This window comes from Pezoporus flaviventris, unplaced genomic scaffold (genome assembly GCF_033815535.1).
Source record: "Pezoporus flaviventris isolate CSIRO_AGI_PZ_B2104156 unplaced genomic scaffold, CSIRO_AGI_Pfla_v1 ptg000007l, whole genome shotgun sequence".
Taxonomy (NCBI): Eukaryota; Metazoa; Chordata; class Aves; order Psittaciformes; family Psittacidae; genus Pezoporus; species Pezoporus flaviventris.
The window spans coordinates 55686981-55831159 of NW_026892555.1; the positions used below are offsets into that span (position 1 = coordinate 55686981).

The following is a 144179-nucleotide window of genomic DNA, read 5'->3' on the forward strand; positions in this document are numbered from 1 at the left end:
GTTTCTGCCCTTAGCAGACCTCATATTGGAAATATTTCCGGATTTTAAAACTCTTACAAGTTTTATTTTTAGCTGACAGAAATTTAAACTCTGCACTGCTACATTTCCACTAAGCCTATGTGCCCTGGTTTTCTCCAGTGACAAGCAGCTGTAACAAACATTGCAGGGAAGGGGGAAGAGAAACATATTTAATCATTTTCTTCATCCTGATGCCAGCTTTTACCTGTGGAAAAGTATCGGTTGATTACATGATGAAATTTCTTTAAAATAAGTACATCATGGAAGAGAGGTAAATAAAAAATAGGGAGGTTGCTTTTTCCGGGCAAACAATTTTGAACATATTTGATGACCTTGGATCTAAAATTGCTGCTGGGTTGTAATATAATTAAGGGTAAAGAATTATTCTGAGACAGCTTTGTATTCATTATGGAATGGTTGGAAAAAATACAGTGGGAAATTAATTTTGAAGTCAGATTTAAGTCCTGCAGAATGGCCATTTTCAAAAGTGGATTAACATTAAGGCATTTTATTATCTTATTATCTAAAGTTATACATAAAGTTTTATAACTATCAGCTTAGCATTTTAAAGATTCTTAATATTGTTATAATAAAACTGGCTACTGCAGATAATTTTTTATTCCATAATAAAAAGTAAATCTGTGCTGGTAAATCTGTCATCCTTTAAACTCTTAGTAAAAGGAAAAAAAGCCTGTATTTTGAAAACATTTTTTACTAAGTACAGTAACATATAATGTGGTTGATTGTAGTATTTAGGTTGAGTATTGATTTTAACTTGAACTGGTTTTGTTTTTTCTATCTTATTTGCTAAATTAAGTATTGGTTTATGCATTTTGCAATAGTTCCATTAAAACTAAAATGGCAGCAAACACTTGCTGATGTTGTAATAGGTCTTTATTTTTACACTATAGGAAAACACATTTGTTTTAGTTTTATCATCTTAAGAACAATAGGCGATTCTGTGAGCAATTCTGATAATGGTGTTAGAATATCTAGGGTCTATTTTTTCACAGAATTATATTTATATAATGAAGCATTATATAAATACACATGTTTAACTTTGGTTAATATATTCAAGTGCAACAGCAAAAATCTGTCTTAACTTTGGAAACAGTTTAAAGCTTGTGCATGACAGAATATTTACAATATCTATGTATGGCTTCTACTCCTTTTGCACTTCCAGGGTCCATTATTTTTCAGTATCCAGAATGGAGTCTAGATATCCATCTAGATAGCTGCACAGTTTACATTCAGTCACCTAAATAGCCTTGAGATTTTCAAATGTGAGTCTCCATACCCTCACCTCAAGAGATGCCTGGTGTGATTTTCAAAAAGATCTCTACATCCAAGACTTTCCAGGAAGAACATTTGGGCATTTATTTTCATGCTTAAATGTGGGATGATCTTCTTTTTAAAAATCCACTATTATTTTGGTTGCTGAGATTTAGGAAAACAAAGCAACAAATGAAAGAGTAACTAATCCCCCACACTTCTATGGGAAGCATACATGACTGCAAGATTTTTAAAGTGAGGTCCCCACTCTCTAAGGTAGTCATAACTCTGATCTGCATCTGACATGTTCAAATCTAAAGAGCTGAGGGATCCTGCCAAAGAGCCAGTCCCCTCAAATGCATAGGTCTGAAGTGAGTCATATGGGGGAACACTGAGATCTGTATTCGCTTCTTCAAGCTTCTCTGAGATGAATTGCCTGAAGATAGCACTGCCAGGGCCAACCTGCAGAGACTGTCTGTAGAGGCTGTGGATTTCTGTGGTAACCTTCTTCCGAGGTTTATGCGTTCTAATGACAGTGCGGGTCCTCAGTGCTGAAATATCAAAGGCTTCTGTGTCCTCCTCGCCACCTCCTTCATCGTCATATCTGACAATGTTCTCTCTGACTTCTTCAATTTTCTCTGAAAAGGGAGACTTCTTCCTCTGCTGCCTTATGGCTAGAATGGCCAAAAAGAACACTGACAAAAAAAAAAAAAAAAATGCAAAACCAAAAAGCACAATGGAAAAAATAAACAGAAAATAGACCCAGAAATTTTGAATGTGCTTAGAAAGAATTAAAAATTTTAATGTTTCTTAATATCACTGCTATCATACACTAACCTACATATGAACATATTATACATATTACATATTATAAATATTAACAAATTTATAGAGCTGTAATTTTTATGAATTTTATTGTTTAAAGATGAGCAGAATATGTGCTAGGAAAATAGCTAAAAGGACTTATAAAATAGGTAAATGAAATGGAACAGTTCTTTTGGTACAGATGAGTTTGAAACTGATGTAAATATAGGTTATATTTTTTGAAACTCTTGGTTTTTCACAAAATATATCAACTTAATATTCAAAATTTAAATTCTTAATCTCTCACTCTGTCTCAGATCAAAGCCTAGGGAGATCAAATGAAAACTGAGGCAATAAGCAAGATATCCTCCTCAGTTGATTGATTCATTCCATTCTATAGACTATGCAGGGTGTTGTTCAATTATTTTTGGTATGCTGGTTAGGATATTTGGAAACTATATGTTACATGACATTGTAACAGTACTTACTTGCAAGGCCTATGAATCAGAGCACCTTGTTTCTCTCTTATATGAAAGTTTTTTTAAAATCTCATTTTAATGCATTATTTCCTAATCTTACCTCATTCCATTTTCAGCTGAATGATCCTTTGAAATAGTCTGTGACTTCCACAGAGATTAATTATTTCAGTTTTTAACTAAATTTGAATGCAGCTTTATTTAATAAGGAGTTTGTGGATTGTATTTTTTTACTCAGGACATAACATGATACAATTACCAACAATGACAGGACTTTACCTTACACAGGGCTATGCGATACCTGAAGTAGGACTTTATTTCTGCATATTTACTGTATACTATTTCATTTGGTTGTGATATACTCACACAAAACTTGAAAGCATTTGAAACAAAAATTTTGCAGTGCTATTCTATATTTACAAGATATAGTTTCAACTCTTCAACCCCTTTGCATGGTGAACTCTTCTAATGGTAAGCATGATGATACAGGAAAATGGAAAAATCTGAAACTTTAGGTTCCAGATATAAGTGGGAAACATTATAAAACCACTATCTATAGAAACTCCTATTATCTAATTTTAAGTAATTACAAAAATACTGTGGAAGATTTAATGCATTTAAAATATTTGTGTCTGTAAAGAGTATAGTAGGTTAGTTATTTGTTTCTTTCTGATTAATATGTTTACCTATATCCCTGCTTTGACTTTTGTGATATCCATAGGCCCAGTAGACACCAAGAGTTTATTCCAGCTGGAGAAAGGACCTCTCTGCAAGCAACCTAGAAGCCCTTGATGAATAATTCCACTGATGGTCTGTGTAATGCAGTGATATAGTCTGCCTGATCCTCAGTCCCTTTAGTGCATAACACAAAGTGACCAGGTTCAGATACCCTGCAACAATCAAAGAAAACCTGAAATGCACACTGGCCTGCCTGTAAGCTCACACTGACTACAAGGTTTAAGGCAGGATTTCAGTCAGGGGGACTGTTTTCCAGTGCTGCTTCTGAAGATTGCCTGGGACAAAGAAAGCTCAAATTTAAATAAGGTAACTCTGGCAGTACAGGCAAGTCTAGAAACTAGAAATTCACAAGTATGTTCCTGGTTTCTCTGTTTGAAACCAGGAGATGGAAGGAGAACAGTGCATTCCTGGACTTTGCTATGCAGTCAAAAAATGGCTAGCGTCTTTCCAAAAGTATTCACATCTAGACAGAATAAATATGAGTTGCTCCTCCATTGTTTTCATCTTTGCAGTATATATTCAATGTGCTCATAGGGATAAATAAAAACACATATATTTTTTTGTAAGCCATGCTGTTTCTGCAGTTTCCTGCTTGTCACATTATCCTGAGAGTTCAAAGCTGTAGGAAGATGCTGACTCATAATTAACAGGTAAGCATGCTGCTTCTGGGTAACTTATTTAACTGTGGGACTAAATTATGGACTTTCATTTTAGGAAAAATATCAGAGAGTTATCAACAAGAGATTCAGTAAAGAGGTCAAAGGTACCAACAGGAAATAATTAGAGCCAGTTTCTATTCTTATGCTAAGGAAAATAAGCTGTAACTCTCTGGACAGAATTCATAATATTGTGATTTAAAAAACTTTCTAAATGCTCAAAATAATTCCATTAATTCTATTTGACTTGACTTTCTTATCTTCTGTTGTTACTATGACAGATCAAAATACAGCATTGGAATAGAGCTGCAAACCTTCAGTTTCAACCTTCATCTTTTTCTTGTAGTTAATGATGGTATGTATGATTCTTGTTGCACGCTGTTATTTATAGGCAGTAGAGGTTATATTATATAATGTATAACTACATAATCTTGCAGTTGTTTTGGGGCATTTTTGGATATGGCATTTTATGATGCATACAGCTATATGGCATAATATGGGTCTGTCATATTAAACAGCAGAGATTTAGAAGTCTTTTTCTGTATCTTTATTGGCATCAACTTGAATTTGGTCTTGAAGCCCATGATCACTATCTAAGGTCAGTCATTTTGCCTTGGAAAAAAAACCAAACAATCTACCCATCTCTATCCCTTCTCTTTCCTTCCTGGCTTCAGAAGCTACCATACCTTAGCCTCCCTAACTCAGACACGTACAGAGTTTCAGGATGGATATTTAACGTTTAGGGAATGACTAGTTCAGTGTGCCTGCTGTTATAATGTGTCAGTCACTGAATGCTGCAGGTATATCCTTTTACTGAAGAAAAGGCACACGCATTGTACATTGTAGCAGTGATAGCAGTCTTCTCCAGGTGAAGAAGCAGTTTCTTGAGTGCTGTCACTTCAGTATGCCTTGTAACAGCCATAGCCCCATGCAGTGCAGGGGGGCCTTAGGAGCTTGCTCTGGTTTTTAAGCATCATTTATCAGATATGCATAACCCTTTGAAAAGGCACAAGCACAACTCCTGTGCATTTAAATTGCTCTCAAACCCCCTTTACACATCCACAAGGTCCCAAATGTAATGGAGGTTAATATGGTGTCTCCTAAGAAGAAAAAGATGTCCAACATTTGGAGAAAAGGTTATCTGGAGATGCGACCGTACTAATTGACAAAGAAACTCCATGCTTGTTTATTTAGTTATTTAGTTTATTTAGAGAGTATAATATCCTATTTTTCCTTTATTATTTTTTATTGATCTCAGCTCTATATTTGGCATACCTAAGGCAGAATGAGTAGGTTGCTACTTCTTTATAATATATACTTATACTAGCCAATTTTCTTATTTAATGCTGTCTTCAGCTTTACTTGGGCACAACATGGATTTTGGACTCTCAAATCTTTATTATTATCAATGCTGGAGGACTAGGTAGGACCATTACTCAATTAGAAGCAACTTTAAGGACATTGTGTTAGAATTCAAATGGAGGGGGGAGAGGGGAAGGGAGAGGGGAAGGGAGAGGGGAGAGAGAATTATAGTTAAGAAAACAGAATATAAATTAAACATTTGCCTTACTGCATTTTTTTACCTAAATATTGTCTAAATAGCACAGTACTTCCTGCCTTCCAGTAAAGGGAATGGGAACATCTTTGTCACTTAACTAAGCCCACTGTTGAAGGAAATAAATTAATTTGTCTTAATCATACATACCTAGGAGTATCAATATGCAAGCCAAAACAGCAACTAAAGCTTCAGTGCTGAGACCCATGGAGTACATGAAAGCTCCATATCGACAGTAGAAGGTATTAACTTTGGTGTCACAGTCACAGACAGTAACAGTGAGAGTATTTGTGCTTGTCAGTGGTGGGGTTCCATTATCCAGAATTAAGATCGGCAAGTAGTAAAAAAACTGTTCTTGCCTCCTGAAGCCACTTTTTGCTGTGAAAATTCCAGCTGTGTTATCTAGAAGATAAATGATTATGCATTATATGCATTCGTCACTTTCTAACAACAACTGTAAAACTCCAGTGGAATCTGACCTATTTAAAAACAATGATGCTGTCCAAAGCTACATCTTCATAAAGCTAAAAAAGTAAACCAGGCACTGACCTGTGGTAGGTTTTCTGTGTCAATCATGAATAAATTTCTTTTAATTTTGACACATGTATTCCAGGGGCAATAAAAAAATTAACCTAGGAGCTGATTTTAATGTTCAGAGCTAAAAAAAAAAATCCTACTGTGTTCAGTACCTGACACCTGCCCAGACTAATTAATTGGTTCTTAAAATGGTTCCATATAACCAGCTGCTACCAATCCAGCAGTTCACAGACAAATTATAGACAGTTTACCAATCAAAAAGCTTCAAAAATGTGTCTGGCAGCACACAGAGCAAGCAGGTGGCAAGGGAAAGAGGAGAAAGCAAGAAAAAAATCCACTAATTTAGTATTTTATTTCCTTCCCTGACTCAAGAATTGGAACTAGCTGAGCTCCTACCATCTAAATTAGTGAAAAGTTAGCAGAGGTTTTTATCTTGCTTTATATCTATTAGTTTTTAGATATCAGTTCTGTACAAGAAATGCTAAGTTCAGTTTCTCTTGCATATCAACTCAGATCTGAAACTTAGCCTGTTTAAAACAAATTAACCCTATATGTATAATAGAAAGTAGAATCTGTAAATATTTACATGTCAGAACTGTTTTATCATGAAATGGTGAATTACTGCATGTGTGCAGACACGTACATAGAAAATTGAAAAAGTATTTCTACCATTATATAAATAATGCATTTATAAAAAAAGTCTACTAAAGCTAACCCCTCACATTTAAGTTCTTCTAGGTTTCTGTCATAGCTCAGAAAGTAACTGTAAGATAAAATGCTCCAGATCTGTAGAGTCAGTTTTCCTTTTGCCTAGGACTATCTTAATTCATGTTGTTATTTGTAAGAAACGCAGTGGAACAAGGGAGATTGAAAGCTGTTGATACCATATTTTAAAAGATAATTTTCCCCCATCAATAGCCACCAAAAGGAATTGGATATATGGCCTTATATGTGGCTCTGCTCAGGCTTTGCGCAGAATGAGCAAAGATGGAAAAGGCTTGCGGCTTGTACACAATTTGACCTTAATATAATCTCTTCTTGGCACTAAGAAGTTAGTGAAGCTGGGAATTGAAATACATATTAATACATTGACTAACTTTGACAATATTGAGAGTGGCTCACCATTTAATATAGTCTGAACTTTCAAAAACTTTTTTCCATTGATTTATTCACCTAACTAGAATGTTCAAATAATTAATGAAGTCAGTAAGAACAATGTGTACTTCAGCTGAGGCTGAAGAAGCTCGTCTTTGTAGTCTCAGTAGACTGACTTTAAGTGTTCATCTTCCCTGAATTTTCATCACATATAGCACTCTTCACTGCAGACTGGTTTTGCTTGATACGTCTCTTTACCACTCTTTTAAGAACAGTCCCAATCCTATTGGTTCTGAATAATATTAAAATATATACAGAATACATTCATATGATGTCATCAGTAATCAGCATATGCAGTTTAAAATGTATGAGGAAATAATATTCCATTCTTATTTGTTTTTAGAATTTTGGTCTTGATGAAGTGGTGAATTAACAGACATACTAACAGCGATCTCTTTCTGTCAACGTTGTTTCTTGGACAAATAGATAATTTATCTAGAAAGCTGGTATTTTCCACCACATGCAACACTAAGAAAATTAATTTTAAGGAATGCCAATGTATTTTTCATCTCAAAATTTTTTCTTTCTTTGAAATAAAGCTGACTTTTTGTGTTACTCATCTGAAAAAGGAAACTAAACTGTTTGGTACTATTGATTTATTGTTTTGTAATGTTTATAATTTATAATGACAATTTCTATTAAGTAGAGATTATAAAACTAGTGATGTGAGGACCACTAGAAGCATGGTCTTCTTTAGGAAGGCCTTAAAGAGCTACATGAATGACGCTACCTTGATTATCTTTGACAGTAAAAAGTGAGTTGTTTGTGACCTCCTGAGCCAATGAGAAGTTAAAATGGTGACCTTCTGCTGAGTCATCTTGATCCACTGCACTGATGCTCTGAAGTAGCTGGAAACAGATAAAATTATTTAAGAATAAAAGTATTTACTTGTCTTTTAAAACAATAAAAGTACATGACAGGTATGTTAAACTGTTAATGCCAGAGAAGTGATCTGTGCATATGCATTGAGTGCATGGTATGCACTCACAAATATATGCCTTCTATGCCCAAACAGGCTATTGAGACTTGCATTCTGCAAATGCTCTGCTTTGAGTTTTCATCTATTTGAGAGAGGCAGGCATTAAAATCTTGAGAAAATGTAAAAGATTTTCTGGATAAAAAGACCATTTCCATTAATGAAAAAGTAATTATATATTCAGTGTTTTGTCCTTTTTTTTTTCCAAGGTGAAAAGTATATAGTTCTACATTTGAACAAATCCCTCTATACAAAACCTATTTCCTTCTAGCCCCCAAATATATTGACATCATTCAACTGATGTATTATAGTTCCAGTAAGTGAGATAGGGTGATAAATTCATCTGCTGAATTGTTCATTCTGAATATTATAACATCTTGATTATGGAACTTCTTGACTGCTTTTTTACAAGATAGCAAAATAACCTTCATTTACAAATATGTCAAATCAGTTAGTCACTGCAAGATAAAATAAAACCCAACAGTTATGATTCAAAATAATATCTTTCATGTCCATAAACAACCACATTACAGTTAACAGAAATATTTCTGCTTAAAGGGAGCTTATGTTATTTTTATCAATAAATATTAAATGACCTAACCATCAACATAGATTAATAAGTCAGTATCCTTGCTGATCAGAAAGAATGCAAACTGAGGCAAGACCACCAACTTTCAAAAAAGCTACTGCCCAATTTGAACTTGACTCTATTTTACCAATTATCTGTGTCTTGTAGATATTTACAACCAAAAGACTTGGAGCCTCAACTTTACCCAAACCCGAAAGCATATGAATGCTAGAAGCAGTGCTCTAAAAGCAAACCAGTCAGTCAGTGGAAGTGGCTATAGCTTTCTATGTGTCTTTGAAAAGTCTTTCCTGATTAAACCATTTTTTCAGAGATCTAAGACTTCAGCACATATTCTTTTTCTTTTCAAGCAAGCTAAGTTTGATGAAATCATCACAGCAGAGTGTAAAATGTGTCTTGCATCCCAGAAGCTTTGTATTCTTAGTGCTGTTCCCTTTTTATATGAAATTTACTTCAAGTTTGTGTTTTCATTCTGTGGAAAAGTGAGGACGCTTGAGATTTTTTTTATTGCCACTAATCAGAGGAGTGATCAGGCATGTGCCTGGTGCCAATGTAAAAACGATAAAGCGTCTTGAGGAAATTTTTTTCCCTTTCCTCAGAGGAAAAAAAAAAAAAAAATTACTAAAGCAATACAAATGCATGTATAGGCATGCAGATCAAGAAATCAGTGAAAAGCCATAACTGAACACTAATATTACCTTGATAGTAAACTATGGGCTTAATTTTTTCTAAGGGGTTATATTTCCCAGAACATGTTCAATACGATCAGCAGAAGGGAGCTACATAGCCAGTCTAAAACCTGAACAATGGCACATTTTCATGATAATATTCTGACATATACCTCACAAATTAAAAAAGAAAAAAAAAACAAACACAACAAGCCAAACCTACAAAACAAACAAACCCCCAACTAAACTTTATTGGCCTTTGTTAATAATTTTCTGGTAACCTCTCCAAGGCTGTAGCTGAGAAAAAGCTATGTATGTCTGTCCATACAATTCAGTGTGTCAGGCTAGACTGAAGATGAAGAGTAATACAGCAATCAACACAGACATATTAGCCACATTTAATTTTATTTGTTTTGCTTTGTTTCCAGTTGAGTTACTTGGTAGAGAAGAATTACCTACTCACTTACCAAAGGAACAAACCAAACCAAACCAGAAGCATTAATTAAACTTCTAGTTTTCATTCACATTAATAGTTATTCAATCAGATAGTAACAATGTCTTTAAAAAGTATATTTTTAGGAGCCTCTCATGTTTGAATATCATAAAATTATTACAGTTGTGACAGTTACCATTTTATTTCATTAGTAACTTTCACTAGATTACATACAGAAGGTATATGCATCCATAAATTCTATGTATATCTAATCCAATCACTAAAATTCTGAGGAGTATCTGGCTAGATGAAAGAATCACCCACTTCCCTTTTTTATGATCTGTACTATGCTGTTAGTCAACACAAACCTAAGACTTGAGATTATTCTAGACATACTCACATGCCTTTAAGGATTCACCTTACAAGCAGGAGAATATCTGGAACATAAGAACAGGGCAAACCCTTATTGTTTATTTTTCATTATATCACTTCCACTAAGATTCAGCAAAACCCAGATGAGTCTATGAAATATTCAGAGAGCAATAGACAGCTCTGATTTTGCTGACTATAAAGAAAAAGTCACCCAGAGAGAAGGGATTTTTTTTTTTTTCCTGCTTTCCTAGGCTTTTTCACGTATAAACTATGAGGCTTTGGCCTTTCACCAGGGAAGCAGGCATCACAGACTGAAGAACTGCATTTACTGTTTGTGAGTCAAGGTTTAAAAATACCCTACATTTAATGTGCAAACAAAGAAAATAGAATGAATGATGTGTTGCCTTTGCAAGGTTTTATCAGTTGTTGTATTGACTATGCTGAAATTTAATTACTGTAAAATCTCTTATTTCAAATCTCATTAATCTAGGAGCTTTAATAATCCAGCAGTCCATTTGAAAATATACGTTTCTTTAAAATTCAGATTCATTAACTTGATTTTTCTTGAAAAACTGATTTAAGTTCATAGAGGTGGGTCTCATTTACTATTTCTTTCTAAATACACTGAGATCACTGCTGGGAACAGCAAGGGTTACTTTGATCAAAGATCACAAAAAGATGTGGCCGGTTATACTCATCTTCGTCATCCATCTGATTAGTGGTCACTTTCAACTAATAAATATCATTAGTGAAGGAGCCTAAGATACCAGTAACAACTCTGATCTCCCATTGATTTTGTGTAAACACTTCTGGACTGAATGTATAGCTGCGTGTTATTTGTTTTACAAATAACAAGGTATTGAGTAGATGTCAGCTTGATAGTCGATGAAAATACACTGAAAATCAATTTCCTCAATTCCAAGTGGTCTCACTGACTTTTAATTATGGAGATGTCCATCTGCACAGCCATCACTAGCGTTAATTTTGATGGTAGAGTGTATAATTTGGGGTCCTTTGTGTTTCCATATCCAAATATAGTCTTAGCATTCCCATTAAACAGATGGAAGTAGGAACAGATTTGATACCTCTCTAGTTTCTTTTGTTTTGCTTTCTTCTGTGTCCTTCAAGAGCATCTCTGTTGTAGTTTATAGGATGTAAGAGATCTGATCATCCACCTGTTTGGGAAGTAAAGAACTGGTTTTCTTCAAACTGACAGAGCCTTTTTAAGTAGTAGGTTCTTTGTCATTGCTCAATAATGTTTAATGAATATCAGAGTTTAGTGTAGGTAAAAGACTATAGTCCACTATAGTCACTAGCTGCATTTTCTAGGTAGACCTTCCACCTCAAGACCAAGGCTGTCTTTTTGATGGTTACCAATTTTCTTTTACTTAAAGCAAATTGGCATAATATTGATCTGATTTCTCTCGGTCTACTGTGAAGAGTTTCTTCTCAACTGTAACTAAAATGATGCAGATCTCAGCAAAGGAATAATAATTACAAAGCTCATGCCATGTGTTCTGATTTATACCATGGCATCATGACGCTGAGGTGCCTTTTTATGCTTGTATATGCTGATAAACTCTTCCCACCTGTTCCAGTCTACCATGAGATAATGTTGTTGAATCATGGTCCATATAAAGCAGAAAGAGGAATTTTCCATATGCCACTCTTCCCACTGTTTCAGAATGTCAGACGTTACATTCATTTCATCTACAGGTGTAGTTTAGGGTAAGGGCCTGCTGGAATATATGGTGTTTTCACAGCTTGGCTATGGTTTTATACTCTAACTAGTGTCCTCATTGTTGTTGTTTCTTTTTCCTTTTAACTTTACATTTTCTTATCACTACTAATAAGATCAGTTTTTTAAATGATAAAAAAAAAAACAAAACAAAAGGAAATAATAAACCTCGGTTTACTAACCTATCCCTTTCTCTTTTCTGCTAACAAAAATAATTTTATATCATGATTTGCTAGGAAGGATCTGTTTCGGCTAACTGCTCATTTTTAACATTAAATATAAACCCCTAGAATTTGCTTAAAGATTTCCCCTTTTCTCATGTCAACATTTCATTATGTTAAAAAGTAATATCAAACAAGTACTCTTCACTTGCACTGTAACTCCTGATTCTTTTATTATGTGCCAAGAACTGAATAAATAAATCTGTTTTTTTTTCTTTTCTTTAATTCAAAGTGCTCTGCATATACAGTCACTTCTTTGGATCTAATAAAAATCACTAAGCAAGCTGGAACATCAAAGTCACTTTATATGTGATCTCCAAATTGCAGGAACTTAAAATTGCCAGAACAAATATGCATTAGAGAAGACAGCAGTAATTCAGAATGTAGATGTGTTCAGTACAGCTTGTCTTCAGCTGAAATCTATTTACTGCATGATATGAAGAAAGACCAATATCCATAAAAGGGCGAAATTACCATGCATATAAATGCGTACGTTCTGGAGGGTCAGCCTGCTTATGCATAAAAGATATTTGATGTAGTTTATGTTGAACTTTCAAGCTTCACTTTTAGGCTTAGTTAATTTATTAATGCCTTGGTATTTAAGCTTTCTGGGTCAAACCCATTTTTGCTGAGATGTCTCTACTGTCACCTTTGGGACAAATTTGGTCCATTTTATGTTCTGGCTATTTTTACCGAACGTTTCCTCTAGAATTCAACAGTTTGTAGTTACCGTACACACACCCAAAGGATAACTATAAAGAATTAATACCTCATTGTGGTGATCACTTACCATGCCTACATTTATAAAGTCAAAAGATCTGATCAAAAGGTTATCAGGGGTTCAGATGTCTTTTTAATATTGTTCTATCCCACATGACATCCTTGTCTCTAAATTGAAAAGACATCAATTTGATGGATGGACCACTTGGTGGATAAAGAACTGGCTGGATGGCCGCACAAAAAGAGTTGTCATCAATGGCTCAATATCCGGCTGGAGACCAGTAAAAAGTGGTGTCCCTCAGGGATCGGAGTTGGGACTGGTCTTGTTCTACATCTTCGTCACTGACATGGACAGTGGGATTGAGTGCGCCCTAAACAAGTTTGCCGATGACACCAAGCTCTGTGGTTCGGTTGATACGCTGGAGGGAAGGAATGCCATCCAGAGGGACCTTGACATACTTGTGAGGTGGGCTGATGCCAACCTCATGAAGTTTAACCATGCCAAGTGCAAGGTCCTACACCTGAGTTGGAGCAATCCCAGACACAGCTACAGGTTGGGCAGAGAAGAGATGCAGAGCAGCCCTGCGGAGAAGGACTTGGGGATGTTGGTTGATGAGAAAATGAACATGAGCCGGCAGTGTGCGCTTGCAGCCCAGAAAGCCAACTGTATCCTGAGCTGCATCAAAAGTAGCGTGACCAGGAGGTAGAATGAGGTGATGCTGCCCCTCTACTCTGCTCTCGTGAGACCTCACCTGGAGTATTGTGTGCAGTTCTGGTGTCCTCAACATAAAAAGGACATGGAACTGTTGGAACAAGTCCAGAGGAGGGCCACGAGAATGATCATGGGGCTGGAGCACCTCCCGTATGAAGACAGGCTGAGGAAGCTGGGGCTGTTGAGCTTGGAGAAGAGAAGGCGTGGAGACCTAATAGCAGCCTTCCAGTATCTGAAGGGGGCCTATAGGAATGCTGGGGAGGGACTCTTCATTAGAGACTGTAGTGATAGGATAAGAGGTAATGGGTTAAAACTGAAACAGGGGAAGTTTAGATTGGATATAAGGAGGAAATTCTTTCCTGTTAGGGTGGTAAGGCACTGGAATAGGTTGCCCAGGGAGGTTGTGAATGCTCCGTCCCTGGTGGAGGACCAGGTTGAACGAGGCCTTGGGTGATATGATTTAGCGTGAGGTGTCCCTGCCCACGGCAGGGGGTTTGGAACTTGATGATCTTAAGGTCCTTTCCAATCCTATCTATTCTATGATTCTATGATTCTACTTGTTCTGTTACTAGCTATAGCTGAACTAGGATAGAAGTCTATTTTACATAGGAACTTTCATGTTCAAGTAATTTTGAAAATAGTGTATTTAATACTGGTAGTGAAGTGAAAGTGGTTTTGAAATATTCAAAATAAAACTTTAGCTGTGGTTAGTACACAGCTGACTTTTCGATTATAGGACAGTACAGAACTTTAACATGAAATGGATAGTGAAAAATTCATTCAAAATTTCTAATAAACATGATGAGTAGATTTAAAATTATGCCAAAACCCATCTATCTATCTTCTTTACATCCATTTTTATTGTCAAATTTCAGATTATAGTCCCACAGACTGAAATATAATCCTTTTTGTTTTGGGTATAATAATAAAGAATCTTTTTTCTGTGAGTAAAAAATAAAAAGAAAAATAATAGCACTGAAGGAGATAAACTATCATCAATTCTGTTTCAAATCATAAACATTGAAAAAAATCATAAACTCTGACTGTGATGATTATGTATTTCAGTAACAATTTCCTGATGTTCTTCCTAAGATCACTTGTTAATAAGATTATTTAGCATTCTTGTTTTGTTCTCTAAAAGCTAAACTAAAGATGCTTATGACTTTCAAAAAGCTATAGCAATTAAAAAAGGAATAAATAAATTAGATTGACATTTTACCTGTCTGTAAAATGGGGAAAATTATCATGCTCAATGATAATGTTAAACAATGTTAAAGAGGCAGAATTCTGTATCTTATGCTCAAAGAGATTATTATTATTATTACTATTATTATTATTACTATTACTATTATTATTATTATTACTACTACTATTATTATTATTGCTACTTTTCACAGTGCCATTTTTTCCAGTGATTCTCAAAATACACAGAATACAAATACTTAATTATTATTGAAAAGTAACAAATAATGGGTTTGCACACAGATGCTATTTGTTAGTGAGCAATGACAAAATAATAAAAACTTTGGGAAATAAATCTCCTGGGTTTTTTATATTATAGGCAAGTCCAAAACATGGGTTACAAATATTCATTTTATAAGCTTCCATATTTAATTCATGGTGTCTTAAAGACAAGGAACATGAAGCAGCATTTGCTTTAATGCCTGTGCTTGATTTGTCAATGAGTTACCCAAAGTCCAAAAGAAATGTCTTGTTCCAAGGACCTCTGAACAAGAGGTCGCTTTTGCAGAGTGAAAATTACCAAATGCAGAATGAACAAATCAACTGCTTATACAAAAGCATGAGCAGATGCAAAAATCCATGAAGAAATTACTTTAGCAACAGGGAAAGCTTTATTTAACTGCAGACTAAAGTCAAAGTAAACCAAGCTGCAGTAAAAAGAGAGGCTTTGTGATTCAGAAATCAAAACATAGTAAAACATTTGAAATTAGCCATCACAGATACCCCCAAAGGACTTTTTGATATGTCCAAGTAATGCTAAAGCATGTCATGAAAAAACATGCATTTTTCTGTCTATAGCTTTTTCCTGTTGCTTTTTTCGTTTTTCATTTTGTAGCTTTAAAATAAAAAATACAAATAAAACAAACAAACAAAACAAAAACCCTCTACCCCCCAAAACAAAACAAAACAAACAAAAAAAACAACAACCAACCCCCCCCAAAAAAACAAACGACTGTTGGAGTCAACAGTGTATCTAGGGGGAGGTTGAGGCAACTGACTGATGTTACAGCATTCCCATGCTGATGAGTAGGAAATGGAAAAATCCTACAGGGAAGGATGCTTAATACAACAATCTCTTAAGCTGACAGCTAGTGAAGCTGTTACATGGGCTATAAATGAAACATCAATTCACAATAAACGAGTATCTGGTATGAAACTAGTCTTAGTTTGGTTCTTCCAGACTATGTTATGCTGTTGCTGAAAATACTAGGCCGAGGTTTTACACCTGTGACACTAACTGGAAGCAAATCTGTGTCTTATGCTTTTTTGTTTGTTTGTTTTTTCAGAGTTTTCTGTCTGTACTGCTCTATTACCTGTTTTTGCAGGCAGACAGGATGTGATGATTTTGTTTTAAAGTGGGAAAAGTTAACGTCAGTCTTCTGAAATTAAAATTGCAAACTATACATGTATAAACAGAACTAACTTTGGAAACAGACAAAATACGGTCTGTATGTGCAGTACTGAAATGATCAATACTGAATAGTAGCATCACAGAACAAATCTTTATTGTAATGAAGAAACTGATGGTTAACTCCTTCACACTTACCTGGCCAGAAACTGCATTTTCACAAACAAACGTTTCATAATATTTAGGGAATTCCGGTGCATGATCATTAATGTCAAGAACTTGGATATACACATTTGCTTCTGAAATTTTTTCAGGATTTCCTAAAGGTTAAAAAAAGAAATCAAAAGTCACAAATAATTTACTTCATATTTTAAAGTAATGTGGACGTTAGAAAATTTTACAATTCTTAAATGTATTCTGTCACTCTTCTTTTTTACTATTTTGTAATTTTGAAGCATTGGGAGAAGGTTTCACCAGAATTCACATGCTTTAAAAATATTTCTGCCACTGCTGCACATGGAGAAATTGCCATGCTGACTGACTTAATAAGCTCAGCTTTTGTTTTTGCTCAAAGTATTATTTACATAGCAGGTTTAATTATTAGATATTTTGTATTATGAAAGCTGTACTGCTTCTGTTATCCAAGTATAGTTTATTAATGTGGCTTTAGATATAAAATCTATGTCAATATGGCTTATTCTTTTATGTAAACAAAAATAAACTGCTAATATAAGGCACTTTTTTCCTGCAAGTACTGCATTTACACAGGGTGTAGTGCTCTAAGTACCTCAGACAATTAAAAGCTTAACTTTACTAGTTTCATGGTGCAGGAGTTGAGTATAGACTAGGGTGCCTTACTTAAACATAGGGCATCTTACTTAAACATAAACTTACTTGTTTATGTAACAAAAATGCTTAGAAATATGTCACCTAATACCCAGGGAAGGAAGACATGGAGGTCCATCACTCTCCTGGACAAACTGGTTGCACGTTTTGGACAGACATATTCTTTGCTGGGTAAAATCTTGCTGGATGACCAGGCCCAAAGAGTTGTGGTGAATGGATTTAAGCCCAGCTGGTGGCTGGTTGCAACTGGTGTTCCCCAGGGCTCAGTTTTGGGGCCAGTTCTCTTTAATATCTTTATCAATGATCTGGACAAAAGGACCTAGTGCACCCTCAATAAGTTTAAAGACAACACCAAGCTGGAGGGAGTGTTGATCTGCTGGAGGGTAGGAAGGCTCTACAGAGGGATCTGGACAGGCTGGATTGATGGGCTGTGGCCCGTGGTGTGAGGTTCAACAGGGCAAAGAGCTGCGTCCTGCATCTGGGTTACAGCAACCCTATGCAAAGTTACAGGCTTAGGGAAGAATGGCTGAAAAGCTGTTTGGCAGAAAAGGATCTGGAGGTGTTGATAGACAGCAGCCTGAACATGAGCTATCAGTGTGTCCAGATGGCCAAGAAGGTCAATATTGTCCCATCTTATATCAGAACTAGTGTGGCCAGCAGGACTGGGGAAGTGATCATCCCCTTGTACTTAGTACTAGTGAGGCTACACCTCCAACTGTGTTCAGTTCTGGATGCCTCACTAGAAGAGATACTGAGTTGCTGGAGTGGGTCCAGAGAAGGGCAACAATGGTTAATGGTTGGACTCTATGATCTTAAAGGTTTTGTCCAACCTAAATAATTCCATGATTCTATACTGAATACTTTTCAGAAATCCTTTTTCCTGTCAGCACATCAAATCCTCATTTACATGGCATAGCACTGAGAAATGTCTGCCTTCCCCAAGATGTAATTTATTACTCTAGTAGGCAAGAAGCTTCACTGCAACATTTATTCCTTTCTGTCTCACTTCAAACTGTATGGGTTTGGTTGGTTCCTACTTGGCTTTTTTAATGTATAATTCACTAGCTGCTTGGGGCAAACATTTGTTTTCTTGGATCTTATGGAATCTGTGTTGATAGCTTTGAGTCTTTTGCCAAAGGAAATGGCAGCAAAAGCAACTACCACAGAGATAAAGGGCTAGCTACTCAGCAGTTTCACATTTCTATTCCTCACGTGCAATCATAAGAGCCGTGCTAATTTACTAAAGCTTATGATCTGCCTGAGTCATCTCAAAAATACTTCTCTGTGGGATGACATTTCTCTTGTTGAATCCCAACATCCATAATAAGATGATAGGCAATGAAACAATGCTTGGCTTATTTTTTTAATAAAACACAAAAAGTGGTACACATCCCTTTTCAAAATAATACAGAGCACAGGACTTAATCAACCTCTTTTACTTAATTCAGAAACAGATATCTAGGGCAGATATTTGGCTGGACTGGGATTGAGAAGAAAATTTTGTAACACTTATTAGGAGGCAGGGAATACCTTTGGTGGTTTCAGTCATAGACAAAGTGACATGGGAAGGACTCAGCTACCTTGGTGTCTTCCTGCATTGCTTGTTCATAAGATTAATGGATACTATATTGGCTTTAAAGCCTACCATTTGTTTGCACAAACATTTATATATCACCTTTCAGCCTAAAGCTGCCATTCACATCTGTTTTACCAAATAAACCTTTTTTATTTATGTTTGGTTATAGTCTCATTTCTACTTCCTTACTATATATCAGTTATCATGTGGTTATTCTTTTGTCTTTGTTTTGTTTTGTTTTGGCTTCAGTTATTTGGGGCTTTTTTTTTTTTCCTCAGCATATAATTGAATGATGAGGAAGGGCATTTCTCACATTGCTGTTGGAAGATAACAGTATGGAAGTTTTAAATTTTCCTGAAATCACAGGAAAAAATTCCTGTTTTTTTGAGAGGAAGCAACACATTACAAAAAAAACCCCACACTCTTGGAATCAGTGTCTGATAAATATTTAATGATGATTTTAGGTGAAGCAGAGTGACTCCTTCAGTTGAAATTAGGGAAGATTTGGTTTCAGTGGAACAAAGTCATCCACAAAATGTTGCATAAACAGTATATAGTTATAGGAATAAAAGGCTATTCACAATATAAATCATTTCAGTTATGCCCCTACCAAGGTGACCTAACTTCTATGCTTTTGAATATAGTATTATAGACAGTGACCTTATCATCATTAAAGAAATAATGAATAAAAACATGAAGATAATGAGGGCTTGGTTTCTCTACAATAACTTTCATTACTGTGAAAGACTCACTTTCTTTTGCTGCAGGAGACAGTTATTAATTTGTAACATTTAGGTCTTTTCTATTTTATTGTTTAACTAAACAGAATAGTCCAGATCAAAGTCATCCTGCTGTGTTTCCATAGCACTATTCAAGAAATGACAAAAATATGCCAGAGATCAATTTTACAAACACCTGCCAGCTGCCCAACAACATGAGAAGTAAAATACATTCGTGCTTAAAAATTCACAGAGAAGCTGAAAAAGATGATAATGCTATTGATTCCTAAAAACAATAAAAGACTTCAATGAAAACAGCTATTGAACTTCCTATATTAAACTTCTATCTGTAATATTCTACATATAAACAGGGAATGCTCCTTTATAGGAACAATTAGGAACAATTTATAAGTATGTGTTCAAAGTAGTCTTAGTAATAAATAAAATTTAATTGAAATTTGGGATTAAAAACCATGATAAAACTATTTGGCAGAACCTGTCCGATTTATTGATTGGGCTCTAGTTTCATAAGTTTTCTCCCCTTCCTGAAGATGGATGTGATTAGTTTTCAAATAATATCCAAATAAACATGTTAAACTGCCTTATAAACCAGTAGTTGTTCATTTTCTAGATTGTTGTCTCAGAGTTAATGCAATCAGATCACTAAAACTACAAACAGCATCTATTTGCATTTGACTTTAAGAAAAACTTGACAGGTGAAATCTATATAAAGGATGCTTCACAGTTTTAATTGTCATTGAATAGAAGTCTAGCTGGTTTGGACCTTACATTCACAATTATTTAGACCCACAGGTTTCTGATTGGTGTTAAATTAGATCCTAGCTAATTTCACACTAGTAAAAGATCTGGTGTGAAATTAACCAGGGTCTAATTTAACATAAGATCTTGCACTGCAGAAGCAATTCATATGCCTCAGTATAACTTGAAAGCATTACAGTCTCAATCTTATTACAATTTTCCTTTTTTTTTTTTTTGTTTTTTAATAAGGTCATCTTTTATGAAAAGAGCTCAAATGCAGCCAACTTTGATTTAACAAATTATTTTAATAATGCTCCTTAATGTACTGTAATGAGAAAGAAGCATGTATTCTCCACTTAAAAGAAGGCATATTCAGGGGATAATTACAGTTCACAGTTTATAAACCACTGTATTCCTTAAATTTCTTACTCACTTGTTTCTGTGGCTGTAACAGTTATATTGTGCCAAGAAGTTACCTCTCGGTCCAGAGGTTTAGTTGTAATGATTGTTCCATTGTGTTCATTGATGCTGAACAATCTTTTTAAATGCATGCCATGGACAATAGAGTACCTGCACCAAAAAAAGTAAAGAGATTCCCTAATACTGAAATGTTCCATCAGGAGCAAGGACATAGAAAGTTATTGTCAGCTGAGAAAAGAGAGCTGTGCATATATACATATAAATGTGTGCTGTAACAACTCAGATCATGAAAAACGTACACTTATAAACATTTAAAATTCACTGCTGCCAAGATCAAAGCTCTTCTTTTTATATAACTAAATATGTCTCAGATCTATATTAATGTGAACTGAATCTGAAATGCATTATTCATTTTTACTTCTAAGTCAAGCTCGCAGCAGGTGAATGACTTCGTTGAAAAGAAACAGCGAAAGTGTCACTTGTGAAATGAATAACACTAACAGCTAAGTGGCGGTATAATGGCAAACCTATTTTATCATTGCTGACATGCTCTGATGCCAAGGGAATGATAAAGACAGACAACTATCTGTAATGAGGTGACACCTAGACAGAGTACAAAATCGTAATACAAGAGATGATTTCAAATGAGTCCAGTGTTCCTGAGTCTTCACTGAAAAGGCACTGGATGCTATGTCCATATGTGGACATGCACATGCACACATGCATACATACATACCATTCAAATTGTTAAAGTCTAACCACTGGTCACAGGCCAGAGATGGACTGAAAAAGACACCAAAGACATTGGTTCAAATGGAAAGGGTATTTACTAGTATTTTTCATGCCATACAAAAAGAAGATCATATGTCACAGTTCCTAGTAGAGTCTATTTCATGGAAATAAAACCTGTTTGAAGAGTTGAAAAGTTTTTACCATTCCACTTTGCAATTCCCTCTCATATTGTACCTTTAGCTGTGCTTGACAAAGTCTTTCTTTCTCCTCTTGGCATTTAGGACTGCAACTCCAATTATATGCCAGAGGTTGGATGACTCTCTAACTTATTATTTATAGTTACATTTTGTCTGTTTTGAAAATCAATAGAAGGGTAAATCAAGGAATCAACACAAAAACAGTCAGCGAAAGTTCTTATTTAACCCAAAGATTTGACATTTATAATCTTCTATTTTAGGGATTTACAATTTTTTTTTTTTTTTTTTTTATGTGAGTATTCTTCATCATCTCTACCCAAAGCTTGTTTATGGTTTTCTCATATTCGGTTTTGTTTTGTTTTGTTTGTTTGTTTGTGTTTTCTTTTTTTTTTTTAATTGCAAACTGATTCTTGATAGATAAGTTTCGAAAATCAGTGTTGGATATTTTTAGTTATATTTTATTATTGATGTAGTGAGTTTTTGTTGCATATATTTTTTTCACTTTGAGAACTGAAATCCACAAGGCAACACAGCTGCTTTCTATATTATAAGCAACTGCTGTCGTTTCTGATGGCAATGATTTAAAAATTAGATTCATATACATGCCATTTCACCCAATAAACATATTTTTATATTAGAAATGACATACTCTATTTTAAAGAAACTCAGTGATGCAACGTATGCATTGCTGTTTTGAGACTATGCAGGCATATTCACTTTGTAGCAAATTCCATCAAATATTTCAAGCTAAGAAGTCATAGATTGCACTATGGTTGCATGTTTCACAGGAGCTGTTTCAGTCATCTAAAGAAACCACAGAAAAAGCTCTTTTTTTTTAAAAAAAAAGAAGTATATGTATATTTTTATTTATTCTCATTTAATCTATTGCCAGTTTACTTAATAATAGTAAATGAATGTAAAATCATAACAAATGACCTTTCATTGACTAAACCTCTGAAACCATACTTATAGATACATACATATATATATGCACACACATAGAATCATAACATCATAGAATCATAAAATGATTAGGGTTGTAAAGGCCTTTAAGACTGTCTAGTTCCAGCCCCTCTGCCATCAGCAGGGATGCCTTGCAGTAGACCATGTCGGCCAAGGCTCTGTTCAACATATATATTTTTTTTATTAGGAACCTACACACCATAAATTATTTTGTGGCTCATCCATTTGTCCCTGTATCCTATCTTATCAAAATTGCACACTACATAGTGACATCATGCAACTCAAGAATTTGTTGTAATTATAAACTCCATATTAAAGGTTAATGACCTGCTTTCTCCCTCAAGAGACAGCAAAATTATTTTGCAAAATTAAAAACCCTGGGGGCCTCTTCCAGGCCACTGTCTAAAATATTGTTCTGTCTCAAACTGATTGGAATAATGTACAAAGTTCATTTATATAGATTTCTGGCTAAGGGTCAGGATTTAACCTATTGTACTGGTTTTGGATGGGATAGAGTTAATTTTCTTCATAGTAGCTTGGATAAGGCTGTGTTTTTCATTTGTGACAAAACCAGTGTTGATAACACAGGGATGTTTTGATTATTGCTGAGCATTTCTTACACAGTGCCAATGTATTTTCTGTTTCTCATGCCACCCCACCATCAAGCAGGCTAGGTGTGCACAAGAAGCTGGGAAGGGACACAACTGGGACAGCAGACCCCAACTGAACAAAAGGATATCCCTTACTAATGACATCGTGCTCAGCAAAAAAACTGGGAGGGGCTGGGTATTGGCCACCTGATGGTAAGCAGTTGTTTGGGACTTTTTTCTATCACTAGTTTTCCTTGAGGTCTTGTAGCTGTTCTTTTCCCTTTTGTTGTTATCGTTGTTTCTTGTTGTTGCTGTTATTATTATTATTATTAAGCTGTCTTTATCTCAACCTATAAGTTTTCACACTCCTACCCTTATGATTGTCTCCTGCATCCCAGTGTGGGGAGTGAACATGCAGCTGTGCTGTCCTTAGAAGCCTACTGGGGTTAAACCGTGACACCTAGAATAACCTAGACTATCACAATGAAAGCATAGAATCGTAGAATCAGAGAATGGTTAGGGTTGGAAAGGACCTTTAGATCATCTAGTTCCAACTCCCCTGCCATGGGCAGGGACACCTCACACTAAACCATGTCACCCAAGGCCTTGTCCAACCTGGTCTTGAACACTGCCAGGGACGGAGCATTCACGACCTTCCTGGGCAACCTATTCCAGTGCCTCACCACCCTAACAGGAAAGAATTTCCTCCTTATATCCAATCTAAACTTCCCCTATTAAGTTTTAACCCATTACCCCTTGTCCTGTCACTACAGTCTCTAATGAAGAGTCCCTCCCCAGCATCCCTATAGGCCCCCTTCAGATACTGGAAGGCTGCTATGAGGTCTCGATGCAGCCTTTTCTTCTCCAGGCTGAACAGCCACAACTATCTTAGCTTATCTTCATACAGGAGGTGCTCCAGTCCCCTGATCATCCTCGTGGCCCTTCTCTGGACTTGTTCCAACAGTTCCATGTCCTTTTTATGTTGAGGACACCAGAACTATACACAATACTCCAGGTGAGGTCTCACAAGAGCAGAGTAGAGGGGCAGGATCACCTCCTTCAACCTGTTGGTCATGTTCCTTTTGGTGCAGCCTATGAACCAAGGTCAGGAACAGAACTAGCCTTTGAAAATCACAACTGCATTTATGTTTGAGGCCTGTTCATATTTAAGTTGGGTACCTGATTGGGGAATCATCATCATCTGGATCTCTAGCAGTTACAACTCCCACCAGTGAACCACTCGCAGACCCTTCAGCAATCTCCATCACATAATTCTCCATGGTGAAAACTGGAGGTTCATCAGCATCTTCCACATTAATTTTGACAATAGTTTTGTCTTCAAACGGTCCTTCTTTCAGAAAACGGTCATCAATGTACCTGTTTACAACTTTTACTCCAATATTGTATCTCCTCTTACTTTCATAATCCACTCTCTGTTAAGAAAGAAAGAGAGAAATAGAACTGGGTTTTTGTTTCATATTTGAATTAAATACTGTTCAGGAAGTGGTGTGATATTAAAAACAAAAAAGTGCTACCCTTCTTTTGCAAATTTTACAAAAGGAGTTACTACTACGATATTTTTGTTCGGTTAAAACCACTTTAAAATTAAACTGTATTATGCCTTTTTTTTTTTTGCTTTCATATGTAGGCTGGCTTTAATGTTACAGTTAAGCAACACTAAAACAAGTCTTTCTGTAGAATGACACCCCTAAGAAAAACAAAGTTTAACAAAAGGTGTTCGAAGTGGGGAAATATTGTGCACAACTTATTTATAAAGATTTTACAGATGGTGCACAGAAGTACATTTTCTCACAATGGGAATATACTAATGCACAGATAGGAATAACATTAAGGTACTTTGTCACTATTGTATTCAGCAGTAATGAGTCAAAAAAAGTAAACAGAAAGAAAAACATTTTTCTTTTTATTCCGCCAATATCCTAACCAAATCACAAAGGCTGAAGAAACATACAGTAGAATGCAAAAAAATAAACCTGTTTTAAACATCCAGATTGTTTGAGGAGAGTCATTCCACTCTTCAGGGATTTTTTAGAAGGTTTCTGAGATCTTACCTTTTTCAATAAGATGATACCTTCTTGAGTCTTATTGTTAGTAATGATGTCAAAAACATCTGAAATATCTCCTTCAATGGAATAGCTCATGGCTGCATTCTCCCCTATGTCACTGTCTTCTGCGAAGACTTTGCCTACAGTAGTGCCCACAGGAGCCTCTTCAGAGACACTCATATAATAGAGTCCTAAAGAAATAAATACCAGCACAGTTTAGTGAACTGCCATGATTAATATGTGCTGTAGCTATGATGGCCTAAGGATCTCAGAAATTTGGGTAAAGCCAAGACATATTTCACAATGAGAATGGTGAAACATTGGAACAAGTCACCCACAGAGGTGGTAGATGCTCCATCGCTCGAAACACTAAAAGTTGGTCTGGACAAAGCTCTGAGCAACCTGGTGTGGTTGAAAATGTTCCTGTTCACTGAAGATGGCTTGGCATACCTTTAAGGATCATTTCCAACCCAAGGGTTGGAAAGCTGTGATTCTATTCTATGATTTTATGAACCAACAGGATGAAAGAAGAGGGGAGGGCTGCACTTCCCTACTGCGTTTCACTAGTTCTTCCTGATAGCAGAGCTAGCAGAGAAGGTCAACTAATTTGCCAAAAATTTTACAGTATCTGTTGGAAAAGAATGAAGAAAAGGAGAAAAAGAAAGAAGGTGAGGTAAAATAGTACTAAATATCCTGTAGCCCAGATTTTAGGCTTATATAAAGTAAATTGTATGGAAAGCAGTTTAGTAAGTCATTTATCTCCAAAGCCTACTGATAAAAACAGCAGGCCTGAGGTCCTTTGTAATGATAGGTTTCAATTTCTTTTTTGAGCTTTGTATGGAATTCATTCTATTTTTATTTAAATCTATATGCTGAAGTCAAAGCACAGACCTTCCAATGAACTTAACAGAGTTATAGTACGTCTAAATTTCCTCAAGACTTCAACTATTTCAAGTAGCCTATACTCACGCTGTTGAAATTTAGGTGGATTGTCATTGATGTCAGAGAGGTTGATGGTAACAGTGGCTGTTGCTGAAAATGACCCTGCTTGCCCAACCATATCTTTAGCTTGGATGATGACCAAATATTGATCTTTTGTTTCTCTATCCATTTGTGAAGCCATTCTGATGACCCCTAAAATCAAAAAGTATAATATAGCAACAAATAATAGTCCCATTTTTTTCCCAGTATCCGACCATATATTATGGGTATAAAATGCATCATTTGATGCAGTTATTAATTGACATGCACAGTACACTGTCCTAATATTGAGAATTAGTATTCATGGTAACATCTATGATGTATGACAGATACATTCTGCATACTTTGAGACATAGGGAGTAAAACATAACATATATCTCCTCCATCATACATAACCATCTTTCTTCACCAGTGTAATGGTTTAAGCCCAACTGGTAAATCAGAGCCAAGCAGCTGCTTGCTCATTCCCCCCCACCTTCCTTCCCTCACTCCTGGAGGGATGGGAGGAGAATCAGAAGAATGTAACTCCCATGGGTTGAGATAAGAGCAGTCCAGTAACTAAAGTGTAACACAAATCACTACTGCTACCGCCAATAATGATAATGATAAGAGAAATGATAAGGGGAGAAAACACAACCACACACCACCTACCAACCTATACCCACCCTGACCCGAGCAGTCATCTAGCCCTTCTGGGTAACTGCCCCCAGTTTATATAGTGGGCGTGATGTGCTGTGGTATAGAATGCCTCTTAGGCTAGTTTGGGTCAGGTGTCCTGTCTCTGCTTCCTCCCGGCTTCTCCTCCTCCCTGGCAGAGCATTAGACTCAGAAAGTCCTTGGTCAGAGTAAACATTATTTAGGAGCAACAAAAACCATGGGTGTTATCAGTGTTGTTCCCAGGCCAAAAGTCAAAACCACAGCACTGCAGCAGCTACTAAGAAGGAGAAAAATGACTGCTACTGCTTAACCCAGGACAACCAGAAATCAGGATTTTTGGAGGGATGTCACATATTTGTGGTTTCTTTAGCAGGAAAGATAGGAATTATCCTGGGTTCAGCAGGAAGGGGGAGAGTGAGCTAGCGGGTGAGTGGTTCTGGGTTGCCGGCTGGGCTTAAACCACAACAGAATGTCACATAATGACTCATAAAGCTGTTAATCCAGAATTTTTTGTAGGTCCATTTGCTGGATGAGGTACTCAGAGTCCAGCTCATTTCCTTAGCAAGATAATTTTCTAAATAAATTGTTACTTCTTCAGACAGAGAGAATTTCAGAGAAAGAATTGATTTGTTTCTAAATATGCGACCTATACAAAGATGCATAAATGTAAGGTAGTATCAGTTGATGTTTGTGTTGAAATGAAGACATTTTTGCATCCATTTTATGTTATTTTAGTAATGTTTTCAAGTTGCAAGATCATTTTTAGTACCTGTTTTTGGCTCCACAGAGAAATAAGGCTGTCCCTGAATGAGACTGTAAAGTAGACGGGCACTATTCCCATAAGAAGGATCATCACCGTCTGTAGCTGTTACCTGTATAACTGAAGTACCTTAAGGAAAAATAAAATAGATTGTGCTTGTTGTCTTCTTGTATAAATTACAAAATATAAGACTTTTCTTTTTTTAAAAAAAAAGCTTTTAACATACCAGTTATATTACCAAGCAGTCCTGAAAATTTACAGGAGCAAATGGCATGCTCTAAAATTCATCATTAAAAAGGGAAAATAGTTCCTCAGCAGCTATTCTTGTTGCATTCAAATTTTCAATTAAAATATAAATAAATAGCATATGACTTTTCAGCACTGTATGTTGCTTAAAATCCTACATATCTTCTGATATGTGAATGGAGTACAGAAAATTGTTTCTCTTGCCCTTGTATATTCTTCAAAGTATCTTATGGAAATTTCCCATGGAAATAAGAAAACACAGCCACTTTATCACCAGTAGGCCTACTGAAGAAATTAATTGTTAGCAAGCAAAGCAGCCAAGACGTATAACAGGGCTCTGGTAATATTTTTTTTTCTTGAGTCTTTAATGAGCCTGTCCCATTGCAAGAGAGACAGCAGAATCTGTAGTGCAAAACTGCAGCAGAATCAATCTGCAGAACTTGATTCCATCTCTGGCTGGAAGCTGGTTATGTCCTCAATACAAGACTGACAGCAATCTCATGGCAGCATCAATGCCATGAGATTAGAAACATTCACAGTAACATCATTTTGAAAGGTAATCGTTATTTTTGTCTTTTTTCCTCATCTAGGTTCTGCATAAGGATACAAATATCACTTCTTGTAAATAATGGCAGGTAGTCAAGCTACTTTCTAAAACTTTCTGGCATATATTCATACGGTTGCATTTGCTTACTAGTATAGCTGGAGGAGAAAAAAAGAAGAAACTATGATGTGCAAAGAGTTAGACCAGAAACACAAACTCAAGGTTGATACTTATGTCCAGTAAAACAAATATATCATTTCTGAATTTTCCAGCAGTTCCATACTTTTATTTTTAAATAGAAATTAAGAAGGCTTTCTCATATAAGGGTATGTTGAATGAAATATTTTGATTATTTAAAAAAAAATCCGTTGCATTTTCTCTCAGTTTATTCAGCAGCACTTGAAGTGATTCCATAATGCATGTTATCTTCTCTCAGTATAGAGGTAGATGGAAATGTTATCAATTGCCACTGTCTTTTGGAGTTATATGTCCTTCAAAACATACCTACGATACCGAACTTATGACATATAGGCATGCATCAAATATGTGTGCAGATGTTAAATTTAAAATGACAGATTAATATTTAACCAGGGTACATATATGATTCAGAAATAACAGTATTTTTAATAAGACCGAACGGTAAAGGAAATCTTCAACTACAAAACCATTAATTTTGTGTCAGCTACAGTCTATGGAAACTGTTCTAATACAGGAAATTCATCCTGTAAGACAATTGAATATTACTTGAATGCAGTCACTTTGAAAGAAAAAAAAAATGGAGTGCTAGTAAGGAAGGGAGTAATGAATAATAGAAGAAGTACAGTCTGTTATAAATGACTTTTTATACTAAATAAACCCAAGCACCCAGAACTGCGTTTAGAAATTGACCTGTTTACAGCACCATATTTAATAAATCAGGAACAAAATCCAACATATGTAGGACTGCAATGTTATTACAGCTTTTGTACATCTCACTCATTTAAAGGTAGATACATTTTCTGCATGATTTCTAACCATTAGTACAAAATGTTGAATCTAAACCAGCTTTTGCTCCTTCTCTAAGCCTCACGCTACATTTCTGCTTGCCTCTTGACTCTTCCAGAGTATAGCAGGAGGCAGAAGCATGGAATTTGCCTGCTTAGGCTCAGTGAGGTGCAGCTGTTGGATATAATGAAAAGGTAAGCTAGCAAGGGGCACCTGGGAAAGAGGGAGATGACCTGGAGGAAAAGCAATAGCAGATGTCCTATGCTCTCAGGAGGAAGACTATTTCTAAACTGAAGAGGCCATAGACCATATAAAGAGAAGGCATAGTTTTCCCACACATTTTTTTATGACAAAGATTTCATGATCACTCTATGAGACTCTACATTACATATAGACATATAAACTATGTATAGACTAAGCAGAAGAAAAAGGTTATCCTGCATTTGAATATGCTTTTCTTTTTTAATTTTTCACTGCCATGAAGCCTGTTTTTCTTTGTACAGTTAGCCTGCAGAGAAAAAAAAAAGTAAACCATTTACTGGATGAAATCATATTTACCTATGCATTTCTATTTTAGTGATAGAAATTACAATGTGAATGTTACGTAGTCAGAAACTCCAAAAAGCCATTTTTTGTAACTCCATGATTGGACAAGAATAATTGATCAGATACAAACAATATCTTTAAAACAACCAATTAACACAGAATCATCCCACAAACAAATAAACAAAAAAACCCAAATAGCCCCCAAAATCCAACTCTTGTCATTGCAGGCATGACATGATATAATTGACAATTGAACTATGATACAGTTTCACAACATGTATGTGAAAATGGACATCATGGCAGGGGCAAATTAACTGTGTAGGCTTTCAAACATGTGGTTTTGAATATGGGAGTCTGTGTGATGCTGATGTAAAGTTTAGCCCCAAACATGTGGTTTTCTTTATAAGCAATGTCTTGAACTGGATAGCAAACATGCTTACACATTTATTGCTTTTTAGTATCTTGATTTAAGGCAAACTACATTTTGCTGGTTGCTGTATAAGATTTTTCTTTGTATTTCTGAAGCCTTCATTTTACCCTTCTTAGCAAAACATATTAGTGCCAAATATATATTGCAACCCATTGAGTAGACTACAGGGCCCTCATATGGCAAACTGTTATTAATTTTTCTAACTGGAACTTAAAATCTATAAAAACATTAAATACCCATGCATCATTGCATGTGAGTCTTAACTGTTTTGTCAGACATACTGCATTAATACAAGTTTAACAGGTATATCGAAGATACTTAATGTATAATTGTACCAAATGGCTTAGGGAAAAGCACAGGCCTGTGTTATCAGAAGAGTCCATTTGCTGGCACGCTTTTCATTTACTGTGCCACTTGCATATAAAATCTTAATAAAATTTAGTGCTGAACCTAAAAGAGAGACAAGGAAGAAGTAAAATGTATTCTAATCTTTTGGCCTATTTGTGTATTTATATTGATATTTCTGCTTAACTTTAGGCAAATTTGTCTGCATAGATTTTCTGGTTTTTTTTGTGGTTCTCTGAGACAAGTGGCCAGCTGCAAATAATTCTATCTTAGCTTCAGACAAAGTGTTCACTAACAGTGAACTGCTTTCCCAAGTATTGGTCACACTTCCTGAGCATGTTTTCTGTGAGGAAATTGCTAGGAGATTCTAGATCTAGCATCAGTGTGTTGAACTGCTAGAGAGCTCTGAAAAAGACTAAAGTGCAAATCTATTGAACTGTATAATTTAAACTAATTCCAGTCTACATCCCCCATTATGCAAGAGGATATTCTATTTTACTAGGAGAAAAACACTGATACTGATACCATCATGGTACCAATATTGCAAATTTTCACTGGTTACTGTTTCTATATACTGTGAGCTTAAAAATTTCCATGTAAAGATTAATGCTTTAGGATACACACTGAAATGTTTCACCTCAGTCCCTATCCTCTGAAAAGCAGAGTAAGTGAGCACAGAGAAGTCCTCATGGTACCTGGTTCAGCCATTACATGCACTGGAGCTGACCATTATTAAGGTATAAACTGTTATACACCACTCTACTTACATTCTATATGCCAGATATACACAGTAGTACACCAGTAGTGTAGTAGCATTACATGGAAAAGTAGGTAAAAGACCGATCTCTGAAATAGCTATAATATTAGTGCTGGACAGGTAAAACGTAGGAGAAGCAGTGTAGAAAATATATCAAGATCCATAGCACTGACTTAGATTCACATACCATACACCGGATGATTGCAAATCTTAGTGTTTACTATTTCAGGTAGTCTGTGTCTGAGAGAGGAGGCACACAGGGATCTTATGTTATTTTTCACCTATATTGACCAATGTAATGTGGTGTTACTTCAGATTTTTTTAATTCTTTTTTTCAATATGCTCATCCTTAAGATAGGAGCTCATCATTAAGACAGAAAGGTAACATAGAAAGAACACTTAAGTCAATTTTTTGTATACTTTTATGGACGGTTACAGAAACTGTGAGTTTAAATAAAGTTAAGTTATCAGCTATTTTAAAACCACTTTTATAAGAGACCAAGTGCTTCATAAAAAACATTTTGCAACAAAGGGAAAAAAAAAAGGAAAAAGAGCATTGTCAAAGTCTTAAATTTGTGTGATACCAGATACAAATACACACATAATTCTAGACAATGAACTATGCCCATTATTATTGCAATCACATTTGAAATAAACCCCAAAGGACAAAAGTCTTTGATAAGGCACCTATTCTCTTATCTGCACGCCTGCATGAATGACCAAGATGGAAAGGCTAGAGGTACCCTCTGAAGAACCATCTGATTATGTCAAGAAAAAGTAATTTGACAAAAACCTCAGTGTAAAAGTCTGTAGAAAAAATAAGTCTGCATGGGAGAAAATGGCATAAAAAATGGCAATCATACACCCAAAAATGATTTCCCTGGTAGAAGGCTGTATAAGCAGGATGTCTAAGGAATAAATTGATTAAGTGGATATCTTTTGTAGCTGGTAGTGAATTTCCTGGCAGAAATTAGGATACTAACCCCACTTTTGATTAAACCCCAAGCATGAATATCCTCTTCCTGCAACTCCTGTCCATTCTGGCAAAAGACAAAGTTTACAGCTCCCTGTGAAAGATTGACTGAATCTGCCCTAAAAGTTGAATGGGTAATGCTGAATGAAAAATAGTTTTTATTACATTTAATGATCACTGATGTTATTACGTTAATGACCTCATTATTTCATAGCTCTTTAAGTAGCACAATATTTGAATTTTTTTCAATATTATTTGTAAAAGAAATAACCCAAAGAAAGAGAGACATAAATTTAAAACATTACTGGAATAGTTTCTCTAAGGCTTAAAGAATCCTTTGATTTTTTACAATATTTTTTCAAATTTATCTTAATAACAGATACATTTCTTTGATTAAAAAAAAATATTTGATGATAGCAGTATCTCTGGCATACCTTTTTATGTCAGCTGCATTCATACTTCTTTTTTTAAAGATTTATCTGTATGTCATAGACATTATATGACAGGCATATCTGTATGCTATAGACATTTGACAGGCTGAGAAAGTTGGGGTTGCTCAGACTGGAGAAAAGAAGGCTGCATGCAGGCCTCATAGCAGCCTTCCAGTACCTGAAGGGGGCCTATAAGGGTGCTGGGCTGGGACTCTTCATTAGGGATTGTAGTGATAGGACAAGGGGTAATGGTTTCAAACTTAATCAGGGGAAGTTTAGGTCAGATATAAGGAAGAAGTTCTTTACTGTGAGGGTGGTGAGGCACTGGAATGGGTTGCTCAAAGAAGTGGTAAATTCTCTGTCTCTGGCAGTGTTCAAGGCCAGGTTGGACAGAGCCTTGGGTGACATGGTCTAGTGTGAGGTGTCCCTGCCCATGGCAGGGGGGTTGGAACTAGATGATCTTAAGGCCCTTTCCAACCCTAACTATTCTATGATTATGTATGCATATGAGTATGTACACATATATGTGTATATATATTTTTTTTCAGATGTTTATTTGCTTCATATTTATTGTATTGAGTTTCCACATACATGACAGATCATTGTACATATCTGTTTGATCATGCGGAGGTGGGAAAGAAGTGTTGGGATTAAGTTATTCCTCTTGACAAGAAAAATTATAATTCATGTGCTTAGGAAATCAGAAGTGAAGCTGACTGATGGGAAAGAGGCTTGACAGTTTAAATAGGTAAGCATCACATATGATGTAAGGATGGTCATGACATCAGCCCCATATCAGCTCCATACCATTCATGTTCTGAACACATTACTTATAAGAAAGGAACTATCTCCCTCTTTGGGTGGGGGGAAAACAGAAAATTGTGAGTGCCTGTCATGTGATTGTGATTCTTTTGCAATTACAGTACAATATGATTTATACTACAGAGGGTAGTTTCCAGCCCTAACTATCCTATGATTCTATGAAATAGGTCAGTCCCATGTCTCCTCTAGAGGATCAACTGGCTATAGTACTCTACCTATTTCAAATTGCAATATTATAGTTTTAAATGTGTACCCATTTCAAGACTAAATTACTGATGAGAAAGACATCTATCTATTGTCAATCCAAGCATGTATCCAAGCAGATTTTTTAAAAGGACTTGAATATATGTGGATATCTAAATATTTGAAAGCCAGGATATTAAACAGAGGTGTGTACAACCTTCAGTTTAAACATATGCCTTTGAAAATTTCCAACCTTATAAAATAGTGTGTTTTCTTCTTACTGAAAGGCAGTCTATAAAATACGTTATTAAATGTTTATATCAATATAGCTATCTGGAAAAAAAGTCAGCAATTAAAGAGTTTGGTTCACACCATGCAGTACCTTCAGGTGACATCTCTGGAACAGTAGCCATGTAAGGTCCACCCAAGAACTGTGGTTCATGATCATTGACATCTCGAACCTTGATAATAAATTCTGAATCAGGTTCAACAGGAAGCTGAGTGCTCGTGTTAATTGCTTGTGCTCTTAGAGCGTAGAAGGGCTTCTTTTCTCTATCCAGCTTTTGTGTCACGTAAATTTTGCCGTTATCTTCATCAATGATAAAAATGCTTCCAGCTCCCTCCCCAGTCAAAGTGTATTTTATTTTGCCATCCTGCTCTAAATTTGATTGCACCTGCAAATACAAACCAGAAAAGTTTAGCCACATTTTGGGAGGTGCAAAGTTTTGGAATTTGCATTGTAAGGGTTTTTTTTATTTTGTTCTACAATGAGTGCTGTCACTACTGAGCTAATTTAAAAGAGGGTACTGTGACATTTTCTTCCAGTCAGGGCTCAGTTTTAAAGTTTTTCTATAATAAACATATAATTCTCTGGTAAACCTGAAAAAAAGTTGCTTCAGCCGCTTTGAATTGAAGGGAATGAATGTAAGTGCCTACTTTACTTTGTTTCTTCATTAGGTCTCATAAACTTCTGCTGAAAAAGATAAGGTCATTAAGCATTATCTAAATTTTTTATTATTACAAATGACAAGGTACTTTGTGAGTTTTGTATATATTTTTTGTACTCAGCAATACTAAGTGTAAATATGAAAGGCAGCTCTATTTCTGTTGAAATATTAAAGAGATGAAATGCTATTGTGGTATAAGCCTATATTATTTATTTTGAAATAAAATGATAGACATTTTCCATTTCCCTCCAGGAATATCTGCATCCTCTGTTGTCTTGCTAAGATGAACTTTATGATGATGATTCCTCTGATGAAGTTGAGCCCTGGAGATCACTGTGGTCCAGTTTCATTTGTTCATGACAACAAACCAGTTCTGTTCATATTAACAATATGCAACTGCTTTTTAAATACCAATAACTTAATTTCTCAGGATTTAGAACTATTTAAAATATGAACAACTTAAAGTGAAATGTTTTGTAATTAAGTAGTTGTGCAAAATATGGGGCAGGTCTGGCCCTTTGTGAGCGATCTGGCTAAATTCATTTTAACACCACGCAAATTGAGTATCTGGCTAGGGGGCACCACAGATTTTTTTTGATCCATAATCTTGGTTTCCTTTTCATGAACCCCAGGGCATGGGAAAGGTGGTGTATATCTAGATCTTTAACCAGAGATGGGGTTCAGATGTGATCACAGAGTGCACCAAACCTTTAGAGAAGTGTGCATCGCACTGCCTTTTTAGACATAACCTGTGTTGAACCACTTCATGTAGCATCATTTACCCCAAATATATTTTCATGCCCCTGATCATGTTAAATGAGAGGTCTTTTACAAATGATATTTGTTAAGAAAGCATAGTTAAGATCCTGAGCTTACCTGTTTTATTAACCTGGACAGAAAAGAATTCATGGTCTTTTTGTTGTAGATGAGAAGTGGGAATAGTGACTTAAAAATAGATTGTCTACCTTTTCATTTTCTTTGATGTTGTCTCCTTCAGGGCCTTATTTATTAAAAATTTGTGTGTTAATTATAAATTATAATTTTATTTACCAAAAGAAAATCATAATCTCAATAAAAAGGCACAAAAACATATGTCTGATTGGACAGTGCTTAGACTGAAATAAATTAACTATACTCTTCAATAAAAAATCCCTATAATTTACTTGTGAGAAATATAAAGGAGAGATTATGAATTTTTTCTAAAGCTTTGTGAAAATATAGGACAGTTATGAAATTTCTTTACAAGAAACTGTTTTCAAGCTATGGAAAAGTAATAATTATTAAAAAAATCAGTATGTCTACACTTCCTTTTAGTAAGTGAGACATCACACTTCTATAGTAGTTACTTCCAAGGAGCAGTGAAAGAGTAATTAATGAATTTTGAACACTTCACCCTTTGGGCCCAATTTAATCTTAGTGCTAGTTAATTGGCAGTTAAGCTTATTTAGGTTCATTCATCTAGAAATTGCCTTAAAGAAAAGGAAACTAGATCTCAAGATTACAATTATTTCTAGCATAGAAAAAAAGTATTTAATAATAATAATAATTATCAGCAGAGAGAGAAGAAAGTGGTAGATAAAGCCTATCTTAAGACAATTAAGGCAATTATCTTAAAGCACATTTTTAAAGGAGAGTGAAAAATAATTGCTCCTTGTGCTAAATTTACATTAATCTAATGAACCACGCCACTTCCTGTAGTTTCTCAGTGGTAAAAGGATTTAGTATTAATCTGCTTCATTAAAAATTAATGAGGGGTAAATCAACTGCTACTTTAATGTAATATAAAATCATGCTAAATACTGTTTGTAAACTACACTACGCTCAGTATGACTGCTTTGATGCCCTGCTAAAAATAGCACAAGGAAATTGCCAGATGTTGATAAGTCCTTAACCTTCATTCAGAAAACAGAAAAGAATTTTTTATCTTGATACCTTCATCTGCTGTATATGGAGACAGCTTTAGTAACAGAGTGAATGTGGAGTTTTCTTGACAGCAGACGTAGGTGAAGGAAGGTCCTTGGTACTGCCACAACCTCAAGCTCTTGGAGGTCTCTGACCCTAAGTTAGGTCACAGTAAAGGAGAGATGTGCTGACCAATTGCAGCTCCCAAAGCTTCAATTTTTGCTTTTTTTTTTTGATATTGACAGGTTGCTGGAGATGCTTGGTCTTCCAAGTCAAGGTAACAAGCTGCTAATCAGCACGTTAAATCTAACCTTGTACCATCCTTGAATCATTGTTTATCATACCTGTCCAACATACACGGGCACCACTGAAGTCTGTTCCTCAGTTGCGAAAAGTGGCTCCCGCACCCAGCCACGTTTCACTCTTCGAACTGCTGTGAAAGACTGATATGTGTTTTGAGCCAAGCAGTTCTGCATGCTTGGAGAGCAAGGCCAAAGTTGAACCAGCATCAGTGTGAGAGATAGATATTCAGAGAAATTCATTCTGAACTCTTTTTTTCAATCAATCTTCATCTGTGGAAGAGGGAAAAAAAAGAAAATAAATCTTGATAAAGCATGACTTCTCTCTTTCCACTTTTACATGTTGACTCTGTGCAAATGTAAGAGATGACTTGCAGTGTGAAAAACCTCTTCCTCTCCCTAAAAGGAAAGAGCCGAAACAAAGTCTGCTTCTGATTAAAATAGAGATTCTCTTAGAGACTCTGGCATGAAAGTCAAGTGTTTCAACTGTCTGTTATGAATATCCCACACAGGGATATGCAAAAAAGGAAAATCATTCTTCAATTAATTTATCTTCCAAATTAAGCGGGGTAATTGTATTGTGTAGCGCAAGAATAATTTGATTGAAATAATTGTATGTTTCTGCTTAGACAGGGCTCATTTTGAGCTGCAGTAACAGAACTGCCTGAAGGGTGAACATCTAGCCTTAGTGGCCGTTATGACTGACAGCTGAAACAGAGCAGTGCAGATAATTTTTTAACCTCTTCTTTCCTTCTTTCCCAACTCAGAAAATGCCTTCAAAAATGCCAAAAAGGCTGTAGGGTACCATGAGAAGCAGCAAAAATTTGCAACTTTCTCCTCCTGATCAACAGAAATTTCCATCACCTATGACATCCTTGTTTTCAATTAAACAGGCAAAGGGTAAATGCATCTTGAAAGCTGTAGGTTTCTGAAGCTAGTTTCTTTCAGAAAAATGAAGGCTTTGCACAAACTATATGCTATTATTGACTTTTAAGAGATTTTTGGTATAATAAATGAAATTCTGAATTTTAAATCAAGTGCAGTTCTCAGGTAAGAACAGCCATCTTCTGAGGTAAAAAGGAAAATTATGAAAATCATTACCACACACAGTTCTTAAACCTTACCTGGCAATGATATTAGCCATTCTCTTCAAGGCTTTAGTCTTTTCCTATGCTAGAGAAGCCTGGCTTATGAATTTATCACATGCCAATCTGTCTGTATAGCATACTGCAAAAATATTTGGCTGCATTTACTTTAGGCCTGAAAAATCCATAATCCTTTTACATGTACAGGATAAAGTATAAATATATGCATTTTAAGATCATTACTTAAATAATAGTGTTTGTTGTGGTTTGACTGCCGTAGCTGAACCTAGAATAATGTTATGAACATCAATCCTTATTCAAAGGGAAACTTCAAAATTGTTTAAAATGACAGGCCATATAGACAACAGTTTCTTTCCTTCTGTCAATTTTACATGATGTTGAACATTATTCTGTTAAAACCTAATCTGCATATGTATATTTACTAAGAAAAAGAGAAAAGAGTTCTAACTGTAAGGCACATAGAATTGTAGGTATGAAAGTGCATGTTCCAATTTCTTAACATTTTCTAGTTTTCAACTGTAAAGCTGTATCTGTGCAAGATGAGACTTGAATTGAGTGAATATGACTTGGGTACTCTCTTGTTTCAATTTTCTGTGGAAAATTGCTAATTTTCCTAAAGCTGCAAGACAAGGCCAGCTAAGCTCAACTTGGCTCTCAAATAAAGCTTGAGTGAGGTTTAAAAGGCCTAAAGGCTTTGGAGAGTCTCCCTGTACAACAGGTGCGTGTAACACTCTGCAGTAATTTACATAGAAACTAATCTTGAAAATCAAGATTCATTTTCTTGCAGTACATACCAAAGGACAGACAACTCAAACATCAAAAACTGTATAGTCAAAGACACCTTTCTGAGGAATTGTAAAGAAATTTGTTTCAATCAGTACTTAAATGAGGAGACAGGCGTTCACTCTGGGTGATAACAAATGCTTCTGGCTACCATTAGCTGGTGTTTTGCCCACTTGCTCTCACACTGCCCACTTTGATCAATAAAATTCCAGGCTTGCCAGCCAGTGTTTCATGCAGAGTGAATGCCAAACAGACACTCATTATCAAACTCATCTCACAGACACTGTGTATACCTATCAACACAGTGAGCGTACAAATACGGCTACGCTGGTCTACCACTGGACACCTTTTAGCAATGCACTCAGCAAAGACCAGCTGAGCATAATTAATATTTCAGTCTGTTTCAGTGCTTTCTCTTTACTAATTTATGTTAATAGCCTATGTTGCATGGATTCGAGACTTGCATCTCAGACAAATTGAGGGGATGGGGGAATAAACATGCTTAGATTTTTACATGTTGCACACTGTTATGTGTATAAAAAGACTGAAACTTGAAATACAGGTTATTGTAAAGAAACGTAAAGCTATGCACTGGAATTGACAGTTATGTGTTTCTGGTTTTCTCTTCTTTATCAGACATATTCAACTTGCCTTTATTTTCAGGACTTTTTAAAGCATATTTACTTCCAATATCTTCCTACTTATTTGGTGTTAAGACACTACCTCCTGCTTCTAGCCAGCACATGTTACCATTCTTTATGAAACCAATTGCTTTCTTGTGAAACAATCACCTTATTTCTATTCCACAAACTGCAACTCATTATCAGAATTAACTCTCACAAAACATCCAGAAACTAATTTCTTATTCCCTCCTCTGTATTTAGTCTTGCCTTAAAATATCTAAATTTAAGTGTTACCTAAAGGGAAACAAAGTGTTCACAGTGTTTAAAGTGACTCTGTGATGAGACTGCTGCCTATCACAGTGACTAGTATTGTCTTGTTATTCCCTTGTACACTTGTCATTTCCTGTCCATTAGCTATCTCTTGTTTTAAACATTCATCAGTTGTCTCTTGTTTTACCCGCGATTTCTAAGATCTTTGTAAATGAAATGACCTTGTACTCTGCATTATAATACACAGCAGAAGGAGGATTAATAAAAGCACAGAGCTTTTAGGTGCTACAGTAATATGTATGCACAAACAGATAAATTTTTCATAGAATAATTTCTGATTGAAAAAAAAAAGACAAATGCATTTTCAAAGATGAGCAAATGAACTACCAGTAATAATTTGCTAGGGGAACAAGAGAAATGGGGACCACTGTTCTGCTCCTGTCCTATTATTCAGGAAGTACATCTCCAATCTCTCTCACTTGCATTGGATTGCATTAATAAAGACTGATACATAGAACAGAGTAATAAGAATATCAATTGTACTTATAATAAGCAGGCCACACCTTTTAAAACAGTGTCTTCATTTTATACCCAATGTAAATCACAAGTTCCCTGTAGACTAGGTGCAGATTTACCTTCTGGTTTGCTCTAGAACCATCATTAAATGGCAACCTGTTGCCATTTGAAACTGGATATTAGTTTTAGGCAGGGTGGTAGTCTGACTTTGTTCTGAATTACCTCTGTTTTGATGATAATAATTTATTTAAATTATGACTGTGTCATTACATCACAAAATAATACCTGTTACTCCTTAACACTGCAAGAATAACGATAGAAAGAATAAGAGGCTTAAAAAATAGAATCTTTGGGATATAATGAAGTTATATATTTTCTGGAGGAGAGGGGAGGGAGAAGACTAAGGGCAGACAAAACACCCTTCTCATTAAAAATGATAAACAACAGATTACAGTGAAGGTGAAGATAAATTCTGTTCCAGTTCTGTTACCTGAAGAATAAGGAAAAAAAACAGCTTAGTTTTGTAACAAAACCCCCATGATCTAAGTAAAGTCTTTAATTATAAGGCAACAAAACCCTGGAGCATGGTGACAAGGGATGTGGTAGATACTCCTTAACTAGACACCATTAAGACCATCTAGCATATGTGTTTGATCCAACTTTGCAGCAGGGATTTGAAACAGTCACTCTAGCGAAAAACAAATCTCTCTGTCCTTGAAAGTATTGATGAGAGTCAAAAATGTCAGACTGAAAGACATTCCTTTTGAGGAACTTGGTGTTGTCATTTCTTGTTTTAATATCATAAAGCAAGCAACAACAAAGTGAGAAAATTCATGTAAGCCAATCTAATTAATACGGAGCTTCTGAAACATATTTCTTATCTCAAGAAGCCTAACTTGATGCTGTTTCAGTTACAAGCTCTGTTTTGTGCATTGGTGTTATTAAGACTATAGTTAAATTTGTCTTCCTTGTATGTCACTAATTTTCATTTAATAGAATAAAGAAGAAAGGCTATTTGTAACTAATGTCTACAAATTACTGCATTAGACAAAGCTTGGATGGGTAGAAACCTTCACAATTTCAACAATATATCTGTTTGTACAATGTTTATTTTATATGGCAGATTACTAATAAACCTACTGTATTATACTGTTGTAGCTCTTTTTTCTTTTCAGAAAAGACTGTACCTGGACTGATTTTCATTGACAAATTTAGGTTTCACACAATATGGTAGACATCTAGGCTTTAATACTTCTAGAAGTGCCAAAGAATTATTCATGTACGTATCAACTAGTTTAATAAATACATAATGGGTTTTGACTTTTTTTTTTTAATAATCTGTGTAGAAGAATGATAAAGTCTTCCAGAGTATGTGAAGTAGTGGACAAAATCCTGTTCTTGTTGCTTTTTACCATTGCTGAATTTTGCATAGAGGAAGAGCATATTTTTTTTCAGACTTGGTGTGTTAGAAACCCTTTGTTACTATTTTCAGTGATTTTTTTACTTATATTTGGTCTTTTGCAATAACTGCCAAAATATTTTTTTTTTGTGTAAGTTTTCCATTCTTAATGTTTTTTGAGTATTTTATTTGGAGACACCACAAAAAGGCATACTAAACCTCTAAGGAATATGTATGGCATATTTAGTTCCAACTCTGCTGGATTTGATCTCTGGTTCCATTGATAACTGGCATCACAGACTGGTACAGAAGAAGTCACTACTATGATGGCAGTGTTTAACTGAGTTGATTAAAAGAAACAGTAGGAAGAAAAGACAAAGTTTCAAGAATTTATTTTGCTATTCAAACTTCATTTTTTACTGAATATCACAGTTGTCATGCATACATTCATACACATACATATTGAGTGATTGAGTGATTGAGTGATTGTAATTTGTGAATGGTTAAATTTGATGTCAGTCCTGCTGTAGCTCAGCTCACCTTTTATGTGCCTCTCAGCTTATGTTTATCTGCCCGATTTATTTACAATTAGTTTAGTGTTTAATATTGCTTTAGTTTTAGTCATTATTTCTATTGAATCTATTTTAATTTAGGATTTTGTTTTTACTTTGTTGTCTTTCACACACTTTATTTTTAATAAATTTGGACTGCTATATCTAATAACTATGCTGAATTTAATTATACTGTGGCTATCAGAATTAACATCTACAATGTAATAACTTCAGTCAATTAATTAGAGCTATATTAACAATGGTTTTGCTAGTCTGTTGAACAAATAGCTATTATAAAGGCTCTTACTTAACCTTGAGAAGTATCTTCTTAACACGTCTTGATGTGACATTTGATCAAATTATACTGACCAGTAGTATATATTAACACAGTACAGCTGCACATGTCTGTACTCATCACCCAGCACTTCACTTGCATGAAGAGCAATTACTTGGATGTTATGAATGTGTGTCCTGGGTTCAGCAGTCATTTTTTCTCCTTCTTGGTAACTGGTGCAGCACTGCGTTTTTGACTTTTGGCCTGGGAACAACGCTGATAACACCAATGTTTTTAGTTACTGCTCAAACGTTTGGTCTGGCCAAGGACTTTCTGAGCCTCATGCTCTGCCAGGGAGGAGGGGAAGCCAGGAGGAAGCAGAGACAGGACACCTGACCCAAACTGACCAAAGAGGTATTTCATACCACAGCACGTCATGCCCAGGATGTAACGGAGAGTTACCTGGAAGGGCTAGGACTGTGGGGTTGGAGGAGATATCAGTCGGTGCTGGTGGGGCCGGGTTATCAGTCGGTGGGTGGTGACGTGTTGTATTCTCTTCCCTTGTTATTTCCTTTATCATTATTATTAGTGGTGGTAGCAGTATTGATTTGTGTTATACCTTAGTTACTAAACTGTTCTTATCTCAACCTGTGGGAGTTGCATTCTTTTGATTCTCCTCCCCATCCTTCCAGGAGCAGAGGGAGGGCAAAAAGGGTGGGGGGGAGTGAGAGAGCGACTGCGTGATTTATAGCTGACTTTGTTTAAACCACGACAATGTGATATAAATTTCACTTCATTCTAATTGGTACATTATTTTCTTCATTTTGTAAATATGCTATTGTGCCATTAGGGAAGGCCTCAAACTGTTACAATGAACTTTCAGAGTAATTGTCTGTCAGTTACACATGGACAAAAATAGCTTTAGAGAAATTAATTTGAGAGCTGATCAGTGCTTTTAAGTCAGGATTTTAATCAGTGTAGACCTCACTGACTAGAAATCCTGTCATTCCTATGGTTTTATGAGGGTTTGGTGATCATATTTCCAGGTAGCATATTAATACATATTATCTGACTCCAGTATTTTACTAGAATATCTGTGGCACTGTAGAAAAACCCCAGGTGCCATTTCAGATGAAGAAAAAAGCCTAGTCTTCAAAGAATGAAAAGCAGTAGCCAGAAGTTCGTCCATACTAGGTACTAGAGTATCAAAGTGCAATATGTATTTCTTCAAATCTTATATTTTCCATTAAAAACCTATGGGAACTGAAGAGAAAGGCAAGACATTTGTTTTAAATGAGAAGAAAGGGAACAAAGTGAACAATGAGGTTTCTTGCCTACAAACCAAAGTACAAAGTGTAGGGGATAGGTGACATATTCTGTTTCACAACCTCTGGTATCTTTGGTGGTTCTTATTCCCTTAGTGGAGTTATATTAATCCCAAAAAGACATGAGTAAACCAACATAAAGTTAGCCTTTTTCTGAGTTAAAGCCAGTGACAATTGGTGCTACTCTGTACTGTTTGAACTTTCTTGTATAAACCTGGCTGTGCAATACCTATTTCCTAATGGATGTGAGCATACAAGATGTGATAGCCAGTTTCTTGCTTTTTTCAACCCTATTCTATCAGTATTTTTAGAACTGAGCAACTTGTTTCCTGATCTGTGGTTTGCTGCAGGTGTATATATTTGGGCCCAACTCAATATTTCTGGTCTGGTTTAACATTCCTGTGCTTAACTTCCCTTGGGTGAATGCCGCCACTGCTGTGGCTCTGTGGACAAAGATTCTTATGATTTTGGAAATCATTATTTCACTTTATGCTATACAAAGAGCTGCAAGCAGCCACAAACACTTCAGTCATGACTGTTGCAGAAAGAGATCCAAATCTTCTCATTGCAATTTCTTTCAACTCTTTTAAAACAGTCTTGTAAAGATGACTGAACACATCTATAAAGACTACCAGTACAAGGAAAGAGTCACCCACACCATTGTCATTAGGAGAATTGTGTGTGTGCTTAAGGATAAACCTCTGGTAGGTGGGACTCCACCAGGCTGTTTTCATTCTGCAGAGGTGACCTTTTGGAGTGCCAGTTAGGGTAAAAACTGTATATGGATGGAGCCAAAAGCTATCTGGTATTAGAATCGTAGAATAGTTAAGGTTGGAAAGGACCTTAAGATCATCTAGTTCCAACCCTCTGCCATGGGCAGGGACACCTCACACTAAACAATGTCACCCAAGGCTCTGTCCAACCTGGCCTTGAACACCGCCAGGGATGGAGCATTCACAACTCCCCCGGGCAACCCATTCCAGTGCCTCACCACCCTTACAGTAAAGAACTTCTCCTTGTATCCTATCTAAACTTCCCCTGTTTAAGTTTTAACACATTACCCCTTGTCTTATCACTACAGTCCCTAATGAACTGTCCTTCCCTCCAGCATATCAACTGAACCACACAACTCGGTGTCATCGGCAAACTTGCTGAAGGCACACTCAATCCCACTGTCCATGTCACTGACAAAGATGTTGAACAAGACTGGTCCCAACACCGATCCTTGAGGGATGCCACTCATTACTGGTCTCCAACTGGACATTGAGCCATTCACCACAACTCTTTGTGTGGCCATCCAGCCAGTTCTTTATCCACTGAGTGGTCTTCCTATCAAATTGATGTCTCTCCAATTTAGAGACAAGGATGTTGTGTGGGACAGTGTCGAATGCTTTACACAAATCCAGGTAGATGACATCAACTGCTCTACCCCTGTCTGTCAGTTCCGTAGGACCATCATAGAAGGCCACCAAATTGGTCAAGCAGGATTTCTCCTTAGTGAAGCCATGCAGGGTGTCACCAACCACCTTGTTGTTTTCCATAATACTGTAAACTTTCCCTGTGAGTGCTTGTGTTGGTTGTTTGTTTTTTTTTCAGTTGGAACAGAGATAATATTAAATGAAATCTGGAACATCAGAAAGTAATAAACTAAAATTAAAGTTTCTTTCTAAGTCTACTGAAATCCCCCAAGGGAAGAGAAAGTGTTACCAAGAATATCACACTGACACACACAGAGCTCCAGCAGACTCCCCAGAGGTAAGTAAATCTCCAGGATTCCTCCTTGGTTGGTGTGGCATCATCTCTTTTCTTGGAAGCATAGCTTTCTCACATGTTATTAACTGAAGAAGTTAATTGTTGAAGTTTCATAGAAGAGAAGATAGGCATATTACTACTTCACTCTCTTGTAAGGAAGAAAAAGAAAACAAAAAATAAATAGGAATATCTGTGTCTCTTGTCTAAACTATGGTAAATTAATGATTACATTTAGTGCTGTTTCACATATTATTCTGTCATACAGCTACATCCTACTTTAGTCCAGATGCTTCCTAGATAAAGAAAAAATAAAATAAAAATAAAATAAAATGCTTACCTTAGTACTTAACTTTATGAAAAATTATGTTCTTTTTCTGCAGTCATTAAATAGGTTCAGCAATTTTATTCTGCTGAAAAAATTAGTTCAGTAAACAAATGCTAAGATGCTAAAAAGATTCAGTTTTGCCTGCACTTGTGGTACATTGCACTCTCTATACTAAAAATAAGTAAATGTTTAGTTTTAATTGTAGCTTTCCTTAACTATGAATATTAGTTATTTTTAAGATAGTTTTCTCTATAGAAAATCATGAATAAATCCTTGTCTTTTGGCATAAATATTTTGCTGATTAAAAAGTCTAACACATGCACACAATAAAAAGAGAAATTCTTGCCTTTTGGCATTTGCTTTTTATTGTAGAGAAGTAACAAATCCAATTACAAGATATTTGATTCATTGGGCAAATCCTACTGGAACATTTTCAGCTCTGCAGGATGCCACTCAGTACTGAAGAACCACTTGTCATCATAATGATATAAAGGACCGCATTCTGTGATTCACAGTTGAATTTGTTTGCCAAATGATTTTCCGGAAAGCACATCCTGAAATTCTCCAAAACTCTCCTTAGGACTAAGGTTTTTTTTTTTGTTTCCACTCATTTCTTTGCAGAAATTAAAAGTAATAATGCAATGAAGTCACCTTTCCCATGGTTTCTTAAGAGATTTAATTCCTTTAAATAAGAAACACCAAAGTATAAAGAGAAGTTTTAACATTTTGGTTAAGCAGATGCTTTTCACTATAATTTGACTTATTGTTAGACTGTTGATTTTGGCTTCACAGTTAGTTTTCCACGTAAAATGAGGTAAATCAGAAACACCCTTAAATGAAATCATCCAGTCTATGCCAGTGGGAAACTGGACTGAAATCAAATTCAAATGCTTACCAGTGCTCATTTGTAAAGGAAATAAATAATCATAAAAGCTGTCCCTTGCAAACAGTTAAAGAAACTGTTCATTAAGAAAAAAAATGGAAAGAAAATAAATTTTTTCTATTTTCATTAACTCACTTTGTGGTCTATTAATAAACACATTAAGGTAAATAAAGCAGGGAACATTTAATTGTATTAACAGTTTTCATTATGAGCTAGAATAATTTCCTTTGATACATAATACAGTTTAAAGATGTAATTGAAATTCCTGAGCAGACAATGTGTTTTGCATACATATATGCATGCACTCTGTGCACCACCATAGTGGAAGTCAGCTAGAAAAAAGATGAAAGAATGCACCTCCCTCCGAAACATTGCAATAATATCAGACAAGAAAGAATAGAATTCACCTGCTTTTTGATAGAGGCAACAAACTGAAAAGTAATTGTAATTTTTAGAATAGTGAGAAATAGGGGTGGAAAAGGCTTAGTTGGCAAACTGGCTAAAAAGCTCCCTTATCTCTCTTTTTTAATATTTCACTTTTTTTTCTCAACTACCAGGAACATATTGTTTTTCTTCACTCATTATATCAATTCCATGAAAGGTAATATCCTTTTTTTATCTGTCTCACACACCAAAGATATATTAATCCAATACAGTTCTTATTTGATTCCATTAAACTTTGTAAGCACTTTCTAGGCACCAAGGTATTCAGAACAGGATAGGAACAAAGCATTAGGTCATCCAGGCCAAATAAAGGGTGTTGCATAATCAATTTTATGCCAAGATTTTCAAAAGGATTTTTTTTTTTTCTCTTTTTCAAGGTGTAAAATAAAATATTCCAGGTATAGTCCAACAAATTCCATCAGATTTGCAAATTGTGAATGTTTGGGGCTTTTTTTAAAGGAATCAGATTCTATGTGTCATTAAAAAAAGAAAATTAAAAAGAATCCTAAAAAAACCAATGCCTTTTCTAGCTATTCATGCTACAGTCTCAAAAAATTATTAACACTAAAGATATTTTTAAGGATACAAATTACTTTAGAACCAGCTGATATTTCTTTATTAATACATGAGAGAATAGTTTCAGGTAAAGAAAATATAAAAAAAAAAATCTAAGTTGCATCATATCTGCAACCTAGGTCTTGACATGTTTCATAGTCAAATTACCTTTTCTTTTATGATATCTCCGAGCATAAATTTCATCCATCATTCTCACACTTATTTATAAAATAAAATTGTATTTTCTCTTATATCTTGCTACTTCGTACATGCAACGTACCTCTTCCTGCAAAATGAGTGGGAGAAATGCTGCTTATACTTCCATTATCATTCAACATAGTCCTTACTTTGAATCAAATTAAGATATCTTGGGACATTCTTATTAATTATAAATTCCCTTTGGACTAAATTCTATTAATCAGAAAATCAGGAACCTGCTTAGTAAGGTTCCATGCGATATATCCCTAGAGGGCAGGGGGACCCAGGACTGTTGGTTGATATTCAGGGATCACCTGCTACAAGCTCAGGAGTGTTGCATCCCAACTAGAAGGAAGTGCAGCAGGAGGGCCAGGAGACCTCCTTGGATGGATAAGGAGCTGCTGAGGAAAGTTTGAAGGAAAAAAGAGGCTTATAAAACATGGAAACAAAGACAGGGAGCCAGGGAAGAATACAAGGATGCTGTGCAGGAAGCTAAGGACCAGGTTAGGAAAGCTAAGGCCCAGTTAGAATTAAACTTGGCTAGGGATGTTAAGGATAACAAGAAGGGTTTTTATAGGTTCGATTGATTGATTGGTGGCTTGGCTTCACAAGCGAAGATTTGGGAACAGGCAGTGAAAGAGGGGTCTCACGATCCTTCTGGCTTTTTTGGTTTTATGCAGGAGATGTCAGAAAAGCTACCACAGGGATAACTGGCTTGTGGCAGCCAAACGTTCATAGCGGCATCTCCTTTGGATACTTCGATGTTGGCTCTTCCTATCACTGTGAAGCAGAATTCACCAAGCATTGGCTTGTTCATCCACTAACAGGGAACGTGAGCTGGGGGTGATCCTATAGGTACATAGCAAATAAAAGACAGACTAGGGACAACATAAGCCCCCTCCAGAAGCTATTAGAAGAACTGGCTACCCTGCATCTGGAGAAGGCTGAGGTTCTGAATGACTTCTTTGCCTCGGTCTTCACTGGCAAAGGCTCTGACTACACCACCCAAGTCTTGGAAGGCAGAAGCAGGGACTGAAGAAATAAAGACCTTGGGCCCACTGTAGGAGAGGATCTGGTTTGAGACCATATTAAGAACCTGAATGCACACAAGTCCATGGGTCCTGATGAAATCCATCCACGGGTCTGGAGGGAGCTGACGAATGAAGTTGCGAAGCCACTGTCCATCATGTTTGAAAAATCGTGGCAGTCAGGTGAAGATCCTGATGACTGGAAAAAAAAGGTAATATAACCCCCATTTTGAAGAAGAGGAAAATGGATGACCCAGGGATTACAGACCAGTCAGTCTCACCTCTGTGCCTGGCAAAATCTTGGAGCAGAGTCTTCTGGAAGGCACGCTAAGTCACATGAAAAACAACAAGGTGCTTGGTGACAGCCAGCATGGCTTCACTAAGGGGAAATCCTGCCTGACCAATTTGGTGGCTTTCTATGATGGGGCGATGGAACTGATGGACAGGGGAAGAGCAGTTGATGTCATCTACCTGGACTTGTGCAAAACATTTGACACTGTCCCACACAACATCCTTGTCTCTAAATTGGAGAGACATCAATTTGATAGGTGGACCACTAGGTGGATAAAGAACTGGCTGGATGGCCACACACAGAGTTGTGGTCAATGGCTCAGTGTCCGGCTGGAGACCAGTAATGAGTGGCATCCCTCAGGGATTGGTGTTGGGACTGGTCTTGCTCAATATCTTTGTCAGTGACATGGACAGTGGGATTGAGTGTGCCCTCAGAAAGTTTACTCATGACACCAAGCTGTGTGGTTCAGTTGATACACTGGAGGGAAGGAATGCCATCCAGAGGGACCTTGACAAGCTTGTGAGGTCGGCTGATGCCAACCTCATGAAGTTTAACCATAACAATTGTAAGGTCCTCCTTCTGGGTCAGAGCAATCCCAGGCAAAGCTACAGGTTGGGCAGAGGAGAGATTCGGAGCAGCCCTGTGGAGAAGGACTTGGGGGTGTTGGTTAGTGAGAAAATGAACATGGGCCAGCAGTGTGCACTTGCATCCCGGCAATCCATCCATATCCTGGGCTGCATCAAAAGAAGTGTGACCAGCAAGTCGAAGGATGTTATCCTGCCCCTCTACTCTGCTCTCGTGAGACCTCACTTGGAGTATTGTGTGCAGTTCTGGTGTCCTCAACATAAAAAGGACATGGAACTGTTGGAACAAATCCAGAGGAGGGCCACGAAGATGATCACGGGACTGAAGCACCCCCAGTAGGAAGATAGGCTGAGAAAGTTGGGGCTGTTGAGCCTGGAGAAGAGAAGGCTGCGTGGAGACCTCATAGCAGCCTTCCAGTATCTGAAAGGGACCTTTAAGGATGCTGGGGCGGGACTCTTCATTAGGGACTGTAGTGATAGGACAAGAGGTAACAGGTTCAAACTTAAATAGGGGAAGTTTAGATTGGATATAAGGAAGAAGTTCTTTACTGTGAGGGGGGTGAGGCACTGGAATTTGTTGCCCAAGGAAGTTGTGAATGCTGCATTCCTGGCAGTGTTCAAGGCCAGGTTGGACAGAGCCTTGGGCGACATGGTCTGGTGTGAGGCATCCTTTCCCAGGGCAGGGGGATTGGAACTAGATGATCTTAAGGTCCTTTCAAACCCTAACTATTCCATGATTCTATGATTCTAATGACACTAGACTTTGTTTTGAAATGTGCCTTTCTAAAAGTCAGTGTTCAGGTCATACTTTATTGTTGGGTGGTCATTTTAATATAATATAGAATTATGTAGGAAATAGCTCTTGAAAAGTTCCTAGCAATTATTTGATGCCTTGAACACTCACACTGCTGGGAAAATGCTGTATTTTTAACACACTGTTATCTCAGGTCCTTATATTCTGATCATTCTTTAGGTGTATTACATTATTTTAGGGGAGAAAAGAAAAAGAAAAATCAAAGAAAGAAACCCCACACAAAGCAGTGAGATCAATGGAAAACAGAGTTAACATGGCTAAAGACTTCCAAATAACCCCCAAAAATTCAGATGATATTAGTTCAGCTTGTTGTTATTGTTTGTTGATAAGATTATTTATCTTCTGGACTAACACTCTTGGTAGAACCAAGCCAGATACCCAGTTTTATTTGAAGCTGGCAAAATATTTTGTTATTTCTCCATATTTTCTGTTCAATTTCTTTTTTTACTTGTTATTCATTTATTTCCTTTTGCAGTCAGTTTTTACCTTACTACAATATTTCCCCTTAGCCTACATTGAATTTCCCTTTCTCACTGAGAAACTGAAGCACTGAGGTTCTTTCCTCATTTTTTCCCATTTTTCACGTTAAAACTGGTTTTCTGTTTGTACCTAAGATTGAAAAACTGCCTACTCATCTGTCAGTTCTGGCTCCACCACCGTAACTCATCTGCAGTAACAGTTTATGGCATCTTTATCATGTTTTTTTACCTATCTTTAATCTTTCTGTATCATTCTCCCCTCGTTACCTGTGTGAGCTGCTGCTGCTCTCTGTTCAGTGCTATCTCTCAATGAGGCCCCTCTGTACAGATTTCTTTTGATATTTTACTTCATAGAAACCTATTGTAAAAAATAAATTGAGTTGTATTATATTGTTAAGCCAGAGTCATTCACAGGGTTATTTTGCCTATTTCAAGAGCACTTATGTACTTTGTAGACTTAGCTTTTGCATCTCCAACTAAGCAGGTATTCTCAGTACTTAATGTATTACTAGAATATTAAAATGCACAATCAATCTCAGCATTTTTGAACTGCATCACCTACTTTTTCTTTCACTCAAATAAGCTTCTTAAGCCAAGAAGTAAGTGGAGGCCAGAAGCAGAAATAAGAATTTACTCTAAAAGTAAATCCTCGCTAGGATGACTTTATAGGGTAGGAATCATGGGGCTGTTCAGGCTGGAGAAGAGAAAGCTGCATGAAGACCTCATAACAACCTTCCAATAATTGAAGAGGGCTTACAGGGATGACAGCTACAGACTCTTCATCATGGACTGTAGAAATAGGATAAGGGATAATGGGTTTAAACTGAAACAGGGGAAGTTCAAGCTAGATATAAGGAAGAAGTTATTTACTGTAAGGGTGGTGAGGCACTGGAATGGGTTGCCGAAGGAAGCTGTGAATGCTCTGTTCCTGGCAGTGTTCAAGGCTAGGCTGGATGTGGTCTTGGGTGCCATGGTTTAGTTCGAGTGCCCATGGCAGAGGGTTTGGCACCAGATGATCTTAAGGTGCTTTCCAAACCAAACTATTCTATGATTCTGTGGTGAGTGGTGAGAGAATAGAAGAGTTTGGTGTCTAAAGTATAAGACTTCATTTTCCCTCAATCATTAAGAAAGAAGAAAGCTAGGCAGTAGTCAGACCTGCACTGGAAAGGAGCACCAACCGTGCTGGGCCAGGGCCTTTCAGTCCACAGGAGAAATCCACAGGATTAATTGCCTCCTGGTCTCTATGTACACTTCTGTGGAGCAGGGCTGTTGAAACCTGCAGGCAAGTTCTTTGCATGTTTTGACTTTCATCTCAACTTTAAAAGTCAGACTTAGCTAAAATCTGTAGATATATCCAGTTCAGCTCAATTAAAGTTATTCAGAAATATTACTTCTTTATGCATTTTGCTTTCTTTCAACTGAAGAATTGCAGAAGTTCAGTGCAAGAGCCCCATTTCTGGTAGAAAGTGGAACACTCTGCAAAGTATTAAGTACCCTCCCATTTTTTTTTAAACAATATTAAAACCAACAAAGGCTGGTGTTGGTGCTTTGACATTAGTGTAGTGTGTTACATGGTCAAAGTATTTTCTCCAGAGCAAAGGAGGTAGAGAATGGATTAAAAAATATATAGATTTTATTGTTGTCAGACCTTGATGATGAAGTGGTATAGCACATTACCAAAAGAAATTTTACAGTCATAAAGGGAGCTAAGTTTAAGGAAGGCAGAATTAGTCTGAGAAGATTTCAAATATCCATAAAGAACAGTATGGACAAGCAGGAGACAGAAACTTTGGGAGTTGAACTAAGAAAGAAACATGAGACCTGAGGCCTTTGCAAATTCCAAACTTATCCACAGTTGGTGCATGTTTGTAAGAGCTAACATCTCCAGTATTTCTATGTTTCTTCTAAATAAGAATTTGTAAAGATAAAACATTAATTTCATGAATAAATTTTCTGAATAAAGAAACAAAATAACAAGGTCATGCTTAAAAAAACACAAAACAAACCTGCAAAACAACCAACACTAAACTAAATGAAACTTGAAAGTATATTATAGGTAAAATTTGCTTTCTACAACTAATTTCCTATCATTATTAGTATTAATTTTCTTAAAGAGAAGCAACTATATAACAACCAATGTCTGACCCTGGAAACTTGCCTATAAAAATCAGAGACTTATGGTTATTATTTGGCAAAATATTACCAGGACAACTTCTTTCATCACCATTTCAGTAAATATTATTACTACCATTTCAGTAAATATTAATAACTTCTATATGTCTAATGTAAATTCAGCTAGCAACTTAAGGAGAAGAGCAAGAAAAACAAGCATGGACTGTATTTCCCATCCATGGGAAATGATATAACTGCAGGAATGAATATATTTGTGAGAGGAGTGGGGGAGTTTCCTCTAGGAAGTAATATTTTAAGAAAATCCAGGAATAGGAGATAGGAGACCTCTTCACCAAGAAAGTTATATTTTGTTGTGAAACTAATGTATAAGACAGTGGGTACTTCTTTCAAATTTCATCTCTTCACAGTGGCTCATGGAAATTTGTAGTGAAGAAATAGGATTTCAAAGTTCATTGAAATGAGTGGATATTTTTCAAGCCATTTCTTGGCCTTGGACCTGACTATCAGCATGCCTGCTTTGTAGGCATTTCCCTTCCTTTCCTTCATCAGGCTTGAGAGCATTCATTCTCTGGTTCCTATATGGCCAAGTGAATAACTTCCATGCATAAACGCATATGAATATGCATGAGTTCTCAAATATGTCCTGATTTACTAAATCAGATTGTTGAAATTTGCCCTTAAAATAAGTTCTTACGAAAGAAATCACAGAAATAGGTTTCTATGGATTTTCCAGCTTTAAAACTAGTTTCTTCTACATAATTTCCCTTCTTTCAGGAGTCTGACACTTTTTGATTTTAATTCATTGTCCTGGGTTCAGGAGCTCCCGGAGGAACGGGGAGGAGGATTGAGAGAGTGCAACTCCTACGGGTTGAGACAAGAACAGTCCAGCAACAAATCACCACCGCTACTATCAGCTAAAACAATGATAAGGGAAAATAACAAGGGAAGAGAATACGATACCACCGGACAAGAAAGCGAGTTCCACCCGGAAGCCCCTGTCCTTCCGGGTAACTCCCAGTTACCCCCCCCCACCCCGGGCATGACGTGCTGTGGTATGGAATACCTCCCCGGCTAGCCCGGGTCAGGCGCCCCGTCTCTGCTTCCTCACAGCTTCCCCTCCTCCCTGGCAGAGCATGAGCCTCACAGAGTCCTTGGTCAGGGTAAACATCACTTAGCAACAACCGACAACATCGGCTTCACCAACACTGTTCTCAAGCTAGAAGTCAAAACACAGCACTGCACCAGTTAACACAAAGGAAAAACATGACTGCTACTGCTGAACCCAGGACATTCATTAAAAGCCAACTGAATCTGGGAAGTCCATAAAGTTTCCATAGTAACTGAATGGTCAAAGACTTAATTCACTAGTTTGTTTAATCCAGAACTCATATCCTGCAGACAGTAATGGTCTTAAATTATTTAGATCTATGAAGTCCATGGATTTTACATATATATATAAAATAAATAGGTATCATTTCCTTAATTAGTGAAAAACGGACTTTGATTGCTCCATGGTGACTTAAAAGTAGTTGCGCACTTGATAGGATCCTAAACAAAAGTGGAAAATGGAAAAAGAAACCAAGATGTGGTAACACTAATGTTTTCCATGTGACACTGCTCAGGTAACAAAATATGGAAGAGCAAGACTAAAGGAGAAGTTCCTTGAAGAATCTGCAGATTTGAATCACATAATTTTGCCAAGGGCAGCATGATTTATTTAGGGGCACTGCACTCTTTTGGATGAAGTGTGGCATAGGCAACAGCTATGCTCTCTGGTGCAAAGATGGATGTGACAAAATGAATTAATAAAAAATAATAATATATTAGCTTAGTTCAGACAATTCCCTGATTTTCAGCCTTCTTGATCATGAACTGAAAATCTTTTATGTTGAATAGAGATCACCCAGTAATTCTGAGAACAACAGTTTTCTTTTTGTTTACTTAAATTTGTCCTCCTTCTTCACACCTTGTGCTTTATGCAATATTTAACAATTGTGCAGATTAAAAGAATAAACCAGGCCTGCTGCACTGCAACTTTCCTAAATAACATTGGTAGATACTATAAATACCATAAAAATTCTTTGGAAAATTTGCACTAGTAAATGAATAGGGTCATTTTAATCATTGAATCTACCTATAACTTCCATGTCTTAGAGAACTGGTTTTATATAACTTAATTCCCTACATTAATGAATTCTGTAGTTCTTTTTCATATGATTCCTGAGTAGATCATTTGTTGATTTTAATCCAGCAAGTGTGAAAAGAATAGCCCAGATGGGAATTGCCACATCAGCTTTACTGTATTTTATGTTGCTTTATTTAATACTTTTTTTGCATTTTAATTCTAGTGCCAGCTTTCAACAGGATGTCAAACCTGAAAGTTTCTACTGCACATTCAATTTAAAGAGCACACTGACACCTGTATTTCTCCCTGGGTGGAATTTCACTGCACATCATGCTTTCAGATTTCAATTTTGTGCCATGCTAGCTGTCTCCCATTTTTCCAGGTATTTTGACTCCTTTTAGTGAATATTGCCCAGGACTTGCTAGTAGTGGATAAATGGCATGAGAGCAACAGGATGTGGAAAACTATTCAGAAAGATAAAAAGACTGTTAAAAAAAGTGAAAGAAAACAGGGAACTGTTAGATATGTCACTATTTTATGTGATGTTAGGTAAGTTTTGCTTTGTCTAGGAAGCTCTTAAAAGCTGTGAGATAGGGTAGGTAGCAGGCTTAATGGTAGGTTTCCTCTTGTCATCCTTCTCCAACCTCTACTACTGTTCATCACGTTTTGATTTTTTTAGAGGTCTAATTTTTTTTTTTTTATTAGAAGATATCTTATAATTCAAGACTTCTGACATAAAACTAGGTTTTATGTAGGATTTTTGCTCTGGTGTTTTGTTTTTTTTTCCCTCAAATGCTATTACAGAACATATAAATTTTGTATTGCATATGCTACAGCCTATTTAGCCTGCAAAAATAAGTGTTAATTTGAAAAAAATTATCTGTCCTCTAGAGACTCAGAATTAAAAGGCCACTCTGAATATTAGTGTCTCGATCACAGAAATCTATTTAGCTCTCTCCACAAAGGGCATCATATGTCAGTGTAATGAATGGAAGGATATTTTCCTCTGCAGGGTGTTTACAAAATAGAGAGATATTCTTAATTACTTGGGTAGAAACTTCACTCAGTAGTGTATCACAATTTCACTACTGCTTTGTTTAAAAAAAAACAAAAAACAAACTAAGATCAAAATATTTTGATAACTGGCTGAAAATCCATATAGACATAAATGCAAAACTGTATTTTGCTTGAAAACAAACATTTTCCTACCTTGAGGAAATGGTTGAACTTTAAGTGGTTTCAAAGTTCAAAAATTCCAAGATGATCCAATTCTCTGAAATGCTTCAAAGGAATATCTATCTGTGTTAAAGAAAATCAAAAGGAAAAAAAAAAGTCATCTCATAAAAGTCCAATTGGTTCATATAAGTAGGAAAAGATGACATTTTTAGCTGGGTATCACACCACTTGATTTCTTTTTCAAATATTAATATCAAATAGAGACCAAGCAGGATTTGTAAAAAGGCAATCTTAAGGTAAAATACAATCTATTATCAGGATTCTTGCAATTCAGTCTATTTGGATGTCATCTTTGCAATGTCATCTTTGTGGAAACAACAACTAATTCAGTATACAGGCCACATAATTCATGCGCAATGAAAGCACCTCATCTTGAAGAGTATTTTCTCTACTGGATCTGTGAAATATTTTTCTGTGCTATAAATTCAGTTCTTTTTGTGCTAAATGTTAAATGAATTGTAAGAAGTTCCCTTTTACCTCCTCAGGTGCTTACCTTGTGTTGTGGTCTCTCACTCTCTCTCTCACTCCCTCCAACCTGTTCACCACTATCTTGAGATAAGAGCAGTACAGTAACTAAGGTATAACACAAACCACTACTGCTACCACCAATAATAATAATGATAAGGGAAATAACAAGGGAATAGAATATAACAGTTCACACCTGCCGACCGATACCCAGCCTGACTGAGCAGTGATCTCCCTTCCGGATAACTGCCCCCAGTTTATATAGTGGGCATGATGTGCTGTGGTATGGAATACCCCTTTGCCTAGTTTGGGTCAGGTGTCCTGTCTCTGCTTCTTCCCGGCTTCCCCTCCCCCCTGGTAGAGCATGAGACTCAGAGTGTCCTTGGTCCGAGTAAGCATTACTGAGCAGCAACTAAAACCATCGGTGTTATCAGCGTTGTTCCCAGGCTGAAAGTCAAAAACACAGCACTGCACCAGCTACTAAGAAGAGGAAAAATGACTGCTACTGCTGAACCCAGGACACCTTGCTCTTCTGCAAACTTCGTGAAAGATAGTTTGCAGCTTAGTTTAACATAAGCTTTTTTTTAGTAGCACCATGACTTTAGGCTGTTTTTTTCCCTCTCTTCCAACATCAGCCACTTTTGTGGGCCCTAATGAGTCCATTTTGGTTTTTGTTGTTTGAAGAGAGAAATCATATGCTATAAATAGAACAACATAAAAAAAAAAATAAAATTGTGAGGTCATTTACTACTTGTAAAACAGAGGTTTGAAGAGAGAAAATGCTTGCTAAATTAGGAGAGTGACTGGGATTATTATGCTTACATCAGGTTAATGACTTCAGCTTAGTAAAGATGGTATTGTTTCTTTTCAAGGCTGAAGTTAACCTCTTTATGTCACAGGGCTTTTCTTGTGTAGAGTTCAGTTTATTGAGCATCTCGATACAATATCTAAGAACTACTTACAACCTCACTACATCTATATCCAAATGCTTGCTCTTCTTTGAAAAGTTTAGATAACACCCCCAAAGCAGTGGAGTATTTTTCTGTGTAGAAAACAGATGAATAAAAAGAAAATATTCCAAGGTAATGCCTTTTGATAAGATTTTACCACAATTTCCTAACTGATCCATAAATATCACAAACATTGGTTAAATACAAGAACCAGTGCAAATAAGACAATCTATCAATCTATCTTAGTAGTTTTACCCATCTGATAACCAACAATTCTCCTGCATTTCTCATTCTTTACAGAAAGAGGTCTTTGCCTGGGTTGAGTTTAATGGTGTAAATTAAACTCTATGGAGTTAAGGTTATTGTTGTTAAGGCTGCAAATGACAAATTAATCTCAAAACATGTAAAAAATTCTCCAGTTATAATTGTAACCTACAAGAGGAAGACATTATGATTATTTTTGTTTTCTTAATCATAGATATAGAAGCAGGAGAATTAAAGTGCATTACAAATATTGGAAAACAAAGTATAAAAAGATATATACAGTTACTGTATTTTAAGAAGTATTTCAGAAGTTCAAAATGTAAAAAACTTTCCAGCATTAAAAACAATGTTGTTTTTTTTTAACACATTCTTAGCACCACTGCTGTACTGTTGCTGTACAGCCACGTTGTGGTCTCGTAAATGATAAAAACCAGCCCCAAATTATGTTTGCATATTAAGAAGCGTATGTGTGATTTAATGAGCATGCTATCAAATTGTTTCCTTTTTTAATATATGTAGCCTATTTCTAAAATAAATGGTAAATAGTGGTATACATACAGACCTTTAAGCAAATAACTAATCTAGCTACCTAATGGAGATGTCATGAAGATCTAAAGCAATTACTCTTGAAGTATGTCCTCTAAAAATCTTTAAGACATTGTGATTTCAGTGTAAGATACAGAAATGAAAATTCTTTTCTTTTTAAAAAAAACAAGGAAAAGCTTTCCATGATATTTTATGAACATTTTTTACAAATATATTGATGTTTAAAGTAAAAGCAGAGATTGTTTTCATGTGAAAACCATGTGGTTGATCAATTAAGTATTTCAAAACTTGAAAAACATTTTTTTTTTTAAATTAATTTCCTCTCTTGAGAGAGCTATGTGAATATACAACTTTTTTTTTTTCTTTTTTCACTGATTTTAAACTGATTTTGAACCAGTTTTTCTCTGTTAACTTCATGAAGCAATATAGGGCAAGAACGAGCAGGCTGTGACTAATAAACCTTCCATGATTTGTCAGCAGTGCAGCTGCAGCCTACACGCCGAGCTCCGTCGTGTGACTGGCAGTAGGGCTGGTCTGGCTCAGCATCCTCCTGTTATCTCCTTCCCCCATATGCAAGACACGGCAAGCCATCAGCGGCTGCTGAGGCTGTCACCTATGGTTCTCCCTTGCATGAAGCCATCGATGTGTCTGACGAGCAAATAACTTACATTGTCTTTTACACAGATGAACTTGCTGCCACTTGACAGAGTTCCGACCTTTTACACCTATTAAGGAAGAAAACAATAATGATGCCCTCTTCTCCCCAGGGTTTTCTGTATGCTACCTCTGACTGTGTCCTAAATGAATCAAGAAATCAATTTGCAGCCTCTCTGCCTCAGTTAAATCAAACTTATTCACAGTTTCTGCTGAATAAAAAACATTCAGTGCTTCTCCACATTTACCCACTGACACTTTGACGAAGATATATCAGAGCCTTGGACAAAGTTGCATTGTCTGAAATGTTTGATTTTTCCAATTTTTTTTTTTATTTTTTTTTGTTACCTTTTTACTATTTTATACATTACCTTCATTGGTATTGTTTGTATGAATTAATTTGACTCCTAGACTTATTGACTGTTAAATACAGTTGTTAAATCAAGTAGGGAAAAAAAAAAAATTATTACCAGAAGGATAAAATATAATATTGAATAAATTTCCTTTTTATTAAAAAATTGTGACTACAAGGTGAAGTATTGGAATGTTTATTGTGGACACATAGATATATAGGCCTGCTAATAACCTAATAATAAAGCCTGAGACTCACATGTTTTCTTAATACTGCAATTGTTAATTCTGCATTTATTAATTTTAAGCACCTGAAAGTTTAAAACCTAGTATAACATGCCTATGCAAGCTCCTTCAACAGTCAATGGAAAAAGAAAGGCATCTGTGTTTTACTGTATTGCAAGAAAGGTAACTAACATATGAAGTCTAAATCACCCTCTTTCTGTCTAGAGGGTCTTGACAATTAACCTAAGTAAATAGGTTACCCAAGAGACACCTACAGATGAACTGCATTCTTAGTTTTATGGCCAGCCCTACAGAAATACTCTATTTTTCATCCAACTGTTTCACTTCTGAGTTCATATTGCTATTACTGAAATTCAAGGTACATCTTCTTAAATATGTCAGTACAAATTTACATTTAGAAGTATAACTCACATTTGCTCTGTTAAATTTTTTTTTTTTTTTTTTGCATTTTAGGTAGAGATAAATGATTACAGTGAAGGAAGATAGATCAAACAAAAAAAAATGATTCATATATTAACTGGCTTAAAATAATGTTTGAAGTTCTTCTAAAACAAACTATTTATCTTATTGGTACAGCATACTTTGAATTATCATATAAGCATCTTTTTAGAACCTATTTGTCTATGGATTGGACCAGGGGAATAATGTTATCCAAAAGAGCTGATATTTTTTAATTTTTTTCAATATATTGAAAAACCTCCCAGTCTTCAGGAAGCTTTTTCTCACACATTTTTAATCCCTGATTAACACAGCTGATTACTAGAATTCTATTTCTCCATAAGATTACTATGATTTATAATCAATATGATCATAATGGCATACTACAATCATATCACACTGTCATATAGAAATCATAAATACTATGTTAGTGTGTGGAAAGAAATGTGCTTCTTTTGGATATTAAAAAACATAAAATCAAACCTGTTTTCTTTATTTCCTCACTTTATAGTTTTCTGTGATTTTGACACAGATATATTAAAGTGCTCACTTTTTTAATTCATTACAGGTGAATGCGAGTTCAGATTTTTACTGATATGAATTGATTCTCCAAGAGGTTCTTCTGCATGAGCCTATGGGTTCATCTTATTTTCCTGGTTTAGGTAGAGTGAGTATTGCTCTAACATACCCCAACTTAAAAAAAGAAAACCTACACAAAACAACTACAAATTCCTAGAAATCTGAAGTTACTGTCTGCAAAAGGCCACTGAAATTGTTCCAACAGGGTTTATCTTCAAATGTCCTACTGAAATAGTATATTTTTTACTCTCTCTGATATTTACGATTAGTAATACTCAGGAACACCGTCTATCATATTTACGATGTAACAATTTTTGCTATGCTGCCTTGTTTTCATTTCAAACAAAATGGACTGAATCAGTTTATAGTAGCTCAGATGTACGCACTATTTCTCCACTTGGAAATCAGCTATTATTTTGGAGAGGTTATCTATCAGAAGAAAGAAAGAAAGAAAAAGAAAGTAAAAAAAGGCAAACAACACAACAAAATCCCTAATGGACAGAAAAGCAGAAATCCATGATTTACCTCAGCTTACGAGTTACTCAGATCTTTGACTTATTTACATTTCCAGTTTGTATAATATATCTGGAAAATGTGATTATAAATTTTATAAATTAATATTTCAGAGTTTCTTTGAATGCTTCATGCATGCAACAAACCCGTGTTTGTAGACACTACATTTGGGTGTAAGTTCTTGCTTTACATTTTCTTTTCTTATAGTTTCATTTTAGGGAAATAAACAATTTTTAAAATGCAACAGTTCTTAGATTTGGTTTTAAAGACTGTATAACAGTAACTTTTTGTTTGTTTTTGTTAATGCCGGGTTGCTAAGAACAAGTTGTTTGGATGCTTGCAGTGAAACTATCTAGCTCTGCCTATCAAGAGAGAATGTTTCAGGATCTGACCTTGGGTTAGCATCTGAGAGGGATTCAGGCTCCCACTGCATGTGGTTTGCAGGGCTGCTCTGTTAGCTTCTCCTACTGATGTATCTTAAGAAATCTGTTGCCTGTCCATATGTGCATGGCTGGTCCTAGCAGCTCTAGGATGTGAACTCCTCTGCACAGGGCAGGAGCCCTGACACCAGAACAGCTAAAACACCTTGGCTGCAGTCAGCATGCCCCCATGGCTGTGGGAGCCACCAGCAAAGGAGAAAAGCCAAGAGGTCCCAATCACAGACACAGCTATATCCATGGACTCATATGGGATGCTGAGGGGATTCGAATGGGGAATCCCAGTCAGATGTTGCCTGTGAAACCAGTAATTGATGGGATTGGGGATGCTTAGGGAAATACCCCACAGGTACATGGAGGAGGGACCGAAGAGGTATGTGAGGGGAGAATCTGTTGTGTGCATGTGGGAAGACTCTGAGAGGACATCAGAGAGACCCCAGGGACTGTACATGGGGGGACTGTTATATTGACCTGCTGGATCTTCCTCCTGGAGGGCACATTCATGTCCCCCCTGTCTCCCTCCAAACCCCATCCCCAACCCCTCCGCAAGTCAGGGGAGTAATATCACTTGTGAAAATTTCATATAACTGTTATTAAAATATTCAGGTAAGTATGACCATTTGGTCTCCACACTGACAAAGTGGTCTTAAACTGTGACAGTCTTTGAGTTTAGGCTCTGTTTTTCCCATAATCTTTAGGTGGGAAGAAAATCTTTTCATAAGATGATCACTTGAAAAAATATTTGAGATAAAGAATCGAGTAGAACAATTATTAGACCCAGAAAATGGGTCTAATTTTATAACATTTGCACAGTCCTGAAAACAGATATATGAAAAGCTGAGCAATCGGCACATTTTATGTGACATTTCCAAATACTATTTATACACTTCTTGGGTCAGTCTTTTATGAAAAGAGCTGTGTACACCAGCTATCTAATGATCTGGCATTTGAAACCAATTCAATTTATATGTTAAATTCGATGTTAGGAAAAAAACAATGCATTTTTTTTCTGTAAGTCTGGTTGTCATCTTAATTTGCCTGGGAATATCTTTTTATTTCCTAGGGGCATCTCATGGGGTATAAAGTAGCATAAATCATTCTAGCTCATCTACCATTGGGAATTACTGTTAAGTGTAAATTTTGGTGCAGCCAATATATAACACAGTAATCCATAAATAGAGCACCAGAAATGAGCTTAATCTTCTCTGACAGCTATTTGCATCACACGGAGAAAGACAGAGCTATTTGAAAGACATCAGCTATTTGTAGATGACTAGGGCAGTAACTGAAACTAGCACTATTTTCCAATTTGTTAGTAAATATAGAGGTTTTATAGTTTGCAGTGTACTGGTATGAATCCTTCTTGCCTTTATTCTTTCACTCTAGTTTTCTGCAGGCTCCATGACAAGCTGAGATGCCTGGAAAGGGCATTATCAGCATGACCCATTGTTTCAGCTCATGGGCCTTAGTACAAAGGTCTCTTTTGGTGTTCTTCATCTAAAGGATGAAAGAGAGAAGGAATTTGCACCATTTAGAGGAAAAAAAATCCTGTTACATAACACATCAAACGTCAAGGATAAGTTAAAAGATAAATAAAATTAGAACTACCCCTAGTCTGTGTCCATCTTCACAAAAAAACATGGAAATGCATGAGGTCCCTAGGGAGCTTCCGTAGGAGTTTCTACATTCATACTCTTCCTGCCAACATGTAACATAGAAGATGGTTTTGCATATGGGCATGTGTGCTTGTATGACTGTTTTCAGTAAATTTCAGAAAATATGTGAATATTTACAGTATTTTGGATTATATAAATTCTTACATGCTGCTGTGTTAAGATTTTCTCATCTTTATTTATGAAGTCTGTTGATAGTTTTCTTGAAATTTTCAGAGGGCTTCCAAACATCCAGAAATCACAGCTTAATTAACATATAATCATAGAATTGTTTGGTTGGAAGGGACCTTAAAGCTCATCCAGTTCCAACACCCTGCCACAGGCAAGGACATATTCCACTAGACCAGGTTGCTCAAAGCCCCATCCAACCTGACCTTGAACACTTCCAGGGATGGGCCAGCCACAGCTTCTCTGGGTAACCTGTGCCTGTGCCTCACCACTCTCATAGTGATTGAACAAAAATTCACATCTAGTTAGGTTTTGGTTACTGTGCTTAGTTCCCACAGGTAAAACTCCTAGAAAGTGAGCTCTGCTCACTTGTGACGACACCCAGGAATCCACAATCTCTTTAAAAAACAATATAATACATAAATTCTGTTTGGGATATCTAGAACTCATTAAACAACTTCAAATTGTTAAAGAATCACTAAATAAATACAGTTTTCTTTGCAGGTTTTTTTTTGACCGCTTTTTTGACAGATGACAATATCCGACTTCAATTTATCAACTTCAGGAGGGAAAAATTTACCATGTAGCTATGTAAATTGTTCCATACATTCTACATGTTCTATTCACCATTCTAAAAAGGCTCTCTACAGGGAAAGGAGTGTGCAACCATAGTGTCTTTACCATTTGCCAAGCACTGTCTCTTTAAATCCTTTTTAATTTTTGCACTCTGTATATTTGAAGAGTACCCCTTAGTTTAGCTACACCATCAGAGTGCTAACAATGAAAAGCCACAAACCTTCTAGCTGCATGAGAATAAGGGGCAGCCATTGAAAATATTTGTTGCTATAATTACAATATTAAATATTACTTAATATAGTTGCAAAAAATGGTCTTAAACAGAAAATTGTCAACGAAAATAAAACTTCAAGAACTTCAAACTGCTAATTACCCATGTAATTTACCACTGGCTGCCTTAAAGATCTGTAAAATACTGAAAAAGAGTTGTTTTGCAGAGAGATATTTATCCTGGCTAGATCTAAGTTAGAAAAAATTCGTAAAGGCAGTGCTCAGTCACACTGAATTCAGGTATTCTTTTTATTATTTATATTTTATAATTTACTGTATGAGGTTGTGTTTGGCTTCCAATGTGTCATAATTCTATGTAAAAAGTAAACCAGGAAAATGCTAAGTAAGAGCTTATACTTCCTCTAATATGTAGTCAGCAATTTTAAGGTTGCCACAACTGTCACATATAATTAAAAAAAAAATAAGTGCCAATGAAAAGAAAGAATTTGTCCTCCACAAATTTAACACTGCATCTGAACAGATAAACTGTAGAGTTCCCTCTGAAGATAGTCTTAGTAATCTCATTTCAGGTATTGTATTTTCGGTTCCAGTGCTATATTTGCAGACACAGTGTCTTTTACTGGGGTTTTACTTCTTTCTTTTTTTCTCCTCTTTTTTTTTTTTTTTGTCCAACTGAATATACTTTACATTTCTAATGACTGTTTCTAATTTTGTTGTCTCAAAAGGAGTGAGACTTAAAAGTTAGGTCAGGGACCTGAGAATGAGGGATTTTAATTTAATACCACTTTCCATATACAACGTCTTCACTGTGTCTGAGTCCCTGATAGAAAGCCTGGAAGTAATATCCATCTACGAACACTGTTAACAGTTTCAGCTTGTTAGCAACAGCAATTGCAATTCCTTTTATGCTACAGGTAGTGAAGATGCAGAGAGAAGACCTGGATCTGTGTATCCAAATCACAATTATGTTCCCAGGTCTGTCCCATATGGTCTTGTTGACATTGCTCCACCTTCATCAGCTTCCTCTGTAATGGATATGTACCTTGTCTACTTAGCAGGGTCTGGAATGAAACCTCTAGCAATTCTGAGGTTAGCCAAGATAGATGAAGATGCCATACATGCTTTCTGGCTCTCAATCCATTCATCTTCAGAAAGAAGTTTTTTGCTAGGTTAATAATATTGAGAGGATGGAGAAGACAGACATTCTGTTGTACCTTTCTTCTATTACATATCATGTAATCATTCTACATATCATGTAGACTCAAAAAGGCTTGTAAACATAGTTGAAATAGAAAAAAAACAACAAAACCAGGGGACTGCGGTGTAATCCATTTCTTATGTCTGTGGTAAAAAATCAAGAGTTTCTTTGACTTACAAAGTAAAATGAAAAGGATTGTTTTTACGTATTAGAAGACAACAATTTAATTCAGTATTATCTATTGTATGATTAGAACTGTTGGCAAAATTACTTGTTTTAAATTAAACTAATAGAAGAAATAGCCAAATCTTTCTGATTAAGCTAAACTAGAAGTTTCCAAACATATTTATAGTGAGTATGATGCAAAGACTGCACAATGGAAATTTCACCCTGCAGAATTATAAAGTATCAAAGGAAATAAAGTTAACAGAAATAATAAAAAGCAACAAGTATCTTAAACCAAGAGCACCATTAAAATCTTTCTGTATAGCATATCAGATATTGCTTTCTTTTTTCAACGTAAAAATGTGCTGATATTGAATTGCTTCAGGTTAGTAATTGTAAAGCAATCTGAAACAGAAAGGCAGCATCTTGAGTTATTTTTTAAAATATTCTACATTTTAGCATATAAAATGTGCATTACAGTTTCATACATTTTAACAGTGGGTTAAAATAGTTACATTTTGGTTCTAAAAATACATGGATTTACATAGCAGATTTGTAATTTTGTTCTTCAATTTTAAGCTACTTTTCTTAGAATATTTTGTGGGAAAGTCCCTCTTTCTTCCTTCCTCCTTTACCTAAAATAATTCCAAAACGGATTTTCATTAGCTGCTAGCTCCTATACCAATGCATTTTTTAGTCTGTTAAAATGTAGAAAGTCTGAAGTCCAGCCACAGCCTTTTATTCATTTTACTTGGTGCTTGGTTCAACACTTCTAAAGGTAAAATGCTGAACTTTGAAATGTATCACACAAGCCCTAAAAAAATTACAACTTTTGCACCTAGAATGAGTATATTATATTATAAATTAAAAGTAGTTTATTTGGTGTGCTTTCGTAACCACAACTGAGTCTATACTGCAATCTATTAAAATAACTATAATTATATAATCCAGAAGCTAAGTAATTCCTACCAGTTTCATATCAAAAGTATTTGTCAAACTGAACAATCTGACAGATATTCAGCATCTTAATAACCAATCAATAGCTATTAAATATCTGTGGGTTATATTCTACTAGTTGTTACTGACTACAGTCTAATTGGGGAGTTTGAACATGAAAAATAAATTGTAGCAATACCTTTCAATAGAAGGCTTATGAAAGAAACATGCAAATATTTTGATAATATATGTGCTGCACTGCTCTTTGAACATCTTATTTACTAAGAAATTGCCATTTTACACTTGAGATCCAACAAAAGTAGAAGCATCCCTTTTTGTGATCTGAAAACATTGCAGTTTCTAGATGTGGAATTATAAAGAGAAATGGGAACAGAAATGTGAATTTAAGCTTAAGAGTAAATTAAAAAAAAAAAAAAAATGCTACAGTAGACCGGAGAGTAGCAAGGCAGAGATTATTTCTGTCTTCCTGTAAAAAAACAACTTTTCACTCTTCTTATCATCACTTTCAGAAATTGTAAGCACATTGTAATGACGATCACTTTCATGTGTGCAGATGAAGCAGCCGTGAGCAGTCTGTCAGAGACTGGAGACTTGCAAAAACATGTTGATAATCAGCATGAACATTTTAATGTGCAAGTTGGGCACAAAACAGGCATAGTAAGCAGTTTATCTGGGAAATCCAAAGTAAAAACTTGGATTTCCACAGCTATAGAAGTTAGTCAGTGGATTCTGAGGAAATAATAAAGGCAGATTTCTTATCCTAGAGGTTTTGAGTGGCTTCTGATTTTGTCTGTTGTGGTTTTTGGACTGGAGACACCCAGCTAAATGTTCTAAATTTTACTTTTGAAGATAATTAAGAAAAAAAAAAAAAAATCTCTTACCTGTGTAACCCCAGGGCCTTCTAGGTTTAAGGATATAGGTATTGTAAAAGTTGAATTAAACATCTGATGCAGAGAAGTAAGCAGTTCTCTTCACAGATCCTTGGAAAGCTTTAGGAGTTACAGTTTCCTGCCAGTATAAGTCACTTCTGCTTTAGTTTTGCAGACTCTCTGCTTACTGCATGCTATTTTGGGTGCCCTCAGTAAAACTATGAACACAGGCACTTTTGTGCAAAACATCATAAGGCCTCTCTGATGTTCATTCAGAGTTCAGAATTAAAATGCAGAAAGCTCTAGCAAGCAAAATACAGACTGATTTTCTTTTTCATAGTGGAAAAATAAAGTACTCTCTGGCAAGTAACCAAGGTGGAGGGAAGGTAATTCATTTTGTGTGAAACTATTTTGCAACTGAAAGGGGTATGACCTCTGTTTAGAGATTAGTCAGGAAAACAAGTGATCAGTATAGAGTAGTCACAAAAGTTAGCCAAAGAAGAGAGTTTATACAGTCTGGTTCTTACCCTCCAGCCTTTTTATCCCTAAAATAATTTAGTTTCAAGAATCATAAAATCTTTGCACTGAGAAAAATCACATGCCCAAGGTATTGTTTTATGTCCTTACATGTTTTGAGAGACACTAAATAAATCCTTTTCCTTTTCTTACAGCTGTCTACAAAAGCTAATTTTTGTCAACAAGCTGGTGCTGAATATTTACAGTCAGCTGAAAAATATGATAAAAATTATCTTCATTTAAAAAAAAAAGAAAAAAACACTCAAAATCTTGTGGAATGATTTTGCAAAATTTATTGTTTTTTTTCATAGAAACTAATTTTTAAATGAAAATAATTTAGTAAATGTTGAACAATAATTCAAGTATTCATTGTGGATTCCTTGTGCTTTCAAAAAGAAATATGGATCCTTTGAGAGTAAAGAACTGTGAAATACAGTAACACTTCTGTAATTGTTATGGAAGACATATTTATGATGAGATAATTTAGACCTTAGTACTACATCAGTATTAGCTCCAGGCCAAGACAATTTCTGAGAAGTCCTGAATGGTAAGAAAAAAAATAAAAAATAAACACGTGAAATTTTATATCCTTAATGTATCCTGTTAATGATAAAAATAAATCAATAAAACAAACAAAAAAAAAAACAACCCTAGAACGATTTTAGATTTTTCATTATGAAATTAATACCTTAAGGCTGCCTTAAATATGCCTTCAGTTGACAGATTCTTTTTTAATCCCCAAATTGCCTTCTTTTAAAAAGAAAATTTTGACATCTCGAGAAAAGTTATCTCTCTTTTTTTTTCCTCATACGATATAAGAAAATTTAGCAACTGTTCCTACCTGGGAATTGAAAAACCCTTGTCTGTATTTTTTGCCATGTATTTTTAACATGTTTTTTTCCTTGAAAATAAGGAGAGTAAATTCTGACCAGCCCTACAGCTGTTTCTTAGACTTTCAGTAATCTCATGTCCAGAACACAATAGATGGTGAGTGAGCAAATGAGATTCTTCAGCATATGTACTACTATAAGAAAACATGACTAGACAGTGTTGCCATGTCAGAGAACAGCACGATCTGTAAAAGGAGCAGTTTTGCTTGATGCATATATGAACTCTGGTACCTTGGTTAACACTGAATTACTGTTTACTGTCTTTATGTCTAGATGTCAGTCAAATCAGCTGGTTCCAAATGAATACAAACCGCCTTAATATCACAGACCTTAAAATATGAAATGAATGCGTCTGAAATAACACAGGAAAACTGCTCATCCATTATGTCCATCTTGACACAGTCAGAAGGCCTTGTACTCTATGGAAAAAGTATTTTGTATGCTATCTGAGCAGCTCACTATTTGTGAGTTTATTCAGAATTACTTATCAGTCTTTTGAGTATGATGTCTTAATAACTTCTTGAGAATTATCTCCTCCTAACCACTTCAGTATAAGTAATATAGTTTCTATATCAGAGTGGAAATATAGAAACCACACAATTTATCAAGCTCTGTACAGCTTCTGTAGTAGCTAGATAGGGTAACATTTTTTTTTCAAATCATGCCTACACAATAATATACAGATTAAGGTTCCTTGTTAAAACTATGTTCTTAGTAATGATTATTTAATTATTTATTAAATTAGATATCAAAACCAAGCTAATGAAAATTTCTCTCTGCTGCTCAGCCATTTTTGCCTGTGCTAGGCAAAGCTTGATTCCTTTGTCTTAAAGTTGATGTTAGATTTGAGTGCTGGAATCAACATAAACTAAGACCACATTTTCATACCTTCTGCACTTATCATGTACTTATCATGCCTTGTTGGTTGGTTAGGTTTGTTTTTAAGAAACTGGAATTTTTGGGGAAAGCTACTGTTTAGTAAGTGTGGCTGTAACCTACTCTGTTTCATGGTCTGACATCAGCTCTGCACAGGGTGAGGTATAGCAGATGTAAAATAGTCAAATGGGAAGAGGAGAAAAATGCTCTCCTAAAGTGTGTGGAAACTGAAGAAGCGTAATTGGAATTCAGTGATAAGTTACCATTTACCACCTGAAAAACAGGTTTCTGTTGATGCTGCTTCTCACTGGCTTTCTAGCAATACAGAAGAGGTGATGTTTCATTCACCAGTCAGAATTAACTAGGCATAGGTGTAAGAAAAGGGTAAAACCATTGCTGACAGTTGGCAAAAAAAGATATGCTCATTTACTGAGAATGCTGAATCTTGTCACAGGATGGAATCTAGGTAAGATGTGTCAAATGAAAGGAATAGAAATGAGAAGATATTAAAAACAAACAAAAAAAAAAAAACCAATTTTTTTTTCTTATTTCATTTGTCTGTTGTTTAATTAGTCTTCTATTAAGTTTGTGGGCTGCATTTACCCCACACAGGGGTTTAGAGGAAATTCAGATATAGGATGTCAGTTCTATTCACCTGAGGGAGAATTACCCTCATAAAACACAGTGAAGAAAAAACAGACTTTATGCCCAAAACAAAAGCAGACATTTTACTTTGAAGATATTTGTTTCTACAAGGTGACAAAGAATAAATTGCACGTATATTAGCTTACAAAGAATAAGAAACAATGGTTTTATCTACATGTAGTGGTGATTATTTTTGAAAGAAAGCAGTTTAAAAAGCTTCATGTTTTGAAAAAGTTAAATGAAATAAGTCAAACGTCTGCCAAGTTTTATGGCAAGCTGCTATATAAAAGCAACATATGTAAAGATATATCTACTAAGTCCTGTCCTTGATTTTGCGTATGAATACATTGTTTCTGTGAACTAAAACTAGGGGGAAGAGGAGGTATTCGGCTCCATATTTGGTCTCTGAATACCGTTCAGGTTATGATGTTTTCATACTTCTGTAGATCATTGGCATGAAACATGAGAAGTGTGAAGTTTTATTCTTTGGTTGTTTTTGTTTGATATATGGTATTTCCAACTTCCAAGTAATAGCTTATACATTTTGCAAATATATCATAGTGAAAAATAAGGTAGGTTTTTCTATTCGTGATATCAGAGGAAATTGAATTTACACAGTGAGGGACAGGGAGGACAGAATTCAATGATTCTTCCAAAGCACCCATACCCAAATCATGGCTCTTGTCTTGTTTGGAATAAAATTTGGAATTTGCATCAAGCTAAGCAGAATCATTCCAGGCTAGGTAAGCAGTGTGCACAACACTGCTAAAGGTGGAGAAGGCACTGTAAGAACATAATCATAAAATCATAGAATAGTTAGGGTTGGAAAGGACCTTAAGATCATCTAATTCCAATCCCCCTTCCATGGGCAGGGACACCTCACGCTAAACCATGTTACCTAAGGCCCTGTCCAGCCTGGCCTTGAACACGTCCAGGGATGGAGCATTCACAGCTTCCTTGTATCTTTTTCCAAAGTGAGTCTTTGGAACTTAAGGGAGGCACAGCTCTAAGAGGAGCCGGATAGAAGCAAGAGAGGAAGAAGTAGAACTGTGGGACTTGAAGGGCAGCATAGGCTCGCATGCATTTGTTTTTGTTTGCTTGTTTGGTTTTTTTTGCATTCCTGAGCAATACTTGTCACTTTAGAGAATAAATATAATGCACTGATTGAAAGCATTTTGTTGAATAAATATTTTTCTTTTTTTCCACCCTTCCACTTCTTTAATAATTCCATTGCAACTAAACTTCAGTTCCCACTAAAATAAGTTATAAATCACAGCTTCTGGAACAGAATATAGAAGCTATACATGAGACCGTGTAAATATAAAAATGCATGGATTAATCTTCAACACCAGTGAGAATGTTTTTTCATGGAATTCTTTGAAATCAATTTCAAAATTTCTTTGTGTCTCATTTGTTTCAATATTTAAAGTTCTGTTTGCTTGCATTTTCTCCACATGATTCAGTGCTTTCTCTTTTACGAAGTCCCTTTTTAATTTCCATCTTTTTTTCACCTTCTTTTTTTTTTTGTATCTAGAGGGGAAAGAGGTTTAATGGATTGCAACAAAATATAATTACTTAAGATAAGCTCTTCATAGTATATATGAAAAGTCTGTGGAAATGGCACATAACCTTAATTAAAAGAATCTGAATATCACACTTGTCCTGGTTTAAACCCAGTCAGGTAATTTGTTCGCTCACTTCCCCCCCTTTTCTTGCCCTCCCCCTGCTCTCGGAGGGACGGAGAGGAGAATCGAAAAGAATGCAACTCCCACGGGTTGAGATAAGAACAGTTTAGTAACTAAGGTATAACACGAATCTCTACTGCTACCACCAATGATAATGATGATAAAGGAAATAACAAGGGAAGAGAATACATCATCTCACCACCAGCCGACCGATAACTCGCCCCCCCCAGCCCGACCAAGCTCTGACCGATGCCTCCTCCAACCCTGCAGTCTTCCAGCCCTTCCAGCTAACTCCCAGTTACCTCCTGGGCATGACGTGCTGTGGTATGGAATACCTCTTTGGTCAGTTTGGGTCAGGTGTCCTGTCTCTGCTTCCTCCTGGCCTCCCCTCCTCCCTGGCAGAGCATGAGGCTCACAAAGTCCTTGGCCAAACCAAAACATCGCTATCAGCTCTGTTCCCAGGCTGAAAGTCAAAACACTGCACTGCACCAGCTACCAAGAAGAAGAAACATGACTGCTACTGCTGAACCCAGGACAACACTGTAATCAGACTTTTCCAAGGATGATTCCTTTCTCCTTTACTCCTTTACTTCACTTTTCGTTTGTTTTTTTTTAATGAATGTTGTTATGATACAATAAACTGTGTTTGGAAAACAATACCCAGACACCTTCTTATCTTTTCCTGTTTGTACTCCCATCACAGGATACAATAAGTAAGAGTGACTTCTAAGCAGAAAAATCTTAAAAATGATCCCCTGAAAGAGTGGATCTCCCTCATTCTCTTATTGTTACACACTTTTAAGCTACAAACTGAGCAAAATTAGAGATGTCATCTCATATATAGCTTAGTACAGTCTCATGGTGATGATCGCATCCTAAGCAGACCCTGATTTCAGCTGATTTCTGTTAACGAACTAGTTCATATCCTCCCACATGTCTCCAGCAGAGAGGACAGCAGCTGCTATTAGATACAGGTCATATATAATGCAAGTCAGTATTCATTCATAAAATACCATAAAATGTGAATATCATAATAAGAATAACCAGATAAATATTTCTTTCCATTTGGTGAACTATGTAACTCTCATACACTTTTTCACATACATGATCAGTCTGCTACAAATGCAAGAGGCTATTTTATCTCTACCGGAGGTAGCAAAATAAGTATTATTATAACCATTTACATGTAGAAAACAATGAAGCACTGATGTAGAAGAAATATTAGAAATATTATATGAAAGTTCATGAAGACCAAATCTATAGGTGTCTGGTCAGTTAGATGGCTGATTAGCCCAGTGTTCTGCTGCTATATTATAACCTCTCATTATAAAAATTAGTGTAGAGATTAGGATGAGAACTGACATAGAGATTACATGGCCAGGTCAGACTAATTTGGAAAAAGCATGTGTGCACAAATTTCAGTAGCAGAAAAATAACCCTGTTGTATTAATTCCACAAAACTAAATGAAATATTCCAATTTCAGAAATGTCAATGTGTTTTGGATTTTTTCTTTTAATTAATCCCCATGACATTTCCATTAAAAAAATGAATGAAATTAAATAGAACAAAATCAAATAAAGGGAAGGATTTCTGTCTAAAGAGTTTCATAATGTCAGCATTTTATCCCTTTTCCTACCAACGAAACCTAAATAATAGATTGGAAGACAATTATGAAAAATGAAAAGACTTTGAGATAAGCTGCTGGGTAAGGAAAAGGTCCAGATCTCATCCCTCTTGCCCAGAGGAAGAGGAAAGCAGGAGGCAACATATTTTACTTTTTGTTAGTGGGTGCTAAGAATATGATATAAGATATGGTGCCTTCATTCAATGCTTCTGGATGCTTCATCTCAACATTTATTTGATTTCTAGGTAAAGGACAGGTAAAAGAAGAGAAATCTTGAGCTCTCTGGTTTTCTGAAAAAGTCCATCCTATCTAGTATTCAACACTGTCCCACAAGACATCCTTGCCTCTAAACTGAAGAGGCATGGATTTCATATAAGTGCATAAGGAATTGTCTGGATGGTTGTACTCAGAGTGTTGTGGTCAACAGATCAATGTCCATATGGAAACCAATGACAAGTGAGATCACCTCAGTATCAGTCTTGGGACTAGTACTGTTTAACATCTTTGCCGGTGACTTGGACAATGGGATTGAGTATGCACTCAGCAAGTTTGCAGATGACCAAGCTATGTCATGTGGTTGACACGCTGGAGAGGGACCTTGGTATGCTTGAGGAGTGGTCCTGTGCGAACCTCATACAGTTAAACAAGACCAAGAGCAAGGTCCTGCACTTGAGTCAGACCAATTCCAAGCACAATCACAGGCTAGGCAGAACCTGGATTAAGAGCAGCCTGAACAGAAGTACTTGGGTGTGTTGGTTGGTGAGATGCTCAACATGAGCTGGCAGTGTGCACTTGCAGCCCAGAAAGCCAATAATATTCTGGGCTGTACCAAAGAAGTGTGAGTGTGAGCAGCAGGTTGAGGGAGGTGATTCTCCCCCTGTATTCTTCTCTTGTGAGACCCCTCCTAGAGTACTGAGTTCAGCTCTGGAGCCCCCAACAGAAGAAGGACATGTACCTGTTAGAATAAGTCAAGAGGAGGGACATGAAGATGATTAGAGGCTTGGAGAACCTCTCCTATGAAGACAGGCTGAGATTGTTGGGACTGTTCAGCCTGGAGAAGAGAAGGCTGTGTGGAACCTCATAGTAGCCTTTCAGTATCTGAAGGGGTCCTCCAAGGACGCTGGAGAGGGACTTTTCATCCAAGACTGCAGTGAAGGGACAAGGGGGAATGGCTTTGTTGTGGGTTAACCCCAGATGGCAAATAAGCACCACACAGCTTCTTGCTCACTCTCACCCCAGTGGGATAGGGGAGAGAACCAAAGAATAAAAGTGAGAAAACTGATGGATTGAAATAAAGACAGTTTGATTGGTAAAGCAAAGGTCACTCACTCAAGTGAAGCTAAACAGGAAATTTGTTCACTGCTTCAAACTGGCAGTCATCTCAGGAAAGCAGGGCTACGCTGATTTTAGGAAGAAATTCTTTATTTTGAGAGTGGTGAGGCACTGTCACAGGTTGCCCAGAAAAGCGGTGGCTGCCCCATCCCTGGAAGTGTTCAAGGACAGGTTGGATGGGACTTTGAGCAGCCTGGTCTACTGGAAGGTGTTCCTGCCCATGGCAGCAGGGTGAAACTAGATGATCTTTAAGGTCCCTTACAACCCAAGACGTTTTATGATTCTGTTCTATGTTTGCATGATCTTTAAATGTCAGACAGGTCAGCCAGAGTGCCGAGTAACTGCTTTTATAATGGTCCTATTTGATCTGTGAGCAGGACAGGCAGATGTAAAATTATCCAACTCCATTGACTGCTGTGTTTTCTATACTAATTGGTCCATCTGAAGATCATACATGAATAACAGCATGGAAATGCATTGACCTCTTAGAGTCAGAAGCTATAGCATAATAAAAAAGAGGAAAAAAAAAACGAAAAAGAAAAAAGGAAGAGAGAGAAACAGTCAGCTCTACTCTCCACACTTATGCAGAAATATTGCCAAAATTAGATATATTATAGATGCAGTAAGCAGGCTGGCGAGAGAGGGTAGGGAGAGACTGGCTATTCTAAATTAAGAACAATTAGTTTATCTTTCCAAGAATAAACCAGATGGAGAAACTGTGGCTGGATCAGCTTGGACACTGGCCAGATGGAGGTCCAGCTTTTCTAGCAGTCAGGAGAAATGAGAGATCAGCCTATGAGAAACACAGCAAGGTCCCAGACAGATGAAGATGTAGGTAGCCCAGGAGCAAGGTCAGCCCTGCATTGGTTGCTGGCCAGTTCACCCTCAGCCAGATGGAGAACAGCTTGTGCAGCAGTCAGGCCACTGCCTTCAGGAACCATGCTACCTCCTGTGCGAACAGCAAGGCTGTGGGCCTTCACTCAAGGAAGGAGTCTGATGATAGGAAAAATGACTGTCATTGCCACTGGCTGATTCTACTCTTTAGAAAATGTTTAGAGATTAAGGAAGCTAAATCCAGCAAGGATGCAAGAGGCACTTGACTTCTGTTCTTTGGAAGCTCTACTTTCTATTTTTTTACCTTATCCAAATACCTTGCCTCCTGAAGTCCAAAAGGAGGCACTTCTTTAAAGATCACCAATAATATATATTAAAGACCCAGTCTCAATTTGACTGATCCTTAGAGAACTTTAAAAAAAGCATTCATATTATTATTTGATCTTTATTTCACAAGGAAAAAAAAATTGAACATTTTTCAGTGTTCACTTATGATAAAATGTCTGGCATAAGTTTCATTACCCTAGTATTGTAATCAGTTGGTGTTACTGCGGTTTTAATTCCAATATGACAAATAGAAACAATACTTAAATTGCAGCCCGCAAATACTATATTTTACCATTAGGCAAAACTTTTCTCTGTGTCTTGATTTTTTAATGTATGAACATTTTATAAGCTCTAAAGGTTAAATCTTCCTTTCTCTTCAACAGAAATGCCATGCCTGCATCCAAATACAAATTTGGAATCTGAATATTTACACCATATAACTGCAAAGATGTGTAAGACAGAGGAAACCTGAGTTAATAAATCTGGAAACTGAAATCTGGAGGCGATATGTATGTAGCTTTTTTCACAGGTACCAAAGATACCAGAAGGCAAGGTTTATCAGCCTGGTTTCTGAGCTTACGTGATTGTGTATACTCTCATAATTCTGATCTACTTTGCAATAAAATCTACTTTGGAGTAGTGTTAAGTATAGCTCTTTATCTTATCCCACAACTTAGTCTCAGTGCTGAGTGCTGTAAGTAGAAAGCTAAACTTGTCTTGGTATGCAGTGCCCCTGTATGCTGTGGAGGGTTCTCTGGTGATGGAGGTTACATGGTTGGAGCATGGAAGAAAACTAAACAGGTATGAAAAGAAATATCAGAGTTAAACTGTACCTATAGCTATATAGTTCTGCAATATATTATACAGACTTGTGATCTTGGTTTCTTTCCGGCATTGCTATCTCCATTTTATAATTTCTATAGAATCGTATTTTCCCAGGGAAGTAAATTCTTAAATCTTAATACTGCTGCCATCAGTAGTACATTTGTGATAGACAAAGTAGCAGTTTCAAAATGTATAACTCATTAGTTTAAACTATGTTACAGAAAACAAAATCAAACTTTGTATGCATTGTAAATTCTGGTTTACAAACATGCTCTAAACCTAACCTGGAGAGAATAATTTCTTCATAGTCCCCACATGGCTCTCTATTAATTGAAAAAATATCTACTATGATGTTGTTTATGAAAACAATCAATCCCAGCTATACTGTCAATAGCTTATTGGCTAACTTGAGAAAAATTAATCAGTCAGTCTGTGAACCAGTAAATGGACCGTCTCTTTCAAGAAAGTGAGCACAACCTTCTGGCTCAGTAGAATGACATCAGTGCTTGTACCAAGCTACAGGCTTTGTGCTGAGAAACAAACACCAACACATGCTCTAGGATTTATCAGGCTTTGTCTGAGCTGATCTCTGAAGATCTTTCCTATCTTGCTTAACTATCTAAGCAATTATTTAATGATCAGATTAATAATTATCTGATTTTATTTTATCTATGTTTAGCTTTGTAAAATTGCCTATGTATACATGATTTTTTTTTGTGTGTATGACTGTATAAATTCTGGTAGTTTTGTGATATTACTATTCAGTGGCTTCTTAGTGTAGAATGAACTATCTATTGCCCTGGAGTGAAATAGTGCTTTGCGGGAAGGGGGGGGAGATGCAGGATAAGAGGAGAGGGCTTAAAATTCTGGGCATAGGATGTTACCAGAAATGAGATACTGCCGTTTATGAAAAGAATGCAACATGATAACCTGGGTAAACATATAAAACATATCATATAAAGAGCATTTGGAAGTGACATGGTCCTGCAGACCAATGAAAAGCAAGATATAACATATGTAAAAAAAAATGCCTCAAACAGTGAGGGGGAAGATGCTATCAATATCAACACCAAGCTCCTTCTAGTGAAGGGCTAAGGATGCTGAAATTTCAATGTACCATTTCCCTCAACCCACACTGAAGCTATTGGCCACAGCACCCAGCAGAGTGTTAGAGGGGATGAAAACCAAAGAAAATGGGATCATGCAAGGAAATTTGAACATATTGATTTTAACCATATTTATTTTGAACTATATATTATAAAGATGGTAATTGGGGTAATAATTAGTATTTCATTAGACTCTTGAGACATTAAGTAGAGTAACAAATTCCTGATTTTGAAGTTATCATATTTGTTGCCCTTTGTTCATAACAAGATCTGGAGTAATTAATTCAAAGAAATCCAAGCAACTTACTCTACAACCTAGATGCATCAAACTGACAGCACGAGTATGTATGTACCACAGTGTTTCAAAATTTGAGATTCTCTGTTCATCAAATGAGTTAGCATTTGCCTTACATCATGATTTGCTTGAGATTTTCAAACAAAAAAATATGCTTATGAGCAATTTTATGACTATCTTCAACATTATGAACAAAGCCAAAAATAATTTACTGTACACGCAGAAATACGCAATACAGATCATAAATGGAAAACAGAATGTTGCCTTCTCAAATTTAAGAAGGTATTAATAGTTCCAGCTTTGTAGTTTCTTCCGGTCAAAGCATATGCTCTGCATGTTCAACTATTAGAAGAAAAAAATTAGTTTCATTAATTTAATACATTAATCTGATTGAATATAAGCAATAAGTCCTCCAAAATATGGGATGCAAAAAAATGTATTATGTCAATTGATTGAAATAAAAAATGTTATTTTCTCCTGGCTTATAACACATTCTGGAACCTATGTGGTAGAAATACTAACATTCACATATTTTTTCTTAAACACAGTAAATAAATTCAGTTTGTAGTCTAGTCATGAAATTTCCAGTGAAAGGTAGATTATCTTGTCCCTAGAAGCCCAAAGACTCTCTGATGCAGACATCACAGGTTATTTTTTCCCGATTAATTTATCTGTCTAATCAGCTGAAGTGGATATACAAAGTATTATATGCCAGTAGGACTACTTCAGAAAGTACATTTTCGAGAAAATTAAAGTAAAGTATTCAGAATAGCATCAGAAGATTAATCAAAAAAGGTAGTAAGGATTTCTCATCTGGTTTTAATGCTATATAATACAAAATTTACATGTTATTGCCTGGTTCTTTTTTCAACTTAAAATTTTACAATAATTCTTACAATAAGCAATAAACAAAGAAAATGTCGAGCTGTTTGAACCATAATTTTCAAGTAATAAAATTAATAGTCCCTATTACAAGTAATAATATTTATTCTCTACAGGTCAATGGTAAGACTTTTCATGTTTATCTGTATTTGAGTTTCTGCTCTTTTTGCTTACAAGGGCAACAGATTATCACAAACCAAGTCACTCTTTTGTATTACATCTTTACCACTTGATTTTATTTCATGGATTATTCAAAAAAACAGAAATGCAATTCTGTAAAAATTAAGGGCACAGCTCAAGAAATAAATTTATTCTGAAGTGCTACCACACTACATTATTAATATTAGGTTTTCATATTATATGCAGTAATGTCTAGGAGACTCTAACAAATTACATTTTCCTTGTGTTAGGTCTTGTACATACAGAGAAAAGAGTAAATTCCTTCATCCAAAAAATATGCAATATAAATATTTCAACGAAAAATGAGAGGCTCTGCAGCTCTTTTTAAAGGTTAATTCTGATATTTGTAAATTAAAAAATAACCACAAACCAACAAACCTAAATTATTTACCCTTATATGGTCTATTCAATTTAAGCATAATCTGGAAAACATAAAAAAAATTAATTTTTCCTATCAACAGTAAACATAAAGCTTGCAAACTTTCCATGTTCTGGCCAGAGCAATGAACTTGTCACATTTAAATTGTCTAGTATCTGTGAGTCTGAAAAGCTGTAAATGTTCCAAGAGTGTATGTTTGCATAAGATTCTGAATATTCTACTGAGTGACTCTAACATATCAGAACCAGGAAAAAAAGAGTTCTGAGATCTCAGCTTCTGTATCTTGCCATTCAGGAAGTTAGGACCTGAGCAAAGGACTCCAACAAAGTTCAAATATTTAAAGAAATAACATAAAATCTGCTATCTGTCTGACCCATAATATTCAAGATTTGGGCTCTTGTTTCTGAAACAGATGTATTAGCAGACCAGGGGTTGGAGGGATTCCCAAGCCTAAGGTAGAGAAAGCATAAAGGCGACTTGCCTTATTGTGCCAGATTTGGCTAGGATAGATTTAATTTCTTTCATAGTAGCTTGTATGTGTTGGATTTGTGTTGAAACTGTTGATAAAGCAGGGGTGTTTGTGTTATTGCTGAGTAGCGTTTACACAGAGTTAAGGCCTTTCCTGCTTCTCACAATAAGTCGCCAGTGAGCTGGCTGGGTGTGCATAAGAGGTTTGGAAGGGACATAGCTGATCCCAACTGACCAAAGGGAAATCCCATACCATATGAGGCTATGCTCAGCATATAAAGCTGGGAGAAGAAGAAGGAGGGGGAGGGGGGGAATGTTTGAAGCGATGACATTTTTCTTCCTAAGTAACCTTTATGTGTGATGGAGTCCTGCTTTCCTGGGGATGGTTGAACACCTGTTTGCCAAAAGGAATCTGTTTTGCTTTGCTTGTATTCATGGCCTTTACTTATTAAACTGTCTTTATTTCAATGCAGGAGTTTTTCTCACTTTTAGCCTTCCAATTCTCTGTCTCATCCCACTGGGAGTGGTGGTGAGTGAATGGTTATGTGGGGCTCAGTTACTGGTTGGGGTTGAACTGTGCGACTTACAATAAAGGCTTTATAATAAAAGGCTAAAACACATAGTTTTCCAAAGTATGCAAATTATAGCAAAAAAAAAAAAAAAAAATTAAAAAAAAAGGAATACTGGGCTCTGTGTGTTACAGCAGTTATTAGGAAAGAGCAACACCTTTAGAGATGCAGTACATATATCTCCGAATTCTAGTACATCTGAATTCCTGCTCAGGATAAGTTGGTAACATGTCCCAATTGCTTGTTTACTTTTTGCCAGGCTTGAAAGAAAGTTGCGAATGGAAGCAGATCATAAGGAGCAGTATTCACACAATCAGATTTATGCAGGGTCAGAGAAATAATAGTCTGCTATGAGCTAAGAATCAACTATACAATAAAAGAAAAAATCAGCTACCTGCTAAAATACACTGATATGAAATATAACTTGATATCAAATTGGAAGCCTGAAAGTAGGTAATTATTTTTAAATATGGCACCAAATTAGGGAACAGTAGGTATTTGCAAAGAACAGATGTTAAAGATCATTATTATAACCACTGGCAATATTGTATCTTACAATAAGCAATCTTAGCACAAAGTAGTGTGAGAGCAAAGGAAACATATATTGAAAATATTCAGCTTTAAGGGCTAAAAAACTCTTGATTAATATTAATTGAGTCCTTAAAAATATGGCATATATCTTAAACAAAAAAAAAATGCTTTGTTCATAAAAAGATAAAGCAGAGAAAGTTCTCTCTGAATAAAGAAAGCATAAAGAACCATGAGACTGGCACCTTATTATGCAGTGCTAAGGGGAAAAGAGCTTCTCACATCTGCAGTGGAGCAGATGGCAAACATCATTATTGTGAATATCAATATCAGCGTCTAAGTTATACGCACATTTGAGCAGTGCAAAGATACTACTCCCAATGGGAGATGTCACTGCCTGCTGCCAGCCAACCAAGGAAAAGAGTGATGTTTCCTGTACCCTGTTGTAAATATATGGTTTTGGAATCAATGGGCCATTCGATGGAGACATTAAAGGTAAGATATGAAAATTTAAACCAGTAAAGTATCTAGCTCACAGCATAGGTAGTTAATGGATGAAATAAGAAGAAATTACACGCCAGGAAACAAAGACACAATAAAACTTTCAGAAGAGTTTCCAGAAAAAAAAACACCTGTTTAGAATGTTTCCTAGCCTCAGTAACTCTGGTGTAGAGCCAAGGGCAGGGGGCAGTGAGTTGTTTTTCTGATTTGGCCTTTTTTTTTTTTATTTATTTCTTTTCCTAGACTTAACGACTGTCAGAAGCTGGAAGACCAGAGGAGCTTTGACAAAGAAGTTCTGATAATGGTCTGCCTTGATCTTTCCTCATACCCTACAGTCCTCCTGGGTCTACAAAGACATTATCTTGAGAAGGAATGCATCTTCTAGTTTCAAAACTGTAAACTCCTTTTGGAAATAAGCCCAACATATCCATGTAAAATGGAATAAAGGCATTGGGGTTTTGCCAGTTTACATGGGAGAACCTCATCTACCAGCACCTCTGTGCAAGGCTTTGGACCATTTTTTTCAGGTACTTGAAACACCTTCTGCAGCTTGAGCTTGACTTGGTAGTCCAAGTCTGTATTTTAATATTGCTGCTTATTATACATATATTTTATTCATTCTTTCCCTGCTTTCTAATAAAGAAATTGAATCTGCAAGGATAAAAAAGACAGAAGGGGAAAGACTTACATAATGTAATTCCTCCAAAAGTGCTGTAAGTGGCTCATTTAGATATAGTTTTGACATATGAGCTAAATTAACATTTTAAATAGTGCAATATATCTTTTAATGCAAAAGAAATCGTATAAATGGGACTCAATTAATGAGCGTAAAATGTAAAAGACATTCTGGAAAAGCTATAAATTGCTTACTAAAATAAACCAGCAAAATTAATAGATAATGACCCTTGCAGCTCACTGTCATGTCCTCTTAACCAGAACATCCACCAGAAAAAAAACATGCTGACACCCAATTATTTTACTTATTGAAGCTGCATGGGTGAACACTCTGATGAGGATAGCTGAAACTCTTAAATTGCCAACATAGAAGTAAAGCAGGACTTCAGATTAAAAAAAATAATCCTTCCAGACCCATGTGTTCATTCATGGCTTCCTGCTTCTGAAGCAATAGAGAGGCATCTACCATCAAGTTCTTGAATCCTCAAGATGAGAAGACGGTTTCTGGTCCTTCTGCCTGCTCCAGGAAGGGTCTGCCTTTCTCCCAGGTTGCTCCTGCTGCAGGAGGAGATGGTCTGCAGATGGATGGAGGAGCAATGCCACAGCAGACAGTCCTGTGGGAAGGGAAAAAAAAAACAGGGAGAGGCAGGGAAGGAGCAGGTCTCTGAAGCAATTCACTGGCACTGGTGTGACAGTTTTTCTTCCCCAGCACCAGAGAGATGGGAGACAAGGTCGCAGGACACATCTCTGTGTGTTTAGCCACAAAATGACTAAGGAACAGAAGTCTTTCTTTCCTTCCCTGTAACTGCTAACGCTACTGCTGTTACCATCTTCTGAGATAAACAATTCACTTCAGGTTTCAAAATTTTATTTTGTGTTTACAGAGGAAAAACTGATGAGCTGTTGTGATTATTTATATTGCTGCTGTGAGTGGTGATATTGGCATTAACATCCCATACCAGTCTATAGTTCTGATTTACATAGTACAAAAGCTATCTCTGACAGTTATCTTTTATTAGTGAACTGCCATTTAGTTTCTCAAAGAACAGCAGATTTTTTGTTTCTTTTTTTTTGGTTTTTTTTTTTTTTTTACACTTTTTTATTATCTACCTGTATGAAGATTTTTATTGTTGCAGTATTTTTAATTACTTCTAAGAAAATCTAGCCAAGCATGCATCTGGTGTTCTACCACTCTTAGCAGTGCCTTAGACTTCATTGACCCTTTTTGTGTTATTTATTTTATCTTGCTTCTGCTGTAACTAGAGTTCTAGGGCGGTTTTTTTTTTTCCTCCTGTTTTTCTTGTTGATGCTTATCATACACATGGTACTTTCAGATGGTCATTTTGTACACTACTTACTGTAACACCCTTCTCAAGGTTGTTAGAATGCTCTCAGTTCTAAAGAGAAGTTTATCTGTCTTCAGACATTTCTGAATTTTCCAGCTCTGGTTTACACACTATAGGAAATGATAGTGCATGCATTGATATTCAAAGAAAGACAGGAGAAGACAGAAACTATACCAATAGCAGTAAAACAGGTACAAATATTCCCTGCCTTCAGACTGCAAATTATGATCCAAAGAGTACTTAGTCTGAAACCCAGCAAATGATCGAGAAAACCTCTTTGGAGAGGAAACGTAGTGTCTGCCCTTCAGTAAACTTCCAATGACAATAAATATTGGTATTTTTCTTCAAAGCATTCCAGATTTGGCAAGCTCATCTTTTCAATAAATTTATCTTAAGCAAAAGTATTCACATCATTTCTGGCTATTTTGTAAGCCCTGCAATTCAACTGCAGTGGGCATCGTTGTTGTTTTAAAGTGATGGTGGTTTTGCTGGGGAATGTAAAGGATGTTGTGGGGAGGGCACGGCTTCAGTACTTCCATGGTGGTACTGGAGCAGTTTTAAAAATTTAGAGAGAAACATAGCAAATTATAATTCTGTACTGACATTCTTAGACATAGCATCATCTGGAGAGAGAACTATTAAAAATTAAACTGCTCATACTAAGCATACAGGAACATGGATTTATGGAGGTCTTTATGTGTACATACTGTTTCTATGTGCTATAGATATCTATGTTTCCTTTTTTTTTCTCTCTGTACTTTTTTCTCCAGAGTAAAGACTGAGAAACCTGACCACTTAAGTATGTTTGTTTTCTTATAACTGGACACATTCATAAGCCTGAACCTTTCTATTTGTAGCTTATCACATCCTGTTTAATTGTGTTACTTTGCTTTGGTTACAGTTTAGTATTTTTACACATAGAACAATGATGCATTTCTTTGTTCTGCCAGATTCACACAACTAAATGACATCAAAATTAAGTTTGGTCTTTCACACAATCCCAGTGATAAATAGTGCAACGATTTAGATATAAGTTGGTAATGTGACAAAATGTGATTGAGAACAAATATTGTAGCCAGACTTTTGCATGTTGAAGAAAAGCAATTTGGTCTACAGGAAATTAAAATATCATAGAATCACAGAAAGGTTTGGGTTGGAATGGACCTTAAAGATCATCTAGTTCCAACTTCCATGCCATGGGGAAGTACACCTTCCATTAGACCAGGTTGCTCAAGGCCTTATCCAACTGGAACGTGAACACTTCCACTACATCTCTGGACAACATGTTCCAGTGACTCACCACCTCATGATGAAGATTGCCCCAACCCAGATATAGGACTTTGGATTTGGCCTTGTTCAACTTCACGAGGTTCGCACAAGCCCACCTCTTAAACCTGCTAAAGTCCCTTGGGAGGTATCAGCCACAGCACAGAGATTGTTGTCATTGGCAGACTTCCTAAGGGTGCACTCAATCACATGTCCATGACAGTGACAAAGATGTTAAAAAGATAGTCGCAGTAGTGACCCAAGAGGAACACCACTCAACACTGGTCTCCATTTAGACCTTCAGCTGTTAACCACAACCCATTAAGTGATACCATCCAATCAATAACTTTTCTCCTGAGTGGTTCTCTGTAAACTTCTGCCTCTCCAGTTTAGAGATAAAAATATCATGATGAGGGTAGTATTTCAAGCAAATGGATAGAGGCAGATAAAGAACATTATGTAGAATCATAGAATCATAGAGCAGTTAAGGTTGGAGAGGACCCTAAGATCATCTAGTTCCAACTTCCCTGCCATGGGCAGGAACACCTCACACTAAATCATCTCACCCAAGCCTCTGTCCAGCCTGGCCTTGAACACTGCCAAGGTTGGAGTACTCACAACTTCCTTGGCCGACCCATTCCAGTGTCTCATCCCCCTCACAGTAAAGAACTTCCTCCTTATATCCAATCTAAACTTCCCCTATTTAAGTTTGAACCCCTTACCCCTTGTCCTGTCACTACAGTCCCTAATGAAGAGCCCCTCCTCAGCATCCCTATAGGCCCCCTTCAGATACTGGAAGGCTGCAATGAGGTCTCCATGCAGCCTTCTCTTCTCCAGGCTGAACAGCTCCAACTTTCTCAGCCTGTCTTCATACAGGAGGTGCTCCAGCTCCATGATCGTCCTCGAAGCCCTCCTCTGGACTTGTTCCAACAGTTCCATGTCCTTTTTATGTTGAGGACACCACAACTGCACACAATACTCCAAGTGAGGTCTCACAAGAGCAGAGTAGAGGGGCAGGATCACCTCCTTTGACCTGCTGGTCACACTGCTTTTGATGCAGCCCAGGATACAGTTGGCTTTCTGGGCTGCAAGCTCACACTGAAGCCGGCTCATGTTCATTTTCTCATCGACCAACACCCCCAAGTCCTTCTCCTCAGGGCTGCTCTGAATCTCTTCTCTGCCCAACTTGTAGCTGTGTCTGGGATTGCTCCAACCCAGGTGTAGGACCTTGCACCTGGCATGGTTAAACTTCATGAGGTTGGCATCAGCCCACCTCACATGCATGTCAAGTTCCCTCTGGATGGCATTCCTTCCCTACAGCATATCAACTGAGCCACACAGCTTGATGTCATCAACAAACTTGTTGAGGGCGCACTCAATCCCACTGTCCATGTCAGCGACAAAGATGTTGAACAAGACCTGTCCCAACACTGATTTCTGAGGGACACCACTTGTTACTGGTCTCCAGCCGGACATTGAGCCATTGACCACAAATTGACCATATCTAAACATTGTTGAACCACCCAGGCAATAATACCATATTATGGATAGAAAAATTGCTCCACAGAACTGAGGAAAAGCTCATCACACAAAATATTTTGAAAGACTTACCCAGGTATTGTGTTTTAAAGAACAGCTTATTATGATAGGTCAGCATATTACAGTATTTGACTATTTTAGATACAATGAAATCTGCTAAGAAAACAGGAGAAAGGAAAAGAAAAATCAATTAAGGAATAGGATAAAATATTCACTGTGATCATCATAGGACAAAAAATAATGAATGTCCTTCTAAGTAAGGATAGGATAGGTACCATGGGAAAAATCTAACAATGACAACAAATAAGAGTTATTTCTTGGTTATAAAATAGCAGTCATCAAGATAGGGGTGATTTATGCAAGACTTTACAGTGCGATGTAGCAAGAAAAAGTCTGAGGATAATGGAGGTGCAGATGCAGGAGGGAAGTTGCATTACAACACTTGGCTTTTTATGCCAGACTATTCAAACATCTGTCAACAGTTTTTTCAGTTCAGCTGATTTCACTTTTAGGGGAAGGAGTGACCTAATGATGCCTTAAGGTCCATTTCAGTATTATTTCCTAAATAAGGTTCTGGGATATGAGGTCACCTTAACACCATTTCTTTTGACATCGAAGGTTGCCAGAACACTTTGTTCTAAAAGTCTGTTTTCATCAATGAAATAATTGCCCTTAGCAAATCCTTCTGCCTACTAACCACCACTTAGAGATTGATTTATATTACATTGATTAAGAAATTTTAGGTTTTCAGTAGCTTTTAAACCACTGAATGAAATTTGGAAGGAAGTGCCCTTTTTAAAGAAAAAAATAATAATTGATCTCTCTATGTTTCTCTGAAATCTTTTAAATCTTTTTATGCCATTGGCCTCAGAATGTGCTTTTTTTTCCATTCCTATTCTTGCGCTTTTTAAAGCTCTCATTAATATCAGGTAACCTGGCACCAAAACTAGTAAGGTTAGTATTTTGATTTGCACTAATGACTGCAACACCTGGACCTCATTCAAAACTCTGACCACATTCAGAGTTGATTATAAGATCTGTAGAAATATAATGCTTTCTGTTCTTCTGCATCATGAAGACAGTCTAGCAAGAGCTGACCTCAACTTCTGTATTAACATCCAATCTTTGTTTTTGAAAATCAGTGAAATAGAACATTCAATAGGTTTTCTTCTTTCAGAGATGTTATTTCACTTCTGGATTAGGATTTATTTGAAAACATTTCTGAGGCTTCAGACCCTGGTCAGATGAAATTACAGTTTTAGAAACCTGTCAATGAATGTGCCATTCACTCCTACACAGAATTAAATAACTATGTCAAGTCAACTACAGAACAATCTGTGAAGTTTTTCACATAAATACATGCATTTTTACATTAAAAAATTGAAAATGGAGTACTGATGCCAGAGCGTGAGGTTTATTTTTAATATTCAGGTTTATCCATTTTAAATAAAAGACCTTGCACAACTCCCAGATGCTTTCTTTGAAGATAAATAGCCTAGTGGCGCTTATGGAATATCCTAAAGTGCTTTACATCAACAAAAGTTACTATCATAGATATTTGACTGAATTTTTACTTCACATTAGATTATTATTTATGCCATCCCTGCAGATATATGACTCCTTTAAAACACATATTCATTAGGATTTAATAGGTTATCCCTAATGACTTGCCTTCTTTCTTTCTTTGCATTTTTTCCCATAATAGCAATTTTTACTAGATAAAAATCATATTTTTAAAATAGACTACCTCAGTGACATTTTGTAGTAGAGAGTGTGTTTCTGAACTGTTAGCAGAGAAATGCTTAGAAGATAATGTCTCACAAAGGTTGGAGTACTCTCTGTTTTCCATGCAGTAGTGTAATAAGAAACAACATGACAGCCTGGTAGGAAGAATCTTGAAGTGGTAGCTACCAGTGTAGAATTGAAAAATGGAAAAAAGTTGAATGACCTTGCTCTGTCATATGTGTGTCATACTCCCAGATCAATGATCAATTCTAGCAGGACACAGGCGCTTGCCTTAGTGAGCTCAACTAGATCTTAATGGTGGGTGTCAGTCGCTGTTGTAAAGAATAAAGAGAAGAGGTCGATTGATGATAAATAGAAGAGAAGAGAATGGGGGGGATTAAAAAGGAAGACAATTGGATAGAAATCTCCAGGCAGCATGAATCCTTGGAGAAGGACCCAGCAAGTGTCATTTTTGCTGAGCTTTCTTTCCTTTTCTCTAGTGTGTATGCAATTTCATGAAGCTTTATTCTCCTGTCAAAAACTGTGTTTCATATTTATATGCAGCATACCATGCTTTCTAAATTATAAAAATAAGAATTATTCTGATGAAAGGATAATTTAATTCACCACTTACATGTCTGTAACATAGCAGTCAAACAAAGAAATAGTCAGCAATGCACAGCAATACTCTGCAAAGAAAAGGAAACTTGCTTTGCTAATTGACTAAAGATCATATCAGGCACAAGATGAAATAGCCAAACTATTTTATTCTTGGTTTCAGTAGACTGTGCATTTTTTAAAATTACAGCATTGTCAGGGAAATGAGTGAATAACAAGCTTTGATTAGGTTTCGTCATTGTCTAATCTATCAGTTGTGGTTTTCACATCCGTACTAGGAAACCTATAATTGCCACCATTTTTACCTGCATTCTATTTTAAACCAGAGCAGCAAAAAAAGACCAACTCAAAATGTGAATATTTAATTGCTGCCTCTGTTGAAAACAACCCCATCATGAATGATCTAGCTTAATGAAGTATACAGTGATTATAAAATGTGTTATAAAGATGCAGTAACATAGGAATAAAGATACGAAGATAAATCTAAAGATATAAATATACTTATATTAAGATATAAAGAAAGATATAAAATAAATTCCATGCCTCTTCTGTAGTAAAGAATTTTCACCTCCCATGTTTACCTAGGGAAATCTCATGGGACAGATCAGAAGAACTCAGCAGCCACTGCTAATCTGCATGTTAATGTCCAAGACAGCTTCTAATATTAAGATTCTAAATCCTTTATATTTTCAGCTGCTTTAACTTTAGTCTCTAATGTCTGTCTTGCTTCTTACTCACTTGAACATGATGGACAAAAAAAGAATATTTTATTTCAGCATAAAGAAAATCTTCCCACTTGAATGTTTTATGTTGAACAAAATACCTATCCATGCAATTCTGCTTGCTGAATAAAGTCACTGAGGGACTGAGTGCACCCTCAGCAACTTTGCCAATGACACCAAGCTGTGTGGTTCGGTTGATAAGCTGGAGGGAAGGAATGCCATCCAGAGGGACCTCGACATGCTTGTGAGCTGGGCTGATGCCAGCCTCATGAAGTTTAACCATGCCAAGTGTAAGATCCTACAACTGAGTTGGAGCAATCCCAGACACAGCTACAGGTTGGGCAGAGAAGAGATTCAGAGCAGCCCTGAGGAGAAGGACTTGGGGGTGTTGGTCGATGAGAAAATGAACATGAGCCGGCTTCAGTGTGAGCTTGCAGCCCAGAAAGCCAACTGTATCCTGGGCTGCATCAAAAGCAGCGTGACCAGCAGGTCAAAGGAGGTGATCCTGCCCCTCTACTCTGCTCTTGTGAGACCTCACTTGGAGTATTGTGTGCAGTTGTGGTGTCCTCAACATACAAAGGACATGGAACTGTTGGAACAAGTCCAGAGGAGGGCTTCGAGGACGATCATGGGGCTGGAGCACCTCCTGTATGAAGACAGGCTGAGAAAGTTGGGGCTGTTGAGCCTGGAGAAGAGAAGGCTGCGTGGAGACCTCATAGCAGCCTTCCAGTATCTGAAGGGGGCCTATAGGGATGCTGAGGAGGGACTCTTCATTGGGGACTGTAGTGACAGGACAAGGGGTAAGGGGTTCAAACTTAAATAGGGGAAGTTTAGATTGGATATAAGGAGGAAGTTCTTTATTGTGAGGGGGGTGAGACACAGGAATGGGTTGGCCAAGGAAGTTGTGAATGCTCCATCCCTGGCAGTGTTCAAGATCAGGTTGGATGAAGCTTTGGGTGAGATGATTTAGTGTGAGGTGTTCCTGCCCATGGCAGGGAAGTCGGAACTAGATGATCCTTTCCAACCCTAACTATTCTATGATTCTATAAAGCACTGTACATGCTTGTTGGGTTTCCCTAATTGAGCAAATATGAATTAGCAGGAGGAAGAGCTACAGTCTGGTTCTAAAATATTCTTAAAGCATCATTTGCACATTATTTCTTTGTCACTTGCTTTTCTCTTTAGTGGTTATTCCTTCTTTTTCTGCACTCACTGTATGCAGGCACTGAGAGATGATGCCCTCTGCCAAACATCATGCTGATGGACGCTGAATAGTGCATGTGAGCCAGTTAGGAGGACAGATCAAAATCTATGATCTCCCTGGGTTATCAAGGGAACTTATACCCTCACCAAGCAGACAAAGATTTTTACTCTCTTTTTTTTTTTTTTTTCTTTTAATGACCTTTCTTCTGCTTGTGAAAGATATAATTATATCCTGATTTATATTCATGTTTAGGGTTATCAAATAAGAGTTCCAGAAATAAAGTAGATGCCAAGACCTTGGAAACATGTAGACACACAAATACACACACACATGTACATACACGTAGGCGTACCTATTTGCATCCAAAATCAGTACTGTCAGGCTTTGTTATTTCTTCCTGAAAACAGGAAAACAGAATTTCACACAGATTATCTTGAATATGGCAAAGATCAGTTAACAAAAAATGCGGTCTAAAGGCTAGAATGCATGAATCATGGAAGTTGACTGCCTTTTTCATGAAAGTGGACTGTTATCAATGCAAGCAGACATACAGCTTTATTCACTTTGATTTACTGTACTGGGATTTTTTTACAGACATAAAACCACTTTACCAAGACAAATGGAGTGGTAAATAATATAAACTAAATGCTCATTATATGAGAAAATAAATGGTGTCAGGATCTTGCTGAAGAAGTAGAAGTCCCATAAGATATGGCTTTCATCTGTCCTAAAAGATAGACTTCAAAGACCAAAGACAAAATAAAGATCTTTCTGGAAAAAAAAAAAAAAAGAAAAGAAAAGAAAAAGAGCAGCAGCAACAAAGGTGAAGGGATGTGGAGAGAGGCCCAGCCCTGCTGGGGTGAAAGTTCATTTTCCCCCCCCAAAAAGCAGCTCAGCAAATCGTGGCAGATGTCACCATGATAGGGAAAGTGGCAAGCGGCCATCTCAGCTCTGCTTGTAACTTCTTTCACAGGAGTCAAGCTGCTTTTTCCACTCCATTCAGTATGTTTGTGAGTGCTGGGTTTGTTCAGAAGACAAAAAAGGGCAAGAGCTCTAGAATTCAATAGAAGGTCAGAATGGCAATCTTTTTTGCTGGGTTGGGCTTCCTTTTATACTGTGACATCTGGCACCATTACCAGAACAAATTAGAGCAATTCAAACCACCAGTGGGGGAAAGTGGGGTTTCTGTTTTTCATACAGCAAAGCTACAAAATTGAGAATGGGAACTGGGGCTCCCAATGACTCAGCGTAGCAATAGATTTGTTACACTTGTTTTACAGATTCATACAGCAACAAATGTAATCAGTGATTAAGTTAAAGATGTCCATCCTTCAGCACGGCCCCCATTAAAAGAAGAGGAGAAATAATTACACTGATGAGTTTGCGCTTCATTTTCAGCTTGTTACAGCATGAAGCACTAACAATTCCAAGCAGACATGCTGCAGAATACATAGGGCACCTTCTCTTTGCCCATCTGTCATTTTAATAACTGTGGCTAATGTAATTCCGTTTTATTCTGTATTCCAGTAAATAATAACATATATTTTGCTTACAGAAAAGGATGTAGCACCCTTAAACTATTTGGAACATTAAATCAGTTACTGATATTAAACAGTTTTGAATATTGGGCCATTTTTAAGCTTTAGTGTTCATACTCTTCTCCATTTCCTCTTAAATAAACTTAAACAAATCCAAATTCTTTTACTACCTGCAAACTGGAAAGCTGCACAGTCAATACATCTTCTAGGTACATTAGCTGCAGGCAAAACCAGGTCTTACACATGTAATCTATACTTGTTAGTGGGACTCTGTTCAACACTAAAACAATTTATTGTGTCAAATTGGACTGAATCTCATTTTCAGGGGACTTTTACTGCTTTGGTTTTAAAAATATTTCCTCTGCAAGAAGTCAGTTTTCATTTTGATTATATAAACTTTCTTTACAAAATATACCTTGCTGCGGTCTTTCATTCAAGCAGAAAAAAATGGGTTTTGATGAGGTTGAGAAGAATTGTATGTGAAATAACAAGGTCCCTGCTCCATTAATAGGAAGTATTATCTTCTTAATGTAACAGACATTATGATGGTCTTTGTTAACTCATAATTTGCAAAAATATCCCTTTCAGGCACAAATCTTATCTTTAAGCTGTGAGTGTATTCTGACACATACTTCTGACACCTTGATATTGGGCTGATAAGCAGCAGATGATGCCTTTCATTTGTAGTGCTGTTATGTGGACTTCAAATCCATTACACTGCTTCTCTCAAACCACAAATTGTTTGACTAACTACTATATGCCTATAGAATTCTCCTGAATAGATTCAGAATATAAAAAATAAGATCTTGAAAAGTAGACCTTAAAGAATACCACAGGTACCTTTCAAACAGAGATGAGCTGTTTATCCATGCTTTCATAGGGAAGAATTGCACTCAATTGAGTTTGAGTAGGATTAAAGGATATACAGGCTGAGTTCCAGTGACACTGTAAAAGTAGTCCATCACTAATCATGGAGTAACTGTCCTAACTCCATCAATAACAGCAGCTTTGTTTTCCTTCTTTCTTTCTTTTATATCCTCAACTGCAATTTTTAATTTTTCAGAATTGTGATCTGATGAACATAACATGTGTTTCTGACTTAGTTCACAAGGGCATGGTGCAGTTTTCACCCTACTGTGTATTAGCTCTTATCTTCCAGTGTTTTCTCATTGCATCATCTGCAAGCAGACATGATGCTGTTTTCTCAGCACAACCCTTGATACCAGAGGGCATCAGTCATCAAAAGATCAACAGCATTTTAAAAAGCTGTTGGGACACTGGTAAATGCTTCCCTATCATTTAGACTGTTAGGAAAAAAAAACCCACAACTTACTTTAATGGGTATCCAGAAGACTTCAAATACCTTTTTAAGATAAAAACCTCATTATGGAGAGCTTATTGCTTGGATAGCCTGCAAGTTGAATCACTGTAACTAATTTTTTGTTCTGCTTTGTTTGTTTATTTTTTGTGGAGCTTGGCACAATCTCTAGAAAGATGAATTCAAGCTTGTCATGATGGAATTTTACTGTAAATCCACCCACTTTATATCACTATTTCAGGAGCTAATCCATAAAACTGCCAGAGCTGATATGTGAGACCTAGTTAAACAGAGATTGCATCACTTCTCACGAAAATAATAGTAGTAAAGACCAACACTTCCATTATTATTACTTTCCAGAATAAGTCAAACTGAGCATACACTTGCAAATATGGAGAACAAAACTGAATTTACTCAGATCTGATCTGTTTACCTATTCACCTGATGTGAAAGGTCATGCTACAAAGAGTAATTTACAAGCCAATGTGTGGCTGCATTCACCAACGTATGGGATTAGTACAATGAACCACCTGAATTATCAACAAAAGTCTATGAATTCAGAATTTTGCAGAATTTGGCAAGTACTGATAGATTAATGGATTTTAAAAGGGGACTATGACTTCAGCTAGGTAATGCAGTTACCAAGTTGAAGAGTTAACATGTTATTTAGTACAACCTGTACCATAACTTGCTTATAATAAGCAAAGTGTTAATTTTAGTTGACATCTAAAAGTTAATGCTATGTCCCCTTAACAGTCAGTCCAATCCAAGAAAAAACATCTTAACATAGCAGATATGCTGTGTTCATTTATTAACTTGTACCTACATCTGGGAAATACTTGTGTAACCTCCATTTAGGATTAGAGTCAGCACAAGAGTATATAGGGCTTTAAGAGAGTTGTATTTCACAGAGCATATTTTTACCTAGAGGCATTTACTTAATGGAACTATTTATTTCAGAGTCAATATTCCTCATTTTTATTGCTTCATTGAAATATACAGATTCCTGCAAATAATTAATGGCAGTGAGCCCTGAGGAGGGGAGCAAACCTATCAAGGGTCTCCTTTATGATAAATCATTTCATGACTTCTGACAATGACAGCTTCCTTAGAGAAATGATGGTTTAGGATACTTGGGGTTTGCATATTTATTTCACATTCCAAATGACATTCTTTTTAATTTTGCTACAAAGAAGCCTACCACTTCCTAAACATGCTGACAGAATGTGAATCATATTCAAGGTTGATAGCACAGTTTACTGTTCAAAATGCATGTCAACTAAGTTAGCATTTAAGTTCTTTCACGTAGCCTTCCTCACAGCTATTCCCCTTAAAATAGGTGTGTTTTAAATGCTCTGTAATTGTTAAACTGGTCTGGTTAGAGCGGAGAAAGAGATCCTGACATGATCGGTATCACAACACTCTTTCCTCCAGCGCTAAAACAAATGACCTGTGGAAAGTACTTTCTACTTTGTTTTTATACCCTTGCACTTTCCTATCTGAAGACAGTGAACAGAATGTGTAACCTGGACCTGAAATGAAAAGGCCTGTCCATCATTATCTAAAACTAAGATTACCATCCTGTGTGGCTATTACAAACGGTAAAGCAGAAACACGGTTCAACAGATGAATCACACTCATATACTAATGTTATAATTCAGGGATTGAAAGTAATGCCTTTAATTCATTAAATGAAATTATTTTGAATTAAATTTTACTCATTCTTACTAGAACATTGTATTGCAGAAGTTACTGAGATATGCAATCATAAGACATTTCCATGTATGCAGCTACTTTCATTGTTTCTTGCTGGATATATTTTTTAAAGTGCTTTCTTTTTTTTTTTTTTCATTATATACTCAGATTTCATTGGTTCTCTCAGGGAAAACAAAAGATATGTATTTGTCTTTATATGCAGAAACATTTTTGTTATTTGTTAGAGTGGATAGCCAGGTTTGTTGTGCAGATAAAGGTAAACACTTGTGGAAAACCAAGGTAGAAAATTTCAGCTCAGATATTCAGGGGTAGATGACCTTTCCAAGGGTAGGAATAAGTCCCCCCTCACCCTCAGGACACAGTCAGTCAAGGTTTCCCTTCTCTAGCGCATGAGAAACACACCTGCTTGTGTGTGAAAACACATGAGGTTTCTCTACTGATTTGTTGTATAAAATTACTGTAATGGCTATTAAGCTGACTTTCACAGAGAAGGAAAACAAAAAAAATCTGTAAGTCTTTGTTCTTTATGTGCAGAACAGCAACCATACACTGTCCTCATAACAGCAGTCTGGCACAGAAACAGCCTAGCTTCCCTCTGGGCTTGCAGCCAAACATTTTGAGCAGGCTAGCAATAGAAAATGATTTCATAGGCACAGGGTCTGCCCTGAGCTCACCAAGAGGCTTGAAGTCATTCACGCAAGCTCCCTGTTCCACTCCGTCCTTTCCCCCTTGTGACTTTCAGTGACATCCAGAACACAAACCCTCTTGACTAAATTCGATATTTATATGAAGCTCTTTCTTGCCTGCAATTGACAGATTTTCAGTCTCTTTTCAGTATGGAAAGTTGGAATTCTGAGACCTGACATACTCAACATGACTTTCCAAATGGGATAAAAATATGGTAGCTTCTTCAAAATGGACAAATTAATTTTCTGTGTTCAAGGACATACTATTTTTAAATTATGTTTAGCCTTTGGATTTCAGGTTAATGTAGTGCAGGTGCTGGATGCCATGAAGAACCCTTCTAAGACTTCAGTTCTTACCTGACAGCAACACATGTACATAAATATGGTGGTAACTCAGGTCTCATTTCTCAGACCTGAAGTGAGGTGTTACTGAAAGACACTTACTTTCCTCACTCCAAAAAAAGGAACACGAAAAGTGACATTTCCCAGCTGCTAAAGCACTAACCAAGGACTAAAGTACTTGGTATTAAAATGTGGTACCTGACAGAAACTTTTTTTCATATGTCACATAGCCCTTCTTCCCTAACTCCAGGAGCTATACAACGCCTGGCTGAAGTTATGGCTTGGAGTGAAACTTCTCATGTCTATCCTTGGGATCCAGCCAGCCACTCACTTTGTGCACTGGGTTCAGACCTTTACAGAAGGTAAGACCATTGTCCTTTGCAAATTAATACACCTGTCTGAATTTCACCTGTTAGGAGTGGAATGGTGCACTTTTACACAGCTAATGGTAAAGTGAAAATTTCAAATTCTTAAAAAGAGGGCAATGTAAACTTTTTCAAGATTGGCTATCAGAACCTAATGAAGTTTTTTGTTTTGTTTTTTTTTTCCCCAAAGCTTTGCGTTTGGTGACATTTTTTTGCTTGCTATTGATGGTTTTACATCAGTTTTGGTTTAAATTTGCCTATTCTAATGAACTTGGAAAACCCTAAGTATGTCAGCTTTCCCTTCCTTCAAGAGAAAGCTTCATCCTCCCGCAAAAAATCTGCTTTTAGCAGGTAAACCTATAATTTTTATAACATTTCATAGATATTATTTTCTTCCCACTGCAATGTTTTTGGCTAACTTGTATCAAAACAAGGAACAGTTAGCAGTGAACTATGTCCCAGCATGTGACAGCTAAATTGTTTCCTACATGGTTTAGTGACAATGACTAAAACCATGACTAGATATCTTAAGTGTATACAGATTACATACAGAGAAGAAGGTAAAATTTGTGCTAATTTTCTTTATGGACTGAGAAACACTCATTAAAGTTGCAGAACTATGCTTGTGATATATCTCAGAGGGAAAAAGATAAGATTTCAAGGAAAGTGAAAAAGATGTGATACCTGTAGGTGTTCCCCTTTACACCCATGTGAAAAAAATAGAGCTTATGCTTTAAATATATTTACAAACTGAACACCAAATTTATTTGAAACCATTTTATCTGGAAGTTTTGCTCAAATTAGGCTAAATTCTCAGCTATGAATGTGATAAACTTGGCACAGGAAGAAAGACAAAACATGTTATAGATTTAAACCTGAAAACACCCTTGCTTGAACACTACAGGACTGTTGTGAGAGCCTTTATAGACTCTGAATCACACAAGCCAAGAGTTTTCTGGTGCTGCATATGGATATGTCTTGTCTCCTCCTGAGAATGTTAAAATATGAGCTTCCCCAGCAACTCTGATAATCCTTTGACATCCAAGTGCCCAGACTGACTAGGTCTCAGAAATAAGGTTTGCCTTGCCCAGTCACCTCCAGGAGCTTTGGTTGAAGATTAAATTGTTTCACTTGTACATTTTATAATTTCAAGAGTCTGTGGTGGGTATGTGTATTACACATACAGGCACTTTGTTTATATTTAAAAGCAAATTGCTGTCAGCCCACATGAGAAGTATCAGATAAAAAGAATGAACAACAAACCACCCTTCCTTGACTTAATTGTCTTATTGATGTGAAGTGTTCTGAGATACTTCTGTGAGAGTACTGTTATGTATACTGTGCATTTCAAGGGTTCAGTATAACAAATTTTTCTTCTATACTTGTGCCCTTTCTTTTGTCATGCCTGGTCCTATAGTTGAGCCAGGGAAGCATTCTACCTCCTCTCTTCCTTAAGACTATAATTTCCCAAATGCATGACATCAATCATTTTTCCTTTCCTTTACAAAGCTTTCTCTGTGTTCGTCAATTTTACCCATTTTGTGTTATTTCCCCAATAATGTGTTTTTTATATTCTGTGCCTTACAAATTTTTATTGCTCAAGTTCTAGCCCCACAAAAGTTATATTCTCACTGGGATATATTGACTCCCAAGGGCACAACCACCGCCTGATGAGAATATAGGCATGATGATCTCTTTGTGCCTCGTCCAAAAAAAGGATCTGTTTCAGCTTTTCTTTGCCAACAGGAGCTTCTACATTTTCTGAAACATTCAATGATACAACAGATCAAAGGAAAATGAATGGAACTTCAGAACCTGTTTCTGACTTCACAAACTATGCTGGCTTATTGGTTTCATTCATTTTGCTGGATCAGTAGGGGGTGGGCTGAAATTTTGATCGCTGGGTGTTTCATCCTCTCAGGTGTTTGGGTTGCATGGAATTCAGTGGTTCAAAATATACCCTCCTGGCACATCTCATTCCTGCCCATTCAAAGTACAAATTGTTCAGATACATCTGTTTTGATTAAGGGAGTTTCAATATTTTCCTGCTTATTATAAAATTCACTAGCCAGAAGATGAGATGATATGCTAGAAATCAGGGACTAATTTTTTACACTGATAATAATTAAACACTGAAATCCTATAGTCAACATGCTGTTGAACCCTGTCTCTGCCAGTCCTTAAATTATAACTAAGAATCTTTTAAAAAGAAATGTTATAATTCCACCAGATGTTATCTATACTCACATACTACAATACTAACAATGTAAAGCTTTAGGGTAGATATAAGAACTATGGGAGAAAATCCTGTCACTGTCACAATTCAAGAGGTTAGGTTAAGTGACCAAAATGTCTAATCCAGTGGTTTGAAATTGATTAAGGATGACTTGACATCTTTTTAACCTGGTCAGTTTTACCTTTAAAAAGAGCTGTAAAAGGGACTGCAGATGCCTTATTATAAAATAAGCCTTTATTTGGAGGCAATCTGAGCTGCTACTGAGATTCACCTTAAAGCAGCTTTTCAGCAGGAGTGAATAACTGCAATGCTGAGATATCACTATCGACAATATGTTATATGCAGAAGGCACATCTGAAATTCATCCAGCTTTGTTCTCACTGTTGATTTGCAACAGGTTATATTTTTAGTTGTATACATTTATATTAGTCCTGTGTGGCTTTCATAAGCATGGTTTTTAAGTTCCTGAATAGTTATTTCTTCTTCCAGGAAGCATCACAATCTTCTTTGTGTGTGTGTGTTTGTGCCTAACAGAGATCTTATGCAAGAGTAGCTATGGAATTCCTTTCTAAAGCAGAAATTTTATGCAAAAGAAATTGCCTTTACAATAGAAGGAAAGATTAAAATCATGCTCAGCTTCCCTATCACTGCTTTTGCTGTTCATTTTGGCAATAAGAAAAACTTGGTGGAGTTTGTCTGTGAAGGATAGAGGATCCCACAAGGATTCCAGGCAATCACTTAACTTCAGCAGACCTCTTAGGAGCCCAGACACCCATTAACTTAAGGAAAGCAATTGTTAAGGGGAATGTTGCCCTTCAGAAGCTAAGGACAAATGATTGGAACATAAAATTGGATTATAGAAACATTTAGGTTGGAAAAAACCTTTAAGATCTTGGAGTTTGAACTCTTATACTGTACATACCATAACACTGCCAAGTCCACCTCTAAACCATGTCACTAAGTGCCTCACCTGCACGCCTTTTAAATACTTTCAAGGGTGGTCACTTAACCACTTCCCTGGGCAGCCTTTTCCAATGCTTGATAACTCTTTCAGTGAAGAATTTTTTCCTAATACACCTCCCCTGGTGCAACCTGAGGCTATTTCCTCTTGTCTCATTGCATGTTATAGCAATAGAAGAGAATTGCACCCACCTTTCTCCATCCTTCTTCCAGGCAGTTGTATAGAGTGACAAGGTCTTCCCTCTTCTTAAGACTAAACAACCCCAGTTCCCTCAGCCATTCCTCATAAGACTTGCTCACTAGACCCTTCACCAGCCTTGTTGCCCTTCTTTGGACATGATCCAGCACCTCAATGTCTTTCTTTTTGTGAGGGGCCCAAAACTGACCACAGAATTCAAAGTTTGGCCTCATCAGAGCCAAGTACAGGGGAAAATTGCTACTCTAGTTCAGCTGGGCACACTCGTTCTGGTATAAGCCAGGATGATATGATGTTGGCCTTTTTGGCTGCCTGGGCACATTGCTAGCTCATGTTCAGCTGTTTGTCAAACCCCACCTCCTGGTCCTTTTCTGCTGAGCAGTTTTCCAGCCACTCTTCTCCAGGCCTGTAGCAGTGAATGTGGTTGCTGTTGCCCAAGTGCAGGACCTGGCATTAAGCCTTGTTGAAACTCATACAGTTAGCCTTAGCTCATCAATTCAATGCGTCCAGTCCAGGTTCCTCTGCAGAGCCTTCCTACTCTCTCACATATCAACACTCCCACCCAACCTGGTGTCATCTGCAAAGTTATTGAGAGTGCACTCAATCTCCTGGTCCAGATCATTGATAGATATTAAACAGAATTAGCCCCAGTACTGAGCCTCTTGGAGCACCACTTGTGATCTGGTGCCAACTGCATTTAACTCCATTCACCACCACTTTGGGCTCAGACATCCAGTTTTTTACACCGGCCAGAGCCATGAGCAGCCAGTTTTCTGCAGATGAATGCTCTGGGAAATGGTGTCAAAGCCTTTACTAGAGTCTGTGCAAAAAACATCCACAGCCTTTCCTTCACCCACTAAGCAGGTCATCGTGTCATATGAGATCAGGTTAGCCAAACAGAGCCTGCTTTTCACAAACCCATGCTGACACGGCCTCATCATCTGGTTGTCCCATATATGCTGTGTGATGGCACTCATGATGATCTGCTCCATAACCTTCCCCAGCATCAAAGTCAGACTGACAGGTCTGTAGTTCCCTGGATCCTCCTTCTGGCCCTTCCTGTAGTTTGTAGTCACATTTGCTAACTTCCAGTCACTGGGACCTACCCATTTGGCCTGATAAATGATTGAAAGTGTCTTGGTGAACAATTCCATCAGATACCTCATTACCTTTGAGAGGATCCCATCTGGCCCCTTAGACTTCTGTGTGTCTACATGGTGTATCAGGTCACTGACCATTTCCTCTGGGATTATGAGGGTTTCATTATGCTTCCCATCCCTGTCTTCCAGTTAGGAAGCTAAGTATTCACAGAACAACTGGTCTTACTATTAAAGTTTGAGGCAAAAAAGTCATTAAGTACCTCAGCCTTTTCCTCATCCTTTGTCACTGTGTTTTCCCTTGTATCTAATAAAGGATGTAGATTCTCCTTAGCCCTCCTGTTTTTGTTAACATAGTTGTAGAAACATTTTTTTAGTGTCTTTTTTGGGAGTAGCCAGATAAAATTCTAGTTGTGTTTTGGCCCTTCTAATTTTCTCCCTGCATAAACCCACAACATCTCTGTAGTCCTCCTGATTTGCTTGCTCCTTCTCCCAGAGGATACATCCAAAATGGAATGTAGTCCCAGCCAAAACTGTTTAGTCAGGCTTGTCTTCTTTCTCACTGGCTTGTCTTCTGGTATATGGGAACAACCTGCTCCTGTGCCTTTAAGATTTCCTTTTTTTAAAGAATCCCCAGACTTCCTGGACTTCTTTGTCCTGTAGACCCTTGCCTCCCAAAGGACTGTGTCAACCACTCTCCTGCCAAAGTCTGCCCTCTGAAAGTCCAAGGAAGGATTTCTGCTGACCTCTCTCCTTACTTCTCCAAGAATTAAAAGCTATCATTACATGATCATTATTCCCAAGACGTCCTCCAAACCATCAGATCACCCACAAGTCCTTCCCTGTTCACAAACAACAGGTCCAGTGGGGTGACTTCCTCAGCTGGATCACTCACCAGCTGAGTCAGGAAGTTATCTTCTACACATTCTGGTAACCTCCTAAACTTTTCCCTCTCTGCTGTATTGTACTTCCAGCAGACATCTGGTAAGTTGAAGTCACTCATGAGAACAAGGGTGATTGTAAGACTTTTCCCAGCTGCTCATAGAATAGTTCATCTGCCTCTTCACAATGATATCTGCCTTGTTGGCCTTGCCCCTGATTCTTACCCATAAACACTCAACCCTATAATCTCATCATCATTAAACCCTAGACGATCAAAACACTCCTTAACATACAGAGCTATCCTAATGCCTCTGCTTCCTTACCTATCCCTTCTGAAGAGTTTCTAGCCGTGCCTTGAAGCACTACAGTTGTGTGAGTCATTCCAATATGTTTCTCTGATGGCAGCTATGTCACAGTTTTCCTCCTGTTTATTGCTCATGCTGTGTTCATTGGAGTAGATACACTTCAGTTGGGCTATTGATCTTATCACCTTTTTGAGGGAAGAAGCCTCCCTGGCCCATCCTCAGGTGCTTCTATAGTTTCTAAACGTCAATAATCCCATCGTCTTTGCTTCTACATGGATCTCCACCCCCTGCTTCTACTGAGATGGCAGACCGAAGGACCTTGATAATATACTATCCCTCAAACTTTGGTGTGTTGCCCTCAGGCTTATTTGTAGCAATCCTGGTTTTATACCTTTCCCCCTTCAAATCTAGTTTAAAGCTCTTTTGATGAACCCTGCTAACTCCTGTGCAAAGATTCTTTTCCTGCTTTGAAAAAGCTGTAACCAATCTCTTGCCAGTAGGCTTGGTGCCATGTAAACCAACCCATGATCAAAACCACCTAAATTCTGTCAGTGATACCAGGCTTGGAGCCAGGTATTGATTTGCTGGTTCTTCTTTTTTCTTTCCCCATCATTCCATGGAACTGGAAGGATAGAAGAGAGTGCTACTTGTGCTCCTGATCCCTTAAGCAGCTGTCCCAGGGCCCTGAAGTCTCTGTCGACTGCCCTCAGAATTCTTATTGGATCTTCATCACCACATGTACATGATCAATGTGTTACAAATGGTTAACCTTTAGGAAATTCTTATTACCTGACAAATCAGTATCACGATGTTTGAAAAATGTTGTTTAGAGAGTGAAAGCTAGCATGGAATTGAATTCTTGATCGTGAGACTGTTGCCTATCTTTCATCTGCTGTTGCTTCAATAGAAAACATAAACTGCAACTCAAATAATAACAAAAAGTATATTAGGACAATACTGTACATGTCTGCATTTTTTAAAAAAGGCAAGGTACCTCTATGCTGAGTTTGTATTATTATCAAAATTAAACAAGTAAATGGAAAAAAATGGGAAAGCAGCAGATGCAGTCGCAAAGCTGTCAGAGAATGCAAATCTGTGTCTCCTATTGTTAATTTATTTTGTATTCAGAATTTAGAATTTACTGATGAATCCTTTTTGTCACACCACCCATCATAGCTTGGCATGAGAGAGAAGGAAGATAGAAAAATTAAAAAGCCTGTTTGTTACTGTAAACTAAAGAGCATGAACAACATCCACCAAAGACAGGCAGATGGAAGATAAAAAAGAGTTAGGCAGAACCAAGTGATCTATGCTGATTTTCCTTTACATATTTATTAAAATAGTCTAAATGCAGATTCACTTTCTTTTGCTAAATATTTATTGTTATTTCTTCTGTTGTAGACTGGAAACTGCAAACAGTGATAAACTAGTTGTAAAGAAATGTAATTTTATTCTTCCTTTTAGAAATATACTTTTATCTTCTGCTGAAGTGCTATTTTTCAGTTCTGAATTAGCAGACATGCATCCTGTATCAGCTATTAATATGCTGTTCTGTTTGCTGAGAAAGTCAAAGGACAAGGCATCTATCATTAGTGGAGGACAGATACTGCATAACAGACATGATACAAAGCTAGCTGCTGCCAGTGGAAGTCTTTTCATTGATTCAACAGGTTTTAGATCAAGCTAGAAATCAACTTCTGTGTACCCTCAAACCATAAATATCTAAGCTTTTATTTACAAACAAATGCCTCTATTTACTACTTAAGAGGTAGGATGAATGCCAGTCTATTTCCAAATTGGAACTAATACAAATGCACCCTCAGGTTATGCAATATCACAATATATACCAGAATGACTTGTATTTGTAGATGAAATTTCAAGATGTAACATTTACAATAACAGTGCTACTGGGCCTTACACAGCAAGTGCAAGAAAGGTGGAAAAGTGCAAAGACTGCTCTGACACATAATGCACAGTGGAAAACCTCTAACAAAAGAAACTGAAGTATGCACAAAACAGAATTCAAAAGGTCTTGCTGAGAGGCATCTCAAGTAGCTCTACCCAGCAGTTGCACCAACAAAGCTGAAAGGAGTAGAAAGGACCTCTTTTGGCTACAGAGGAAAGAAGAAAGAAGTGGTTTTGATGTACTTCACAACTAAATCAGAGAAGCAAAAATGTCAAGAGTTTTTAGGAGGGTGAGCTGAAGTCAAAGAAATTGTCATGAGCTCATCCCATGTTCATGCAAATGAAAGGTGGAGGATTACATAAAAACAGAAATGAAGAGACATACTAGGAAATTATATTGATTGTAGTCTAGAGTGATGTGATACACCTACCAAGCCTCTTTTCTATTTCTTTCATAAGTTGAAGAATAAAAATCTGTGCATGCTGGGAACTGGATTACAGGCAGTTCACTATTGATGGTTTTAACTGACCTGATTATGCACTTAGAAAAGTAGATCTATGGGAACATAGTTGAGGAAACATGTTCTGCTTTAAAATACTGTTATGAATATTTGATGAAAACATAAAATATACCTGCATGACGACAAAACTTTCTTCAAATTTCAAGAGGTGATTTAAAAATTGACTTTTCCAGTTTATGAAATGAACTGATACATGTTCGTGACAGATTTTGAATCTGGAGAACATTTTATAGCAATAACGATCTAGGAGTAAATAGAAAATTGGAGCTCATATGAAAGATAATAAAGCCATAGTACAAGGTTCAAGGAAATGAGAAAAAAGAAAGAGTACAAATGAGTTCGAAAGATTCCTAGGGTACAATTGTTTCTCAACAAGGAAGAGATTGGTGGATATGATGAAAAGGTGAGCAGTTGGATTGTGGGAACAAGATAAATCAGGGGAGGGGGGGAAGTACACATGCTGAGCTGCTTGGGCACTTTGTAATTCGGAAGTGTTTCATGTTCACTAACCTCTGATAGAATCCTTTATCAGTTTGATTTGACTGTACTGCAGGGTGCAGCGTGGCAGACTTTTGCCAGAGCTGCCCATTGCTTCAATGACAGATGTTATCTAGCAAGTGAAATGCTGTCGTTAATTATTTCCCTTGAAATATGGAGCCCTATTGTGTGTGTTGCGTATTATTTTTAAATAAGATACAAGCCTTCAAGAAACCCACATGTGGCCAAGTTTGCTGAGGCAGTCCTAGGTGGTTTAATGCTATTTTAGGGGACATTTTCTCTTTTTATTTTTTATAGGAAGCTTGCTGTGGCTTAGTTTTCATTTTGGCAGTCAAGGTGTCCAGGGCATAGAAAACTGTTGCATATTTGTTCAAGTCACATCATCACCCTGGTAAATACTTTGTCTTCCTTTAGCAGTTTCCAGCTCTCTAACCAGGTCCTCTACACTGGTAGGAGCCAAGGAAAGTTCAAAACTTGCATACCAAATGACAAAGTTAGTAATCTTAATATGCAACGCTGAAAAGCACAGGCTTGCTTTTGCTTTTAGAAATATTGTTTCATAAGCTCACTTTCCTGTTTTTAGGTGGAACAGCAGCAGGCTTACAAGAATGTAATTTATGTCTAATTATATAGACTGTATTGTCTCATTTCTATTGACATGTATCCTGTAAGGGTATTCATACACTATTAGACTTAGAGACTTCTTGTTCTCTTCAATTACAGAAGTAACAGAAGACACAGATAAAATCAAAAGAGAAATTTGGCAAAGGAAAAGAGGGAACACTGTTTGCTTGTCACTCTATCACTTGGTTTCTTCTGCTTTATGCATACGCCTGTCCAGACTCCGTTATTATGTTAAATGAATAAATTAATATCTGAACCTGGGAAAGTCAAAGACCATTGTTTGCTTGTTTGAACACAAACATGCCAAGATTTGTAGCTCATCCCAACCCTCTGAACCTATTAAGTCTGGCTATCACTTGAACTCCCTTTCCTGAAAGGAAATTTGTATTTTGTGAGCTCTGTCTGGAAAAAGAGAGAGGAAAATGCTCCTCTCAAGTTGGATTTGCAGTCATTTGGTGCTAATAATCGTGGCTGTGATCCAGCAAAGCATTTACGTTTAGTTTATCTTTCAGCGTAATCCCACTGAAGTTAGTGGCTTGTCCATGTACTTAAATTTAAACTCATCTTTGAGTGCTTTGCTGGATCACAGCCAGACTACTGAGTACCTTACAGAACTGAACTCTCTCTCTGTTCTTTGACACTGGCCTAAGGCAAGATACACAGACGTGAGAATATATGTGCTTTAAAGGATAGAGGTTAAATACAGTATTATTCTCAAGACTACTTCATATTCCATTTAATAAAAAGACATTCTCCAGTTTTTTAAAACTCTTGCCAGTTGTTGTGAAAGTGAGGACATTACAATTCTAACAGAGTCTAACCAAGACTGTCATTCTCTTTTTTTGATCATGCTGAATTTTATAACTCAGGAGATTCAGGTCAAGTTAGCATTCTGAATGAAAGTAATTTGTTAACACAGGTTTAAATCCCTGCAATGTTCTGCTGACAAAAGCTAGCTTAATATGCAACAGATTCAACGCATCTCTGGTGCTGGTATACATTTTAAATTAAAGTGCTTTTTACAGTTTGGACTAACTTGAGCCCTTCAGGGTTGATAGAGTCTCAAGTACTTCAGGCAACTAAAGCTAAATATTTCTGTACAAGTTTGTTTAAAGCTGGTTTGGATAGTTCCTAACTAAAGATAGATTGGGTAGAGCCCTACAGTTCCTCTTGAACTATAGTCATACCCTGAAAATGTCTACATCAGAAAATATGTAATCCACTATAGAAAAAATAGTCGACATCTGCTGAGGTGTGTTATTGATGTTGTGAAATATTTGGTATGTGGAATAGTCATAAATGTAAGAGTTATGTAAGTAATTCAATTAGCTTAGGAGAAAACCACTCAGGGTTTGCACAAAGTCTGGGGGGGGAGTTTTGAGTGATTGTTTTTTGTGGGAGGTTTCGCTGTGTTTTGTTTTCAATTTTTTCTGTTTGTGCTTGGTTTTATTTTATTTTTCAAACATATGTAAAAGTTACCCACTGCATTATCTCCATCAGATTAAGCCAAAGATAATGCTTATAAATGAAATTAATTTATTACTGAAAATAACGGTATGTTGACTGTATCACAGAATATTTAAAGCTGATCTCAAATCAGTCTATTGTGAATAAGTTTGGCTGTAAATTTGGAATCACTTCAGAGGTGTTTTTCTCCTCCTCCTTTGTGTTGTGGTTTTTTTTTTTTTTCTTCTTAAGCACCCTTTTCAAATTTAAAGCCCATACTCTTTATCTGAATATCAGCCAATCAGAATTCTTATCTGCATGGTCTAATGATACATTCCAAGTATTATTTACTTGATTATAGAGCCTGTTTTGATGGAGTACAATCACTTTTCTGTTCTCAATGACCCACTGAATGATGACATTACTCAGAATTCCATTTAGATGATACATATGACCTAATTGGCTTGTATTCTGCCATGGCAATAACTGAACTCAAATGTCAAAGCAAACTTCGTAAACAAAATCTTCCTTTTATGAAACTGAAATTACGCTATGGGAAGCTTAGGAATATTAGCTATGGAAACTGTTTTGTTTTTTTCAGTTACACAACATCACTGTGCACATCCATACTTATTTTATATACTGCCATTTCAGGATTTTATACTCTAAGCAAAGAAGAAAGAAAAAAATACATAACAAATAAGTAAAATGACAACAAATTAAAACTCAGCATAATTATTTTGGGTTTTTTTTCTATAATAAACTATGCCTTCATTTAAAATTTGAGAAAAGTTTTCAAGGAAGCTAATTTTTCTCTTCTGCTTATTGAAGTGATCATGATAGTTGCATTTTTTTTCTATTTCTTTTTGACCTTTATAAGAAGCTATGAATTAGCATCCGTATAGTATTAGTGGAAATAACAATTTAGCTCAACGTTATTTGTATTACACAGATACATCAAAATTAACTTTAAAATGTATGGCTTGGTAGCAGTTTAATTTTGACAACATTGAGATTCCTGGGAAACAGCTACCAATATCTGCTTATGAGGCCTATGTAGCTAGGAATGAGCTTGCTCTTTTAGGTACTTTATCCAAACTTCAGGGTTTCTAGTGACATATAGACAAATAATAATTACATACCCTGCTTTCATATCTTGGTTATAATCCAGGCTTCCAAAAAATTATCACCTAAAAATATTGGCATAGTCTTCTAAATTGTCTCAGACACACAAAGGTGCTTTTCTAAAAGCAAATGTTTGAAATTCCAACCCAGTCCTTGCTTGCACACCAATTTGGTAGCGTCATGGCACTAAATGTCTTGATAAGTAGTGGTGAAATGCTCATAACTAGCCTTTCCAAATATTTTGCCTTTTTTTTCCCTATACCATTCTTAGGTAACTGTAAATGAATTCTGGTTGGTTTCAGAGTGTTCTTATGCTGAGGTAATTCTAATTACAGTATTTCTGCAAGAGTGAGAAGCTCAAGTAGCTATCACTGTTAGTAGTGGTTCATCACAAGTGTCCTGGGTTCAGCAGTAGCAGTCATGTTTCTCCTTTGTGGTAGCTGGTGCTGTGCTGTGTTTTGACTTCCAGCCTGGGAACAGTGCTGGTGATACCGATGTTTTTGGTTGTTGCTAAGTAATGTTTACCCTGACCAAGGACTTTGTGAGGCTCATGCTCTGCCAGGGAGGAGGGGAAGCCATGAGGAGGCAGAGACGGGGCGCCTGACCCAGGCTAGTCAAAGAGGTATTCCATACCACAGCACGTCATGGCCGGGGTGGGGGGTAACTGGGAGTTACCCGGAAGGACATGGGCTTCCGGGTGGGACTCGTTTCTTTGCCGGTGGTATTGTATTCTCTTCCCTTGTTATTTCTCTTATCATTGTTGTAGTTGGTAGTAGCAGTGGTGATCCGTGTTGTACATTGGTTGCTGGACTGTTCTTGTCTCAACCCGTAGGAGTTGCACTCTTTCGATCCTCCTCCCCGTTTCTCTGGGAACGGGGAAGGGGAGAGCCCCTGTGGGGGGCGGGGGACCCTCGATTGTTGTCAGCCCGGCACCACTCACTGGGAGTGAGTGAACAAGTTGCCTGACTGGGTTTAAACCATGACAACAAGTGATACCACCTTCCTGGTTGTATGTGCTTTTGAATTTAGGCGAATTCACATATACCAGAGGACATAAAGCTTTTTCCATTATAAGATTATGCTCCTGACATATCGCATATCTTCTATTAAGCTGAAGATCAAGACTGAAGTTTGGTGATCTGCAACAGAAATCTTACCCGAAATTACTTGAGGGAAATCATGAGCAGTTAGTAAATTACATTTATAGCATTGGCATGATAGCTATTTTTTTTCTTTTTTGGCTACTAATCCTGCCAATATAAGTGTCTGGAGGGAACCTTATAGATTCTTGGTGAAAACATTCACTTTTGGAGACTTTGTGGTTGAGTGTTGCAGTGCTCTCTTACTCTATGTCAGTGAATCTGGAGCTATTTTACTGTAAGCAATGCCTGCCAACAGGATGACTTTTATAGATATATGGTCTACTATACCTAAACATATGAATCTAATGTGGAGATAGATAGAAGCTTCAAATCTAAATTCATACCCTTTCTTCACTCAGTTTGATGAAGTGGTTAAGGACAAGTATGAAAAGTCTTATTGCAAAATTCACTAAAGTCTGGGATTTTCTTCAAGAATTAAGATAACAGCAGTTAAAGAGGAATAAATAGTGAATATTGGGAACCCAAATAAATTTTGAAGTTTAACAATGTTGACTTTGGGTTTGCTTACACCACAGCAGTGATGTAAAAACTCAATTTTTCATACAGTTATAAAAATCAAATACTAAATATTAAAGGTTTAAAGGACTGTTGTACTAATTTTCTATTAAAACTATTTCAAAAGTATATGAGAAATATTTTCTATACTGTGTAATTATTCCATCACTTTAGAAGTTGTATATTAATTTAAGCAGTGAATTTATAACTCTGATTTGACCATATTTTCCAGTTACGGTTGTCAGTTCAGTTTATGGTCAGCATCCCAAGTTCATAAAGGAGATTTTATTGTTATGAATATATATATATATTTATGTCCACACACATGTATATGGAATAATATTGGTTATCTTTAGTATAAAAAGTCACTCAGAAACATTTTGAAACATTAAAAGCATGATAAAATCTATTAAATGCAATTCATTTCTAATGCATTGTACAATTTTGAGATGAATCTCAGACTCACAATAGTTTACTGCATCTGTGCTATGCTAACATATATTTATTATTTCCCACCTCATGTTTTTTCCTCTCAATTCTATCTGAAATTTGAAAAATTAATTTCAAGATGCTAGTGGATCTACCACAATAGTCTTGGGAATCAGGTAATAAATGTTCTACAACAGCAAGCTATTTCATCAACATTATTTTACAGCAGCTTGATGCATCCATGGGAGTGGAACAAAATTATCTAAAGGTCCTTTCCAACCCTAACCATTCTATGATTCTATGATACATTTTTGACATAATGATCACTGTGTTTCGCACGCATAAAACTGTACTGACAAACAATCATACATGCTCCAATTTTTCCCTCCACTTTTCCCTACTTCTGTAACACTCCTTGCTTTTAAGCATATATACTGTGGTTCCTTGGTGTTAAGTTTTTTAAATTTTCAAAGCCCTAAACACAGAATGAACAAATCAGTTTTTGCCTAGCAGGAAATTGTCATTGGATTTTCATTGAGTTGAATATTCACCAATGTGTGGACTCCATCTGTCACTACTTTTGGTTATTCATTTCATATTTGAGACTTAAAAGGACAGGACACTGGGAGTATAAAGAACCTCTTTTCATTACTGAAAAGGTTATATGTAAGTGTCCTCAAGACTGTTCTGTTCACTGGTTTTGGTAAGCGGCACATGACAAATTAAATCATGATGAGATAATTTGTCCATCCAATGTAGCAAACACCACACAAACTAGAGCACCTTTGAAACCCAGAATCTAAGAAGGGTTCCAGTCAGCAGTCTGGTAAATCTGAATAAAATCAAAAGTAATAGTTACCACTGAAAATTGTTTTATTCGTTATTGCGTCTGTACCCATGCTTGGTATTCAAAGGCTCAACACCTCTCTTTTTAGTTTAGTGATTTTGCTTATATGTTTTCCAATAGAAACTCCATTCATTTTATAAAAAAAACAAATCCTGTGTTGATTATATTTGTTTTACATATAGCCTAATAAGAAAGATGCTTAGACAATATTGTTGACTCAAAAATTAAAACTTGAAAGAATGAAACAAGTTGGGAGATTAATCATACCTTTCTTTCCCCTGCAACATCACAAGTCCAAACAGTACAACTCTGTTAGAGTATGAGTTAAATACTGCTAAAAATTAAACAGTGTATGCACACACACTCACATATACACACATATTTACACTCACTGTTTAGAAAAATCAAACAAAACCGACATTCTCTAAACATTACTTCATATAACACAATAAAAGTCCTCTTTATTGACTAAGCGATATGTATTTCAAGCCAGTAAAGATCTTTCAAAAAATTTGACCTGCTAGTTACCTTGGGAACTAACTTGGGTACTTATTTCTTTTAAATCAAAATAATTTTGTTCTTCTGTGCTCTTTATGTTGGATCTCTCACATTACTTCCACAGAGCCTATGTGAATTAAAAATGAACTAGAAATGTCTGATTAAGATACATATCAGGAAAGGGAATATGCAAACATTCTTTTTACAAAAAAAGACATTTCTAACATAAAAGTATGAATTTACAGTGAGGTTAAATAGACTACTAAAAGTTTACAGAGTTAAATATAGCAAAATATATCAGTTAATATTTGTTGTTATTGATTAAAAGATCATGTATGATTTTGTTTAAATGTGGAAAGATACTATCAATCACACAAGGCCTATAGACTGTGTTTGTATAAACAGTTTTGTCAGTTGTCTTTTGCAGCACACAAGCAGAGTTATATCTCTGGAGGAAGCTAGAAGAAGGATAACATTGGATTGGAAATATTTTGGTGGATAGGAAAAGCTTGAAAAGCTTTTTTTGGTTTAAGTAATTTTATATACGTAATTCTGTTTTCTCGGAGAGTTATCAGTAATACTTTAATTAGAATTCCCAATAACAACTTCTCTGTGTTTGTCTGATATGGATGTAGTCAAGCACTTTTGTAAATATTGCAAATTATACTAAGAAAATAACAGCCTTGACTTTACTGACTTCTCCTATTAGGCATTGACTTTCAGTGTCCCAGATCTGTTACTGAATAGCAGGATGACAACCACAGTTAAACTTAATGAAAGATAGTCTTATCTTACCTGAGAGTTTTCCTCTTCTTTAATTTCATTTGCTTATCCTTATCTATCCTTATCGATATTCAAAGAAATATGATGTGCAAGTACAAGATATGTTTTGCAGCAAATAATTCAAATAATTATATGTAAAAATTTACTTATGAAGTTGGTAAACTATTTAAAGTTGTATACATCCCACATAATTAAATATATTCTTTAAAACTGCACTGTATAATTATGAAAAAAATTATCACAAAAAAAAAAAAGACAAAACAAACCAAGAAACCAAATCCATACGCAAATCTCCATAACTGACTCTATTTTTCTACATACACTGAAGAGAGAAGAAACATATCTCCAATCTATTCTAATTTTTGGCATGAGTGCCTCTTTATTTTTGGATCGTTGACCTGACAGACTGGAAAGGCAATGACTTCTATTTCTTCTGGTGTCTTACATCAATTCATTGCTAGGAAAATAGAAAAAGGGTCCAGATTTAGCTTTACTGATGGCTATATTTTGCTTCTTTAGGAAGAGTGGGATTGTGTCATATCCACTGTGTGCACATTTATGCACATTATGTGCACTGAATACGTTGTTCATTAATATTCTTGTACAATTTTTGTTTACTGTAATATACTAAAGCTTCTAGATAGATAAACTTTACAGAGGTGCAACTGAGCAATCCTATACTTTAACAGATAGATAAAGAGGAATGTGGGTCTTTCATCGCATTCCCAAAAGGAAGTGAAGAATGAATACTTGTGGCTAGAAGTATCACATAAGCAAGTAAATCAAGTAATTCAGCTGAAGACTAAGTACAGCTAAGCAGGTAGTGTGAAGAACACCACCTTTGCAAAGGAAAATGCAACTCAGCTTGCTTCCATGGGGGGAATAACATGAGATTCAGACTACGGAAAACATCTATTAGACTGTGAATCACTCTTTTTTTTTTTTATACTTATTAAGTGATATTTGCAGTTTTGCAACATAGTCTGTAGGAAAATATGCAAACAGCACTCCCCACCCCATAGCTGTCTGCATAGAAATACTTCATACTTCACAGAGGTCATAAAGCTTTCAGTCATTGTTACTTATTCTCTTTAGATTATCATAAACAATTACTGTTGTGAGATGGACTTTGTACCACCATTGTGGAAGGAAAGAGTTAAACGCATCCCAGATGTAGAAAATCCTACAAAACTCTAAGCTTTGTGTGATACAAGGATAAAAATGTGATTTCATAGTAAGGAAGAGAAAGAGCAGACATGGATACTGATTACTCTTCCCAGTTGACTTCAGGATGTTTTCCTAGAGAAAAGAGCTAAGAAGATATTTTACTCCTGTCCTTTACATTTCAAGATATAACTCTTCTTTCAGCAGGCCAAGATAGAATTGGACCAGGCTATCTGCCATGTAATGGGCCAAAACCAGAATGCTGAAGCCTTTCCTTCTCTTACCACCCTTACTACTACTGGAGGGAAATGAGTGAATGGGTAAATACTTCAGTCATTTCTTGACATCAAAAGAAGTGTTAGAAGAACAATAAGTGTCAATTATGATAAAACTAGCATCACAATTTGCATAGAAGTCTATACTTGCAGTTAGAAATTGAACAGAAAAATCATACTCCTATTAGCAGCTTCTCAGGACTGGAAGAAAATACATGAATCATTGAACACCTTAGTCTACTGTTACATTACACCTTTCACTGATCAAATAGATCAACAGTAAATTGGATTAAATGATTTTGCTACTCAAAGCTGGACTACCTTAGCCATAGAATAATTCTAAGCTCCTGCAATAATTCTAAGACCTGCAATATTTTCTGTGAATGTATTATAAAGTTGAACTAAGCAATAAAGTCTATGAAAATGAGTAGGAAATAATATTCATAATTTTATTAACTTTTCTGTTCTTAGCTAAAAAACTATTTTAAAATATACTTCTTTTATTCCCCGGCCCATAAGAATCCTGTATCTATACAACTAAACATAAAAAGAAAGGATGATTTGAAAATCTCTAGCATTTTTAATATGGTCACATAATAATTAGCTTTAAAATTTTTATCCTTTTTTACCTAAAATGAAATAAAATCTCAAATGGAAGATATTTTCATTCAAAACCCTGAAACTTGAACAAATAACTAAGACCTGAAAATGGTAAAGCATAATGTTTCAGTAATAAAAACATCTTTTTTCCTTCCTGTGTAAGACAAAGAAATTTGTGAATACTTACATTTCTCCACTTATTTATATTGCTTTCAAAAACATTTGCTTTAGAAAATTCCCAGATAGTCTTTAGAAATTTCATAAATAGAAATACTTTTTTAAGAAAAACACATTAACACCACCATCAGGAATGTTAAGAAATTTTTGAAGGGTTTGGAATCTGTATTTTCTCATGGTTGCTGAAGGCTACCACTTCTGATAAAGTGGACTGACTATAATCTATATTGAAGTGAACTTAAAATGTCTTCAGTGACTCCCGGATCAATGTCAGTGAGTCACATGGTAACACTCAGCACTCCTTGGTTCAGAACCCAAGGACAGGGTTGATAATGGGCTGTGATTTTCTTTAAAACCTCTTTTTTTCTGGGCTATATCAGAGCCTGGTACAAGATACTACAAACACTTTGATTCTTTCTTGAAAAATGTTCATGTTTCTGAAACAGTTAAGCCTTTTCTAATTACATATTTGCCATGCTACAGTCACAGTAGACAATAATATTTATGTTTCCCCGTAATTAGAATCTGACATAATACAGAGTCAAAACTCAAAATGTTTTCATTTTCCATATCTTACATGTGATACTGAGCTTCTCAGAGAGGGCTTGAAAGTGATTTCAAAACTAAGTATCAAAGAACAGAGGGAGACAAGACTCATAACTGAAAGATAGTGACTGAGGCATTCATCTGCGAAGTGCATACATGTTTTCAATTAGTTGTAAGTGTTCTTTACACACTTCAATATATGAGACAGATTAGTTTGGAAAACCTGCACAGCCTTTCACAGATGATTTTTAGGACAACTCAGAGAATGTGAAACTGAAAAAAACGCATGAACAAATAAAGTGAAAGAACAGAAAGTAAGAACATGCTAGCTATTATGATGGAGTAACAGCAAGAAAAAATGAACCACAAATCCCTTCTGATTTCAACCTTACTTTTTGAATTGGCACACAGAGTTTTCAAAAGTGTAATGCACCTTTGCAATAGCACCATTATATGTTCTTGATCACCATCCACACCTATGTAACCCCACCCTAGACACAAGCAATTTAGGGGTTTGCTGTTGTGAACAAGACTGTCTTGAAACAAAGCACCCTGAGGAAGTCAAAAACAAGTCCAAGAGTTTAGACAGTAGGAAGACAGATGTACAAGGGAAAAATAAATGTCATACCTGCTTTCTTCAAAAAATCAGTTGTCTCTTGCTGTCGTGGAATTCTTCTTATATTCCCTTTTCTATGTGTGGCTGTGCCTCAGCATTCACTCATTTTGTAAATCATTTATCACTACCAGCACTAAGAGCTACAACAACATCTGTGAGATACATAGCATGTTTTGGATGAAAGCTCTCCCTGTTACCTTTAACAATGCTGATTGTTCTACACCACCAGTGTTCTGCACTTGTCTTCGGTGCTCATAAAATAGCATTCTCAGCTGCAGAACAAAAAGGGTTTGAATAAATATTAGGCAAACAGCAAATATTCTATACATGTTTTATATTAATTTATATTTTAAACTATAAGTAATATGGTTTTCACATTCTTTACGAGAGTCTAAATTAGGATTCTACCTTATTAATTGTCCTAAACTTTCCAGTCAATAAGGAGTCAGGCATTTCTGATTTAAGATATTGCTGCACTAGGTGCTCAAGTTTGAATTCATGCTTGAGATCTTAGACCTAGGAGTCTCTGACACTGGAGAGACATCGCTGACAGCAATTCCACCTGCACAGCACTTTGGTAGAAGCAATATTTTCCTTTAAAAGCTATAGTTTTGTGTTGCAATATGATAAATCCTGTGGTACAAACTATCATCTGCATCATTCAATCTTCAAGAGTGTTGGGCATGAGGAAACTTCCTGATGCACAGAGAGCTCTGACTCATCTGTCACTGTGATGTTCAAGCAAACTGTCTGGGGCTGCAATGACAGCAAGAAATACAGCTGAGATCACAACAAGGACACCATCTCAGGATCTGTATATTCCTTGTTTGGAAGTCCCATGCATCCAAAGCTAAGAAGGCAGAGTAATTCCTGTCCTTGGCATTCACAGTTTCTTGAGGCATCCTAGATGAGAAAATACAAATATATATTTTGATAGACAAGGTCTCAAAAGTGTACTGTTCACCTTTACCTTTTCCATTACAGCTGGGGAAGACAGAGATCGGCACTTGGTGGTGGGACCTGTGGCTCCTTAAATATGCATGCTTTCCCAAATGATTTGAATAATAAGACTAAATCTTAGAATGAAAAAATCAAGCTAGGATGGTATCAGAAAAAATGTGCTGAAGTGCCTAATTTAAGGGCTTAAGTACTGACATTCTTTTGAACAACTTGTCTTATTGACACTGTGGAGTTTATTATTGTCTTCATAAATGAGATAAGTGGGACTTTACATAGTGATTGGATTTACAGTTGCTCAAAGATACTCTCACTGCAGAAGAATCTGTCAAAAAAATGGGTCTTGACATTTTCTGTTAATTTTAAATTTTGAAAGTTGATAAGAAGACACATAGCACCAGTGGTTGAAGGTCCAAGAAACTTAGTCCTTTTTGTTTGTTTTCAGTTTCAGCATGTCAACAAAATACTTGCTATAACTTTGCTCCCAGCTGATTTTTGTTATTGCCTTGGATTTCGATACCTGTTCTGTAATCACCAAAAGAGTGACTGCCAAAGAGAACTGCTTAATTACAGGCTATATACTATAAGGATGCTGGAGGGGGACTCTTCATTAGGGACTGTAGTGACAGGACAAGGAGAAACAGGTTAAAACTTAAACAGGGGAAGTTTAGATTGGATATAAGGAAGAAATTATTTACTGTGAGGGTGGTGAGGCACTGGAATAGGCTGCCCAGGGAAGTTGTGAATGCTCCATCCCTGGCAGTGTTCAAGGCCAGGCTGGAGGAGGCCTTGGGTGAGATGGTCTAGTGTGAGGTGTCCCTGCCCATGGCAGGGGGGTTACACCTAGATGATCTTAAGGTCCTTTCCAGCCCTAACTATTCTATAATTCTATGATTCTATTTCTCATTCTTGCACTGTATCTCTGCATATTTGCTGAGACATATGCCCATCAGTAATATGTCATGTGCTAGCCTGCAGGATTGTCCCCCTTTATTTTCTTTCCAGGACATGCACATGAAGGGCCATGGCAGTAGATGCTTTAGTCTTGCCCTGAGGTGTTGCCAGGGCACAACTGAGAAGATGCTAAATTCTGCAATCAATACAGTTTCCATGTCCCCCAACTTTGAGTTACATATTTTGTCTAAAATCTTGACAGGTTATTTAGGGTTTCAGGTCCATTTATTATCTGTTTATTGCATACACTGTCAAGTAGTTTATCAATACTAAGTTCAGTCAGAAGCTTTGTGATTTTCATTTATAATAATAAAATCATATGGATAATAAAATAGATAGGGATTGATGAAAGGATAGGAGGAACTATTTCTACAATAAGATGCTTATAATAACACTGTCATAATCATAATAATAATGGGAAACCAGAAAATTCCAAACCCACTGCACAAAATTGGATTTGGATGACAAGCAGTACAATTAAGATGTAGAATTTAAATCTAACTGTAAAAATGGCTATACTGTTTCATGTTTTTGTATTATCTCTAAGTTTTATTGGCATTCATCAACTTCATTTAATCCTGTTTGGAGCTAGTACTGTTTCCTAAGACACTGACTTTTGCATAGTAAAATAACTTTTTCTAACTTGATGGATATAGGTAGTAATGCAGAATAGATGAGTATTAAGTTTCTAGTGTATTCTCTGACATTACTATAATTCATGACAGATAGAAACATGTTTTTTTTTGGTGTGGGTGCATTTTCTGTGTCAAAATATTCTTCAGTGTTACAACATCTGGCAAATATTGTGACAGAAAATTTTACAATTTATTATTTGAAAATTAAATACACATTAAATGCTTACGAAATTCTCATTTATACCTGTGTTTGATACTCCACAAGAGTCATCTGTATTAAAAAAAAAAAAAAAGGAATAATAAAAAGGAGGTTTAATTATGTTGAGAATTCTGGATTTATTGTCAGTGAAGAACAATCATTTAATCCCAGCAGTTCTTTTATGGGTTTATGCGCTTTTAGAATCATTGTAATGGTAGGAGAGAATGAGAACGTCTGCTGGAGAGATTTTGTATTACCTGCATATGGGAAATACAAAAAAATTATATGGTTCACATCAGGTTCAGTTTCATCATATAAGCATTTACCATGCAGTACCCATCTTCAGACATAAGCTTTAATAAAAATAAGAAAAAAGGCTTTTGAGAAATTACAATTACAATACCCGTTTAGCCATATTTGTCTTCTTTGATAATAAAACGGTTTACAGATTACCCCAGTTTATTGCTGATTCACAGTTTGGTTTGGTTTTAAAAATTACTGCCTTTGGCTATGGCTCATAAAAATTCTGGAACCTGAATTTGCTCCCTGAGAAAATTTTCTTCAATACTTTTCCTGGAAGAATGGTTTAGTGGTTACTCTTTTTTTTTAATGAAAACTGTTAGAGATAACTGTCATTTTTTACCAGTTCTAGCCTGCAAGTTTTGTTCCTGCTAAAATTCTATGTGGGTGTGATGTATGCAGCAATCACCAGTTATTAGGCATTTTTTCTATTGGTATTATTCATGAGTACTCCAAAACATGTTTATATAATAGTGAACAAAACAACATTAGCAGCACTCCTGTCATACACACAGGAAGGCGCATCCTAACCTTTGGAAGTTTGCAGAAAAAATGCCAGGCCATGAAGACAGAAACAGACACAGGTCTCTTAAATGTTCATCTAGTACCCTGCCCCTTACATTATACAGTTTTGTTTTTTTCCAAATACTTTGAATGGTCATAGGAATATCCAGAAAGTCAAAAACTCCAGGCTGAAGTATTTTAAATTTGGTTGGGAAATAACACTCCTAAGCCATAAGATGTTACCATCTCTGAAAATTTGGGGTCTTTGAGCATAGAGTGGAAACCTGGCTTTTATTGCTACGCCTCAGCTGACTCATGAGCACAGCAAAATGATTGAGAGACACTTGTATGAACACACTGCACCCATGTAAGCTTTCTATAGGTATAAGACAATCAGTTCAGATGCATTATAATTCCTCATTCTTAGACTTATAAGGGGACACAACAGAAAAAGAAATATTTTTGAATGATGTCTGCTTGCCTGACCTTATATCCACTGGTGTTTAAGTCCTACTCAGTTCAAAAGAGCACCATGACTATATGCAAATGTGTCCAAACTATGTGGGCTCAGCTAGGCAGCCTAATCAGACCAAGAGTTTTACTGTTCCTCAAAAGGCAAAACATGAGCTCAGCGCAGCTTTGCTCACTCACATTGACCTTCAGTCTCTCAGACTCCTACAGTCTAAGGGGTAGAGAGACTACACTGACAGTAACTAATGCTTACTTGCACCTTAATTTATATTTGCTTAGATTCACCCCCAGTACTGTTTCAATTTATACGATTGAAATAAGGTTTACTTTCTGTTGGGAGTTGGTTGTGTTTTTTTCTTCTATTCAGACTCATTTGACAGATTAATTTCAGATTCAGAGCTTCTTAAAGTCCATTTGCTTTAAAGGACTTTACGTGGTAAAAGCAAATGTTTAAAGGTTTTCACTGGAGAGCTTTCTTACATGTTTCTGCAAGTGAACATTAGTTTCAATAATTTATTTTGAGTGGCTGCTGTGAAACAGAAGTGATGACAAAAAAGAGGAGAGATATCTGTAATCAACCATTGAAACTTCACCACTGATGCTTTCCGAGTGTATATATCAGCAGGTTTTTTTGTCTGTTTGGTTGGTTGGATTTTTTTAATTGATACCCTGAATCTTCCCAGTAGTTCATTATGACAGATGCTGCTATGTGGGACAATCAGTAAAAGAAGATGGCTTGTTGGTCTTCTTAACTGAAAAAAAAACAAACAAACCCAAACAAACCCAAGAAGCCATTTTTATCCTCTTATAATGTCTCAGAGAGTCTGGAAAGGTTCTTATCATGCAAGCTATAGTCTCTTGGGAGACTGGGTGTTGACATGAATACTATTTTCTTTACAGTCTTCAAAGTTGAATGATTATTAGTCTGTTGTGGCTTTAAATTTCCACTGCCAGATTAAAGGTTTGCTGTTTTCTTTTTTTTAATTTCTTTTGGTTCAAACCCAAAATTGTGCTGTGAAGTATTTAGACAAATAACAGCAAGCATAGCCTTAGCAAAACTAAGCTATGATTTACCTCACTTATTTCTTTAATACAGACATCAATTTCTTTGTCATGGTTTTGCTGCTATACATATAGAGCAAACCTCTTTTTTTTCAGGCTGCTATACTTTTATTCTAGATTGAGGGCAAAAAAACCAAAAAACTGCAATAGAGGAATTGCAATTTGCTGCTTCACAACTGAAATGATAAATGGGAGCTGTTTCATGAGGGAATGGGTTGTATTTAAAGGTGCAGTGAACACTGAATACACATTTTCTTGTGTTATTTATAATATTCTAACTCCGTGGGGTTTTTTTTAATCCTATTCACTTTACTAGACTGCATATGAAACACTGTCACACTCTTCTATTTTATATAACATATTGCATGTGAGACCTGCTCCTACAGACAGTTTAAATATGGTTCTAAACAAGGAAGCAGCTAACCGCTTATAGTCATCATAGCTAATGCTACCTTGGACATAGACATGATGATCTGAGAGTAATTATGGCTATATTCTATGTAGTTTGGCTTTAAGCTTTCTGCCTTTTGCTAAGATTTAATGGCTCACAAATCTTTATTCTTCTTTATTTGATCTCTCCTTCAGAGATCCTAGAGTACTCAGGTGTGACTGCTACACTACGCTAATGTGAAATAAGGTCTTCTTGGAAACTCCTACCTTGTTTTTCTTATGGTCTACTGATTCTGGCTTGCTCTTTTCAAGCTCTTTTACCAAGTGACCACTTTGCTGGCTCTTGGAAATCTACAGAAACCTTCCCAAGTCCTATCAAAGTTCTGATTTTATCTTAATTGCTCAATTTCAGAAATCACTTGTAATCATGTATGCATAAGCAGCAAATAAGTTAAAATAACTAGGCCTTAGCAGCATCTGCATCTGTCCATCCAAAACTTATATTTTAAAAGACCATATCGAAGGTGTTTCTTGCTCCTTTTATGTGATTAATGGGTTGTGTTGTTTGACCGCTTAAAATTCAAATCCAGTATTACTGCAGTGCTTTTTATGCAGTACTTTTACAAGGTTCTTCATATTTTCCTTCCTTCTAAGCTTATCCCAAGCTCTTTTAAACTTTAAATATATTACATCCAACACTGCATTAAAAGAAAAAAAAATCAGCAATTTTATTTTAGTCTGATTTAATAAATGTCTTATATTTAATTTCTAAGCATATATTTGCTATGCAGTTATTTTACAAACTAGCATGCTCGGTCCAAAACTGAAAATTTTCCTTCAGAAAAAAAGAATAAAATTTTCAATATGAAGGCTTAAAATTCTGGTTTTTGTACATTAGACAAGACATTTTTGAACACATAGAATTTTTTATTTATTTTGTGGTTATGGTAATAGAATTAGTGGTTAGGACAATGGAAACTGTGACTTATTTCCTGGATGTCTTGAAAATTCATTACTCCTGAATTTTCAGATGTCATTCTTCCATGCTAACTAACTGACACTTCAACAGTCAGTTAAATTTCTATATATTGAGCAACAGACACACACATTCATATATATATGTATATATCACATGAATCTCTACCATTTATAATTTATAAAAAGGAAAATGTGCTGCTCTCAGCTAAAATCTCAGGACATCTCAAGTTGGAGACATTACTCTGGCACAGACGAAAATATTTTAATCAAAAAGTACTTCAAGACTAGTCTCAAAATTATTAAAGATCTCAGCTCTGAGAAAAGAGCACATAACTTGTAGTTGCCTTGAAATCTACAGCTTGATTAAGATACTTTACTGCATAAGGAAAATGTTAGATTTAGAACAGAATTGAGAAAATCGTCTTGCCTTCAGTCTATAAAATATCATGCTTCTAATTAACAGTTAAACTTTTTTTTAAAAAAGAGTTCTTTATTTGCTCTTTCTATGCTTAAAATCAACCTCTACTTCATTTTATTTATCTTGTTACCTTTTTTTTTTTTAAACTTTCCTTCAGCATATGGATCACTGCTCAATGCCTGAAGTTCTCAGAAGACATCTGTCTTTTATAGTGTCTCCCAAAGACTGTGCACAGCGACTTTTTCAAATGCTGCCCAAATAATGGCAAAACTCTCTGGGCTGAGGTCTGGAGTGCATCATCTTCACCTACTGCTGTCATTGTGGGGATCGCAATCCATTATCAAGCATCCAGGGGAGATATGAAGAGAACTGATGAAATGTCAACTTGCTTCCTGTGATATTTAATGTCATATTCAAAGGGCAGAAGATTTCTTGTCTGCACATGTACCATGGCAAAGCTGCTAGAAAAAGCAGATATTTACATTCAGACTTCATACTGACTTCATTCAGACTTCATCCAGCTACTTGTCAGTCACCCTAAAATTCTGAGGTTTTGCTATGATTTTGCTGTGTCTGCTCATGTTAATCCTTGAGATCAGTAATACATAAAAAAAAAAAAAATCTGACCCTTCCTACTCCACTAGACTACATGTGTTAATGTGTTCTTCAGAAAATAAAAATATCTGACTAATTTGACAAGGGCTAAAGATATGATCACTGTAAAATATGCAGCTCTACCTAAAGTGTTCATTACTGTAATTTTTTCCTTTCTTTCCAGTTTAGGGGCTTTTTATCTGAAAAATTATTTTGTTTCGGATTGTCTTGTTCCCTGCACCTGCAAGTGGAGGAAACCAGTGACAAACTGTTGACAGCTCTAGGCACTATTTTCAACACTGCTTTGGAATTTCACTGCTGCTTGTGATTAGACTTATTCATTTTGCAATACAAATTTGACCACAGACATAGCCTTTCAAGAAGTGATAAAGCTGCTGTAATAAAAATCCCAGAACGACCTTTCCTGCTACATACTTAAAATGTTTAAATGACCATCAATGGCCACTAAACCTTTGCAGAGTCCTCTAACGAAGGTGAAAGGAGCATGGTTCTGAGGCTATAAAACCTTTGCATGGAAAATGCACTACTCAGAATGTTCAGAGAAAGTACCTATAATGTATTGTGCTATGCTTTGGTTTCCCAATTTAGAGAATACTTTTTGTTTAGTTTTCTTATACGTCTTTCTCTTTCCCTTTTTCAGCTTCACTAACCCTGGTTATTACTTACCACTTAAAGCAGAAGATGGGGTCATATAAAGCTAGGTAGCTTAGTCACACAACTGTTGTTATTGTTTATAAACAATGCTGTCAGACTGCCTAGATGTCCCAGTCATGTATTCAGGTTTCACAGAACTGAACACTGTCAAAATGTGCTTTAAAAGTTGCTCATAAATTAAGTGTAATATGACATGGTAATTTTGCATAATTAATGTGAAATTCTTTAGGTCTACCTGAAGGAGTACAGTCTATCTCTAAACTATGTACCTGTAATGCTGTCTACTCCTTTTGCAATCTATCTCCCTGTTGGAGAATATTCATAGATAACATAAATATCAGTCTCTCATTTTAATGATTTAGAAGAATTGAATGACTTCGCTAAATTATAAAAGGCTGAGAAAAAACATGAAATAGAACTTATCTCTTATAATTTAAATAATAAAGTTATAAGCACTACTTTTGTAACTAAAACACAGTTAACTGGGGGAGATGGGATTTTGCAAATTAGTCAACATATTCAAATTAAGATAAATTTGCTTCTTTTTGTTTGTTTTTCTGATTTTATCATACATTGCAGAAAGCGAGGTTGCATGCATTAACAAGGATAAAATATCTGAATTTTTTTAGAGAATAAGGTTTTTGACCTAAATTCTCAAACTCTTAGAATGTAGGTTATCTTGCAAAACTATCTATTTGCTTTAATTTTATTTTCTTATGGTTTACAAGTACTATCCCTTAATGTAGCCAACCACGCCCTCCTGAGTTCATGTGTTAGAAGCCATTAGGAAGTGTCTTACAGTAAGTTTACTATCTTATACTATTAATACTTTCCTATATTTCCAGAAAGATTTCCACATGGCTATCCATAGCTGTTGTTCAACTTGCTGTGCCTCACATTCCAAAGTTCCTTCCTTTCCCTCAGCTTCTTAATCTTTGGGTCTTTGTTAAATGACAAATGCCTCATTTTCTGGTGTTGCTCACACATCGGTTCAGCACCTAAGAGTCAACAGTTAAGTTAGGGAAGAAAGCAAACTTGTTTTCAGTTCTGGATGACCTTATTCTCTGACCATTCTGTTTCATGACAGAAAATGAGGCTGACGTCACTTCCACTACAAGAACTGATAATTCCAATGTTCTGAAAAAGTAATTGTGGTTGGGTTGACACAGAGACTCCAGTTCTGGAAATAAATGGTTTGAAAGATAGCATTGTTTTTTGTTTTTTATGAATCATTTGCTTAACTGTTTTTTTCATCTGCATTTTTTTTCCTTAAATATTCTGAAATATATTTAATTATTACAAATACTTTCAATTATATTTTTAAAAATATAGTTCCTGGTAATTCTCTTTGTGAAAAAAACAAACAAAAAAAAAAAAACAACAAGAAGTTGATTAGTTCTTTGAATATAGTTGATTTCTCTTAGTAAGAGGAAGTGGAAAATATATGTGTTCTTTGTGCTGCAAAGATGATTTTGTGGTCTCCTGTGGGTTTCCCTGCTTAGAAAAATAGGTTTTTATCATTTTTATCATTATTATTATTCTTGAGTCCATTCTTATTTTCTAGTGTTGATGTTTTTCATCTGCAATTCTGAAGCAGCAGCAGATTGTTTTTCAGGGTTAGATAATATAATCAAATAGATCAGTGTCAGAAGGAATACTATCATCTAAAAAATTACTTCTGTTCAAAAATGTTGTGCTTGCTCTTGTTATAACTTACAAGAAACAGACCATATTTCTATAAAGAAAGGAGACGTGAGAATAATCTAATTTATTTCAGTGTGTTTGCTCTGTGCATTTCATAGCACTATATCTACAGTCAGTCTCAGTTTCTTGTGTAAAGTCTGCTAGACAGACTCCCTTGCCTCTCTGTTTCTCTCATATAGGCAGGAGTATTATTTTAGATGGAAATCATCACGCTAAAATTGCAAAAGGTGAAGGAGAGATTAACTGCCATATGCAGTACCCAAAAATAATTTTGCATGCATTTTTTTTAAATTGGTTATATTTCAGTTTGACAGTGCCTTGTTTAGAAAGATAATATTTTCAGAATTTTCATTAAGAATAAGTTGTTCTTTATTTCCTTTATAAAAGAGCAAATCATGTATTTTTCAGGCTTTAGTTTTTTTTCTTACTCTGAATTAACATCATCTTCACAGAAGACTCGGTGCTTCCTGCATACAGAAAATGTATGTGTGTATACATATACATGAATGTATACTATCTAGCTATGTATAATTGCACATAGACATCCTTAATGAATCTTGATAACAAATTCCTATAGACATATGAATTTTAATACTTAATGTGCAAGATTGTATTTGTTTAATGTACAGTTAAAAATCAATGGAAACTTGTATACACAAAATTCTGTTACTAAAACCATTCTAGTACTCATTGACAGTGCATCTAAATCCAAATTATTTTAAGAAACAAAAATTTCTAAATAGCTATCATAAAAGCCAAAGAAAATACTTTCAGTCAAGAGTGTTTCCAATTCTCAATTTTTCTTTAGTTACTGTTAATATCTAAATTATTTTATTTCTTGACTTCAGAGAGGCCCCACAGAGGCCTCTGAATGATAGACAACAGCATATCACAAACCGAAGGAAAGACATAAAGATCTTATTTTATTGGAAAAGAGAAGGAATGCAAGATCTACTGAGAACTGGAAGACAGTAGATCTGTAGAACAGCAGGGGACAGAAGCTGACAATGATTTATGTCAAATTAGACCAAATCTAGTTCATTTGAGCCAACAGATAAATTCCGAACATAGGTGGCCTATGATTATATATGAGGGGGTGCTTTTTTTTAATAATGTAAGACTTAAAGACATCATGGTTAAAAGCATAATATGAAACACCTGAAATCCATGCAATTATGCTGGATTGATACTTAAGGTTAAAACAGTGCTTGAAAATATGCACTGAAAATTAAGTGAAATGAAAACATCGATTAGAGTTTCTATTGGGTGGCATGTAGTTTTTAATTAGAATTCTTTTTTTTGTTGTTGTTTATATGCAATCAAAACTGGAATAGGAGTTTGGGACTATCAGGCATCTAAACAAGATCACTGGATTTAGATATCCAAGTTCAAGGAAATGTACATTTAGTTCATTCTTCTTGCACAATCAAATCAATCAGTGAGGAACTGAAACAATAGGCAAACAATGAGAACTGTCATTTCACTATTATTCACTTTAAATTAATTGCTCAACAAAAATAGGGTACACTCAGTCTCAGTCTCAAACTTTATACAATGTAGCTTGTCAAATGTCACTGACACCCATAAAACTGCAGAATACAAACATCTGTATCTACCTTTGCTTTCTTTATAACTGTATAAAACCCCTCAAATTTCTCAGTGAAAATTATGACACATAAGATTATGCAGAAAGTGGTACAAGCACAGAATTTCTAATATTTCTGAAATTAAGATTTCACTGTGACCTAATCGCTTTATAATTATCCTATTCATTTATCATAAATTCCAACATAGTTGATTCTATAATTCTATGCTCAAATGCCTAGTCAAAGCACTATGATGATTTTTAGAGATAAAAAATATGAACAAATACATAGCAAGGTGAACAGTGTATGAACTCTATGCCTTATCTTGAAATATTTTGATAGTTTTCTTAAATATGATGACATCACCTGTAATTTTCTTACTTAAACACAGAAAAACAAAAGGGTCAGGAAATGTCATGCAAAAATATTTTCTGCAGATTTTCAGAAAATGTGAACTTATGATTTCAAATACAGCTCCAACTTTTTCTTATTTACTTGGATTTTACTCCTGACACTTTTACTATACAGTTACTGGAAGGGAATGGAGTTGCCAAAATGTTTTTAGTGATCAGAACTTTTGTTCATAGGTTTTCCTGAAAAACTCATTCACTCAGTGCTTATAAAAAGCAGCCTTGAATCTAATAAACATTTCTGTTTGCTTGAACATCTCAACTATCTAAATATACAGAATCACCAGTACCTAAATATACAGAAGAACCAGCAGCCTCTTAGAACTCAAAGCACTTTTTCCCTGGATCTTTGATGCACCTATATAGCATCTTGTAATGCTTTCTGTTGAATGGAAGCCAGAATATAAACAGAAACTGAGCATTCAGTGCCTTCTAAAACATGATGATAGGATAACATAACAACGTAAGAAGGATGTGGAGGGCCAGAACAAATCTAGAGGAGGACCACGAAGATGATCAGAAGGCTGGAACACCTCTCCTATGAAGACAGGCTTTCTCCTGTGAGAGAACTGAGCTTGTTCAGCCTGGAGAAGAGAAGGCGCAGGAGAAACCTTGTAACAGTCTTCCAATACCTAAGGGGGGGCCTACAAGAAAGCTGGAGAGAGACTCTGTACAAGGGCACATAGGGATTGGACAAGGGGTAGTGTCCTTAAACTGAAAGACCATAGATTTAGATTAGCTAATAGGAATAAGGTCTTTACTGTGAGAGTGGCGGAACACTGGAAGAGGTTGACCAGGCAAGTTGTTGCTGCTCCATCCCTGGAAGTCTTCAAAGCCAGGTTGGCTCAGGCTTTGAGCAACCTCCCTGCGTTCAGCAGTAGCAGTCATTTTTCTCCTTCTTAGTAGCTGGTGCAGTGCTGTGGTTTTGACTTTCGGACTGGGAACAATGCTGATAACACCGATGTTTTTGGCTGCTGCTTAGTAATGCTTTCTCTGACCAAGGACTTTCTGAGTCTCATGCTCTGCCAGGGAGGAAGGGAAGCTGGGAGGAAGCAGAGACAGGACACCTGACCTAAACTAACCAAAGAGGTATTCCATACCACAGCACGCCATGCCTAGTATATAAACCAGGGGTAGTTACCCGGAAAGGCTAGATCACTGCTCGGGTCAGGCTGGGTATCGGCCAGTGAGTGGTGAGTGGTTGTATTCTCTTCCCTTGTTATTTCCCTCATCATTATTATTATTGGTGGCAGCAGTAGTGGTTTGCGTTATACCTTAGTTACTGGACTGTTCTTATCTCAATCCAGGGGAGTTACATTCTTTCGATTCTCCTCCCTATCCCTCCAGGAGCAGGGGGAGGAAGCAGGGGAGTGAGCAAGTGGCTGCGTGGTTCTGGGTTGCTGGCTGGGCTTAAACTGCAACACAACCTGATCTAGTGTGGGGTGTTGTCGTGGTTTAAATCCAGTCAGGCAACTTGTTCATTCACTTTCCCCCTTCTTTCCCTCTCCCTACTCCCGGAGGGACGGAGAGGAGAGTCAAAAGAATGCAACTCCCACAGGCTGAGATAAAAACAGTCTAGTAACTAAGGTATAACACAAATCACTCTGCACCACCAATAATAATAATGATAAAGGAAATAAGAAGGAAAGAGAATACAACACCTCAGCACTAGCCAACAAATAACTTGCCCCCCCCAGCCCGACCAAGCACCAATCGATATCTCCTCCCACCCTGCAGTCCCACCCCTTCCGGGTAACTCCCAGTTACATCCTGGGCATGACGTGCTGTGGTATGGAATACCTCTTTGGTCAGTTTGGGTCAGGTGTCCTGTCTCTGCTTCCTCCCAGCTTCCCCTCCTCCCTGGCAGAGCATGAGGCTCACAAAGTCCTTGGCCAAACCAAAACATCATTGTTATCAGTTCTGTTCCCAAGCTGAAAGTCAAAACACTGCACTGCACCAGATACCAAGGAGAAAAATGACTGCTACTGCTGAACCCAGGACAGATGCCCCTGCCCATGGCAGGGGACTTGGAACTAGGTGATCTTTACAATCCCTTCCAACGCAAACTGTTCTGTGATTCTATGATTCTTATTTCCTAAGAATGATGCTATAGATACAAAGGTACCATGAGCAGCAACCAACCAAAAAAATACTGGAGTGTGTCCTGAATCCCACAGTTCTTCAAATGCAAACACCGCAGCACCAGAACATATATTATATAGGTGATCTTAATTTTTTAAAATGATTTTCTACATGGTGAGGACATTAGTTCTATTTATTATCTAACCTAATAGAAACCAAACCCACAATTTCTCTACAACTCCCTTCTCTACAACTACCTAAAAAGAGGTTGTAGTGAGGTAGGGGTCGGTCAAGTAGGTAACAAGTGACAGAACAAGAGGAAATGGACTCAAGCTGTACCAGGGGATGTTTAGATTGTATATTAGGAAAAATTTCTTCACTGAAAGGATTTTCAAACATTGGAACAGGCTGCCCAGAGCAGTGGTGAAATCACTGTCCCTGGAAGTGTTCAAATCTGTGTAGATGAGGCCATTAGTAACATGGTTTAGTGGAGGCTTTGGCAGTGCTGGGGAAATAGTTGGACTTGATGATCTTAAAGGTCTTTTCCAACCTAGCTGATTCTATGATTCTATGTTTTTGGAATGCCTGAACTGTAGTGCTATTTGTTGAAGCCTGAAGATATCTGTTATTAAACTAATTGATACTAGCGGGGGGCGGGGGGGAAGTCAAACAAGCATGCAAGTTTTTAGGCTCTCTTTTTCAGATAACAGTAACATAGAACACAGTGTCCTGGTAGCTGCCCAACATTTGCACCAAAGCTGTGATAGGACATATGTAGGTCATCTTATTATGGAACCAGAAACAAAGGACCCAGCACTGTCAGGGACATACTTTATTAAAAGATACAGCCTCCTATTGTAGAACAGACCCCAATTCCTTCTCACTGTTTTATGAGGAAATCACTTTAATCCTTTCATCATGTAGATCTATTTGACACTTGGTTTTATAGTTCAACCACAATAGAACAAAATTAACGTCTCACAGAACAATACAGTGGTATTCTAACTGCACAATTAGAATTTAATGTGAAATACTGTAGACTATTACCTAGAAATGACTGGGTTTTAATTGATGTTTATAAAATAATATCAAATGCTGCTTGTAAAATAATATTAAAAACATTCATAGATAAAACATTTATAAGAAAAACATTGTAAATATATGTGCAAGTAATATAAATTATATAATTATTAAGCATACATACAGGCTTCTTTAATTTCATGAATCTTGCTAAATGTGTGGTTTTCTTTTTTGGACTATAGAATAAACTATTTTAGCTCCACTAAGGTAACTTGTTTCTTTAAATGCATGAGGTAATATCATTTTCTGTGTCCTATTTGAAAAAAATACTATGCTGCAATTTTTATACTATGCTATCCTCTTGCATAGTGTAAAGACTTCTTTGATTAAGGCTGGAACTCAATGTCAAGACTGAAGTTGATTGAGATTGAATTATCTCTCAGTGTTAATGGTTACCTGCATTTAACTGAAAATACTTCAACAGTAACCTGAGTGATTAGAGACCTTAACCTTCTTAATATATTTTAGTCCTAGTTAAGAATTAGGTTATACATTTTTATTTCTTTCTTAATCCAGGAAATATACACATTGAGAGAAGACTGAAATAAAAAAATATCCCTGAAGTCTGACTTGAGTTTTCACAAAGTTAGAGTCTGCATCCTATTCACTCTATATCGCTCTCCTCCTATTTTATAAATTCTATCCTTTATAATTAAATATAATATACTTCCCCTTTATATCCAGTTAAGAAATTTATAGACTACCTAAGCCAACAGTTAATCAGAAAGTTTGTTAATAGTTAATTGCCTTTTCAGTTAGATTAAATTTTGTTATACAGGGTTGTATCAGTAATCTCACTGAATTACAGCCTTCATCCTACATTCATGAAGCATATTATTTAATACAGATACAGCATCTGTTCTCTTGGCTGGCATAGCAGGTAGAGAACCAATGAGCTGCAGGCATGAACTATTACTGTTCTAGCAAAATGGTCAAAGTCTTTTTACTGGGGGCTATAAGAAGTTATATCCTCTGTGTAATGGCTCTGAAAGGTACTTGCAATGTCGTCTCACTAATAGATTGCTTATTTCCATTGCCCAAAATAAGCTCAAAACATAAGAAACTAGAATAGCAACAGCTATAATAGGAGCTTAAAAGCTTAGTGAACATGTGGGAACTTATGTGAAGACACACAAACTTACAAGTTTAAATCTGATGTTGCATTTGACCTTGATTTTGTAATTGTAAAATTTTCAGAGCAAAAGAGCTTTGTGGGTTTTATAGAACATACAGTGTCTCCTGTAGAGCTCTCTGAAACCATGAGGTATTTCCTTCTTCAGCTGGTAGCCTGAGAAGAAATCTCTTAGCTAATCTGATGTTTGTTTTTCTCTGCAGGAGCTTTCAGAGCCAGTTCAATGAAATCCTGTTGTCAGGAGGTAATCTACTGCAACTGACACTAGATAGACTTAGCAGTTAGATAGACTTCGTACAAGAAAGCTGAGGGCTTGATTTCAGAGAAAAGAAATATATCCTTGTCTAGAAACCAAAACATGGTCCTAAGAAGACAAAAAGAAAAAAAGAAAAGAAAAAAAGATGAAGGGGTTGTTTACAGGGATTAAAGACAATTTTTTTCTTTTCCTCCTAGACTTAAATACATACTAATACCCTTCTGTTCTCAGGGCTAATTATAGAACGTATTATTATAGGAAGAGGTAAAGGATGTGGGAAGCACAGAGGGTTTTGTTTGTTTGTTGTTTATTTGATTGTTTGGCTTTGTTTTAATTATCGCCTCTAAATGAATTGAAACCTCTGATTCAGTGAAACTTGGGTGAAACTTAGTCTCATAACCTTATAGAAGCAAAGCTTGTGATATAATGCTCTACCCCTTTGGTTAAGAAAAATCTCTCTCTAACAATTTCCTCTATTTTTGAAAAATATCACTGTCTTTCCAAGCAGTTCCATTACTACAGATTGTGAGAAAAGTAGGAATTTTACTTTCTTTCTAAAGAACATTGGAGTCCTAGGAGACACTCAGGTGATAAAAACATGCTTGTGCCTGACTGCAAATAAGTCATATTCCTCAAGCAGGCAGCAGTAGATTTCCTTCTCTTTGCTATCTTTGAGCAATCAGGTACCACTATTGTGTTCAATTCAAGCATGTTCTCCTTTTGGGGAAGATTGTCTTATTGTTTCCACTGGATCAGCAAAAGCTTTTACCATCTTAAGACTCTGATTTTTGATGAAATTAAGACCTATCTAGTCAACAAGGGCTGCCTCCCCTTTCCATGCTCATACCTCAATAACTTTTAAACTCATTAGTTTATTGAAGCTTAATTGCACAGAGAAGTAAAGATCTTAATGTTCTGTTTTTAATTGTATGTCATCTAGGAGTCTGTGGCTGTGTTCCTGCTTATCTGCTGAGAAGCACCATCAGCTGTGGTCCCTTGAACATCCAGTCCAGTGCATCTATTTCCTTTCTCTGGAATTAGGGGTTAGTAGAGAAGCTTCTGGGACTTCCTCCTTTCCTTTACCTTATTTTACTTTCCCTCTGTTTGTTAAATTAACTTGCAGTGTCAAGTTTAAGAAATAGAATAAAATCTGTCCATGAAAGACAGGGATTCGAGTACAAAAGTACACTGTATGAACTGTAGGGACCTTAGTACCATTTTGAAAGCCATGAACATGAACATGACAAATTTAGTGAATAGATTGTGGTGTAAAACTGTTAACATTTTATTACTAGTGAGTACTACTAAATAGAGAGGAACTGCAGCTCAGCTCTCAGAACTGAAGTAGAGCTGGCAGGAGATAAACAGTTTAAATAGATTTTTGCCTGTAGTTTGAGAACATCTGATATGAAAATTGCTGGGAAAGGCAGTAAAAATAAGATCCCTTTAGGTCACCCATGAGTTCTGAAAACCAGCAGTGGGATACGTGTCCTATAGGCAACACCATTTGTAAATGACTTCTGTGGGAGCTATTCATAAATAAAATTAGTAGAGTTCAGAATAAAAATTATAAAACTGACATTTTTTCTTTACTAAACTTGTCAGTTGGAAGGAAAGATTCCCTAGTGGGCCATCTCTAATGATGAGAATAAAGAGGTAACTGTTAATGAGAATAAATGAATTGGGAGATTTTTGAAGGTTTTAAGTGCCGATAGATAACCTGCAGATCTCCTTAACTGCAGGGAAAAAGAGATTCAGATCAATGGGAAAAAAGACTTGAAAATGTGGCACTCTCTTCCTCAATTTAAGTTCTCAGATGACCATGCTAGAGAGAGGAAAATTGGTACAATAGACAATAAAAAATACAACCTCAAGAGGGCAGGCATTTATCCTTTACAATAATCAGAAAGTACGGGCAAGAATTTTTCAACAATAAAATTAAATATAGAGCTATTGAAAAATCAAATAAGGTCTTAGAGTTTATGGTAGTGACCCTATTTCTTTTATAATAACATTTGGAAGCTACTCTGTGCTTAAATCTGATAAATGATTTTTTGTACGTTGCAAAATTTCAGTGTCCACATGAAGAAGCCCAAAGGGACAATAGCAGAGGTAGAGATACAGTTTTTATAGTGTGTGCTAATATCAGCACAAAATAAAGTAAGGATTTAATCTTTCTTCTAAGATAAAGCTTTCAAAAGACCAGAATTTCTTTCTCCTTTGTCACACATCAGGGAAAGTTAGAAGTTTGAAGAATTAAAGAACCATGGAGTAGAAAGTTGAGTAATATAATCAAATAGATTTAAAAAAAACAGCTTTGCATTTTCTTTTTTTCCTAGTAAAAAACAGTCAGCAGAAGAAGATGTGGAAAATTTAAAAGAAAATAATAAATACAGCTGTAGGTTTGGAGACCATGGTTGCCATAAGAGAGGATATAATTAAGAGAACTGTAGCAAAGTAATTTTTAGAATTACTTTTTATTTCCAGAAACATTGCTCCATCTCCATTGGTGACTTCTGTTCAGAAATGTTCTCCGCCTTGGAGAAAGTGAAATGAATTTAAATTATATTAATTATATATATACATAAGTGTATATATATGCAAACAGAGGTCTATATGAATGTATTAAAAATGTTACACTATATTATAATAATTAAGAATTGTATTTATATGTAAGAATTAAGAAGTAACACATGGAAGTATTAACCATTGTTCCTATACTTCGATTAAATTTCTCATTTCAAAGGTCATCTTTCTTGTTACCAAAATAAATCTGCATTCCCAATGTCACATTCAATGGGACATAAGAGACCAAAAAGCCACGTATTTTTTAATAATACCATTTCACATTCCCCACTCCCCCCCCCCAAGTAAAAATAAAATTAAAAAAAAAGAGAAGAAAAAAAGTAGAAAAAGATAAGGCAGTAAGAGAAGAAAGAAAAAACAGAGACAAGAATCATAGAATCAACTAGACTGGAAAAGGACCTTAAAAAATCACTAAGTCCAAACATTACAGGAAAATAATAGAAAAAAGAAAAATAAAGGAAAAAAAAAGTTGTTTTTTTTTAAGAAAAATAAAACACAAACAAAAATAACACATCTGAGTCACAATTAGGGAAAATTGTTTTCAGCAAGCTCAAATTACTGCTTCTTCAGAATGGACAGATCTATTTTTTGTCTGGCAGGGGGTAAGTTTTTTAATTTTTTTTCTTTAGCTACCTTTGTTTAGCTAATAAAATATTTACCTCTGAAAAATCTTTCTTTGCTTTAAAAATTCAGTATCTCCTTTGGGTTTCTTTAAGTATATTCAAGTGACTAAAAATTACTACTAACCTAGTACTGGCTATGAAACATAATAACATTTTATTGATTGATTAACAAAGTCTATATAAAAACTTTACTGGTTACCCTCCAACTGCCCCAGTGTTCCCATGATGGGTGTCCTGGGTTCAGCAGTAGCAGTCATTTTTCTCCTTAGTAGCTGGTGCAGTGCTGTGGTTTTGACTTTCAGCCTGGGAACAAAGCTGATAACACCCATAGTTTCAGTTGTCGCTAAGTAATGTTTACTCTGACCAAGGACTTTCTGAGTCTCATGCTCTGCCAGGGAGGAGGGGAAGCCAGGAAGAAGCAGAGACAGGACACCTGACCCAAACTAGCCAAAGAGGTATTCCATACCACAGCACGTCATGCCCAGTATATAAACAGGGGGCAGATACCCATAAGGGGTAGATCACTGCTAGGGTCGGGCTGGGTATCAGTTGGCAGGTGGTGAGTGGTTGTATTCTCTTCCCTTGTTATTTCCCTTATCATTATTATTACTGGTGGTAGCAGTAGCGATTTGTGTTATACCTTAGTTACTGGACTGTTCTTGTCTCAGTCCAGGGGAGTTACATTCTTTCGATTCTCCTCCCTATCCATCCGGGAGCTAGGGGAGGAAGAAGAGGGGGCTGGAGGAGTGAACAAGGCTCTGTGCGGTTCTGAGTTACCTTCTGGTCTTAAACCACAACAGTGGGCAACCCAGTAATGATTCTTTTCAGTTACTGACTGATATTGGTCAGCTGCAATGGCTTTGCTGCATTCCTGAATTTGTCCAAACGCAAGCTATTATAGTTCTATACTTATTTTTGGATATTAAATACTGTGCCATGTAATTCATTTTTCAGGTTATTGTCAGGTCACATACAGACAATGAATAAAGATTTCTTTTCTCCTTGAAATGAGAAAAGCTTAGGTTGTTCCTACCTTTCTGTTTCTGTCCACTCATTTATAATTTGAACCGCTCAAACTAAAAATAATAATGAAGAGCTTTCAGAAAATTGAAAGAATATAAAAATAAAGGAAGATGCATTTAGAAAGTCTTTAATGAATAATGACTGCATGCACTTTGTTAAAACTTATGGCACATACTAACTTTGTAGGCCAAGATACTGGCACTTAATGAATTTAAGTGTTTCCACTTTGCAGATGCGGGAGACTAGAAATTATGATGATCTCAGGCCAATTATCCCAATAGGTGGGTCCAGCCAAAGTTATCTCCCCCATAGGGTCTACGGTTTCCTGACAACATCAGAGGTCTGACCACAGCACACACCTGAGTGTACATGAATACAGATTTGTGCCCTTCTTTGAAATCTAATGCAGTCCTCCAGCTACATATCTCTTCTCATACTCCTGGTAGACTGCATCACCTGGAAATCCGGAGAGAAGAACCATGACAGAGTCAGATAAAAGTCCAGGGCTTGGCACAATAGAATGGATGGTCCAGCTGCCATCAGGTGTTAGTACTACAATGTTTCTGCAGAGCATGGTAGTTTTGTGTAACAGTACCAGACATGCTGAAACACTGATAGTAGGATGTTTACAGGATTAAATGAATCACTATTTTAATACTGTTATTGTTATGAGCATTTCTTCCAAAGAAGGAAGCTACAGAAAAGCATATGATTAAGGAGCTCTTGCCAGAAACTGTTGGAATTGACTGCTCTACCATGCCAATGCATCCCTGATATGATGCAGGTGTCTGCTGGATTAGATTTGGTTCCTATGCAGTTCTGCTGAATTTAATTTCTGCTTTTAGTCTGAAACAATTTAGTTTGAAACAATTATCACTGGTCACAGATTTCAGAAACCAGAAATCTGGCATTATATTTTTATTTATTTTTTTTTTAAACCAAAAATCAAACTGAGTTGTTTGTTTTTTTTTCATGAAGTCAAAAACTGCTAGCATCTTTTCTTCAGTTGCTGTGCTATATGTTTCCAGATTTATAGCCTTGTCTGGTCTGCTGAACAAGGGAATATGCTGCAACAAATCCCAGCTGTAAAAATGTCTTTTTTCTCAGAGTTGGTTGAAGCATTTTGGTTGCTGGCACAATTTTATCTCTCTTTCCCTGCTCTCTTCCTCCTTCTTCATGTAAATATTATGAAAAATGACTATAAATAAATGAAAAATGACTATAAATAAAAAAGAAAATCTCTTATACCTTACAATACTGTTAGCAGTCACAAACATCTATTTTCTTAGAGCATTCAACATGTTTCCTTTTAGCACTATGCCTAGAGTTTCTGAAGTGTGATGGCTTCCTTCACTGTCATTGAAACTTTGGAGTTTTATATCCTGTTATACCTGTTTAACTAACTCCTCTGAGTTGTTGTTATATTAGCATTCTTTCTTTTATATTTCTAGAAATGCCACGTTATTAGCATTAACACTGGTAACAATAAAATACGTTACCTCACTTTGCATGCATCTTATTATAAGGTCTAATATCAAAACCAGTACTAGTGCCTTTTCTGCTCTGCAGTTCTTCTGAACTGAACAAAGCCAAGATCTGTTAGATTACTGAGCTCTAAGTAATTCCTGTCTTATCCACCACAGTATATCTTCTAATATTAACACTCATTGCACTGGCAAAAGTAACCAAGCCTCCATCTTCACTGACTAAACTGTCACTGTATTAGTAGTGGTAGTAGTTACGCAGCAAGAAATTTTCAGATGGTGAAAATTTCTGGCAAAAAAAGGGTACTAGTGTCAGTGGTGAAACAGCATAGCCAAGCAAGTAAAACAGAGAAAGGCTTATCTGTCACACTCTTAATTCTTAACATCTCTTATCAAGGCAAATACAGATGACCTGCATAGACAAGTGAGTAATGACAATCTACAGGAGTCCTATTGCCAGGGCAGAAAAACCTGGGCAGGAAGATAGAAGCTTTAAATGTTCTCTTAGAAGTCCTAAGCTTTTTCTTTTATACTGCCAGAGCTACAGATTAAACTGGATCCTGCTCTGATCCTGCCTGAACTTTAAATGTCACTTTCAGGTAAACAAAGACATTGTGACTCTTTTATCCCTGGCTAATTGTAAAACTATCAAACAGAAGACTAATTTTGTAAGTTAACTGCAAATCATAGGTTACTTTGAATTCAGCATACTCTTATCTCCTTATGCCATGTTGAGCTCAAAGTCATCAATTTTATCTCTGCATCTTTATATGAAGAAATTTCAAATATTTTCCCCATTTCATTTAGACAATGTTGAAGAAAGTGGCTTTAAATAACATATAAAAATGCAAAATTGAATACATAAAGTTTCTGAGTAGATGTATGCCAAACTCTAGACAAAGCTCTTTCCTGGAATATGTGCAAGCAATCCATGAATACTGGCTATTGTTTACCTCCGTATTTTGGTTTCACCTATTACTATACACATATTCGCCTATGTACAGGAAAGGGTAAATCAAACACTTTCAAGATTAAATAAACTTCCTGTTTGGGTCATAATTCTTCAAATTTTCATTCAACTTTAACTCAAGAACTATAGTTGAAAGACTTTAGATCTGTCTGTTTGTCCCCCTGTTTCTCATAACTCTAGTGTTTCAGTCAGCGGCTCATTGTCCAAGTGGAGACCAGTGGCAAGCAGTGCTCCTCAGGTGTTGGCATTGGGACCAATGCTGTTTAACACTTTTGTGACACTGACAGTGGGATTGTGTGCACCCTCAGCAAGTTTCCTGATGACACTAAGTTATGTGGTGCAGTCAATACGCTGGAGGGAAGGAACTTTGAAAAGCTTAAGAGGTGGGGTCAATGCCAACCTCATGAAGTTCAATGAGGCCAAGTGCAAGGTCCTGAACCTGGTTCAAGGCAGTCCCAAGCACAACTACAGACTGGGTGGAGAGTGGATCAAATGCAGCCCTAACAAGAAGGACTTGGGGGTGTTTGTTGACAAGAAGCTCAATATGAGCCAGCAGTGCGCACTTGCAGCCCAGAAAGTCAATTGTATGCTGGGCTACATAAAAATAACTGTGACTGGCAGGTTGAAGGAAGTGATTCTCCACTTCTACACCACACTCGTGAGACCTTACCTTAAGTACTGCATTCATCTCTGGGGTGCCCAGCACAAGAATGACATGGACTTTTTGGAGTGAATATGTGAGACACGGGTACAGGTTGCCCAGAGAAGCCCCATACCTTGAAGTGTTCAAAGCCAGTTTGGATGTGGCTTTGAGCAATGTGGTCTAGTGGAAGGTGTACCTGTCCATGGAAGGAGAGTTGAAACTAGATACTCTTTAAGGTCCCTCCCAACCTTAATCATTCTATGATTCTATGAAATTGTAGCAGATACACTCCTTCTCATTCATTAAAAGATTTTTAATGAATCTTAAAGTAGAATTAGTCAAATCCTGAGGATACTGACTGCACTATATGAATCAATTTATTGCTATCATGCAATTGCTATTCTTTAAAAATAGAATAAAGAAAAGTCTATGAGAATTCAACCTTAAACTTTTCATAGTTATCTTCATATTGACAATATATTTCTATTCCTTTGTACTTACATTGATTCTTACCCTATATATAATGACTATAAAGTTCAAGACTTTTACATCTCCATTTAAATGTAATGGCAGTAAAATATTTTTCCTTTTATCATCATTGAAGAAAATTCTTTCTTTTATTTGTTTCCTAACATCTCTGTATTTTGTGTGTTGTTTAATCACGCTGAACCATCTAAGGGCTATCATACTCCTTAAAAATCTCTGAATAAGAGGTCTGAAGTGTTACAAATAACAGCTCTGTAATTTCAACATGTCCTACATTTCTCATCTTAAAAGAGTTTTATTACAAAGGTCAGTACTGAATGAATAACTTGTAGCAATAAGGTGTTTAATAGAAGCGCAGAGAACTGCAGCAGCTCGGTCAAATCTGTCTATGGAAAATCTAAGAAACAGCAAAGTTAGTTTGAAGGACAGACAAGGGAGCTGATTTAATACAAACTCAGTGTTACACTTAATCTGATATCATTCCTTCTTATTTAACATAATAATCTAACCTGTGCTCATATGCAAAGTCTTTTATCTTGATAAATCTGAATAGTACAGAAATTTAACTATGAAAAATAAATGGATGCTGCCATATGCAAACACTGCAAATTGATAGATGTATAGTTTCACAGAGCAAAGCTAAATATATTCTGGATTTGGGATTTCGAGAAAGATGACATTTCTCTTTCCTGGTTAAAAACCTCATGAGAGCATGGCCAGTTTTGATGCTTTGTGGGTGGTCCAGACACAGAATAGTGAAACAAAATATTTACCTCTATCTGTACCTACTTCCCTATAGACGTTTCTTTTTAATATTTTTGCATACTATGTCTAAGATACAAAAGACAATATTTTGAAATGTCATGAAAAAAATACTAAATTTTTATTACAACAAATAGCAGGTGAAGAATGAGAGTTCTTTGGTGACTTCCAAGAAAAATAGCATGCAAAAGCTGTTCATGCTCAATGAAATTAAGTTTCTGTTTATACAAAAAGATCAGTTTTTTGAAAAAGATATTATGTGAAATAACAATAGTGTCGTGGTTTAAAACGAGTCAGTCAGCTCATTCACTCACTCCCCTCCTTCTTTCTCTCTCCCTTCTCCCAGAGGGACGGAGAAGAGAATCAACTCCCACGGGTTGAGATAAGAGCAGTTTAGTAAACAATGTACAACGCAAATCACCACCGCTACCACCGATAATAATAATGACAAAGGAAATAACAAGGAAAGAGAATACAACACCTCACAACCAGCTGACAAATAACACTCCCACAGCAGCCCAACCAAGCACCGACCGATATCTCCTCCAACCCTGCAGTCTCCCAGCCCTTCCGGGTAACTCTCCGTTACATCCTGGGCATGACGTGCTGCGGTATGCAATACCTCTTTGGTCAGTTTGAGTCAGGTGTCCTGCCTCGGCTTTCTCCCAGCTTCCCCTCCTCCCTGGCAGAGCATGAGGCTCAGAGAAGTCCTTGGCAGACCAAACATTTGAGAGTTATCAGCTCTGTTCCCAGGCCAAAAGTCAAAAACACAGTGCTACACCAGCTACGAAGGGGAAAAAATGACTACTACTGCTGAACCCAGGACAAATAGTCATAGAATCATAGAATCATAGAATAGCTAGGGCTGGAAAGGACCTTAAGATCATCTAGGTGTAACGCCCCTGCCATGGGCAGGGACACCTCACACTAAACCATCTCACTCAAGGCTTCGTCCAACCTGGCCTTGAACACTGCCAGGGATGGAGAATTCACAACTTTCTTGGCCAACCCATTCCAGTGCCTCATCACCCTAACAGGAAAGAACTTCTTCCTTAGATCCAACCTAAACTTCCCCTGTTTAAGTTTTAACCCGTTACCCCTAGTCCTGTCACTACAGTCCCTAATCAAGAGTCCCCCTCCAGCACCATTTTAGCCCCCCTTCAGATACTGGAAGGCTGCTATGAGGTGTCCACGCAGCCTTCTCTTCTCCAGGCTCAACAGCCCCAACTCGCTTAGCCTGTCTTCATACAGGAGGTGTTCCAGTCCCCTGATCATCCTTGCAGCCCTCCTCTGGACTTGTTCCAAATCTTCCATGTCCTTTTTGTGTTGAGGACACCAGAACTGCACACAGTACTCCAAGTGAGGTCTCATGAGAGCAGAGTAAAAGGGCAGGATCACCTCCTTCAAAGAAGTATTTCAGGGACTCAAAATCCAAACAGAAAATCCAAAATTGGCATGCTGATTTATCATTGGGAAGGGGGCACAGCTGAAATTTTTCAGCACTTGATGTACTTAATAAATGTTTGTTCTAATTTTTTCAAAAGAAGCAATTAATTAATTGGGGACTTGCTTGGTCTTTTACAAGGTAATGACAAAAAGAGCTCCCTTCCTTCCAGTGTGTCAACTGCACTGTCCTGTAGTTCTATCAGGTTTGCTTTTTGCTCTTTATAACAACAGGGGTTACAATTCCACCTTTTTCTAAAGTTTCTCTCAGCTTTGTATTTTTTTCACTCAGATTCTTGTTATGAACTATTATAGGAGATAAGGTGTTAGACTAAATGGCTTGTGGTTTCTGTGCCTCTTCCTACACTCTTAACCTCCAAAAGGTTAAGGAAGCTCTCTGGAGAACTAGCTACACAGGATTTGGAGAAGGCTGAGGTTCTGAATGACTTCTTTGCCTCAATCTTCACTGGCAAATGCTCTGACTGCACCACTCAAGTCTTGGAACTCAGACTTGGGGACTGTGAGAATGAAGACCTTGCGCCCACTGTAGGAGACAATCTGGTTCGAGAACATCTTAAAAATCTGAACGTACACAAGTCCATGGGACCTGATGAAATCCATCCACAGGTCCTGAAGGAGCTGGCAAATGAAGTTGTGAAGACACTGGCCATCATATTTGAAAATATGGCCATCATGGCAGTCAGATGTAGTTCCCAATGACTGGAAAAAGGGAAATATAACCCCCATTTTCCAGAAACGGAAAATGGAGGACCCGGGGAATTACAGACCAGTCAGTCTCACCTCTGTGCCTGGCAAAATCTTGGAGCAGATTCTCCTGGAAGGCATGCTAAGGCACATGAAAATCAACAAGGTGATTTTGGTGACAGCCAGCATGGCTTCACTAAGGGGAAATCCTGCCTGACCAATTTGGTTGCCTTCTATGATGGGGCTACGGAACTGATGGACGGGGTAGAGCAGTTGATG

The 144179-nt window shown here is 36.5% G+C and overlaps 1 protein-coding gene across 3 annotated transcripts; it reads right to left on the reverse strand.

Moving 5' to 3' along the window:
• Positions 1-894: 894 nt before the first annotated feature.
• On the reverse strand, positions 895-116953 carry LOC133266998 (cadherin-19-like). 3 transcript variants are annotated; one of them, XM_061448862.1, is made up of 12 exons: positions 116801-116953; positions 36948-37175; positions 34137-34428; positions 27503-27622; positions 26065-26229; positions 25102-25286; positions 24209-24462; positions 20561-20697; positions 16426-16547; positions 7942-8059; positions 5670-5921; positions 895-1985 (listed from the first exon to the last, which is right to left on the reverse strand). In XM_061448862.1, the coding sequence occupies exons 2-12, from the start codon at positions 37143-37145 to the stop codon at positions 1495-1497; spliced, it is 2334 nt and encodes a 777-aa protein (XP_061304846.1). In that variant the 5' UTR covers positions 37146-37175; positions 116801-116953; the 3' UTR covers positions 895-1494. The 3 variants fall into 3 exon arrangements, with proteins under 3 accessions (XP_061304846.1, XP_061304845.1, XP_061304847.1); XM_061448861.1 differs by lacking the exon at positions 116801-116953 and adding an exon at positions 67890-68104; XM_061448863.1 differs by lacking the exon at positions 116801-116953 and adding an exon at positions 45839-45924.
• Positions 116954-144179: the final 27226 nt, after the last annotated feature.

What these genes read in the sequence shown, in the direction of transcription:
- LOC133266998 (XM_061448862.1), bottom strand. Translation starts at nt 37,145, where the DNA reads ATGAATTTCTCTGAATATCTATCTCTCACACTGATGCTGGTTCAACTT. An exon ending in GTATCATCTTATTGAAAAAG is followed by an intron (nt 24,463 to 25,101) that starts GTAAGATCTCAG and finishes CTTTCTTAACAG; the next exon opens with AGAGTGGATTATGAAAGTAA. An exon ending in GATGATGATTCCCCAATCAG is followed by an intron (nt 20,698 to 24,208) that starts GTACCCAACTTA and finishes TTTTTGGTGCAG; the next exon opens with GTACTCTATTGTCCATGGCA.